We start from the raw sequence: 144,179 nt of genomic DNA, 5'->3' as shown, positions 1-144,179 counted from the left end.
AACTATTAACCTTGTCCTTAGTCAACTCTTCATCTTTTTTAACTATTAACCTTGTCCTTAGTCAACTCTTCATCTTATGTGAGTCAACTCTTCATCTTATGTGAGTATTTACTCATTTTTGGGGGATTTTTCTTTTATTCTTCCATTTATCTCCTTCCTACATTTGGATAAATCTTATTGGTCCATAGGAACCTTAATTTAAAATTTTTTGAAAATCTGGACCCCTAGGGTAAGGCCTCTTTAATGCACCTTTTGGAAATCTTTTTGAACTTCTGTTTCAGGGGAACTTATTTTAATAAGATGAGAATTTTTTCTATCCAAAAATATTTAAAAACTGAATTACCACTCTCTAGAAGATTTTCTCTCTCTAGGCCAAAACTGATAGAAATAAGATCTTTTATATTTCTGAAGAGGGATTTGATTACAGGGGGAAGATGTTGGACATCTTGAGAGGCTGGGGAGGAATCTTACATTCTCTCCCACTTGAAAAATGCAAGATGCCCTCATCTCGCAAACTAGGGGTAATCCCGCAAACAGATGGGCAGGTGGCATCATCTTCAAAAGGATAGAACTTCCATTTTACCAATAGATGGGCAGGTGGCATCTTCAAAAGGATAGAACTTCCATTTTACCAATAATTCTCTGAGAATTTTGTTCCTGAGAATCTTTTCTCAAACATCAAGAATTTCTTCAGGTTGGAGTTCCATCTGCCCTCCTTGGGTTGAAGAGGTTAGGATTTCATCAAGCACATGATTTGGGCTTGGCACATATTTCTTTAGAAGGCTTACATGAAATACATTATGAACTTTGAGATGAGGAGGCAGAAGAAGTTCGTAGGCTAAGTCACCTACTTTCTTTGTAATCAGATATGGTCCACAATATCTGGGGGATAACTTCTTGTACTTCCCAAGAGATAGAGAACTTCTTTTGGGCTGTACTCTAATGAAGACCATATCTGCTTCTTCAAACTTTCTGTCTGCCCTCTTCTTATTTGCATACTGCTTCTGTCGATCCTGGGCAGCTTTAATATCTTTACAGATTGACTGCATCTGTTGCTCCATGTTGTCAAGCATCTATCTGGACATCTCGACCCTAATCAATGGGTCGGACCAAGTTAATGGAGTTAAGCAATCTTGTCCATACAGAGCTTTAAAAGGGCTCATCTCGATACTTCGTTGTAGGCGAACTCAACTAGGTGCAGATAGCTTAGCCACTTCTTGGGTTCCCTGCCACACAGCATGACCGAAGTATATCTTCGATTACTTGGTTTACCCTTTCAGTTTGACCATCGGTCTCAGGGTGATAAGCTGTGCTGAGATCCAAGAAAGTACTGCTTCGAAAGTACTGCTGAGATAGTCCAAAACCTTGAAGTAAACTTGGGATCTCGATCACTTACTATTCTCCTGGGTAGGCCATACAATCTGAAGATTTCTTTGAGGAACACTCTGGCCACAGTGTAGGTTTCTTTTACTGGCATCAGATGGGCAACTTTGGTTAGTCTGTCCACTACCACAAAAATGGAGTTGTAACCTGATTGCACTGAAGGTAATCTAGTATTAAAGTCCAAGTCCATACTGATACATTCCCACTTCATCCTGGGGGATGTCCAATGGATGTAACTTCCCAGAATTTTTACTCCTTCAGCTTTGACTTTTTGGCATGTCAGACATTGACGTACATGATTCAGTATATCCTTTTTCAGACCAGGCCAAAAGAAGCTTTTCTTTACAGACATGTAGGTTTTGATGAAACCTGGATGTCCTGCTATAAGGCTGTCATGGGCTTCATTCAAAATTTGATCCTTGATTCCCTCATCATTGGAAATACATAGCCTGCGATTATAATACATAATGCCATCATCCAGGCTGTACCCTTGAACTCTGTTCAACTCCTGAGGAGTTTTGCTTTCTTGCATAAGTAGGGTAGCAATAGGGCCAAAGAATCTATCCTGCATGATCTTCTCTCTCGCGTCAATAATCAAAGCATTTGATACTACAGTAATTGCAAGCAAGGAGGCTTTTCTGCTGAGGGCATCTGCTACCACATTTTCTTTTCTTGGGCGGTACTTGATTTCAAAATCAAATTCCTGTAAGGTCTGCATCCACCTTCTTTGGCGCATGTTGAGGTCCTAAAGATCCACTTTAAGCTCTGATGATCTGTCACATCAAAGTGAATCTTTTTCCTAATAGGTAATGTCTCCACAACTTTAAGGGATAGACTACTGAAAGTAATTCCAAGTCATGGACAGCATAATTCCTCTCATGCGTTCTGAGCTTTCAGGATTCATAGGCCACTGCATGACCTTCCTGCATGAGTGCACCTCCGACGGCAAAACCACTTGCATTAGTTACTACCTCAAAGGGTAGAGAGAAATCTGGCAGCTTCAGAACAGGACTGGTTATTACCAAGGCGGTCTTCAACTTATCAAAAGCACTTTGGCACTTGGCAGACCACTGAAAATGGGGTATTGAAGGTTAGTCAGGGGGGAAGCTATGAGAGCATACTTTGGTATAAAAATTCTATACCAACCAGTCAATCCCAAGAATCCTCTGACTTCTTTCACTGTCTTTGGTTCAGGCCAATCTATGATTGCTTGGACTTTCGCAAAATTTGGAGAAATTCCATCTTTGGATACCAGAAAGCCCAAGTATTCAACGTGGTCGGTAGAGAAAGTGCATTTGCTCTTTTTGGAGTTGGTTCTTCCTTAGAATCTCAAGAACTTTTCTGACATGGGCTTCAGAATATCATCAAAGAAAACAAGAACAAAATCATCCAAGTACGAGAATGTCCTGCATTAAGCAATTGAATGTAGCTGGGGCATTTGTCAATCCAAACGGCATGATGACAGTGAATTCATAATGCCCATAGTGAGTGTTGATGGCTGTTTTCGGTATATCTTGATCATTGATCCTGATCTGGTATCCTGATCTGGTAATACCCGGATTTGAGATCTATCTTTATGAAGATCTGGGCTCCATTTAGCCTGTCCTCGAGAAGGTCATCAATTCTTGGGATAGGATACTTATTCTTAAAACTGTCAGCTGATTTAGACCTCTGTAGTCTACACAGAGTCTAAGCGTTCCATCTTTCTTTTTCTGAAAGAGAACTGGCGCACCCCAAGGTGAAACACTAGGTCTTACAAACCCTTGTTCTAACAACTGTCTAAGTTGTTCCTTGAGTTCGATGGCTTCAGGTACTGGCATTTTGTACGTGTGCGGGGCTACTGGCCAAGGGGTCAATTCAATCACATGATCTACTTCCCGAATTTTGGAGGCATTTCAGTTAGCTCTGCTGGGAATAGATCATCAAATTCATTTAACCATTTTGGTTCTTTAGCCTTAAGCTTTGAGTCTACTGGGTTCATTTTGACAACATAAATTTGCTGCTTCTTTCTAAGTCCTTTCAGCAACCTAGAAGCTTTTACTAACTGAAGGTCTGGGGATCCAGAAACTCCACTTCCTTGAACTTTGTTCCCATGAAGGTCATGGAAGGAAATGGTTCCATTGTGACAGTGTATGTCAGCTTGATTTTTGTGGAGCCAATCCATTCCAAGGATCCCGTCAAAAACTCCCAGAGGTAAGACTTTGAACTGACAGTCGGTTACATTACCATCTAGATTGAACTGGATAAGATCTGTCTCATGTGGTGAGTGAAAAGAGTCTTCCCACTGGCCAATTCAACTTGCATAGGTTTCCCTGATTTCTGTTCCCAGACTAGCTTACGCAAGCATCCAGGGGAAATGAATGAATGAGAACTGCCTGAATCAATCCAAAAGCTTAAAAGGCTTACCCTGATATTCTGCTGTGCTGGAGTATGGATGACTGAGAACTGGTTAGGTCCTTAGTTTTCAATTGCAGCAAAGATTTGCCCTCTTTCCTCTTCTACTATATCTAAAATTGTGACTGCTCTGGCTCTGCTGAGTTTGAGGTGGAACTCTTTCTCTCTTTGGTTGCCCCAGTTCTGGGAAGGAGTTCTGAGGTTACTCTGGACAGAGGCAGATGGCTGAGCTGGAGTTCTTTTGGGGTTTCCCTGGCTTGGGCGAGACGGACCTTGATTAGACTGGTATGAAGGGGCTGTCTCTGAATTCGGGGTCCTTGACTTCCCTGTCCCCTTGACATGGCAGGAGTCGGGCAGTCTTTCAGTTGGTGACCAAAACCTTGGCATCCAAAACATCGATTTTCACTTTTGAGCTCATCCTTCTGATTTCTTGAAAGAGGTGGGGCTCCTGAGATATTCTGGGGGAAGGGTCTTCCTTCACTTCGGAATCTTCCTGATAGGGTCTGGCTGACGGCCACGGTTTCCTCGTCTCATGATTCTATCAAAAATTTATATATTATTAAATTTTTATTTTGATATCATCCACGAGATCCTAAGACTTAAGAGGTTCGGAAAACAATTTCTTAATCAAGACAATGATCTTATTGGAGATCTATGACATATGTCCAATAACATATTTTTCTTTATCATATCGTCCGTAAACAATCACTTATACAATAGGGAATTTTTCTTCAAAAAACATTTCTATATTTATATAAAAGTTGCAATATGTACATAGAGCAGCTTGGCTCCAGAATCACTGCCTCAGTCGTTAATCATGTAGAGAAGCAAAACTGTGAAAAACCACACCATATTCAGAAGCATGGTGCAAAAGCATAGCATGGAATAACCACGCCATATTCAGAACATTGTGCAAATGCATAACATGGGTATTACCATATTTAAAACATTGTGCAGATGCATAACATGGGTATTACCATAAGATCCACATCCTTTTCTTTAAGAGTAAACAAAGGACCAAGTACATTTAGCTCATTATTCTATGCCCTTCAACCAATCATAAGTCATATCATGGGATTTCCTACCTCAATAACTGAAGTGTAACTTTGCTCCTCGTCCTCTTTTTCTTGATCTCACTCTTTGCGCAATTCGTCTTCAAACAAATCCGTCACTTTGAAGAGAAGACCCTCCTCCTCACACTCTATAAGCACATGGTCATGTACATCAACTATATCAATGTCCTTGAGCACCTTTAAAGAAGAAGGCCCACATGCTCCTAAACTCGGGGTCCCAAAAATGTATAAAAGGAAAAGTTTAGGGCGATGATGAAGATAAACATTTTATAGAAAATTAACTGGGTGAAGTAAGTGCATGGCATTGATGTAAAAAGGTGCACATGGGGAGAGAGAGAGAGAGAGAGAGAGAGAGAGAGAGAGAGAGCTAAAGTAGTGTTCAAATTAATGATTTTTATTATTTAAAAAATACTAGAACATATAAGTCTCAATATTAGACTATCTAAGAAATAATATGTATCACATGTGTTTATGTGTATATGTATCACATGTGTTTATATGTATATGTATCACATGTGTTTATGTGTATATGTGTATATGTGTGTTTATGTGTTTATGTGTATATGTGTGTTAGAGAGATGGGTGGGCTGGGACACACGTGTTAGAGAGATGGGTGGGCTGGGGGACACACACACACACACACAGAAGGAGGAAGACGAAGAAGAAGTTAAGGCGGAATTTTCCATAACTAGTATGTTAAGGACATTTTTTCTCTCATTTTGAAGCAAATAAAACATCTTGTAATGTTCACTTTTCAAAAACCATGTATACCCCTTGCGACATTTCCTTTCCCTACATAGATTTATTTATATGGACCAAGTGGAGAAACATAAGGAAAGAGATACTAAACCTATTCAATACACAAATTCAGTTCAATCTTGATTTGGAAGTAAAGACATGTGAAATTGATTTTGTCACGTAGGCTGTAATGCCGGAGACCGACGGCGGCAGACCGGATGGCCATGTCCGGGGTTCAATGGGAGAGGACGCCCGTGCGGAGACATGGGCGGCCAGGCTAGTGTGGACGGTAGGCCACACACTATATAGCCTGGGGGGGATGAGGGGCAATCCTCATTCTTCCTCTATGGCTGGGTGGTGACCGTCCCCTCTTGTGGTAACGCCCGTAGCGGCGTTACGGATATCTAACACTGGTATCAGAGGGTGGTTCGAGGGGATCGTGAGAGTTCGCGCGTGAACGGGGGACCGGAGCCCACTCGATGGTTTTCATCCACAATCTTCTCACCCTTATCTCGAATGGAGGGGGTGGAGGGAGGCGGCCAAGGAAGAATGGAAGGGAACTTTTGTGCGTTGAAATTGTCTGCGTTGAATGGCTGCGAAGGAATCTCAATCTGTGTGGAAGGGGGGGGCGCAAGCTTTGAAACAAACGAAGAGCCTGTGGGGGGGGCGAAGAACAGCATGCCCCCACTGCGAAGATTAGCCCCACCAGCCCACGGCCACGTTGAAGAGCCTGGGGGAGGCGACTTGCGTTTGAGGGGGGGCGAAGAGCAGCCCCAGCGAACACTAGCCCCACCAGCCCCCTCACGATTTGAAGCTGTTGTGAATGGCCGAAGACTTGACTGTTGACCTGCGCTACCAACAAAACTGTATAAGGCAAATGGCCAGCCCAGCAGGCTACGCAAGCGTGTGGAGCTGCAACTGTAGGTGAAGAGCATAAATGTGCGAAGACCACGTCTGGGGCATAGAGCCCAGGCGATAAGGCGCTGCAGCCAGGCCAGCCCAGCGGCCAGCTATGCGGCCAGGCCAGCCCAGGGCCAGCTATGCGGCCAGCTCAGGCGGCCAGCCGGCCAGGCAAGCGGCCAGGCCAGCCTTAGGCGCCCAGCAAAAGCGGCCGGCCAGGCAGGCGGCAAGCCCTGGCGGCCAGGCGGGCGGCCAGCCCAGCGGGCAGCCAGGCGGCCCAGCAACGACCATCAAGCAGCCGACCAGCACACGAAAGGAGAGAAAATATATATATATTTTTTAATTGTTCATTTTTAATTTATTAAAAATGAAGCAGGCGGCCAACCCAGCGGGCGGCCAGCCAGCAAACTCGGCCCTAAGGACACTCCCCACGGGCGGGCGGCCATGCTCGAAGCGGCGAGGGCCGGCCCGGCCCGTTATTTTTTTTTATTTATTTTATTTTATTTTAAAAAAAAAATAAAACAAAACACACAAAACAACGGTACACCCCACGAAACAAACCCAACACGGCCGTCACGCCGTGTGGCCGTAGTGCCCGTTTTCCATGAAAGAGACCCACCGCACATGGCTGTAGCGCCGCGTGCTAAGAGAGAGACAAAACCCACGGCCGTAGTGCCGAGTTCTTCGAGAGAGAGCCGTTCTATGGCCGTTGTGCCTAGTGAACACGTCTATGACCGTAGCACCTCGAGAATAGCACATGTGGTGATCACACATTTGGTTCAGAGAGACTAAATTTAAGCTGAGCATAGACTTAGTATTAACCATCAAAGTCACGTAGTTTGGCTATAGTGTAAATCTAAAACTGAGTTGTGTTTTACTTGGGCTAAGAGGACCGACAATGGCGTCAATTGTGCCCAAATTAGACGAAGAGCTAATAACGAGAAATCAAGGTGAGCTTAATTGAGCCGTAGTGCTCATAACCCTTCACAATCTTTTAGCAGTTGTTTGCTGAAGATTGTGATAAACTTTGGCAAATGAAAACCATGTACAAGCGTAGTCTTGATGTGGTTATGCCTTGTGTCCAAACAAGTTGCTTACTGATTGTAGCAACAAGAGAGCTTTGGCCCGTAGAGGCAAGCTGGCCCTTGTTGGTAGTAACAAAATAGTGTCACTACTTGGGCCTAGAGGGTAGTGACTAATTTGATTTAGTCACGTGATTTCCTGGTAAAAGTAATCCCTAAGGTGTGTATTACTTGGGATAAAGGAGCTAGCAGTGCTACTAGCAGTACTCAATTGAATGGTTTATCTAGGAGTACTAATCTGAAGGATTAGCATACGCCTACATAATAATAGTAGATTTAGGATTGATTTGTAGAAATCAAAGGTAAATCTGAAGGGGTATAGTCTTGAGATGTAATGCTCAATGCCCTTATAGAAGTTGATCGAAGAGAACTGTTCTTAAACTCTAGCATGGTTTTCTCTTCTTTTTATTGCCATGCGTCGACATCCCACTACTCGAGAGTTTGTGGTGATCTTTCGAGGGGGGGAAAGAGCCTTTTTATATGTCACATCAATTGGTTTGGTGGTAATTTGATGGTATGGGACATCAAATTCTCACAGAATCGATTGTAGTCTTGGTGGAATGGGACGCCAAGGCTTGTGCATGTAACTTGACTCTTTGGCAGGTCTGTATGTACACTTGTCTGTAGTGATAAAGTGTGCAAGATAAAATTTAAACTTTGAAAATTAACAAATATAGCCATAAGTTGGGATAAAACCCAGTTACAGAGTTCGGAGAAGCTCTAGGTAGCAAGACCATGATGGTGTGCTAGTGCTAACAGAGTGATTTAGTTCTGGAGTGATCTAAATCTAGGGGTTAGCAAGTAAGACTAGTTTGGTTGGACGATTTCATGCATGGGGGATGCCCTATAGCATTTTGCAAGCGTAGTCTTGCCTATGTTCAACATAAGTGTGCGATTGTGTGAGCACATTTTAGCTGCTACCATATGAATTTGGGAAATATATTACTTTCCTACATAAGCAATTGTAATATTGCATGACAGGCTATTTTGCTTACAAAGTTCATGTGCGTGTAAACCCTATAAGTCGTATGACCCCTGGGAAATGAGTGGAGCATTTCTAGGATTTAATAAGGTTTTACATGGCAATAGTGAGTAGTATCTCACTCCAGATGAGCCTGGTTGTTGTTAGTATCGGATCCGACATATGTAGTGTACATAAACTCGGGCTGAGTTAGGATAGAAGGCTAAGCTGGAGAGCTTAGTGGTAAATCCTACTGTATCTGGTGAGTTTTGACTTAACCGGAGTGTTAAGAAGTAAACTCAGAGTCTGGGGCTGAACTAGAGTGTTCAGAGGCAGACATATCTTTTGTTAAATCGGAGAATTTAGCAAAAGATGAGCTTGGGGTGAACCATGGTACCCAGGAAAAAAGCTCTTCACACTAAAATAGTGCACAATAATTTTAGGGTGATAAAAATCCATCGCAGGAATGTTTTACAACTTTCCATAGATGATAGATGAAGACCATGTACTTTACGGAGTTAAAGTACATAGGTGGTGACTTCGGCGCCACATTTTTTGTAGGAAGTCACCACTGGTGTGGTTAGGTCAGCCGAGACTCCACAAGACCTATGCACTAGTTTTTAAGTTGACCTCTATGATAAGGACGTCCAAAAATTCGTGTTGTAATACCAGAAATTGTACTGCAATGTGCAATGGAAGGGTCAATTTGTGTAGTCACTTCTTAGCAGCAAGTGACTTAAACATCTTGTTATAGATGGTTGTATATGGTACTCCCACTCGGGGGAGGTACGCCATTGGGTACGGAGTTACTCACAGACTAGTATGGAGCTACTAGTGTGATGATAGTGGGTACGTAGTTACTCACTACTAATACATAGCTGCTAATAAAATTAAGATTCTCGAGTGAAAGATACTCTAGATCAACATTTTAAATTACCGAACCACAATCCATGAGTATCGAGGTACTCATAAATATGTTGACGTTGCTCAAATCGAGGGACCGATTTGTTCGATGGTATGAAATAAGCAAGGAGAGTGGAGTAACTTAAAAGTTACACATCACTAGTCCTAGTGAATGTCGAGGTCATCCGTAGTTTGATGATCCCCTCTACTTGATAACATTCAATTTTGCAAGCCCTGGCATTTAATCCGTAGTGATTATGAGTTTGGTGTGAGATATGGTTATGAAGTTCTTACAAGAGTACTCGTTTATTTGCTTGTCATTGGTTATAGCTCGGTAGAGATTGCCACCTGTGATGGGTAGGTAGCTTTGCCGCTATAATGAGGAGGCAGCAAATAATGTTCTCATAGTTATACTTCATACCAATACCAAACAGGGATAGGATGAAATTCCTAAGTTCATCATCACGAAGTATTGTGATGTTTGTATTTATATTGAATGTATGATGTAATGAGACATTGGGCTTCTGTAATTACCATCAATTATCTAGCAACCTATGGCTTCGCAGCAAGCTCAGTCATTATCTGTGGATTGATATGTGGTTATTAGTAGTTTGGAATTTTTCTTGATAGATGGTACAACCCACCCAAATGATTCATAAGTGTGTAACCGCTTATGAAGGGTAATAATATGCAACAATGAAGCATTTTGTTACAAGTGTGAAACCACTGATCTGTTGCAAAGCAGTTTATCAATAGTACCACCATATGTGCGTAGACACTATACCACATCTTCGTTGCAAGATGTTTTAAATTTTCTTGGAAGGACTCAAGAATATAACATATGATATTAAAAACGGTCTAGATTTGTTCTTGGACCTATGACACTAGCGCGTAGTCCGCTTGAGAGTAGAGTTTTTGAGGACAAAAACCTTTCTTGAGGGAAAGGAGAGATATCCTCAAATATCACATAAACTCAAATAGTTGTGTGAGTCCAGACAATACTTGAAGGGATGTGTCTGGTAATAGCAACAAAGAGTTGTAAGTGATTGGATGTAACTCCAGACACCCATAATTGTGCAAGAATCTTTATCAAACATCTCCACATACTATATGGTCTGCCCGCATATATAGTATGGCATAAGAGATAGGAAGTTTGATTGTTATATTTGAAGGGAAATCTTCAAAAAAGTTACATTTACTCTGAGTTAGAGTGGAGTCTCCAAACACTCAGCGACTGGATTTACACCACTCAGGTTAATGTATGGATTCCAGCCGAGATCTCCGATGGAGAAGGCTGTAGGCCTAGAAAAGGAGAAGATTCAATCTGTCAAGGATTTCCTTGAAGATATGAATGATTTACACCACTCTGGATTTACACCACTCAGGTTAATGTATGGAATCCAGCCGAGATCTCCGATGGCTGTAGGCCTAGAAAAGGAGAAGATTCAATCTGTCAAGGATTTCCTTGAAGATATGAATGATATGCTCAGAGCCGCATGTGAGAGCATTCGTAGCGCTCAGGATCGCGCTAAAACTTATGCGGATAAAGGACGTAGAAAGGTGACCTTTGCAGAAGGTGACTTTGTATTCCTCAAGGTTCCTGCGCAGTCAGAAACCATGAAAACGGGAAAGTGTGATAAACTTTCTCCAAGATATTGTGGTCCTTTTAAAATCCTTAAGAAGATTGGGGACGTAGCATATAAACTTGAGTTACCGGAGAGTCCTCAAGTCCATCCTGTCTTCCATGTCAGTAAACTGAAGAAATCAGTTCACGGGTTAGAGAACGCAGTTTCTCCAGAGATTTTGGTGGACTTGATAGAGCCACCAAATATACCACATAAATCTGAAAAGATTCTATAGTATCGTGACAGACAAACCCGACATAAAGTGTACCAGGAGGTACTTGTTAAATGGACAGATAGGGATGAGGAGTAGCAACCTCGGAACGCCGTAGTGCAATTTCCAAAAGGTTTCTCCAGCTTGTTTTCGAGGACGAAAACTCTTCTTAAGGGGGGGTAATGTCACGTAGGCTGTAATGCCTATGACCGACGGCAAACCGGATGGCCATGTCTGGGGTTCAGTGGGAGAGGACGCCCGTGCGGAGACATGGGCGGCCAGGCTAGTGTGGACGGCAGGCCACACACTATATAGCCTGGGGGATGAGGGGCAATCCTCATTCTTCCTCTATGGCTGGGTGGTGAGCCAGAGGCCGTCCCCTCTTGTGGTAACTGGAGAGACGGAAAACTCTCTCTCTTGTAGTAAGAGGAGTACGATCCACACTAAGCTCACTCCAATGGGATTTGCATCCCTTTAGGAGCTAGGGATTCGACCCGTACCGGTGCACAAGAGCTTATCCACAAAAGGAGAGAATGCTCATGGCTACCATCACTTGACACTAGACTAAGCATACACACAAGCTCAACTTGTCCTCATTCCTACACACCCATTCATTCACAAATACAAGCAAGAGGAATACAATCACTATGCACTCAAGCAAAGAGAAAGACCTCACTCCACTCCTATCTTCCTACAAGCATGCACACATTCAAGCATCAAGCTTCCATGAAAGCTTCAAATCAATCCATGTACTCAAAAAATGAAATACTAAAAGCATGCATAAGAGTAAAATGATTAGAGAAGAGGATGAGAAAGACTCATGACATTGCTAATGATTCAATGAAGAGATTTACCTCATACAATGATGTAGATGGGGTGAGAGAAGAGTCTTCACCTCTATGGAGAAGAGGGAGAGTAGGTCTCTCAAAGGAGCTCTTACATGAACTAAGCCCAATGTGTGTAAAGCTCTCAAATGAGCCACCTTTTATACAAAAATTCTAGGACTCCCATAAGTCCCCATGTGGGATTATTATCAAACCCTCTCCCACATTCATCTACAAAGTGGAACTCTTTTCAAGAGCCCTAAGTATTGTTTTTGTTGCATCTTGGTATTGGTATTGATCCTCATTTGCAAGCAACACTCCCCCCTTCCTATTTTGCGCACGTCCTCGAGCGCGGTAGTAGCAAGAGCTGCAACAAAAAAACAATTGATGCAAGTCAAGTCCTTTATTGATAAAAAGAAAAGAAAAGCAAAATCAGCAATAATAATTACACACGTGAGCATACAAGTGCAAGGCTGATTAAAGTTTTAATGAATACTAAAAGAGGTGAGTAAAAACTAGTCAAAGTGAGACTTAGGTAGTAGATAATGCTATGCAAAGGCAAGTGTCGTTGTACACCTCCGGTTATGACCGCAGTCTCAATGTCCTATCAGTATGTAAGTTACTCCTAAGTGGCAACCCTACTCCTAAGTATGAGCAAAGGTGATTGGAGCTCTCTCTTGTTGTTTTTTTTTTTTTTTTTTTTATGTGTGTAGAAGGTGATAAAGATTAAGGTTCTATCCCCATGAGACCCGAGCAATGGCCAAGAGACCTCCGCCAAGAGAATCTAAAGACCGCTAAGTATCCCAAGGGCGATAGACCCTTTTTCTTTCTTTTATGACCTAAGGAGTACCCCTTGAAGATGAGGGCATCGGTTTCGAGGGCCCATAGTGTACCCCCGAGTCCTACCAACATCTATCAAGGCGATAGATTCCTCAAAGGTCCTCTATTGAAGCTTCTAGACATCAGTGTTTACCCCATGGAAACCAAGGCATCGGCCCCAAGGTGCTGAGACAGCCCCAGGTCCTACCAAGCACTTCGCATGGCGGTAGACACTTCATGTCACAATTCACCTTGTATATATATTTTTGTAGGGTATATTTTCATAAATTTTTATTACTCGTAGCACCCAGCTCATATCTAAGAGATAACTACCACTAGGGATAACTAATATACCTTGAAGACATAAGTACTTGGCATACTCCCTTGGTATATATCCTACACTGTCTTGGAATAGAAATATCTCTTACTAAGTTTTCTAAGACTCTAGAATGTACTCACCACCTTTTAACTACTAATCAAAACTCAAACCAGCCAATATTGTGTACATGCAAACCATATATTCGAAAGATAAGAGCACATAAAGAAATAAAGAATAAGATTTGCATACACCTGTTGTAGTGCCCTGTTGATGTTGTTCGTTTGCCTTGAATAATTGCTGATTTTGTGCAGATTGCTCCTCCTTGATCCCTGTAGGCATAGCATATCTCCCCCCTTCCTAATTTGTGTGCACGATAGGTGGACTGTAGGGGCGTATCTGATGCTCTCCTTAAGCTGAGATCTCTGCACAAAGTTTTATTAACAAACAAAGAAAAAACAAAAGAATAAAATTTGTTAGTGGTGCCAATCACCAAATATAGCCGAGGGGAAAAAACCCAATGGGAGAAAAGTGCCCTGGCTTGTCGTTCTTATTGTGGAGTCAATGAGTTACCCTTGCACTGATGGTGGGTCCGTGTCCTCGTCTGCTGGAAAGATGGTATCAATTTCCTCAGGATGCAGAGACAACCCCTCACAAAAACCGGCCTCTGGAGAAGGTGGTAGAGGAAGGAGTGCTTCCTCACTGAAATATGGCATTGGTTCTATGGGAAGGTTAGTCAGACAGTTTTGATTTTGGAATTGTGCAATGTAGGTACTCATATTGATCCAATATTGACATGTGGAGGGTTGGGGAAGGAGGGCTTGCAAGATTGGTAGTTGCAAGTCATTTAAGCTCGTATCCCTCCATTGTTGTGCTTGTACCTCCTCAGGTAATCTTCGTTGATTTGGTCCCCTTTCTGGTATTCTCACATTAAGAAGATTATGGCGTTGGGGAGTAATTCCCACAATTTGCTTCATTAAGGCCGTGCCATATCGTCTAAAATAAGAGCGGCATATCCAACAAATATGTGAAGCTTCACTTAATACTAGCCGTGCACACTCTTGACAATGTGAAAATGGGTGATGCTGTTGAAAGAATAACGTAACAAAGTGATGCCCACAGCAATTTTCACCTAAGGGAGCATAGAAATACCTAGAATGTGTTTGAAACGGAGGAGCACTATAACCCCCGCGATGATCAAGTCGAGTACTATCGGGGTCAAGGCATGGTGGACATGTATCGCGCCAAATATCCATCAGGAGTTATCTGGACGTAGAATAAAGAAATTTAGAACACTCATATCCATCATGACAATTCCAATCAAAAACAAGATTATCAAAAAGAACACATCTCCTAAAGGCATAAGGAACTACATTATTCAAACATTGTTTTACCAAAGAGCTTTAATTGTAGCGTTAATGCCTTATCTTTAGCTTTTGGTATATCCTTTTTAAGAGGTGTAGACTGTAGCAATTGTCTTGGAATTTGAGCAAGATAAGAGGATTTAGGCAGTGAAGCACCAGAATCTATGCTCAAATAAGACTCATTTGGACTTGTCGTAGGTACACCAGTTGTTGGTGGAATTGTGAAACAAGTAGAAATAGGGGCAACAGTTGTTTCAATACATGTTTTAGGAAGATCAACACAAGTAGATTTGTAGGTGCTATCACAGCCACCTTTCCTTTCTTGGGGAATTTGTGTTGATTTCTTTTGCACCCACTGATATGGGCAATCAGGGGTGACTCTTGGAACCTTTCTGAAACACTCTTGTACCTTTTGCTCAGCATGGCATTTTGGAAGCCAAATTGCGGTTGCACCCTCATAATAACCTTGTGCTTTAAGAACTTGTTTTGGGACCCAGCGAGTAACAATCCGAGATTTAGGTTTGGAAATGATGTGCTTCTTAAGAGGCTTAGCAACTGGAATAGATGGTACAAGTTTGTACGCATCTTTGGGTAGCCACATTGATGAATCCTTCTTGCCTGGCCTTCTTTGAGCAGCAACTAGAGTAGTTGGAACATGCCAGCCATGGCCCTCACTTGAGTACTCATCAATTATCCACATCATTTGTTTTGGAGCTTCAAGAGCAGATTTTGAATGTGTGTTGTGTAAGGTAGAAACATTACCTTTTGGACACGATAAAGCACGTGGTGTAGCAGATCCCAAGATGCAATCAGAATCAATTTGCAACTTGTATTGTCTATTCTTCCAATCCAATGAGCAATTGGTCGCACTTAACCACGATCTACCGAGAACAACCTCTACTACTGCCTTGGACTTACGTGCCACATAAAAGGGCATTAACATCTTGTGATCCTGAATGGACATCATAATGACTCATTTTCCCTCTATAGGGTTATCTTCACCTGAGAAGCTTCGTAGGTCCACAGGAGTGTGTACAAGTGTGGGTTGACCCAAGGTTATCCATGTTTCAAACGATAGAACATTATAGTCTGCACCAGAGTCAATTAAGGCAGAGACAAAGTAGGTAGTCTCATGAAGATGAAGGCATACTTGAATATTGAATGGATCGACATATGGCTCATCAGTAGCCAACTGTATGGCCAACACAGAAGCTTTGCGACGCTCCTTGGCTTTTGCAACTCTAGCTTTAGCCTCCTCTTGAGCCTGACGTTTAAGTAGGTCAAGTGCTTCTTTTCGTGTTTGTGCAGCATGCATCTGTTGAAGCATGGCTTCAGTTAATGGTTCATTGTATTTTTTGAGACGACTTCCATTAATGAAGTTAGGCATTTGCTCACCTTCTAGTGTCTCCAGACGCACCGCACCACTTGGAGTAAGCTCATTAATCACAAATGGTCCTAGGCCACGTTTCTTGAGCTTTCTCTTATGCTTCTTAAGTGTGTATAAGAGCACCAGGTCTCCTTTTTTGAATCGGCCCGTTGTTACATTTCTATCATACCATTGTTTTTGTCTCCTCTTCTCAGCATACATCCCCATTACCGCCAATAAGCGGGTCTCATCAAGCTTTTCCAATTCGTCAACACGTTGTGAAAGCTCATGACCAGTCCAATCCAATTGTTTAGCAACTCATAGAGTAGGTACAAGAAATTCAATGGGAAGAATTGCATCTAACCCAAAAGCAAGTTCAAATGGGGTTGTGCCCACAGATGTTTTATAGGCTGTCCTATATGCCCAGAGAACAGAGTGCAACTTTTGCTCCCAATCAGTCCTATGTCCCTCAACAATCTTTGTGAGTGCTGTGCAGAGAATCTTGTTAGTACTCTCGGCTTGTCCATTGGTCTGGGGATGATAGGGTGCAGAACGCTTGTGAATTACCATAAATTCTTGAAGCAAAAATTCTATGACTTCATTTACAAAGTGTACACCTTGATCACTAACGATCTCAATAGGTAAGCCATAGCGTGTAAACACGTACTCATACAAGAACTTGGCCGTGGTCCTGGCATCATTTTTGACTGTTGCCTTTGCCTCTACCCATTTGGTCAAATAGTCGGTTGCGACTATAATATATTCTGCATGCGTGTTACGAGCTGGAGGTTTAATGGGACCGACAAAATCAATACCCCATTTTGCAAAAGCACGAGTGCTTAGCATAGGCCGCAATGGCATATTGTCCTTTGTGATGGGAGGTTTAGTCCTTTGACAGTCGTCACAACGTTTCACATATTCTTCGGCATCCATTTGTAAGGTTGGCCACCAAAGCCCAGACCACCTAATCAACTTTGCTGTGGTATTGCCAGAAAAGTGTCCACCCCCAACACCTGCATGTGCATGAGTTAAGATTTTCAGATAGTCAGCTTCACATACACACATGCGTAATATGCCATCCTTGCCCCTCTTGTAGAGTTGGCCTTCTATCAGCATATAGTTTGCCGCTTCAATTTTAATAGCATGCTTTCGATGTTTAGGAATTTTTGGATCCAAATGACCATGCTGAAGATAGTCCACAATATACTTACTCCAACTTGGTGTAGTTGAAATTTGGAATAATGTGACATTATGAATTGGCTTCCGAATTTTACATGAAGCACAGTTATGAACAAATGTTTCTGCATCTGCATGCATGGTAGGCCACCATTGCCCATCCTGAGATATACGTCGCACACAAGTGGTAGCTGATGCATGGATTCCATCAATACCTGCATGGGCCCATTCCAAGATCTCCTCATATTGGTCGGGGTTAGGTATAAGCCTCAACACTCCATCGTTACCCTGACGATATAATCTCCCTGAGATTAGCTTGAATGGTCGCCATAGGTCCACATTAGGACCCGCTAGTTGTATCTGCCCACTTGTTAAAATTTCTAAAATGGATTCAGACCATCTGGGGGCTGTCTCTACAAGGAAAAGTGTTGAGTCTAACATATCATCATCCACACCCACAGGAGCTTCTCCAGAGGTGATTCGAGACAAGTGATCTGCCCTTAGATGAGTTGTTCCTTTCCGAACTGCAACTTCAAAATCAAATTCAAGAAGGATGATAAACCACCTCACAATCCTTCCAGTTGCACAAGGTTTATTCACCAAATATAGCAATGCTTGATGGTTCACAAAAAATATGAATTTGTTTGCCAAAAGGTAATGGCGAAACTTTTTCACTGCATATATCATGGATAATCCTTCTCTTTCTGTTGTGGTGTAATTCTTCTCAGCATTGTTCAACTGTCGGCTAGCATATGAGATTGGGAAATCCTTATTGTGTTCTCCCGACTGAGCCAAAATACATCCAATTGCAAAGTTGGAAGCATCAATATGGACATGAAAGATTTGGTTCCAATCTGGTGCCCGTAAGATGGGTGCAGTCACTAATGCTTGCTTCAACTTTTCAAAGGATTCCTCACACTCATCAGTCCAATTAAACTTTACAAGAAGAGCATATAATGGTCTGGCTAGGACAGCGTACATGTAGATGAATCTACGGTAATAGCCACAATGTCCCATGAATGTTTGTACCCCTTTAGGGTTGATAGGCCGAGGTAATGAGACAATGACATCAATTTTATCCATATCTGTTGAAATTCCATTGCGAGAAACAATATGGCCCAAAATTTTCCCTTGTCTTACCATAAATTTGCACTTGTCAGGATTCAAGCATATACGATAAAGTTGACACTTTTGAAACACAAGTCTCAGGTGTTCTATATGATCATCACGCTCTTGTGAGTGAACACATAAATCATCCATGAAAATCTCAAGAAATTGTCGAAGGTACTCCTTGAATACATGACTCATTAACCGCTGAAAGGTTGCTGGTGCATTTGTTAGACCAAATGGCATAACACGATAGGCAAAGATACCATCCTCAGTAACAAAGGCTGTCTTGTGTTGATCCTTTGGATCAATTGACACTTGATTGTACCCGGAGAATCCATCCAAGAAACTATATGCCTTTTTCCCTGCAACTCGTTCCAGAACATGATCCGTGATTGGAAGTGGGTAATGATCACGCACAGTAGCTGCATTTACCTTCTTGAGGTTGACACATACTCGAAGTTTTCCATTTTTCTTGGGCACCACTACAATAGGGGAGACCCATTCAGTGTGTTCAATCTCATAGATAAATTCTGCCTCTAAGAGCTTGTCTATTTCTTCCTTTATCTTCCGTGCAAAATTCTCATTGTAAGTATAAGGACGTTGCTTGGAGGGTTTTGCATCCTCTCGCAATGGAATTGTATGCTGACATATGCTTGGATCAACTCCTTTGAGGTCTTTATAACTCCAAGCAAAAACATCACGATACTCCTTTATTGTTTGTATTAATAACTTCTCCTCATCTAAGGACAAGTCTGTGGCAATCCACACATAGCGAGGTTCTTCTCCTGGCTTAGCAATATCAATCTTTTTTGCATCTTCAGGACCATCGTATGAAATCCCTGGCATGCTTGGTTTTTGTCGCATGGGCTGTTGAAGAACAATCTTCCGATCTTGAAGAGTGTACTGTGTGAAATTGGGAGGAACATTTAGACCTTGTTCTTGTTCACTTGAGTCTCCACTCATGGAAGACCATGCGGTTTTGAGTTCTCCTTTGCCATCATGCATCGGATTTTTAACCGTTATCTTTGCACTTCCCACACTCTTTTTTGAATCGGTGTTAGACTTGAGTTTTGGTTTTTGTTTCTTCGTTCTTTTACGATTTTTGCTAACAGTTGTTAGCTTTTCTCTTGCTTGGAATCCCTCTGATCGTTTGACTTGGTCTTTGATACTATCTCGTGCTTGGACATAGTATAGATATCCGTTCTTTCCTGAGAAGTGAGGTGGTGGTCGAGAGTTTTCACTCTTAGACTCCTCCTTTTCTTTTTGTAGTCCCTCATGTTGTTCCCGCTCATCTTGTCTACGGAATTTTTTATGGTTCTTACAGCATTTACGTTTAGGTCGGCTTCGAGGGATTTCTACCTGAATCTCCCTTCCTCTCAAGAGTAGGCGTGCCTTTCCTAACTCTTCCTCAGGGATTGTATCTTCATTATCAAAATCAGATCCCCAGCCATCTTCCTTATCAGCATCATTGGCAGACTCGAGTGTCAAGTCCTCTACTGAGACTTCCTCGACATGCATAGCTGTTGTGGATGTATCCCTATAGTACCAATCATCCAGAAGGGCACGTGGTTGTACCATTCTTATAGGAATAATATCATAACCATCAGAGTCACAGAATTGAATTGGCTTTGGTAAAGCACATGTCGATAATGTTGCAAGGACATGACTCCATTCTAATGGATCAATTAAATGCTCAGGGAAGGGTTGTGGAATGTATGCCTCGTCTGATATACTTCGATTACCCTTAAGTCTCTCAGTGTTGAAATCCCTACAGGAGGCTCCACACATCCATAGATCTTCTCGCCCATCTGACAATGTAACTCTTGAGCCCTCAGATGAAGCGGAATCAAACTCATCTATTGGAGACCTTGTTACATCCCGATATGAGTGATTCCTTAGGTTGACCTTTGTGATGACAGAATCATGTCTGAGGTACAAGTAGTTGTATCCCCAATCTTGAATCATTTGAAATTGTCGCATGAATGGTCTACCCAATATCACTTCATAGTTTGGATGCTTTCCAAAATCCACCACTGCAAAGGTATGCTCATATTCAATCCCACATGTAGTGACCAATATGTTCTCAAGCAGCCCAAGGGGATGTTCTAAGCTTCCATCTGCTAGCTACAAGCGCATCCTGGTACTCCTAATAGCTGGTTTGCCCCATTTTTCCCAAATGGACCTTGTTACAATGCCCACCCCTGCACCACTATCAAGTATTGCAGTAGAAGATACTTTTCGCACTTCCAATGGGAGGGTAGCATTTCCCTGATCGTCTTCACAAAATTTTCCAACTTTGTTGATAGGAATTGGCATTACTTGCTTTGTCTCATGGTGTATAGTACACTCATGGTGACCCTTTTGTAGCAATACCTGCTCCGACAAACATGTGGCAATATCATTCCACAACTCAGGTTTAAGCTTTATCAACTCAAGCAAAGGTAAGGTACAAGCCACTGGTGCTGACAAAATAGCTTGCACCATACTCATATTTTTCTCCTTAGTCAACCTTTTATGCATGGAGGGTATCCTCAAGGTTTGAGAACAGTTCTCATATTCTCCCAGATAAGACGGTAAGGTTTTCATTGTATGCTTACTTCTAGGAGAAACAATTGTTTGACCTTCCTCCTGGATGCTTGGGCGTCCAAAATTGTTTTCCGAATCTCTGGTAAAATCCACCTCAGAGAATGGAGGCGAACTAACAGAAGACATGTTTTCATTTATTTTCTCATTTACAGCGGCCCACATGTCATTTGCCATGTCCTCATTAGCATCAATAATTTCATCATTGCATGGGAAGACAAGGCTAGGTGATGGTAGACTTTCTTCTTTCAATGGAGTGTCAATTGGTGTCGATCTTTCGCTTTGAGCTTGTGAAATGAACTCACTTTTCATTTCCCTACTTGATGACACTTCCGGTATAGTTTCTAATGTTGGCTTAAGAGAGGTTGGGCCCCGAGGAATAGGTGGTGGTGGTCCCTCAAGTATCGACTGAGCTTCCCTAATGAGTTGCTGATGTACAGCTAGATTGATCTTCTCCTCACGAGGGTTTGGGTATTCTTGAAGCTTCTTGGGTAGCTCTGATAAGGCTGCAATGCGACTTCTATGAGCATCAATGATGGCCTCTAGTGTCTCATTCACTTTATCCACAAAAACAGAACCCCCAGAACTATCCTCAGTCGTACTAGCCTCATTTTGTTTAGCACTTAGCTCAGGTTTAGGTTCCTCACGCACTTCTTGGGATGTAAAAGTTTTATCCCGTATGTTTTGTTTAGAGTTCTCCTGAGAACTAGAAGTGGATGCACTTTTAGTGTGCTTGTTTCGGTTCTTCTTCCTCCTAGTGGTCTTTTTTCTACTGGACTGTAGGGTCTTGTCCACTAGATTTGTCTTTGCATCCCTAGTTCGAGGTGTCTCATCAGTTTGTATTTCAGCGTTTCGTGTCTGTGATCGAGTCATGACTCTAAGTGGCACGACATCCTCATTCTCAGATGAAAATGGTGATGGAATTGCCCCTACAAGGTTAAGTGAGACCTTTGGTTGGGAGTTGCCCTCCTCATGTGGTTTCAACAGACAATCCTTCGGGAAGTGTTCGACACAACACCCCAGACAATATCTTTCTATTGGTGGAAACTGTTGCACTGTTGTATTGGACCTAGATGCTTGCCTTGAGCGATGTGGACAATCACGAGCCCAATGAGGTTCTCCACACTCATAACAGGGGCCCATTGGTTTGGCCTCTACTTTCCTTGGCTGCCATTGACCTGAGGGGCCTGGAGTCTTAGGTTGGTAGCCGCCTAGCAACATTAAAGAGTTTTGTTCCCCTGGTTGAATCTCCACCAGTGCTTGGTTTGGGTATGCGGGACTTTCAAAGATATTTTCTTTGGATGAATATGATACATATTCTTCCTCCACATATCCTGGGTTTACCAAGTCTCTACACACATTTGGATTGTCATAGTCGACAATCCTTACAGGAGCAGTCCCTGGAGCCGGAGGTTGAGCACCAAGAACAGGTCGTGCTTGTTCTTGTGTCATCGGTGGCTTACGTTCAAAATTTGTATATTGTTGATACATTTGTGGAGCCACTCCACCCCTCGGCTGCTCACGTTCCTGTCTCATTCTCGCAATGCGAGTACAATCCTGGGTGGTATGAGTAAAGTTCCAAGCACAGGCTTGGCACCACTTCTTTGTGGGTTGGTTTGTGACTAGAGGAGAAAAGGTATTACAGTCCTCTGTTTTATGGTCACCGCCACATGCTCCACAAAGATGAGGACCTGTAGGAAGTACACTCCTCATCCTCTGCTGCTGTTGTTGTGGCTGCATGGGTGGATGATAGGTTTGTCCTAATCTCCTTAGCACTAGGTTGGCTATTTGGTCTGGATTTACTAGTGCGCTAGACCCTGAACTTTGGTCATCACCCCATTGATTTCTAGGTTTAACCTCAGGACCAGAACCATCCTGGAACTTGAAGTTATCGGTGAAATCCATAGCATCATGGCAACACTCATTGAAACTCGTATGTTTCTTCGCATAGAGATGTGTATGCAGTGTCGAATTTTTGAGGCCTTTTAAGAAGAGAGAAATTAATCGACTTTGAGCGGGCTTCTCATCTTCTGGGCATCGGTTAATGTACTGCTTCATTCTATTTACACAGTCTCTAACACTCTCATTCTCACCCTGCTTGAAAGAGTAGATGTGTGCTACTGTGTCATGTTGAATTCCCATCAAGGAAAAAGCAGCAATGAATCTCTCTTCCAAAACTCGTAAAGAAGTTTTGTCTGAAGCCTCTAATGCCTGAAACCAAGCCAGGGCTTTTCCTTCAAGAGTGAGTCCAAACCCTTCTATTTGAGTATGCTTGTCAGCAACTTGCTCAGCTCGAACTGCTTGCCTAAATGCAGCTACATGGTCGTATGGATCTCCCGACCCTTCATATTTCTTTACCAATTTCTGAAGAGTGGATGGCCGTACTTGTCGTGAATACTCGTCGTAGGGTCTACGGCCTCTTACTCTCAGTGGAAATTGTTCCTCTCTTTGGAAAGATGGTCCACATGTTTCCAAAATTGGTGTGGGTACCCTATTACCAGCCTCACCAAACCCCTCTAAAGATCTTGTCACCCTCATTTCAGGAGGTGCACTTATAGGAGGCCGAGTTGGCTCCCCTCTCATCCGATTGTTATAGTGGGAAAGATGTTGTTGTGGTGGTGTGACCTGTGGTCGCACATTTGGTGTAGGACGATATCGTGGTGCTAGAGTTGGGCTACTAGCAGTGGTCCACTTAGATGTTGAAGGTCCCTCTCTAGTGAACTCTCGTAGGGGAGGAGCAACAGTTTCTCCAAGAAAGGCTGTCTCTCCTGGTTTGGCTGTATGTGTTGAGAACACTTCCATAAATAATGGTTGTCCCTTCCACGTGAGTTCCCTAATCTCTTTCCAATCTAACGTTCGATATTCATTGGCCCATTTATCAACTATTCTGTTCATGTGTCCTGCACACTTCTCAACTACCACTACATAAGCTAGAGGAAGATCCATCTCTGGCGATTTAGTTGTGGCATAATATCCCTCTAACGAATCCTTATAGACCTCTTGAAGTGGGTCATCCTGTAAGACCTTTATCACAGGAATTTGTCGTACAAACTCCCATTGGCTTTCAGCCCCCTGATCCATTTTACACTTGCCTTTCCTATCCTTGTCCAAATTGAGATCTACCAGAAGCAAATCATCTATGGATGGCTTTGAGGATTGGGCATTGGAAGGTCCAGGCATGTCTGGCTCGATAAGCCAATCATCTTTAGACTCCCTTGCTCTGGAAAGTTGTGATATGTCTAAAAACTCTGTTTTAGAGAGCTCCCCTAATTTGTCTACCTTTTCTGGATGGTAGGTGACTTCATAGCGAACACCATCTCCACCCATGTACATGTTACCCTGGTCATTGACTAGAGGTGCTCTATCAAGTTCTGAGAATATGTCTGCGATCTTAACAAGGTACCTTTGTTGTGGGTCCCTAAAGATCTCAGCTCCTTGAGCATTCGTGTAGACATATTGGAGTCTCACATTGAATGTTAACCCCATGGTATCGGCTTCAAATGGATTAAAGGATCGTGTGGGTGTTCTATTCGGCGCTCCGGGATGACTAGTTGATGGTCCTAGATTGTCCATGGACAATGAACTATTTGTTCTAGAGGAAAGGGTATCGGATTGGGATTCTGATAGGGTTTCAGCAATATCTGCCAAATTGCCTACCGATTGGGTCCCGCTTTCTTGAGTAGGCACTCGAGAAGGTGCCCTAGGTCCTATGGCAGAATTTACACGACGTCCCGACCGCAAGTGCATAAGGTCAAATGTTTGTTTTGGTTTTGGTTTTTGTGTTTTTGTTTTGTTTTTGTTTTGTTTTTTTTTTTTTTTTTGATAAAAATATATATATATATGTATATATATATATATATTTTTCCCTACCTAATCACTAAAGACAAAAAAAGAATATGTGTGGCGTAACTATCTATCCTATTTTTTTATTATTTTTATTGTTTTTTTTTTTAAATGATTTTATGATTATATGATTTTTATTTTTTTATTTTAATTTACACAGAAATTATGAATCACACTAAAAAATACTAACTATGCACAAAGTTACAAAAATTAAAAAAATGAAGAACTACAAAATATGCAAAAAATAATAGACTCCTAAAAAAAATCAAAAATTTTCTTTTGTTTGTTTTTTCCTTCTTTTGTTGGTTTTTATTGTTTTTTTCTCTTTTTTTGTTTGTTTGTTTGTTTGTTTTTTTTTTTTTTTGATAAAAATAAATGAATTTCGTGTCAAAAATAAAAAATTATAAAAATACTAATTATGCATGCAGTTACAAAAATTCTAAAAAATGCAAGCTACTTAAATTATGCAAAATTTTGTACACAAATAATGAACAATGGATTCAAAAAAAATTGTTTTTTTCTTCTTTTTTTTTTTTGGTTGGTTTTTGTTATATATATATATATATATATATATATATATTTTTAAAATATATTACAAAAATTTAAAACAATGCAAATTACTCAATTATGCGAAAAAATACAGAAATGAAAAAATAAAAAATATGCACACAATATGGACTCCTAAAAAAAATAATTTAAATTTTTTTTAAATTTTTTTTTATTTTTATTTTTTTATATTTTTTTAATTTCTTTTTTAATTTCTTCTCTCTATTTTTTTAATAGTTAATTGTTTTCTTTTTTCCCTTTTTTTTCTTTTTTTTTCTTTTTTTTTTATAAGAAATATTATATTATTATTATTTTTTTAATTTAAAAATAAAAAAACATAAAAATAAAAAAAAAATAAAAAAATGAGAAATTTCCACCTACCTTATCTTTCGCCTCGCCGCTCGCTCGCCGGATTTCCCGCCGGCGCGCACCGTTTTGTTTCTTGGCCTGCTTGCACCAGCCTAGCGCCAGCTGCTCCCTCTTCTGCCTTCACGTGCTGCTGTGCAGTCCACACACTTCATGCCTTCGTCGACCACTAGCTGCGCTTTCAGCTGTGGCCCGCCACCACCGCCTTCGCACCTTGCTTTTCCTAGCTGTTGCTCCACAGCCGCCTCCACCTCTCCACACTTCTCCTTCCACGCTGCGCCTTCCTCACGGCCTCCTACGGCAAGCTCACCACCACCCTTCTCGCCTCTGCTCTGCTGTAGGTGCCTTCAAAACAACAGTCGCCTAGCCCTACGCCACCTTCGCCTTCACACCTTAGCTCGGCCTTCGCTGCTACTCTTCAGCTGTGGCCCGGCCAGTCAGCTCCATGCCTTCCATGTCAGATGCAGCCTCTCTTCTTCTCCTTTTGAGCCGCTGCCTACCTCTGCTTCCTTCGCACCTCAGCTGAGGCCCCCGGCCACCTCACGTTCGCACTGGCCTCTCTTCCTTCGCCGCCAACAGCTGAAGCTCGGCTCGCCTTCTCACCTTCTACAGTCACCGTCACAATGCATGGGCCTACTCCAACCACCACACCGTCACCTCCACGCAGCCCGTCAGCTGCAGGTGGTTTTTTTTTAACTTTATTTTTATTTTATTTTTTTTGCCTCGCCGCTCGCCAGGCCACGTCGCCTCTGCTTCTTCGCCAGCTACCAAAGCCTTAGCGTATAACTCTATATATATATATATATATATATATATATATATATATATATATATATATATAGAGTCTTCTTTGCTTCTGCCGCTTATGCCACGCTGGTGGCCGCCTTCTGCAGCTGCGGCCACATAAGCCGACGCTTCTCCACCACGATGCAGCTCTCAACGTACGACGCCGACTGCGATGCAACGTTCAACTGTAGAAAATATATATACATATATATTTTCCCTTTTTAAAAAAAAAAAACCGCCTTCTAACTGTCCTTCGAAATGCTACGCTTCTCCAATGTAAAATATATGAATATACATATATATATATATATATATATATATATATATTTTTTCTTTGCTACACTTATGGAGATGCTTCCCTACATGATAATCAACACAACAACAAAACAATATCACTACTTCCTACCTATCTCACGCCAACTTGCAACAAAAATAGAAAGTGCGTAAATTCTAATTAATGGCGGGATTACTCAACCGCAATGGGGTTAAATTTTTTTTTTTTTCTTACTCATCAAAAAAAATGAAAACACACAAGGCGCCCTTGAGATCACACACTCAATGCCCTAAACCTCGAAATAAAAAGAAATAGTGATAGTAATGCAAGCTTCTCAACCGGTTTTGAGTCTTATCCCCGGCAGCGGCGCCAATGGAGAGACGGAAAACTCTCTCTCTTGTAGTAAGAGGAGTACGATCCACACTAAGCTCACTCCAATGGGATTTGCATCCCTTTAGGAGCTAGGGATTCGACCCGTACCGGTGCACAAGAGCTTATCCACAAAAGGAGAGAATGCTCATGGCTACCATCACTTGACACTAGACTAAGCATACACACAAGCTCAACTTGTCCTCATTCCTACACACCCATTCATTCACAAATACAAGCAAGAGGAATACAATCACTATGCACTCAAGCAAAGAGAAAGACCTCACTCCACTCCTATCTTCCTACAAGCATGCACACATTCAAGCATCAAGCTTCCATGAAAGCTTCAAATCAATCCATGTACTCAAAAAATGAAATACTAAAAGCATGCATAAGAGTAAAATGATTAGAGAAGAGGATGAGAAAGACTCATGACATTGCTAATGATTCAATGAAGAGATTTACCTCATACAATGATGTAGATGGGGTGAGAGAAGAGTCTTCACCTCTATGGAGAAGAGGGAGAGTAGGTCTCTCAAAGGAGCTCTTACATGAACTAAGCCCAATGTGTGTAAAGCTCTCAAATGAGCCACCTTTTATACAAAAATTCTAGGACTCCCATAAGTCCCCATGTGGGATTATTATCAAACCCTCTCCCACATTCATCTACAAAGTGGAACTCTTTTCAAGAGCCCTAAGTATTGTTTTTGTTGCATCTTGGTATTGGTATTGATCCTCATTTGCAAGCAACAGTAACGCCCATAGCGGTGTTACAGATATCTAACAGATTTATTACATTAAACTAGGAAAGACATGTGAAATTGATTTATTACATTAAATCTATTCCCTATTCAATAGGAAAGACATGTGAAATTGATTTATTACATTAAATCTATTCCCTATTCAATACACAAATTCAATTCAATCTTGATTTGAAAGTAAAGACATGTGAAATTGATTTATTACATTAAACTAAGAAAGACATGTGAAATTGATTTATTACATTAAACTAAGAAAGACATGGTCTATAAATAAAAACATGAATTTATTTATTATCTAAGCATTACAAGATGTTGTATATCAATTTCATAAATAACATGACCTTATGTAATGTGCAATTTACAGTCTAAATTGATGGTGAGGATGAAAGACTTAAAAATGATGGTGGGAGGACAATTTGACGCCAAAACCAATGGGTTTGCCAAAGGCGTGTCATCTTCTGTATCGGTACATGTTTAGTCTCTGGAATAAAGAGTAGGGTGAAGATGCCCATTACCATCACCCACCCCGCAAAAAAAAGGAATATTCCAAACTTGAAGGCACACAACATGGACAAGAATGTTTGAGCAATCATAAACTTGAAGAGCATATTCACAAATACAGTGACACTTTGTCCCGCTGAGCGAACATCTTGAGAGAATATCTCACTGGGTATGAGCCATGGAATTGGACCTAATGATAGAAAAAATGCAAACACAAAGAGACAAACCATTGCCACCATTGTGATACCCTCACGTCGAGGTAGAGTAGTCACATTCCCTTGCAGCTTGGTCGCGAAAATGCATCCAATCACAACCTGGCATAAACCAATATGGAAATTTTTTAATTGAAATCTATAAATATAGGTTCTAAATAGAGTGTACATGTATAAGAATTCAATCATAAGTGTTAAATATGTATTCAAATGCATAGAGATTTCAAAAACTTGTCATACTTAAGTGTACTAGTGGGCAACCCGTGCTTCGCACGTCTTTTAACACTCCAAATTCAAATTCTACCCAAACCTCCTTCTCCCCTTCTCAAACCTCCAAATTCTTGCCACATGGCAGCTTTGTGAAACTCTTCCTTAAGATAATAATTGACGCTTTAAGAAGCTGTTTTGACACCACATCATTTAAAAGTTCTCGTTTAAACATTGCATTTACTATGAGTGTTGATTCACTGACCCTACCTTTTGTATCTGATTAGAGTCACATGTGCAAGTAACCATAATTACTTTTGTTTTAAAGCTACATGTCATCTCAGATCTTGGAGCGCACATCAAGGATTTTTTATTATGGTGTTTGTGGGAGCCTGAAGGAGGAAAATGCTGCAAGTTGTGTCTCAACAACTCCTTGAAGATTGAAGCATTATGAGTGCCAAAAAAAAAAATTTAGCAAATTATTGTGTAACAATAAGAAGGGCGACGCTTACTCTCTCTCGCGCCCTCTCAAAAACAACTAGAGTTAAGTCTTTACCAGGGGTATAGTCATGAAGACGGATCCAATGAGGAGCAGACGGCGGCGCCCCAGTTTATCGACGACGAAGACGGCGGCACAGGCAGAGAGGAAGGCAGTAGCGCCGATGATGACGGCGGAGTAGAGGGATGCATTGTCGCCGAAGCCGGCAGCCTTGAACAGGAAAGGCCCATAGAACATGATGGCATCGTCCCCGGCCATCTGTTGAAAGAACGGCAGCGCGCAAGCCACCACAAGCTGCGCCCTATTGCGCCTCTCGCAGAAGAGCTCCACGAAAGGGTTGAACCTTAGACTATGATCTTGTGCTACTTGCTGCCTGGCCACGTCCAGAAGCTCCTCGAACTCCCTCTCCACTTCCACCGAGCCTCTCACCTTCCTCAACACAGCCTTTGCCTCCTCGTGATGGCCCCTCTCTATTAACGACGACGGTGTCTCCACCACCATCAGGCTGCACGCTGTTAGCAGAAGCGCTGGTATTCCTGCTAACCCTAGCGACAGTCTCCACCCCCATGGATGTATCTTGTTTGCCATGTAGTTCACAACGTTCCCTGAGAATATCCCCACTGATGCGTACACCACGAAGAGCACACTCAGCCCTCCCCTCATGCTTGGCGGTGCTATCTCCGACAAGTACATGGGCACAGCCTGCACTAGTAATCAAAATTCTCCTTTAATAACAATTTTGTTTTACCTCTTAATGATCTTGAGTCAGTCCCTTAATCTAGTACGAGAAAATTATTCTCTCCAACTATCTACTTTCCATTAATCCTTTTGCTATAATTAAGACTTAAATTAAATTATATACCAAATGGGCTACATGGCAATGGAGAAAGTCTAATTTTCCATATAATTCCATTTTAGGCTATGCAAGCTAATTGAATGTACCTGATTTGCAAAGCCAAGCCCAGAGCCGAGAAGAGCTCGGCCGGTGATAAGCATTCCAAGATTTTGAGCTGATGTGCCTAGGAGAGTCCCGAGAATGAAGAGTATTCCTGCACACAGCATGCTGGCTCTCCTTCCAAATTTCCTGCTTACTCTAGAAGCAAATAAGGTGGCCACAAGACCTGCAAGATAGAGACTAGAGCTGAACAGCTGAAGTACTTGGTTGTTATACTTGCAATAGTTGGTTTCCGTTGCATTCTTCTTGTGTATGTATACACTTGGATAAAACTTCAGTAGGAAATCATCCATAAGAGAGATCCCACCTGCCAAAATTGATGGCCAAACTCCAAGCGATTAGATTAACCCCCTTGCTTTGATTCCTCTAATTACACTACCCAAGTACTAAGCCCCCTTCCTCTTCAGTGCTGAGAAACAACCAAGCTACTAATCCCCCTTCTTTAATTTGTCTTATTATACTAAGAACATTAAGAATCAAGATACTAATCAACCACACAGGCCAAGTGCTGAGAATCAGGCTACTCTTTCCCTAACTTTAATGTCTTCAATTATACGCCACCAACTGCTACTTAATGTAACCTAAATTAAGCCCGTATACTAGCGTAATTTGATCTTAGACCACATGCGATGCTGTTACAGCATACACGATTAGAGATCATAACGCATCAGAATCCAAACCACTAACCTTAGGAGATCTGCATGGATCGGGATACACATTATAATTACTTTAGCTAGATGATTAATTAATCTCTCGTGTAATTAAGAAGAGGTTACCAGCAATAACGAGGTCATAGCCGTACATGATCCCTCCGCTTCCGGCCATTAAACAGGTGAATATAACGTAGGGGGTGATCCGGGACTCATAATTGGCAATATTTAAGCTGAGAGCACCAGGGATTTGTCCAATAATTGCCATGAAGAAATATCTGAGAACTCTCCAAAAGCACAAAAATCAAGCTCTGAGTCACTCTAGAACTGCTTCAAACTGCTTCATTCTCGGCCAATATTGCTGAGAGAAACAGAGAAAACATGGTGGGCTGAGTAATGAGAGCTTAAAAATGGGCTAAGGCACAGGAATGAAGCAATAAACGAGTGATAAGCGAGTGATTATCACTTAAGCAAGCAAGCCAGCCAGCCGCTCCTTTCCCTCTCTCTCTCTCTCTCTCTCTCTCTCTCTCTCTCTCGTGGGTATATGAATGTTTCGTGGCTTTGGTCAAGTCACGGACTTTGGTGACTTCCGTAGCATGGCATGCCTATCATACAACGACCTTCATCTTCCAACCAATCACAATTGGATAATCACAAAAACGAGGACATCTCTTTTTTTTTTTTGGGGGGACTAGTCTTAGGCCCAAGATCCACTTGTAGTTATTATTTTCACTGCCCCGTAGTCGTCCTCATGTAGGTGTATTTTATCTGCCCGTAGCAGCAGCAATGCTCCTGAGGAAGTACCTTGTGGGGTTTTTAACCCTTGGTTCTAGGCAAACGCCTTCACCACTTGGACTATCACCTCATTGGCCGACGACATCTTCTTCAATCAATGTTTGCATTACTAGTTAATGTATCAAAATTCATTCCTTACATAAGGGCTACGGAAATCTTTAGTACATGGTTTGATGAGTCATGACAATTAATCATGATTAATGTCATTCTTTCAAAATCTTGGCTCTCGAAGACTTTTGTCATGCTTGACTTTTTTCCCCCAATCGTCTAGACTACATTCAAGGTTGCCTTTTGACAGTTATCCTTGCTCTTCAAGATTCAAGGGAAAAAGTTCAAGTCCACATATTTTTACCATTTTACACGTAATTTTTGATGCATTTCCAAAAACTTTTCAAGTCTTTGACGGGCCAAATGTCCAAAAATGACATGATGGCTACCAAAAATCAAGCCTACCTACATTCACTACTCTATCCTTCCCATCTCTTCTTTCTATTATCTTAAGGAAGAGTTTCACAAAGCTACCATGTGGCAAGAATTTGGAGTTCTAGAAAGAGAGGAGGAGGTTTGGGTAAAATTTGAATTTGGAGTCTCAAAAGACGTGTGAAGCATGGGTTGCCCACTAGTATACATGTAAACATAAGAAAAAAAGCTAACAAGGACATGCTTTATGTATGTGGTTTTTCAATAGTACAAAAATATAGTCCTGTTAGTGTAGTTTTCACGACCTATATTGCTAAACTTATTTGTGGAAATTAGTGTCCTTATGGAGGGTGGAGCCACTTTAAACATATGTGATATAGTACCTTTGTGCACAATGTGGGGCTTTTTGCATGAAAGAGAGGATTAACCAAATAGTTGTTTAATGTAGACTATTTATGTAAGTTTAAAAGGGGGGATTTTTCAAAATCCTAATGTATACTTATAAAAGGAAGGTAAATCAATGTGTATAAAAATGTAAAAGTTATCTAAAAAATAAAAGAATTTTAAATACATGATTGCTCACGTGCTATATGTGTTTTTATATAGTGACCTACCTCTGTGTCCTCTAGGTTTATTTATCTTGACAATGCATCAAGCTCATTTGTATGAATTGGTAGCCACCCTTCCCATATATACAGATTATCCAACTACTATTGCAAAACTAAAGACAATATAAAAATTTTAAAATATTCACGTGGTAGAATGTTTTGGAAAAAGAAAGGAAAAAAAGAAAGGTTTTTAACATCTATGGAATACCCCAACAATCTATGAGATCAAAAGATAAAAATAGGAACTTTGAAATCTATTTTTTTTAAACCCTCATCCTATGAGAGAAAACATAATTATATGGTGTAATCAACTTTACATTCACATAAACCAATTACACTCAAGGATAAAAGACATGCAAAATAAACCAATTACACTCAAGGATAAAAGACATGCAAAATAAACCAATTACACTCAAGGATAAAAGACATGCAAAATAAACCAATTACACTCAAGGATAAAAGACATGCAAAATAAACCAAATAAAATGTTGAACATCCTTACTTGCAAGTTCCATGCATGTATAAAGTGGGTTGAGATGTTAAATGAGACATTAAAGGGGTCTTTATTGGCCTTAAAAGACCCTTATTTTGTTGACTCCATGTTGGATGTGTAAGCCCCAAGTTGTGTCCTAGCAATATCTTTCATTTAACTTCTTTGGGCCATAAATCTTTGGCATCATCGTGGCATCATAAAAAGTCCATCCTAATTGCCATTATGTGCTATATAGTACCTCCAATGACGCTTCAAAAAATGTAATTTCTCTAACGTTGGATTTGATAAAGACCATTATCCAATACCTTGAAAATTATTTTTGTATGTGTATACTAGTTATAGCCACTTGTCTTGAATGATACTTTCTAAAAGTTATCATACTAGCCAAAACCAAAAAAAAAAATCACATTTTATGTCCAAACCACAATGATAAAGCATTCATGCTAACCAAGCATGGTCCTAAACGATACTATAAGAGAATAGGGGCTTTAACTATGGTCAAATTCTCTCCCTAAGCTCAATTTTAAAAAGCCACCAACATTGTTTATACTATCATGTCATAATTATGCACACCCCTAATGTCACACATTGTGAAGTTTATTGACACATAATAAAACCATTTTAATTAAAAAAAGGCCGTAGTGGTTCTACGATAAATAGCTGATTGTTTTTTATCCTCTGGGTGAGTTTTGATCATGGTAGTGATAGGTACATCTTGATCCTTGAGATCCAAAAGATGAAAATTGAAGGATGTCTTCCATGAGATGAATTCCAAGGATGAATTCCCGAAAGCGGACTTCCGAAAGAAAAATTATGGGATAGTGATGGCTTCTTCCCAGGGTGCTTGGCTGGAGGTGGATGTTGTCCCTTTCTTGCTGGTTGTTGTTCAGCTGTTCGTTGGAGGACATCATGATGGTGAGTAGCCGATCTTGCAGCTGGTCATAGTTTTTTTGGAGAGCCGTGGAATAATCTTTCAGCACTTCCAATAGCTGCAACCTCCTTATGTTGATAGGTGTCTGCGGATTTAGTGCCAGAATGGGTATTTTCTCTTCCGCTGCTTTTGCCACTTTGCTATGTTCACCCATTGCTTCGGAGTGTAAAGGGATGCTTTCTTCAGGCTGAGGTGAGGATGGCTCTGCCTCTTCTAGTGTTATACATGCTACATCTGGTAGAGCTATAGAGATGGGAGGCAGAGGAGTTACCCACCATGATCCTTGAATATGAGCCCTTGTGTGTTGTTGATCTTCCACGATTGTAGTGTTGTTGGTGCCTTCAGAACCATATTGTCTTCTTATAATTATTCTGTTAGTGTCATTGGTATTGTGCCTCCGTCGTGCGGGTTGCTGGTTTCTTTGCCATTTCCTTTCATGGTAACTATCTTTGTCATCCCAATTGTGACTGGCAGGGTATCTAGAAGTGAGTTTTTGCACTTCATGCCTTGATCTCCAGTGTGGTGAGAAAAATGGTTTTCTTTCTGGTTTGCCGGTGGCTTGTCCCTTTGTTGTAAGGATACTCCCTTGCCCCCTTTGATGGTTGTCCTTCATTGTCAAAACTCGTTCGAGATCCTGGATGGCCTCCATATGTGGTGGGCTTCTTTTTAGAGTGATGGTAACTTTGGCTTGGGTGAAAAATAGGAGCTATAGGCTCCTTCTTTTTAGAGTGATGGTAACTTTGGCTTGGGTGAAAAATAGAAGAAGGAGCTATAGGCTCCTTCTTTTTAGAGTGATGGTAACTTTGGCTTGGGTGAAAAATAGAAGAAGGAGCTATAGGCTCTGGGATGTTAGAAGTGTGGGGTACTTCATGGGAGGTGGGCTTCTTTTTAGAGTGATGGTAACTTTGGCTTGGGTGAAAAATAGAAGAAGGAGCTATAGGCTCCTTCTTTTTAGAGTGATGGTAACTTTGGCTTGGGTGAAAAATAGAAGAAGGAGCTATAGGCTCTGGGATGTTAGAAGTGTGGGGTACTTCATGGGAGGTAGGTGTACATACAGGTGGTGGTAATTTAGTCGTAGGTTTTGGGGTGGGGTGTTTTCTAGGGTTGGGAGGTGGCTCTTGGGGACATAGATGGTATTCTGCATGACTATGTGTAGAGCAGGTGGAAGGGAAGAGAGTATGTAGAGGATGGTTGGAGGCAAGGGGTTATGGCTTGCGGTGGAAAGGGTTACAGTATGCAAACAAACAAAGATAGTTGTATCCTGTGAAGGTTTAAAAAGAGTTACCATGTAGCATTGGCGCGGAGCAAATGTCGATTCTTGATGGGATTGCATCATGTTGGTGAGCACGTAAGGTAAATCTTTCATGATTGTTAAGGGAGGAGTGACGTCATCAAAGTGGTGGATGCCTAGGTAGTGAATTAATGAGGTTGTTGCATTTATGAATGGATTTGGCAGCATTGGCACATGGTAGGGCCGCAGGCAGTAGCCGTTGAATGGCTTTTGAAATCGCATTAAGTGTGGCGAGAAGGAAAGTTCCATCATAGATTTTTTCGACAATCCAGAATGGTCCTATCCACCGAAGCTTTAATTTTCCAAGATGGGGCCCATTTGAGACTGAAATAAGAGAAGTGGATCTTTTTCTTTGAATACCCGAAACTTGGAGTGGCGGTCAACCCATTTCTTCCTTCTTTGCTGGATGACCTTAGTGTGACAAAAAAAACTTTTGAGGCGTGCTTCATCTAGTGTGCCAAGAGTTGACCTAGGCGATGCTGCAGGGATTCTTTTGGGCTAAATTTTCCTGCAATGGCAATGCAGAGACTTGGTACTAGGAATTCCATTGGGACAACTACTTTTGTGCTATATACTAATTTGAATGGAGTCATGCCAGTAGAGATTTTATATGCTGTGCGAAAAGCTGAATATAGCTTTTCATCCCAGTCATTGTGATTTTCAGTGACCAATTTTGTGAGAATCTTCTTGAGGATTTTGTTGGTCGATTTAGTGATCGATTTAGCTTGACCATTGGCTTGGGGATAGTAGACTATGGAACGCTTATGGATGATGAGGTTTTGGGTGACCAGCTATTTGATGACATTATTGACAAAGTGTTTGCCCTGGTCACTAATCAACTCGATCGGACATCCGAAACAAGTGATGATCATCTCATAGAGGAATTTGACAGTTGATTGTGCTATGTTATCCTGGAGAGCATGAGCTTCTACCCACTTGGTTCTATAATTTGTGGCTACTAGGATATACTTGTGTGACCGATAAAACATATTAAAAGACTAAGGTCATGTAAAAGGGTAGGAGAAGGGTGTGTGTGAATGGACTTATGGTCCACTAGCTCACCTATTTAAAGGTGAAGCTAGGAGGCATTTTTTGTATGAAGCAAGAAGCCTAGTTGTATTTGAACAACTTAATAAGCAAGATATTTTCTTGTATTTTGTGAGTCTCTCCCCTCCACATGGTTGATCTAGCATGAGCACCACGAATTCTAACATGGTATCAGAGCTTTGGTTGAGTAGGTCACTTTTGTTGTGTAGAATAGGTCAACTTCCTTATCTTTTTCCTTGTGGAGCTGAACCTCTTGGCAGTGGAGGCCCTCTAGCTACTCGTGGAGACAATATCTTGGGGATATTTCAACTGGGAAGATGGAGGAAACTGCTGGGCGCTTAGACTCGTACCGTCAATGGGTGGATTTCTTCTCTCGCCACCACGGCATTGCCGCTTGAGTGCGTCGGTGCCAGTTTTCTGCACCACCGAATGTCGTACAGAAAGACGACGCCTGCAGCCCATCATTAGCAATGTGGGCTTAGGGCTTTTGAAGCCCATAGTCTCAGGAGCATCCAGCTCGAATTTCACGCCTAATGGTGCAACGACGCATCTGCTCTACAGCGAAAAAACCAAGGCTGCCTTCTTGAAATCCATTGACGCTACCATTAAAGCTTCAAAATCATATTTTTTCTTGCTCTAATCCTCTCCTCTTTGCTCTAATCACCTCAGTGATCTTGTGAGGGCTTGTTGCTGATCCTATTTATGAGTTTGAAGTGGTGGCCATACACCATGAGGTATTCATGAGCCTCATTCATTAAGCTCCATCATCAACATCATCTTCAAGTTCACAAAGCTTTTCAAAGTGTGCTTATAAGCACTAATAGTGTTGATTAACACTAATGAGGCTTCTAATCCAGCAAAAGGGAGTTATTCCAAGTGTTTTTAAACACTAAGAGTGTTCTTAAACACTAATGGTGAATCTAATCACTAAGGCAAGTGTCATTAGATGCTAGAAATGTGCTCTTAAGCACTAATCGTATTTTTAAACACTAATGGTGATCTTAATCACCAAATAAAGTGTTGCTTAACACTAATGTGGTCTTAACCATCAAAGGAGGAGGTCTTTAACACTAAGAAGGCTCTTCTTCATCAACATTGGAGGCCGAGCACCATAAGTGCCACATTATAAGTGCCACACCATAAGTGCCACATTATAAGTCTTCATCATCAACCCGCTTCTATGCTTACCTTGGCAAGCTTCCAAGGAGAAATGGTGCAACCATAAGCCATATGCTCTCATTTCCCAAGCCCAAGGCATGTTATTCCACTGCATATTCAACATTTTCATCTTCTAAGATGAGTTGTAAGGTTGAGCATAGCATCACTAAGTGATCTACCTTGTTGTTTATCATGTTTTTTAAGCATCTCTTGGCATTGTCTTTGTAAGAGGCATAGGCAACATTATGAGCCATGCCCTCACCTTCTTGAGCCAAGAATGATGTACCTTATTGGTTTGAGCATTTACCTCAATCACTTACTCACTTTCATTAAGCTTGTACCTTCAAACCCTAATGGGTATGATGTAACCAACATGCACAAAAGCTTTTGTTGTAATCAAGGAGTAGACACTGCCCTTGTTGACCAATCTATAAGGCAAGTGGTAAGACCCTCCCTTTTCCTTTCCCATATAAAGCTACCTCATAACTACTCTAAGGAATTCCCTCATTACCCATGGAGGAGGTATGGTATGCAGAAAACAGAAAAGCATCAAGCATGTTGAAGGAACATCTATGTGCAAACCACTTAAGCAAGAGTGGTAGCCTTGTTTTAATCATTGTGTGAGAATGGTCAAGGTGGAAAGCATGTGGAAACAATGGCATGTATGTCCAAACATGTATGTCCAAAGCATGTCAACTACAAGAAGTCAAGCAAGCACAAAGAGTGGGGTGCACCATCATTAAGGTGTACATCTTCATCGACAACAAATAAAGACTTAGATGGCATCATTGTATTAGCCTCTAAGGCTCTAGGAACATAATTGTAAGTCCTAGATAACCACACCACCATGACATCCTTGTACGCCTAATGTTATAAAGGCAACCTATGTCCAATACCACCTATTCCAATTTTCTTTCATAGTTGGTATTGAGGGGGGGTATTAAAAGATTAAGGTCATGTAAAAGGGTATGGTCCACTAGCTCACCTATTTAAAGGTGAAGCTAGAAGGCATTTTTTGTATGAAGCAAGAAGCCTAGTTGTATTTGAACAACTTAATAAGCAAGATATTTTCTTGTATTTTGTGAGTCTCTCCCCTCCACATAGTTGATCTAGCATGAGCACCACGAATTCTAAAAGAAGCTAGGAGGCATTTTTTGTATGAAGCAAGAAGCCTAGTTGTATTTGAACGGCTTAATAAGCAAGATATTTTCTTATATTTTGTGAGTCTCTCCCCTCCACATAGTTGATCTAGCATGAGCTCCACGAATTCTAATAAAACGGGTTGGAGGCTTAAATGGCCTAACAAAGTCGAGGCCCCATTTTTATAATGGTTATAATGGCAGTATCAGATTGTGTGGCATCCTATCCTTATCTCTGGCTGGCCGAGATGTTGACAGACGTCGCACTCCTTGGCCCATCTGTAGGCATCACCAAGTATTGTGAGCCACCAGAGTCCTGCTTGGAGGATTTTCCTACCGTCGGTGACTTCTCCGGCGAAGTGTCCTCTGATAATCCCTTGATGAGCTTCTCTGAGCACAGCTTTGTACTCATGTGGTGGTATGCACCTTTGGAGTATTTAGTCAATCCCTTTCTTGTATAGATGGCTATAGACACAGATCATTGTCCCCATCAGACTTGTGGCAACAAATGTTAGTATTTCATCATACCATGTCTGGGGAATTGGGATGATTGCATCAGTTGTGAACAGGCCAGCATCTGGTAGGTCATTTGCTACTTCGCTTGGGGCTTGTCTGGACTCTAGGCAGGAAAGATAATCCGCTATTGTATGATTGGCACTTGGGGTGTGGGCTATTGTGAAGTCAAATTCTTGGAGTATTAGTATCCATCTAGCCAATTTTCTTGATGTACTCTGCTTATTCACCAAGTACAGCAAGGCAGACTGATCTACATGGAAGACAAATTTATAACCCAGTAAGTAGTGCCTAAACTTTATATTAACTGAGTAGATCATACCTAGGGCTTCCCTATGTGTGGTGGAATAGTTCCGCTCACTATTAGAGAGCGTTCAACTGGCATAGTAAACAGGTCGGAACCATCTCTTCTCAGCTTCTTGCATGAGCACACTGCCAATTGCTACATCAGAGGTGCCAACAAAGACATGAGACAACAGTTCCCAGTTTGGGGCTTGGACAATGCTGCAATAGAAGTGGGCATACTCATATTGAGCCACCCAGAGAGCAGCACTTTTGTGAAGTGTGGGAACTAAAGCAACCTTTTTGAGATTTTGGTCCATGCGGACGACATTGACACGCCAAGCTTGTCAAACATTAGGATGTAGGTATTTGCATCTTCTAAGGATTTGTCGGAGAATTTGGGATACTTCACAGTGATAGTTGGTTGCTGTATAATGTTATGGTAAGTGAAGGACTAAGGCTGTGAGGGTGGTGGTGATGTTGGGGTGGGGGAAGTGGGTGGTTCTACTTCTGAGTGAGATGGGTCAGATTCTTGGGGATGAGGGGTGAGTGGTTCTTCCTTTGAGTGGGAGGCGGGTTCTCTTGGTTTTGATTCGGCGGGCTGTTTGTCTCAGGATTGGTGGCGAAGAAGATTTGGCGAGCTTAGTTACACTGCAAGTAGCATCGTTGACGTGCTGACATGAGGGACATGTTTGAAAATAAGGGGGAGAGCTTCAAACGCAACGACAATAAGACAGCAACAAGCAAAATTGCAACAACAGGAAACGAGCAACAAGCATCGTGGTCGCCAAAGTGTTAGCGGGTAAATTGACCACTTATTCCCCTGGCAAAACCTACTGAAGTTCACTAGTTATGCGCACGGCATACACTAGACTCACATAGCGTCAAACATGCAACAAAACAGCTTATTACAGATTACTAGAACGACTACTGGACTGCCTGCTCAATAAATAAAAAACACAATACTAACAAGGTGACTTTTACTGAAAATAACAACTGAAAACAGACATCAAGACTCAAAAATATAACAGGATGACTCATGTACAATGAAATTAAACCAAAAAAAAAACAATCGTGCTTATATATATTAAAGAGGAACTATGATACAGCCAGCCTCTATTGCAAGGCTCATGACTCATCCTTTTATACTGCTTGCTTGTTGCATTTGTCGGTACTATGATTTCCTCTAAGACAATAAGATGCGCCTGCTAGGTGTTAAGGAGGAGCCGCTGAGTGATAAAGACCTTTAGCTACCATCCGCTGGTGCTGACTTGCGGTTTTGGCCTGGCGGATACCCGACTGCGAGACTGCGGCGGGGGCGGTCATTAGTCCGTGCAGCCCTTAGCCTACGACTAACAACCATGAAGTACAAAAAGAGGTGAGTCGATAAAACTCTTGTCGGAGCTAAGGTCAAAACATTTGGAGAGGATTAAAAGAATTTTGTCGACTTGCGAGGTCATGAAGCCATTTGTTGTAAAGGGTTAGAGGCTTTTTGGACAAGACCATTAGTTGCTATTGAGGCGAGATTGAACTTTAAGGTATTCTAGGTGATGGGTTATACCATGGGTCAAGCAAACACCCACCATGGTCCCCCATCCAGAGATGTACCTGGGTGAGTAAAAGTGTACTCATTGAGCAATTGCTTTCTTTGATTATAGTAGACAAGATGATAGGCCAGTTAAAGACTATTCTTGTTTCAGAATGAACCACACACGTGATTTTAAGAATAACAATGGTGAACTTTTATGTATTGTAGAAGAATGGTTTCATGGATTAGAAATATGACAAAAACATCGTGGCCACATGGTTGCACATTTGAGTGAGTTTTAGCCTTCATGATTTTGCAGGTGTCAGAAATCACGACCGTGATTGTTAAAGAATCACAATGATGAAAAACTTGTGTTTACCACTTGATGATGATTGATGATATGCATTTAGAACAAGGGGAAACACATGTTAGAGATGGTTTTTATAGAATTTGAGATAGCCAAGTCATCATTTTTTGGAACAATCACGGTGATAAAGTGCCATATATACTGAGATGTCTTTAGTAGTTCAAAAATGATGAGAGAATGCCAAAATACCATGCACTTGAACATTTGGATGAAGATTTGTTAGTGTGATTATGAGGACTCATGGGCGTGATTATGAGGACTCATGGGCGTGATTCTTAAAAAAATCACGGCCATTAGAATTAATACAACACAATAAATTATTGTAGAATATGCATTTAGAGTGCAATTTGAAAGCAATGGCATGATTTGAATGCATTTTGACACATGTTGGCAAACCATGATTTTTGATGACATGGCACATGACATAATTTATAACATGGCATTCAGCATGATTTATGACATGGCATTCAGCATGATTTATGATGTGGCATAAATCACAGTGTTGAAAATCACAACGGCATAGCCTTATGGTTTTTCTTATGCTGATGATGTACACAGTATGTGTAACATCCTTGTATGTGCAAATGATTGAGAGGGTGATTCTTAGTTGGTGTGATTATTAATCACAATCGTGATTGTAAATCACCACCCCGCCGTGTGATTCTAGTGTGGCATGACTATAAAATCACACGGTGACCAAATATTATGGGAGTGCTGATGTAGAGGTTCAGATATTTTCTTTAATGCTTATAGATCACTTTTCATACAATTCCTTGGCTTTCTATTGACCTTTAAAAAGCGTGATTGTGGAATCATGAGCATGATTTTGGAGATAATCATGGTGAACAAACCTTTGTAGGATTAATCTTATGCAACTTCTTTATATCTATTCTAAGGTGGACACATTAGTAATTAACACTTTACTTGTTTATATAGTGAGATTTGTTTGATGTGATTTTTAGAATCACGGGTGTGGATTTTGAAGAATCATGGCAGTGAAAACTCTTTGAATCCTTGTCTATCCTTTATCACTTGGCTCTTAAAGTATTTCATTACAAGGAGTTAGACACCCATGAGTCCAATCTAACCCTTTTATGCTGATCTTTCTTCCTAGCAGGTATCCATTTAGCTATTGATGATGTCTTTAACCTTTGCACTCCTTTTGATAATGGTTCACCAAATTATGTTTGTGGGAGGTTCTTGTGGCGGCATTCTACCTTTATAGGTAGTGGTTCTTGTGGCTCCCTAGCATTTGTCTTACCACCATGTGTGCAACAAAAGTTCGTGTATATCTCCAATTTTAGGAGAGCAAGTTTTTATGTCTGCCCACTCAGCTTTTGCAACTTCAGCACTGGTTCTAAGAGTGGGCTCATGTGGATGATCCATGGGGACATCTCCAATTGCATGTGGATGATCCATGTGGATGATCCATGGGGACATGTCCAATTGCATGTGTTCATCGACGGATTAAGTCATGGCCAAGTTATCTTGGAGTATGGAAGTGGAGTCTCCAAGTATGCCATGTGGTTTGGTTGTTTTTGCTTTGGTCTCCATGCCATAGAATAATTTAGGGCTCCTTGAGTTGAAGTTGATGATAAAACTGGTTAATCTTGATAGCTTTAGGCACCCATATGATGGTATTGCCTTCATTGTTTCCCTGGGCTTGAAGTAGCTTTGTAGGTACCCATCGTTGATGAATTCTTTGGTATCAAGCATGCTACCTTGGTTGTTGGGTTCTTTGTTTTAGTGCAGACTTCTTCTTGGGTACATTCCTTATTCTTCTTTTGGAGAATGGTTAGCCTTTTTGGGATCCAAACTTGGGTTGCATCGTCATGGTAGTCTCGGGCTTGCAATCCACACTTCTTTCAATAGCATTTTCTTGTGCAATTACTTTGAATGCCATGGTTTACGTTGCCTTATTTTTTTCTTCTTGTAAGGTCTTTGAATTTTTCTATGTGAATGCTATTCGATCTGACTAGGTGGCCAGACATGGTTGTTACCCTCTTAGAATCCTTGTGCTTAAAGTAATCACCTTTTGATTCTTTGGAAATGTCTTGATGGTCTTGTTATAATGGCAAAGAACGAGCTTTCCTTGTTGGAGTTAAAGCTTTTGTACCTATTTTGATATGAGTTGGTGAGGCTTTAGTATGCGCAACTTTTCAATGATAGGGGTCACTTGCACTTGTTTGCCCACAAAAGTGGCCTCCGCCTCAATATGGGGTCCCATGTCCCCTACATCAATGTTCAATGTAGATGCCATCTCCATAGAAATGTTGTCTATGGCACAATCATCAAACATAAAGAGTGTGGGCTAATCCTTGAGTTGTCTCCACGCTTTACAAACCATACTCTCTTTGTCATCCTTACCTGTATTCCTTTTCACATAAAGAGTGTGGGCTAATCCTTGAGTTGTCTCCACGCTTTACAAACCATACTCTCTTTGTCATCCTTACCTGTATTCCTTTTCACATTGGGAATGGCATGCACATTAGCCTTTGTTGCTTCTCATTGTCCTTATTCTTGCTGAGGCAACATTGATGATGAGCCTGGGATCTTTAATAAAGGAGGGGCTTCCGATGTTAAGGCTACCAAATCCAATTGTGGATCCGATCGCTTTTGTGATTATAGACTTAGGGACTTTAGCAAGAGTGGTTGTTGTCGTTAACGAGGTCGCCATGACAGCTTTTCCTTTGTCGGCTTAAGCTTGGTTGTTGTGGTCAAGGGTCATGGAGGTGGCAATAGAGGGGCTGTTGATGATGACATTCCCTTGGTGTGAGGCCTTTTTTCTTTTATTGGTGGTGGTGTCGATCAAGGATTTTTTTGTGTAGTAGAACTTTCATCCTTGGGTTCTTTGTTAGTAGGTTTGACCATTGATTCTACTATTGTTTGGTGATTAGGAATTGTTTCTAGGAGTGGATGTTGTAGATTAGGCTTGGTGCTTTAGATCTTACTATTTTGTTGGTGACACTTGTAGAAGAGGTTCTTTAGGCATAGTGGCTATGTTGTGGGAAGCATTTCCTGTAAATTATATGGCCTTTACTCCGAGTTTTGAAGCAACTGAATGGTCACCTTCATGGAGATTCACTTTGAGGGCTCTTAATATGTAGATTTGGGGCTGGGTCCTTTTTTTGGGGATATGGCTGATTTAGAGAGTCCATCACAAAAAAGGATCTTTGATGGAGAGGCTGGGTCTTCATAAGGAGTGGCTCCTGATGTAGAACAAGGTCATAAAGAGCATCGAGTGTTATTTCATCCTTGTCACACTGAATGGCACCACCACTTGTTTGCCACCATTTTGTTAGAAATCTTCATGGCACACATTTGGCTGATGAACTTTGGTATAGTTTGCACCAAGGTAGCCCAATTCCTCCCTAGGATAGAATCTGCTTGGACAGCACAATCTAACACACAAATCTTCCATTTCAAGGGGTTAGACTCCACATGAACTGTGCATTCAAAAGATCCTACACATGGCATGCCTTGAGTGTCAGTCCACAAAATATTCATGAGCCTGAAATCTTGGTTTGCCTATATAACGCCATAGTTCATATGCCATGAGATTGTGTTAGCAATAAGGATAAATTTGAGATTGAATGGTTTGGACTCCCAAGCGCCTTTCAAAGCTAGTTTCTATTTTAAGAATCTATTGGAATGGTTCAGGTTTAGAGCCTTAGGTTCTGAAGCTTTAAGTTGTTGGGCTTTCAATTGTTTTGACTTTGGCAAGAGGTGTTCATACTCTAGAGTCTCACTTTCAGGAAAGGGTTCATCTAGTCATAAGAGCAATGTGAAAGGGATATCCAAGAGGATAGTTTTCTTTCTTTCATCAATGGAGTACCATATGTTAACCAACCAATCACCACCTAGGGACAATCTCCTCTAAGTCCTCAACTCCTCAGGGGTAACTTGAAATTCACATTTAATCCTATCATCTTGAGTAAGAATTGTGTGTGAGAAATAACCATGGACTTTGAGGTCTTGGCCTTCAGCATCTAGCACATTCATTTGTCTAGGAGTGAGTGTGGGTTGGCCTAAAGATTCCCAATTTCTTCCCAAGACAGTAGTAGCTTTGAGGCTAATCACTGTTTGTTTTCGTTGAATATTTTTGCCCACTAGGAAATCTAACCAAATGTTGATTGGATATGGTAGCATAGATATTTCGGTGAATGATGCCCATTCACTTCTAGATTCATTCATTTCATCTTCACCCCTCAGCTCATATTCTCCTAAAGCACTTTTAGCTCTACATTTATTCATAGATGTTTCGATGAATGATGCCCATTCACTTCTAGATTCATTCATTTCATCTTCACCCCTCAGCTCATATTCTCCTAAAGCACTTTTAGCTCTACATTTATTTGTCAAAGGCTTATCAAGAGTTTGAAGGTCATTGCTAGGATCCACAACACCAATTGTGTACAAAGATGCATATTATTTATGCATTCCCAATGGTTATGTTGACGTTTGTGTCGTCTCATTTGCATGGACACTTTTGGTTTCTTTTATTTCTAGCTTCTCTTTGCAATAAGCTAATGACATCATTCTTCATCTTTGTACATCACACATTCATAATCTATCTATCATCTCATTGTGTGTTCCCTTGAGCTTCTCCACTATGTGTGTGTGTGTGCGCGTGTGTGTATGTGCATTCCTACAACTTTATTTCCAACATTTGTCTAGTGGGAGGAAGATTCTCTTTCTCAACACACCGCGTAGGGGGGTTTTTAAGCAGCAATTCCTAATGTGCTTGTTATAGTGGAAACAAGTATTCGGGATTTTTAAGCAAGCAATTCCTAATGTGCTTGTTATAGTGGAAACAAGCATTCGGGAGGTTTTTGTATAAGATTGGTTGATAAATGCAGTGTTCTTCATTGCCTAGATTGATGACCAGGGTTTCTGGCAGATCCTTACTTAGGTCAGTCTCAATCAAGGCTTGGGGGTGCCATTTGGGATTAAGGTCTACCAGGGGTCTTTGGCCAAGAAGCTTACCCAATGGTTCAACTATTAGCTTGAGAAGAGGATGAAAGTGAAGAGGAAAATCAAGGAGCTCCACCCACATTGGACATTCCGATAGCTTAGGACCATGCGACGGTGTAAATTCAGCACTGAAGTGACAAGGGGGCCATTTGCCAGTGACAAGGGGGCATTTCGAATCATCCATTGACTAACACCCAATATACCCAAGGCCATTTCTTCATCTTTGAATAGGAAGCAAAAGTAGTTGTTTGGGAGGTATTGGATATGCTCTATTATGGCTCACCTAAATGACCAATTAGCCCTAATCCAACCTCTAAGACTGTCTACAGGGGTTTTGATCTCCATGACATAAACTAGTGAGAGACCTAGTCTAGTGAACTTGAAGCTAATCTCTTACTAGATTAAGGGGAAGAGAGACAACAAGTTTACCTTGTGCACTTCTAGAATCTGCCCCCCGTCTTCTTTAGAGGCAGGTTGGTGAGAATGCGTCTCCCCCTAATGACGTCTTTGTGCAAGACTAATATCAGTTGTCCAATCTACTGCTCCTCCAGATTCCCGTCCATCTTGAACCGAGCTTTCCTTCTGTTGTTGAGAGTCATGGATATGGCGAAAGCACCTGCATCTCTTTGGAATTCTTTATTAGTCGTCGGCGGCTAAGCACGAAGTCCTCTTGTGTTGCAAAGAGCGGGTTGAAGGGTAAAACTCTGACAGTTTCGAGGGGTTAGTGAATGATGTTCTACATGGCTCCCTACATGGGGTGATGAGGAGTTGGTAAAGGGGGTTAAAGAAGCAATTAACTAGAGGTTAGACTGGGCTTGAGCAAGAAAAGCTTCTCTATTAAGCATGGTTGCATGGTTAACTAGCTGTTGTGGGGCCAGCCAGGCATCATGCAGCATCTTGCATGGAGTAGTGGGCATCATGAGGAGAGGTCGAAGGTACTTTTGGTGAGAACCCTAAGCTATGCTGCATCCTTGACGAGGTACGGCCACCATCAGGCAGAGCAAAGACTAAGCTATGCTGCATCCTTAACGAGGTACGACCACTATCAAGCAGAGCAAAGACTAAGAAGCAACCTGGCCAAAATGGGGCGGACGACGCTGATGCACCTCTTGTTGGTGCCACGATGAGAGGGGGAGGACATTTTGGCCTCTCCAAGGTACTGCATATTACGAAAATGATAAGGCTAAGATAGAGTGAGAGGAACATTGCAAAAGGGATAGACATAGCATATAAAACATGATCTTTTTCTATTTTTGCTTTCTCCTCCTTTTTCTTCTTCTTTTTTATACCCTGCCCTTTTAGAAAAATCAAAACCCACAAGATTTTTCTATGGATGTTTTTGAATAAAGTGGTGTTAATTCCAGCAACTTTAAAAGGAGAGAGAAAAAAATTGAGTCCTCATGCGTGTATTTTGTTTTCATATTTATTTTGTCATCGTCCACGTGGCCGACACCCTTGCTTAAGGGTGTTACCCAAGGTAAAGGAGAAAAAACACGATGTTCTCGAAAACTCAGAGCTTGGCAGGAAAACTTAGAGCGCGAAGGATGACGATGGCAAGCTAGAGATTTATCTGCGACACAGTGCAATGACGTAAATAAAGGCGCGCGCATCGTGTTTCCACGGCTTTCTGAGACCAAATCAGAAAAGAGAGAGAGAGAGAGAGTGTGTGTGTGTGTGATATGGGGAGAAAGAAGAAGAAGGCCCCTCCCAAGGTGTGGTGTTTCTACTGCGAGCGGGAGTTCGATGATGAGAAGATACTCATCCAGCACCAAAAGGCCAAGCACTTCAAGTGCCATGTCTGCCACAAGAAGCTCTCCACCGCAGGTGGCCTGGTCATCCATGTCCTGCAAGTGCACAAGCAGCCCATCACCAAGTAAGCCTGTTTCTGACCTCTTCTGTTTATCCTTGATGTTGCATCTTATGCTTTCGCTTGCTGCTTTCCTTGATTTCTCTTGAAATGCACAGAGTATATGATGTATTTTGTTACTGTAGGGCATGTTTTGGAAGCACATTGCAGATCCTGGAATGCTTGAAACTTAAATTTCGAGTGGAAAACTAGGAGATGTAGGGTGAGCGGTTTATGTTTGATTTCGTGGGGTAAGGTTGACTTAAGGGTATACCGATGACCAAAAGGTTAGGTTTGCCTGGAGGTGACCAAGGGCTGGGTTCATTGATGTATTTTGTTACTGTAGGGCATGTTTTGGAAGCACATTGCAGATCTTGGAATGATTGAAACTTAAATTTCGAGTGGAAAACTTTCCTGTGATCATTAATCACTAGGAGACCTAGGGTGAGCGGTTTATGTTTGATGTCCTAGGGTAAGGTTGCCGATGACCAAAAGGTTATGTTTGCTTGGGGGTGACCAAGGGTTGGGTTCATCTGGTGATGACCTAGAAGTTAGGGTGCTATTTGATAAGCTAGTGCAAATCTAATGTATTGTTCTACGGCACAACATTCTCTTGGAGACATACAATGTTTGAAAACTTCAAATTTTTATCCAGTAGTCATCAAAGACAGGGTGAAGGCCTCTTTTTTTTTGGGAGTAAAACAGGGCTGATTATATTACCTCAAAATCTCATACAAACAGGGCAAAGGCGTCTTATTGAGAGGGGCTAGTGAAAGCCAGTTTTTTTTGAAGCTATGGGTTATGTAATGGCCCAGGGTAACCTTGAATTAAGAAGGCAAAGGTAACTTCCCCATTCCATTGGGTGCAGTGACTAGGTTGTAGGCCAAACAAAAGAAGGAACTACCAAAGAGCTGCAAAGGCTTCAATCTCTAAGGAGGCTAAGGCCAAAAATGTGTCAACAAAAGATCAACCAAATGCAAAAAAGCTTCCATGTCAATAGAGGTAAAAGGCAAACAAGTGCAAATATACAACAAATCTGCTAAAAGTGGCAAAAAGAAAAGTTGTTCAAAACACACACATACAAAGGTGATGATGTAGAGTGGATGACATAGCTACAACTGCTTCATCTAATGCATCCCATGAAGAAGCTCAAGTTTAGGTCTCCAACATGCTTATCATTACAAGTGGAGCACCAACTGCACCAAAGGAGGAAGAGGTTGGGTCAGAATTTAGTCAAGTGGTGTCACCGGCTCCTTGATCTTGTCTTTCAAAGCCAAGAAGGAAAGTGTTACTACCTAGCCATGTGTGGACACTGGATAAAGATCTCTAGGTGTTACTCTTGGGGAGAAGGGAAACGAAAACAAACACTCATGTGAGTTGTCTGTCTATGAGCATGAAATTATTACATTAGGTGGATTGCATATTAAGGCTGTTAGTCATAGTAGATTCTGATACTTGATAGTCTTAATTTTTTGTTGTCAGTTAACAAATCAGTTACATGTCTTGAAAAATTTCCAGGGTCCCTAATGCAAAACCTGAAAGAGAGTCCACGGAATTGGAAATCTTTGGTATGGAAGGCATTCCTCCAGAAATTCTAGTTGCACACGAGGGAGATCAAGGTAGAGGTTGAAGATCAGTCTTTTTTTTTGTAGAATGGTGTAATACTATAGTCATGTTAATACTTGCATGTTTTGCAGATGATGAGAAGCCTGCCAAAGCTGCAAAGGTGGAGATTCCTTCCTTTAGTGTCGGGGCCCTGTTAGGTTCTTCACTAGGACCTTCCCAGCCAATGTATCCAACAGTGGTCCCCATGTAAGCTTTCTACGTACCATATTACCCCTTACATGTATTGATTAATGTGAGGGCTTCCGCCAAAGCCAGCAGTTGACCTGACTTCCTTTCAATGCAGATTTCTGTATTAGGCAGATTTCATTAACCTGCTCCTTGCTCTTAGGCATAATTGTGAACAGGGTTATTATGCACTCTGTTCATGCTATGTGGAGTTACTGGTTTGAAGAAGCTTTTCAGTGCTGTGAAGTTTCTCTTATGATTCTTAAGCTGATGGTAATGTTATGTGATGTGCTCGAACGCAGGTATGTGGCCCCTCAGTCAGGTGCACCTCAACCTCCAGTATGGCCCCCGCAGCCACCAGCATCGCAAGCATGGCCCCCCGGCTATGTGTTTCCAAGACCAGCTATTGTACCACCTCAAAGGCCAACCATGCCAATGCCACAGCCTCTCTTTCCAATTCAAGGTGCCAATATGCCTTCAGCCATACATGCTTTTTTTCAACCCCCACCACAGCCGCTTTTTCCAATACGTTCTGTTGTACCCCAAGTCTCTGCACCCATTCCTCCCCCTCAACATGTATTCCCTTCGGCTGGGCCTCCTGGTGCACCCTCAGGTGTTCATTTGCCTCTTGTCGGGAATGCATTGCAGCCAAGCACCTCCTTGAATACGAGGGTTCATAGTGATACTGGATCAGTGGAAGGATCTGCACCAACACAGGGTCTCGCCTCATCGTTATCAAATCCTCAAGCAAATGCAGGTGGGCGAAGTTATGGTTAATGAAGTTTTGACTTGTTTGCTCTTTGATTCTCAAGGAAAGGGAAGTTGTATCTGTTGTCACTTGTTTCATAATTCCTTGTGAACAGCCTGACAATCAGAGATCATATAATGTATGAAGGTGGCAAGTAGGATTTTGCAAACCCAAGCATTCAAACTGTGAGATTTTTTATATTACAACATTTCAAAAATAAAAAGAGAGCCTACCTTTTAAGGAAACAGTTAACAGCAGTGCCATTAACTGTACACATTAGACTTTTTGTTTTGGATTTTGGCATGATGCATTCCATGGAGAGTGCTTTATACATATGTTCATTTTTTTACTATTGATGGAGTAAAATTTCATGATATGGTAAATCTGCCAATTTCAATGTAATCCAGAAGTGGACTCGAACACTACAGGCTAAGAACACTACAGGCTAAGCCATACCTGTCTTTTCATGTAGCATGCAAGTAGTATGATGCTGTAATGCACAGCAAGACCTTCTTTATACCTTTATGTTAGTGAGCATGAAGCAATCCACTTATATCTTTATTCACAAGAGAGAGAAGAAGAAGAAGCTCTTTTAACGTCGTAGGAACAATCCCAAGAGACCAAATATGATATATCTGACGGGAGTGAGATTCGAACACAAGACGTGTTGAATAACAACTCCATGAGCTAACCAATCTACCACACATTGGGTGATAGAAAGGTTAGCCCATTTTGTTTATTTACCCACACACCCATTTGAAGAAGCTCTTTTAACGTCGTAGGAACAATCCCAAGAGACCCACACACCCGTTTGAAGAAGCTCTTTTAACGTCGTAGAGAGAGAATGTAGAGTCGACACTTGGGTCCCAATCTACCCACTTAACCCCTCTCGCATGCAAGAGTATTACTTTGGAGAACTTCTGTTACAATGCAAAAAACTTACTGAGAATGAATCGACGGCAGATGCCAAACACAAGGGCAAGGGAACAACATTGGAACAAGAAGCACATTTTCAATGCCAGTCATGGAACAGATTCAGAGGTATGACAAGGATTTCAGTTAAGTTGTTTGGGAAGAAGTATGACAAGTTGGAGTCCCAATGCAGTCAAGGGGGGATGATGACAATCATCCAAAATCGAAAGACAATGAAAGTTGGATTCCCGTCATCAAGCTCAGTAGGAGGGGATGTCACGTGCACAGAGCATGCCAATGGCCAGCATCCAGAGCATAAGAATCCAGTTGGTAGCATACAGGGATGCCACGTCAGCAACCCAACCGCACACGTGTGAAAACGCAGCATAAACATCATTTTATGAGAGTCGTGGGTATTTTCACAGGCCACAGCATGAAAAAGTGGCCGACTTGCATATAAGGGGCCTGTACAAGGCGTAGCCATCATTGTACAAAAATCATCTCTCTTTTGGAGATTGGTCATAGATAGAAGTAGATGTCATATTTTGGAAGGCTGATGGCCAACAGGCATGCACCTTTTCATATACATAACTCATATATTGAAATTCCTACAGGGTGCTTAAGGGGGCTGCGATTAAGGCATGAAGGCTTGTGCCATGTCACAACAAAAAACTTACTGAGAATGAATTGACTGAGGAATGCCAAACGCAAGGACAATGTAGACCAAACATCTGCTGAACCATCAAATGGGTCGAAGATGACTTTGAAGCCACTTCGGAAAGCCTTATGCATACCTGGATCTGTCGAGGGAGATGCACTACCGAAGGCTGAATGTTGAAGAAAGCTTCGGTCTGCCTTGAGACTGAAGCACTAAAGTGCTTGGCTGAGAATGATGTATGCAAAGAGAGAAGTCTTAGGCACACATGCTTCGACAAGAAGAACTGTTGAAAACTATGAGATAGGTTCAGGCTGGTAATCCGTGCATAGAACTGTTGTCGGCCTGCTGTAAATGCTCATGATTGCTTAAAATTCATTTAATGCATGCGGTCTTCACATGCGTGATGTGTCTGTCAAAGCTGCTGGCCGATTGTTGCTTATTATCCGTGATTGGCTGTCCAGCACCTCTATAAGGCTGTTGATGTTAGAAGTCATCTCCTGTCTATATTTATACACCAGGGCCTCTGTTGTGGGTGTGCCCGCCCTGTATAGGTGTTTTATCATTTTTCCTCACTCCCTGTATTTTTTTCCCCTATTTTTCTCATTTTTTTTGGTGGTGTGGATGGATGCCAGATGTTGGCAGGAGCTTCTGGTGGCTGGCCGACTGTCCATTCAGCAGTCGTGTGGCTGGCCGACTGCCCAATCAGCAAGCGTGGAGTAGTTACTGCTGGCCGACTTGCTTCATGCAGTCGTGGAGCTTTTTACTGCTGGCCGACTGCTTCATGCAGTCGTGGAGAGCCACTAGCACTGGCAGACTGCATGCATGGGGCATATAAATAGGCCCCATGCCCCCCACCACTTATTCATTCAGTTATTTGCGGGATCTTGTGTATAGAGAAGAGTTTACACACCTATTTCTCTGTGTTTCTTGTGTTGTCTATTTTCTGCATTCTACTTGCTCTTGTCAACCGAAGTTTGGTTATCATTTTCGCTGCATATTCTGACATGGTATCAGAGCCCTAGGCTCGTGATAGATCTTGGGAGTTTTCTGAGCAAGAGGGGGATCGTTAGGTTGCTGATTGGTGGACTGTTTTGGACTGTTTGGGAAGAGAAGGTGCAAGAGAAAGGCGGGCTAAGGTGCTGGACAGCCACTTGCAGGTTTTAGAGATTTTTTTTTCCACCCACCCACCCTTTTTAGTTTAATCCCCGCGATGGCAGATTTACTAGAGATGGCTGAGAAGCACGTGAAGATTCCAACTCTCCCCACGTTCCTAGTGGACCGTCAGTTGGACGGATCCAATTACGGCATCTGGAAGGTCATGATGGAGTCTGTGTTGACCTTGCTGATTTCATCATCATCGGGGTTCCACGGCTGGAAGCAGAGGAAGGGGAGTTATTGTCGATGAGGAAGGACCGAGAGGCACAGGCACACATGTGGGATCGTGTCAACGCCAGGGTCCGGTCATTTATTTTCCTCAACTGCACATCACAAGTGATCAATCATGTAAAGCACATGACGCTGGCGAGAGGCATATGGAAGCACTTGGCTTCTCTTTATAACAGGGTATCACCCATGAAACGGATCTCCTTGGAAGTGCAGATGCGGGTTATGAACCCTGCAAAGTCCTCGACGATGCGGGAACACATCGACAAGCTGCCTGCCCTTCAGCAGGAAGTCATACAAGTTGGGAAGGAGATATCATCTGAAGACATGGCCATCACTTTGCTATCCCACTTGTCTGCTCAGTATTTTGCTTTTTACTCCTCGTTGATTACGAGTGGCAGGCTCAGCACCATTACTTGGGAGGAGCTTGTGCCAATGGTCTTGGACCAGGAGGAATGTTTCACGAACCCTCCTCACAGCGGCGGTTCGGAGGCCTTAACGGGCCAACGGTCGAAAGGTCGGAATAACAACAAGGGCAAAGGGAAGGCTTCACCGGAGAAGTCTTCTGAGAAGAAGCCTGACTCAGAACGAGAGAAGCTGAAGGTCGAAAGATTCTGCAATGATTGTGGCGAGAAAGGCCACTATTAGAGGAAGTGTCCTAAGCGGACAGGGAAGAGTGCTGATTCCTCAGCCTCAGTTGCAAAGACTCCGGCATTTGTGCACTTAGAGATGATGGACTCCGACGCTTCATCATCTTCGAGTGAGGAGGCAGTTGGCTTCATTGCGAAGGATACCCGGGAATGGATTCTTGACAGTGGTGCTTCCATGTCAAATCCCCACCGGATCTCCTCGTGATCGTTCCTGGTACGAGACTCAAATCCTGCAAACAAACGAATAAACAACAAGGGGGTGCAGGCCTGACTCACCTCCCAACCATGATAGCCGTGGGCAAGCCCACAATCTTGACTGTCTCCACCGAGCCACGAGCTGAGCTAACTAGGTTGACATACCGACCAATCTCCTCCTTGCGACGTCCCATACCGCCACGAAGCTGCCCTCGCGGGCCTCGAGATTGCTGCCGGCCTCAGCTGCGTAAAGAAGGTGCACGTCTGCACTAGATCCAGGCTCCAAGACCATAGAGCTCTCACAAACTCGCGAGACTCTCTATATCCCAATAACTAACCTTGGCCACCCTTTTATAGGCTCTTGGCCGGTCATCGGGCGTCCACACTTGGGTGCCCGCCCGTCCATACTTGGGTGCCCGCCCGTTAGTATATCCCTAACTCAGCTCATCAATCAGCTTGCCTAGCTCCAAGCTTCCCCAAGCCTCGAAACTAGTCTTGCGTGCGTGTAGCACACGGTAGATACACACTGTGCACATGACATACTCCCCTTCCTCTAAGAGCTCACTGCTGAGCTCACTAAAAAGCCAGGGTAATCTCTCTGAAGAGTAGTCAATGTCTCCCATGTAGCGTCCTCCTCAACACGATCCTTCCACTTGATCTTGTACTCCGTGGTGATAAGCGTATCACGCAATCTTCTTTCACGAAATCCACGAATCTTTTCAGGTTCGTGCGGAACAAATGTCATGTTCTCGACATCTATAATTTCTTGAGTAACTAACTGATCTGTTCCACCCAGTACTTCCTTAAGTCTACTGAGATGAAATACAGGATGAACTTTCACATGAGAAGGTAAATCCAATTCATATGCAACTGAACCAATCCGTCGTGTAATACGAAATGGTCCACAATATCTAGGGGATAATTTCGGAGATTGACCTGTCCGTAAAGTCTCGGAATCTTTCGGAATTCACAAATACACCATCGTTCCTTCAGAGAACTCTCTGGGTGAACGATGTCTATTAGAATAAAACCTGTCTCGGTCTTGAGCACTTCTAATAGATTCCTTCGCAACTTGTAACATTTCCTCCATATCTTGCAAAAAATTACGTGCTGCATCCTGCTGAAGTCCTGAGAATCCTACTGTAACAGGTGATCTAGGTTGAAAACTATACATAAGCATGAAAGGACTAAAACCTGTACTCGTATGCTTAGTACTGTTATATGCAAATTCTAACATAGGAAGATAATCCTCCCATGAACTTTGTCTTTTGGATACATATGCTCGAAGCATATCCTCCAAAATCTGATCCACTCTTTCAGTCTGGCCATTAGATTGAGGATGATCAGAGGAACTCAAATTCAAAGTTGTTTCCAACTTCTCAAAAACAAGTTTCCAAAAATCACTCGTAAACTTAGAGTCCCTATCACTGACTATGCCCTGCGGTAATCCGTACAGTCTAAACAATTGCCCGATAAACTGCCGTGCTAATTGCGTAGCTGTAATAGTCTTCCAGGTCAGTAAAAATCTAGCCATTTTTGTCAAGCGATCTACCACAACCCAGATAGAATCATGGCCTTGATGTGTTCTTGGCAATCCGGTAATAAAATCCATGGAAATACTTTCCCATTTATTACCTGGGATTTGCAAAGGATGCAACAACCCAGCCTGTCTAAAGCGTTCAGCTTTATTTGCCTGACAAATTTGACACTTGAGAACATAATCTTCTACATACCCTTTCATCTTTGGCCAATAAAAAGTGTGTTTTACTAACGATAGTGTCCTGTGTATCCCAGGGTGTCCAACAGAAGGGGCGTCGTGACACTCCTTAAGAATCTTGGACCTAATGTCCAGGATCTGTGGTGCACAAATTTTGTCATTACGGAATAGTAAACCATTCCGAATCATCCACTGGCCTCTTGCAGCCTGAATGGTAGATTGCTCAGTTATCGAGTCAATGAGCTCCCGTCTTGGATCTTCTACCAAAATGGACCAAAACAACTATCAGTCCTGCAAAGCCTTCTCAATGATTGAAATAAGTCAGTAGAAATCTCGGTGAACGACAAAGTATTCACCTCTCGAATTCGACTAAGCGCATCTGCAACACTATTCATGGACCCTTTCCGATAACGGATCTCAAAATCAAAATCTTGCATTAACTCTGCCCAACGAGCTTTCCTTCCTCTCGAATCATCCGCATCACACACATACTTGATTGACTGATGATCAGTCAATACCACAAACTTGGAGCTATATAAATAATGTCTCCAAACCTTGAGAGCATGAATCACAGCATAAAGCTCTTTCTCAAGGGTTGGCCAACGAATTGAGTGTCGTCTAGCTTTTTACTTTCAAAAGCAACCGTTCTACCATCTTGAATGTCACATGCACTCTGCACTCAGTGCATGGTGACAAGATGGCTCATCATCAGAAGTGCAGCAGTTGTACAGTTTTAGAACCCAATAGGATGATAATTGTCGTATGCCGTGACCCCATTGTACATCCTCAGTCCAGGATAAGTCAGGCACGAGCTACGTAGGTCATTCCTCAGCCTTAGCGAGTCAGTCAGTCAGTCAAGTCCCTTAACCCACTTGGAGAGAATCATTCATGCATGTAGAGTCAGTAGAAGCCTTAGGGTTTGCATCAGAAAGCACTCTGCATCCTGCATAATATGCATTCATATGCCTGTGCATCATTTAAAACATCCCCGAAGCCTTAGGGAATTTACTGGGATTTATCTGGTATTTTTTCCATATTTAATAGTATTTATTTAGCATTATTTGCATTATTGGGCATTTATAAATATAAAACTTTATTAAATGACCAACCTCTAGTTAGTATAAATAGGCTTGCATAGAGCCTATTTTCTCATTCAGTCTTCATTGTGCTAAGAGCTCTCCTCCTCAGCCCTAGGAGCATCCTTGCCTCCAGCCCTAGACTAATCCAGCCCTTGGAGCTCATAAGCTTGCTTCTCCAGCCCCTTGAGAACCCCTTGCTTTAGTCAGCCCTAGGCGCCTGCTATCAGCATCCAATCAGCCTGCATTCAGCATCACTTCAGGCCTTGATTCAGCATATAGATCAGCCCCAGTTCAACGCCAGGTTTCAGCCAGTGTTTTCTGCATCTGTTCAGCATCAGATCACCTGCATTTCTGTCCAGCAGCATCAGATCCTCTGCGTTTCTGTCCAGCAGCCTCAGAATACCTGCGTTTTCAGTTCAGCAGCCTCCCTACAGGTCTGCGTTTCTGTCCACAGCAGTTTCCAGCCCTGAATCAACAGTTTGCAGCAGTTTCCAGCCCTGAATCAACAGTTTGCATCAGCATCCAGCCTTCTGTGCATCATCCATACATGCAGCAGTCATCTGGTGAAGGTAACACAGCATTCATAAGTGTTTTCAGCATTCTAACATAGTGTAGAACAGTCCACCTTCTTCTTCTCTCAGCCTCAAGTGTGCAGCCCTTCCTCATGCCCTTGGGAAGAGTGCATAGGCTCGAGATCAGGTCATCGAGGTGTTTCTACAGCAGTGTACAGATCAGCCACTCTCCGATCCTCCGAGATCTTGCGTTTGGCTTATCTACAGTCCACAGTCATTCTCTCTAAAGAAATAAAGCAAATACTATCTCGTTATCGGGATAGGGGGCCCTTCAGTGGGTAATTCGGGACCCAATCTGGTGTACAGTTCTCATCTATCTCTCTCTCATCTCTTTAAAGTTTGAAGTATTGAAATGGATTGCTAAACTCACGAAACTCAGGATACAGAAGACGGTGTGAGCATTTGTGTGACAGGATCTTCCAATACAAAGACTTCCGCTGCATATCACATTGGTATCAGATTTAGATTGTCCACACACACCGTATCCTAGCGTGGGGGCATCCTTGGATGGTTAGATTGCGTTCCGGCACGACCACCGACTTCAGCATCATGTCTACAGGAGAGAGTACTCATCAGCCGGAAGACGTCTCCCCCGAAAGGAGACCTCGTTCTTCCGCCTACAGCAGACACCATAGCTCTTCTTAGAGCTCAGAACCAGCTGCTCATGGAGCGTCTCCAACTCTTGGAGGCAGCAGCAGCACGTCCTTCTACACCTCCAGCAGTACCCGACTACATCTCCCTCTTCTTTCAGATGGAACAACAAAGGAGAGAGGACGAGGCCCGAAGGAAAAGAGAAAAAGAAGAAAGATGGGACTATGAGGAAGCCCAACGCAGGATCGACGAAGACCGGCGTCAGGCTGACCTCGCCGCTCGGGAACACTAACGTGAGCTTGATCGAGAACGTATGTTACTCGAACACCAACGGGAAAAGGAGGCCATACACTTGAGGTATCAGCAGCTCTCCTCAGTCTCCCCAGTCATAGGTGTCACTAGCCAGCAACCTGCAGCAGCATCAACCACCATCATTCGCAATCAACCAAATTTCAGTAAGTATGATGGTAAGTGTGATCATTCATCAGTTAATCAATTTGTTCATCAGTTTAATGCTCATTTTCCATTAGCTAGGATCACAGACCCACAAGACAAAGTCCACTTAGCGGCTCCCCATCTCACTGGTGAGGCAGTGACTTGGTGGCAGCATTGGTCTAGTATTCATACAGACCAGGCCACAGGTGCCACAGCCTTTGAGTGGGACATCTTTGTCCATGACTTGAAGACCAGATTTCTCCCGCCCCAGTACATGACCGGTCTGAAAGACGAGTTCTATGGACTCAGACAGAACGGATCCCCAGTGCTTCAGTTTTCCGGTAAGGTTATTACTTTAGCACATCAGTTAGGGTTATCTGAGCAGGCCAAGATGGAGCAATTCATTCGTGGATTGGACTCTAACATTCGGTTCACAGTTCGTAACTTTGAACCAAGTACATATGACCGGGCTCTGACTCTCGCTTAGAATGAAGAAATGAAGATGAACGGAGGCAAGCCCAAGCAGTCATCTCAGTCCAGTACCAAATCCCAATAGGGGAAGGGTAAAGACACTAAGAGAGACAACAGTCCTAGCTCTAGTTCAGGGGGTAAGGAATCCAAGCCTAAGAAGACCCCTGAGGAAAAGGCTCAAGCAGACATCACTGGAGGCTATCTTCCTCCAGAGGAGCAAAGACAGTATCAGTCAGAAAACAGATGTTTTTTCTGTCATACTATTGGGCATGGTAAGAAGGATTGTCCAAAAAGACAAGCGGAGCAAGCCTCCAAAGAGCCTTCTGCCACAGTTGCCGCAGTATCCCCCGCTCCTCCAGACCTGCCTGCTACCATCAATGCGGTTCAGATCTTACCTTCTATGCATTCCATGCTATCCGTGGTACTTGATGCTAAGTAGGAGGGTGAGGCAACAACCACACAGAAAAGCATGATCCGAGCTTATGGCTCTGCCAAGGGCCAACAGTTCATAATCCTTTTTGACATGGGCAGTTCTGAGGACGCCATCTCTCCCCAGTTGGCTACCAACATGAGGTGTACCTTAGTGCCCTATCATTTGGAGGTAGATGGGTTTACACCTGGTCTCCGCACCCACATCTCTCAGAAGGCACAACAGTTTTCTTTTCAAGTTCAAAAGGCCTCATTCCAGCGAGATTTCATTGTCTCTCCTCTTTTGGGATGTGACATGATCTTAGGAATCCAGTGGTTTCGTCAGTATGAACCTATTCCCGATTGGGGGCAGGACACCTTTATCATCTCTAAAGGTTTGCCTGAGCCTGTCATGATTCGGGGGGATAGGAGCATTCTTGGCGTTCCTATGATTTCTCATCTCCAGGCCCGACGAGCTATGTGCAAGGGAGCAGAGGGAGCATTAATTTATGCTCAGACAGCTTCTATCTCATCAATAACCGCTGTCTCATCATCTTCAGTCCCTCAGTTAGCAGAACCTCCTAGCACTCTCCTCCTCAGCCCTAGGAGCATCCTTGCCTTCAGCCCTAGACTAATCCAGCCCTTGGAGCTCATAAGCTTGCTTCTCCAGCCTCTTGAGAACCCCTTGCTTTAGTCAGCCCTAGGCGCCTGCTATCAGCATCCAATCAGCCGGCATTCAGCATCACTTCAGGCCTTGATTCAGCATATAGATCAGCCCTAGTTCAACGCCAGGTTTCAGCCAGTGTTTTCTGCATCTGTCCAGCAGCCTCAGAACACCTGCGTTTCTGTCCAGCAGCATCAGATCCTCTGCGTTTCTGTCCAGCAGCCTCAGAACACCTGCGTTTTCAGTTTAGCAGCTTCCCTACAGGTCTGCGTTTCTGTCCACAGCAGTTTCCAGCCCTGAATCAACAGTTTGCAGCAGTTTCCAGCCCTGAATCAACAGTCTGCATCAGCATCCAGCCTTCTGTGCATCATCCATACATGCAGCAGTCATCTGGTGAAGGTAACACAGCATTCATAAGTGTTTTCAGCATTCTAACATAGTGTAGAACAGTCCACCTTCTTCTTCTCTCAGCCTCAGCCCTTCCTCATGCCCTTGGGAAGAGTGCATAGGCTCGAGATCAGGTCATCGAGGTGTTTTTACAGCAGTGTACAGATCAGCCACTCTCCGATCCTCCGAGATCTTGCGTTTGGCTTATCTACAGTCCACAGTCATTCTCTCTAAAGAAATACAGCAAATACTATCTCGTTATTGGGATAGGGGGCCCTTCAGTGGGTATTTCGGGACCCAATCTGGTGTACAGTTCTCATCTATCTCTCTCTCATCTCTTTAAAGTTTGAAGTATTGAAATGGATTGCTAAACTCACGAAACTCAGGATACAGAAGACGGTGTGAGCATTTGTGTGACAGGATCTTCCAATACAAAGACTTCCGCTGCATATCACATTGAAATAGAGCACCCCAGATAGCATAGTCACTGGCATCAGTTTCAAGAACATAAGGCCGACTAGGATCAGGCAATGCTAAGACAGGTGCTTCCCTGACTTTATCTTTCAAAAGTCTGAAGGCCATATCCAAATCGTTATTCCAAGTGATAGGTTGATTTGACTTACGTCCACGACCTTTCAATAAGTCGGTCATCGGTAGTGTGAGCTGAGAGTACTCCCGTACAGATTTCCGAAGAAAAACAACAAAACCGAGAAAAGAACGAAGTTGTTTCACTGTTTGCGGTATGGGCCAGTCCAAAACCTTCTGAACTCGGTCATAGTCAATGCTCAATCCATCTCGAGTGATCTTGTGTCCCAAGTAAATGATGTCAGTCATAAAGAACTCACATTTACTTAACTTAGCATATAGTCGATTCTGTCTTAAAATAGATAAGACAATTGTGAGGTGTCTGACATGATCCTCAAGAGTACGACTATATATCAAAATATCATCCAGGAATACTACCACAAATTTTTCCAAATGTTCACGAAAAAGATCGTTTATCATTTGCTGGAAAGTGGCGGGAGCATTGGTTAACCCAAAAGGTAATATGAGAAACTCGTAATGGCCATACCTGGTCCGAAAGGCGGTTCTTTCGACATGCCTTTCATGAATACGTATCTGGTGATAGCCAGTACGTAAATCTATCTTCGTGAAATATTTCGCTCCTGCTAACCGGTCAATCAGGTCATCTGATCCAGGGAGAGGATAACGGTTCTTAATGGCCAGCTTGTTCAATCTCTTGTAATCTATACACATTCTCCAGGTATTGTCCTTCTTTCTCCTAAGCAACATAGGTGCACCCCAAGGTGATTTACTTGGACGGATCTGGCTCATCCTCAAATAATCTTGGAGTTGTTTAGCCAACTCATCTTCCTCAGCTTGGCTCATCTTGTAAGGTGGAATACTGACAGGATGAGCACCAGGGATCAAGTCAATACGATGATCTATTGCCCGTTCAGGTGGTAAACCCGATGGCAGTTCCTTAGGAAATACGTCTTGAAAGGAATCAAGTATCTTCTGTAATTCTTTGCTTTCAAACACACTTAATTCATTGACATCCATGGAAGTTATGAGAAATGAAGAAAGTGGAATCAATACACAATGGAAAGCGGTATACAAAGAAGAATCCATTATATTTCCAAAATCAATTGTATTTACAAGAGGTCCCTGAGAGGGATGTATACAATCACCTAAAATACTATACTTGGTGTTCTTATGTTGAAAAGAAAAAATATAACTAGATCAATCTATCTGGACTTGAAGAGTCTTAAACCACTCAATCCCTAATAACAAGTCTACATTTTCTAGGTGCATTACATAGCATTCCAGAGTATCTTTGTAGTCCTGAATCTGGATTGGAAGCATCTCCACCTTGCGATCCCATACTTGCCTTCCCGCAGGTAAGCGTACCTCATAGGTATGATCGCTGAGTGTCGTATCAAGACTCAATTTCTGCACAAGTTTGTAGTTAACAAAATTGTGTGAGCTGCCAGGGTCTAGAAGAATGTGAATCTTATGGCCATTCACTTCTCCATAAACTCGGAGAAGATCATGCAAGCTAAATACTTTAGAATTGAACAGACAATCAGAACAAGTACTAGGGTGAGAAAGTACAATAATTGACGTACCTGTCAAAGACAATTGATTAGCTGCCTTTGGCTTGGGTCCTACGTTTGTCTTGGCACCCTTTTGCTTTGGGCACTTGTTACGCATGTGTCCTTTTTCTTCGCAGATAAAACAACGTCCTTCCTTCTTGAGCTTTAAAGCCCTAAGGAGTCGTTTCTTCTTCGCTGGTGTCGAACTTGAATTCTTCGAAGGTTGGTTCGAAGACTTTCCTTCAGTCGTGTTGGCTATAGGTGCGGAGAACTTGCGTTTGTGCTTGTTTTCCTGCTCGATAACGGGTTTCGACTTGGAAGAGACCATTGTATCATCATAGCTACGAGCTGAATGAATGGTCTCGTCCAATGTTTTGCATTTGTTATTTTTAACTTGTAAACAATATGAGTCTGGTAAACCAGCTACGAAGAACCCCAAAAGAGTAATGGGATCCATCTTTGTAGCTTTCATCTGCAAGTCCCTAAACTTCTGGAGGTAGACCTCATAAGTGAGGTGCTGCGAGGTCATGGTCAAAGCTGAAAACCGGGCAACATCATAATCATCCTCTTTCTTGAGGAATTCTTTCTTGAAGACGCCTTCGAATTGTGCCCAAGTCGTTGGCTTAGGGTTGAGTTCTTTCCACCAAAGCAAAGCTTTGCCGGACAGGAAACCTGCTGCTAACTGGATCTTTTTTGCATCATCATATGGATGAAACTGAAAGTGAACTTGCCACTTATGTAGCCAAGTGTCCACGATCTCCTTGGTGCGTTGCTTTTGCTCGCCCCCGAATGGTTCCGCAGTAATGTTGGGGCCTAAAGCAGAGGCCAAGGTATCCATACCCGATAGAGTAGAGAGGGTAGTGGTCAATAGAGCGATGGAGTTCTGCAAAGCTTACATCTGGGCTGCGATTTATGCCTGACGTTCCGACGAAGAAGCTTCAAGAGCTACTTTGAACTCTTGGAAATCTGATTTTGACACATAATCATCAAAAAGATCGGCATCAGTATCTTTCGTAGCCGGCAAGCCTTCGCGTTCCACAAGGGTCTCCAATTCCGATTCTTGGGTCGACATCGTAAAGAGGGCAAGTGGAGAGAAAATTCGATCTTTGCACAATGAAAGTGCAAGGGAACTTGAGAGCTTGAGAGCTTGAAAACTTGAGAGATGTGTGGCAAGAAGCCCACTTAAGGGGTTTATATAGCTAGCCCCAAAAGCGTCTTGAGCTTTTGCGTTTGTGTTTATATATATATATATATATATATATATATATATATATAAGTTCTCTTTTCTTAAAAAAGATAAGAAAACACATTGAACCTTAGGGACCCTTAATTTTGTAAAAAAAAAAGTTTAATAAAAAACCAAAAAACAAAACACCGAATCGGGCTGGGCGCATGCTTTTGCTATTTTGCTATTTTTTTTTCCTGTGCCGGCTGCCTGCGGCGAACGCCACCAGCCGGTGCTGCCTGAACTGCCGGTGTTGCCTGCGCCAGCCTCGTGTAGGCCTGGCCACAAGGCGACGTGGGCCTGGGCGCTTGCCTTGCTTGGCCTGGGCGCCTGCCTGGCCTGGCCTGGCCTGGCTTGGGCGCTTGCGCTAGGCTGCGTAGGCCTGGCTACGTAGGCCTAGGCGCCTGGCCGCCTGTCTACGCAGGCCTATGCGCCTGCCAGCAGGTCCGCCTACATAGGCCTGGCCGGCTGTAAGCCTGGCCGCCTGCATAGGCACGGTTGTCCAACGCCTGCCCAACGTGCAACACGTCACGACCAGCAGCCCTTCACGACCAGCACTGCATCGTTCGCCTCGCACGCCTTCTCTCTCTCTCTCGTTCGCGTTCAACCAAAGACAATCGAACATGCTTTTTTCTTTCTGTTTTCCCTCAACGTTTCATCATGCCTCTTCTTTGCAAAGCAAACGACCCTACCATCTACCTTCCCCATCAACATGGGTTTCTTTGATGAAAAAAAACACATACTATTCTGAAAACAACAGTATGCACAGAAAAAACAGCAAGCTTTTTAACACATACCTTTCTTCGACCTCATCTTCTCTACCTACCGACTTGCTCGTTCACGAGGCATGCTCTGATACCACCGTCAAATCCCCACCGGATCTCCTCGTGATCGTTCCTGGTACAAGACTCGAATCCTACAAACAAACTAATAAACAACAAGGGGGTGCAGGCCTGACTCACCTCCCAACCATGACAGCTGTGGGCAAGCCCACAATCTTGGCTGTCCCCACCGAGCCACGAGCTGAGGTAACTAGGTTGACGTACCGACCAATCTCCTCCTCGCGACGTCCCATACCGCCACGAAGCTGCCCTCGCGGGCCTCGAGATTGCTGCTGGCCTCGGTTGCGTAAAGCAGGTGCACGTTTGCACTAGATCCAGGCTCCAAGACCATAGAGCTCTCACAAACTCGCGAGACTCTCTAGTATACCATTTTATACCCCCAGTATGGTACAAGATGGAGCTAGCTAGGTTGCATATCATGATTGTATACTCCATGCATATAGCTTTGCATTCTCCTAGTAGTAGAGCTCCATCCCCTGCACACCCAGATTCAGCTTTTTTTTATTCAGTACTTTTTCATTTTGTTGGGATGACAGAGGATACCCCATACAGGTACTCCGATTTGTCTCATAGGCCGAGTTCGGTCTTTTGGAAGACGTTAATAAAATCTTTCTTTCTTTCTTTCTTTCTATATCCCAATAACTAACCTTGGCCACCCTTTTACAGGCTCTTGGCCGGTCATTGGGCGTCCACACTTGGGCGCCCGCCCGTCCATACTTGGGTGCCCGCCCGTTAGTATATCCCTAACTCAGCTCGTCAATCAGCCTGCCTAGCTCCAAGCTTCCCCAAGCCTTGAAACTAGTCTTGCGTGCGTGTAGCACACGGTAGATACACATTGTGCACATGACATTCCAGGCACATCTTGCTGATCTTCAAGTGGAAGTCTTCAGTGTGAATTGCAAAGTGGATTGTCATGTTATGCCTGCTGGACTTGGGGCTTATCCACTCATCCTTGGAAGGCCCTGGTTGCGGAAGGTCAAGGCAATTCAGAATTGGGGGAAGGCAGTGATTTCTGTATTCACTTCCTCTGGAAGGAAAATGAGCTTTGATATGCTGAGTAGGGCAGAAATTACTGGTTCAAACCATGATGTTGATGAGGATGATTATGATAGTGATGCCCAGAGTGAAGAAACCGAGAGCAGCACTACATCTGAAAGTGAGGAGGTTGATGTGGCTTTCATGAGAATGGATGATTTGCAGCTGGTTAACAATGTAGCAGAAGTAGAGCTGAAAGAAGAAGAGGATAGGTATGACCGAATGGAGAGGTTTCTACAGGCCAAAGATCCTGGAGAGTCAGTGTGGGAATTAACAGAGCGGTCACTAGGTTCAAATTTGGGTGTGGAGGAAAGGGAAACATACTGTAGGATGTTAAAAAAGTATCCTAATCTCTTTATTACTTCATATGAGGAGATTAGAGGATTCAAGGGGAAGCCATTAACTATTGACCTTAAGGAGAATGCCAAACCAATCTTTCAGAAGATGAGGAAGTTAGGTCTTGAGCAGAGAGAGGTGTTGAAAGAGGAAGTGGAGAAGTTACTAAGGGCTGGAATCATATGCTCTGTGGATTATTCTGATTGGGCAAGTCCTGTGGTTATAGTACCTAAGACTAGGAATAAATGGAGGGTTTGTGTGGACTACAAACCTTTGAATGCAGTCACTAAGAATAATCATTACCCTCTACCCCATATTTGATGATATTTTGGATAGAGTAGCAGGACATGAGTTGTATAGTGTTTGTGATGGTTACTCAGGGTATTTTCAGATTTCCATTGCTCCAAAAGATCAGCTTAAAACCACGTTTTTGACTTCGTGGGGATGCTTTTGTTACAGACAAATGCCATTTGGGCTGAAGAATGGATCATCTCACTATCAGGAGAATATTGATTTGGTGTTGGCCTCTTTTTTGGATAAGTTTTGTAAAGTTTTCATTGATGATATTTGTGTATACAGCCAAAGAAAAGACCATTGTGAAAAGCTTGACCAAGTATTCCAAAGGATTGATGAATGTGGAGGACAGCTGAACCCAAGGAAATGCTTTCTGGCAAGATCTAGCATTAGGATTCTGGGGCATATCATTTCTGAAAATGGGATAGAGCCGGATCCAGACAAAGTGAAGGCATTGGTGTTGCTGCCCCCTCCTGGAGATCTTAAACAGCTGCATACTTTTTTTACAAAAAACTAAATATCTTTCCAAATTGGTTCGCTGTGTTGGGGTAAAGGCATAATGCCCACCCTTATAGTGTGTACAAGCCCATAAGTTATAGTACATAGTACACTTAGTACTTTTAATGTACTAAGTGCACTATGTGTACTAGTGCAATATACATGTGTGATAGGGGAGTCACACACTCACTTGGTGAGTTGACTTATCCCCACAACTCTCTCTCTCCCTTGTGTTTCTCTGTGTATGTCTCCCACATAACTCTTAACCCTAATCCTCTCCCATCAACTGGTATCAGAGCCGGTGCCCTTCGAATCTCTGTGCAGTAGCAATCAGCTTGACTCTCCCATTCAATTGGTCGTGGCAAACAGCCAGTCTTTGCATTTGGGAATCCAGCAGGAGTAGCTGTGGTGCCTGAGCAAAGCACTCAAGCGACCAGCTTACAGGCATCGCAGCAAAGTAGAAAACACAAGCCTCACCGCAGCGCAGCAGGTAGCCTACGCTACCCAACAGGCCAGCCCAAGTCGAGCGTAGCTGGAGGAGTCGGGCAGCCATTTCTGCGCTTTTTCACACGCAAGCGTGTCAGCGCTGGACAGTCTAGGCGGAAGTTGAGCGAAGGCAGCATAGCGAGGAGGCCAGCAGTGAACCCGATGTGAAGCGAACACAAGCAATACGTAATCATTGGCGCCAGGCGTGAGCGAAGAAGCGTTGAGCGAAGGCATGAAGCGTTGGGCGAAGGTGACGTGTCGGCTGGCTCCCGGTCGGAGGCTGCGTCAACAATAACGCTAGGCGCATAGGCTAGATAGGCTGCGTACCAGCGCACAACTTTGGCAGCTTTGATCCAGCGCTCCTCCTCGGCTACCAAACCCCTCCACAGGGGCTTCCTCTTCTCGCGGATCATCCACATTTGGTCCCCTTGGCACACTGTGTGGCGCAGCCGCCCTCGTCGCTACTTGGCAATCCCAGAGCCCTGGTTTAGGGTTTGTTCTCGAGTGCTGAATCACTGGCTCGTAGGAGTTTCTTCTTCACTAATACAGCAGCAACATCAGCAAACCCCCCTTTCCTGCAAATCAGAGAAAAATCAAAAAATTACAAGGTATTTTCCTCAATTTTTTTTTGGGATTTGCAATTGAGCAAGTACAATCAACAATTGAGCAGATACAGGTGTCGAATTGCTCAATTTTTGAGCAAAATTGGCAAAATTGGGTGACATTGGTCACAATCAGGATCAATTTGCAGGAAATTGGTCACAATCAGGATCAATTTGCAGGAAATTGGATGTCGAAATTTGGGGCTTTTGATGTAATTGTGCAATTAAGCACTCATACATGCTGTATGATGTGAAAAATCGCACATTTGGGCAAAATTGCAGCAAATTGCACTGCAAATCAAGGGGCTTTTGTGCCGATTTGGTTGATTTGCATGCAGGCAATCGCATTTGATGCTGTGGATAATGTGTTGATGCCTTACAAGCACTCAATGTGCCTGTAAATCAAGGGGCTTTCATGTATTTGATGTATATGTGGCCAGGGGGAAGCATCGTGAACACTCTGGATGCCTTCATGTGCACCAATGTACCATGTATGATCAGAAATTGATCTTCAATCAAGGGGCTTTTCAAGTTTTTATGCTTGTTGAGCTTGGCAAAGCAGCAGGCAAGACATTTATGCCTTGAATCCTCAGAAATCAGCTTGCAGTCAAGGGGCTTTTGCCCAATTTCTGTTCGGGACTGTTGTATGCAGTGTTCGGGACTGTAAAAGTCTGATTTTCACTCATTTGGACAGCCAAGAGAGCATTTATTGCTATTGTACCTGCTGGTACAGATTTGGCACAGCTTTGTGCATGTTTTGGCATGGCTGTACACTGTTTTGAGTGACCAAAAGGTTCAATTTCAGCTGCTGAACTTGCCTATACAGGTTTGGTACATCATTGGTGAGCACTTGGTACTGCTGTACAGTACTTTGGAAGGGCAAAAGAGCACATTTAAGGTGCTGTCCAAAATCTGCAGCAACCAGATTTTGGTGTTTTCATCACATAAAGTGGGAGAAAAGTTGCATTCTTGCTTCCGCAGTGGGAGATAAAGCTTGGGAGAATAACTGTGAGCACTTTGTGTGCTTTTGGTGCAGTGTTTGCACATTTGCAGGGAGTCAGGCATTGACAGGTTGCATATTGCTATGGCAACCACCACAGGTGAGAGCTCTTCATTGCTTCACATCAAGAAGCTTGAAGGCTCGCATAACTATGATATTTGGCAAACCCAGTGCTACAATGTGTTGCTCCAGAAGAAGCAGCACAAGCCTATTAAAGAAAGGGGTGTAATGCCCGCTTCTCTTACTGCTGAAGAGTGGGAAGATATGGATGAGCTGGCAAGATCTACTATCATGTTGTCTGTGTCAGACTCATTACTTTTCAGCATTCGTGAAGAGAAGACAGCTTGGGGAATGTGGCAGAGATTGCAGGACTTGTATGCCCAACAAAGTGCCTCAAGCAAAGTGTATTGGTTGAAGAAACTCATAGGTCTTCAGATGAAGGAAGGGGCGTCTATGACAGCCCATCTAAATGAGTTTAATGGTATTGTCAGCCAGGTAATTAATCAAAAATTGGCAATGGACGATGAGTTCAAAGCCACTTTTTTGTTATGCACTTTGCCAGAGAGTTGGGATACATTCAGGACAGCCACTAGCAATTCGCATGCTATGCTGTCATATGCAGATGTTGAGGGTGCTCTTCTTCAAGAAGAGATGAACAGGAAAAACAACTCTGTTGGAAAGTCCAATGCAATGAATGCACGTGGGAGATCCCAACAAAGGGGAAAAAGCCAAGAAAGGGGAAGGAGCAAGTCTCGCTCCAAAAAGGATTTGGAATGCCATTATTGTGGCAAGAAGGGACACATTAAAAAGCAATGCTACAAATGGAAAAATGATCAAAAGGAAAAGGGAAAAGGCAAAGACAAAGAGAAAGATGAAGCCAAAGATGTAAAGCCAAAGGGCAAAAGTGGAGTCAAGATTGAAGAAATCAATGTGTCACATGCAGGTGGCAGTGAGGATGAGGTCCTCTTTACGTCTTCACTTGATGCCCATTCACTTCTTACAGGTGGTCATGGTATGCACTCATGGATCATTGATTCAGGTGCCTCCTTTCATGTCACAGGTTGCAGAGACTTGTTTGTCAGGTATACTGCTGGCAGTGAAGGAGTGGTTTATTTGGGTGATAACCATGCATGCAAAATTCTTGGCAGAGGTGATGTAAGGCTTGTATTTTCAGATGGCTCACAGCTTATGCTCCATGATGTCAGGCATGTGCCTGAGATCAAGAAGAATCTGCTTTCTACTGGATAGTTTGATGATGCTGATTATGTTACCACATTTGGTAGTGGAAAGTGGAAAATTAGTAAGGGCTCACTGGTTGTTGCCAGAGGCTCTAAGGTGGACACTCTTTACTTCATGCATGCATGTGTTTGTCACCATGCTAATGTAAATGCAACCGAGCTGCCGGAAATTTCTATGTGGCATAGCCGGTTGGCACACATGAGTGTCAAGGGAATGGAGCAATTGTCTCGTTTTGGTTACTTGCCTTCTCTAAAGTTTTCAAGTTTTCAGTTTTGTGAGCATTGTATATATGGTAGGCAACTACAGTGCCCCCACAAGAAAGCTCTTGGACAGAAAGATGCTCAGTTAGAGCTTGTGCATACAGATGTATGTGAGATGCCTCAGCTTTCTTTGGGAGGGGCAAAATATTTTGTCTTTTATAGATGATGCCACACGCAAGGTGTGGGTCTATCCTCTTCGTTTGAAGAGTGATACATTCTCAGTGTTTCAGAAGTTTGTTGCTCTTGTTGAGAATCAAACTGGCAAAACACTGAAGGCTTTGCGTTCCGACAATGGTGGAGAGTATATGTCCAAACAGTTTCAGGACTTTTGTGATGCTAAAGGCATCAAGAGGGAGCTCTCTACTCCTTATGATCCTCCACAAAACGGGACAGCAGAGAGGATGAACAGGACCATTCAGGAGAAGGTCCGTTCTATGTTGTCACATGCTACATTACCTCATGGTTTTTGGGCTGAAGCTCTTATGACAGCCGTTCACCTTATAAACAGGTCACCTAACACGAGGCTTGGTGGGAAAGTGCCAGAAGCAATATGGACAGGGAAGCCTCCGTCATACAAGCACTTGAGAGTGTTTGGTTGCGTTGCGTACGTGCACATACGCAGGGAAATGCGCACCAAACTTGATCCTAAGTCTCACAAATGCATATTCCTAGGATATGGTGACAGAGGTGAAATGGGGTATAGACTTTGGGATCCCGTGAATAGAAAGATCATACGCAGCAATGATGTCATTTTTGATGAAACATGCATGTATATGGAGCCTGCAAGGCAACAGGAGCCTGGCAGAGTCATCTTTGATGATGATGGACATCATGGACAACAACAAAGGGCTGTAAATCAGCCATTACAGCAGGAAAACCAGCCCTTAAATGGTGCTGAAAATGGTCCAAATGGACAGCCAGATATGGCAGAAGATATCCCTATGGATATACCACAGTTAGAGGAGATACCGGGCATGATTTTTCAGCCTTATGGCATGGAACAGGAGCCACCAATGGGTGATATGCAGGCTGGACAGCAACCTGCAAATGATGGTCATTGGGTACGGAGGTCCACTAGACCCTCCAGAGCCCCTGACAGGTTTGTTCCAGGGGTTGACTACTAGATGCTTACTGACTGTGGAGAGCCCTCATGTTATAAGGAGGCTTTACAGAGGGCAGACAAAGCTCTATGGGAGCGTGCCATGAAGTCAGAGATGGATTCTCTGCATAAAAATGGAACTTGGAAGTTGGTGCATTTGCCTGCAGGCAAGAAGGTTTTGCCATGCAAGTGGGTATACAGGCTCAAAGTTGCACCAGATGCAAAGCCAAGATACAAAGCCAGGTTAGTGGCTAAGGGCTTCAAGCAAGAATATGGTGTGGACTTTGAGGAGATCTTCTCTCCAGTGGTCAAAATGACCACACTTAGAGCTGTGTTAGCTTTGGTTGCACATGATGATCTGGACTTGATTCAGATGGATGTGAAGACTGCTTTTCTTCACGGTGATCTCCATGAGGAGATATATATGCAACAGCCAGAGGGTTATGCTGTGAGTGGAAAGGAGAAGCTTGTATGCAAGCTGAAAAAGAGTCTTTATGGGCTCAAACAGGCACCAAGAGAATGGTATCATAAATTTGATACATTCATGAAATCTCAGAAATTCAGGAGAAGTGACATAGATCACTGCTTGTACACCAAGAAAGCTTTGGATGGCAGTCTATTGATCCTCATCTTGTATGTTGATGATATGTTGATTGCCGGGAAATCTCGTAAAGAGATGGATGCCTTGAAGCAGAGGCTGCATCAAACCTTTGATATGAAGGATTTGGGTGATGCAAATCACATCTTGGGTATGCGGATACTTCGGGACAGAAATCAGCATGTGTTGTATTTGTCTCAGAAGGAATACATTGGCAAAGTCTTGCAGAGGTTCAATATGGACGGGGGGAAGAAAGCTAGTACTCCTTTGCCTCCATATGTGAAACTCAGTGCTATGGACAGCCCACAGTCAGATAGAGACAGGGCTGATATGGCCAAGATTCCGTATGCTTCAGCTTGTGGCAGTCTCATGTATGCCATGGTTGCTACTAGGCCGGACATTGCATTTGCAGTGGGAGTGGTTTCTAGATACATGGCCAACCCTGGCAAGAAGCATTGGGAAGTAGTGAAAGGTGTCATGAGATACCTGAAGGGCACACAGGATTTGTGCATTTGTTTTGGCAAACAGGATGCATTAGTGCATGGTTACACGGATTCGGATTATGCCGGTCATCCAGATAACCGGAAGTCTACTACCGGTTATGTGTTTACATTCACAGGAGGTGCTGTGTCATGGATATCCAGGATGCAGAAGTGCACTGCCTTATCTACTATAGAGGCCGAGTATATTGCAGCCACAGAGGCTTGCAAGGAGGCATTATGGCTATCTCGGTTAGTGGTTGATTTGGGTTATACAGGGGATATTCCATTGTTGCATTGTGACAGTCAGAGTGCCATTCAGTTGGCAAAGAACCCTGTTTTTCATGCAAAGACGAAGCATGTGGATGTAAAGTATCACTTCATCAGAGAGGTGATAGAGAACAAGCAAATTCAGCTTGTTAAGATTCATACGGATGACAACCCGGCTGATCTGTTGACGAAGAGTTTGCCTCCGGAGCGGTTTGCTCATTGCAGACACTTGATGGGCATTGGATGAGGCCAGTTTCAGCCTTGATATGGCCTTGTATATTATCATGTACATGCTGATTTTTTCTTTTCCTTCATTTAAGGGCACTTTGCCTTTAAGTGGGAGGTTGTTGGGGTAAAGGCATAATGCCCACCCTTATAGTGTGTACAAGCCCATAAGTTATAGTACATAGTACACTTAGTACTTTTAATGTACTAAGTGCACTATGTGTACTAGTGCAATATACATGTGTGATAGGGGAGTCACACACTCACTTGGTGAGTTGACTTATCCCCACAACTCTCTCTCTCCCTTGTGTTTCTCTGTGTATGTCTCCCACATAACTCTTAACCCTAATCCTCTCCCATCACGCTGAAGCTCCCGCCCCACCTCCCTGCTCGCGTTGCCTGCACTACTGCGCCCTTCGCCTCCCTGCCAGCTCGCCCCCCTCACCTCCCCTCGCTCCTCGTGCCTTCCCTTGCCCCCCCGCCTGCCTTCGCTGCTGCGCCCCCTCCCTCGCTGCTTTGCTCGCCGCCCCTCCATTAGCCCCCCCCCCCCCCCCGCCTGCCTTCGCTGCTGCGCCCCCTCCCTAGCTGCTCTGCCCGCCGCCTTCCTCACCTTCGCGCCCCCCCCCCCCTTCCTTCGCGCCCTCCCCCCCCTTTGCAGCACCCCTTCCCCTCCCTTCGCCAGATCGCTCTCCACCCCTCCCTCTTGCGCGTAGCTCCCGCCACCCCCCTAGGGTTTCTCCTTCGCCTCCCCCCCCCTCCCTCCTTTTTCTTGCTTCCGCCCCCTGGGGGTTTTGTTTTCCTTTTTTCTCCGTCTTCCGCCTCTCTGTGTGCAGCTCGCTTCTAGCAGGATTTCCGCCTTCGCCTCGCCTTCGCCGTAGCTTCAGACTCTGATGGAGGCTCCTCCCGCCCCGCCTCAGAGGGACGCAACCGTAGCCCCCTCGCCCGCCCCTGAGGACACCCCCATCAGGCTTTCTCTTTCGCCAAAAGAGGAAGCGAGCCTCACCGCAGAGGTGGAACGCCTCCAGGCTCATTCCACCATCTGCCGTATAGTCGGCACTCGCCCCAGCAGAGGGGAGATCCGGGATCTTCTTCAGGCCCGCCTTCTTGCAGATGTGGGCAAGATCCTGGACGTACAGCTACTGGGCCGTGGACATTACCAGATCGAGTTCGAGGCCGCCCAGAGCGTTGCCAAGGTCCTTGCCATGAGTCCCCTTGACATCAGGGGTGCTCGAGCTTTCTTCAGACCTTGGCAGCATGGATTTGACCCAGCAGCGGCGGAGCAAGGAGAGCGCCTTTTCCATGTTACAGTTTGTTTCCCTAGACTCCGCCGGGAGTATCTTCCGCTCCTCTCTAGGCTAGGAGTGTCTGACATCTCCTCCCTTCCTAAGGTCATTCAACTACCTAGGATAGGGGGGGGGATGGATAGATCAGAGAGTGGAGTTCTCGGGGCTCCCGAATCAGTGCTTCATTTGTAGGCAGGTCGGCCATCTGGCCAAGGCCTGCCCTCGCAGGAGACCCCGACCCTCACCACAGCAGCAGGCCACTGATGGCCCGCCCACAGATGCGGCTCGGCAGGCTGCCTCCGGGACACCTGCTCAGGCCACAAAGACCTCGGAGTGGCAGCCTGGATAGGGGCGCCGCCGAGGGAGACAGCCACAGCAGCACGCCCAGAGACCGCTGCAGCAGCAGCCACAGTCTCAGCCTCACTGGGTTCCCGTGAGGAACAGCTTTTCTCCCCTCCAGGAGGAGACCCCCGCGACGACGACTGAGGACCAGGAGATGCCAGCACCCCCACCCCCGCCCCCTCCCCACCCCCGCCCCCTCCCACCGCCTCGCTTCCACCATCGCCTCCTCCCGTCCCCGCTCCGGTTTCGGCAGCGGCTCCCTCTCCACCCCCTCGCCCCCCCCCTCCTCCCCCTCCGCCCGCCTCACCTTCCCGGGAGGCCCTGGCAGTCCCCTGGCGTTCACCTGCAGTCCGGAGGGCGCTGAGCACCGACCTCGCTCGAGCATCACAGAGGAGACCTACCATGCCGATTCGGGCTTCACGGATTTCATCTATCCGCAGTTGGCTGAGTCGCCTCGGCATTAGACAGCGCTCGGAGGCTTTTGATTACGCCTTCACATGGCTTTTTGGAGCAGAGGGCCCCCATGAGCCAGCACCCATCCGAGTTCACGTAGTGATACCTCCGGCCCGCGGGGAGGAGGCACTAGATTCAGCGGTGGCCTTCTCGTTCCCTCTATGTGGCCCTTGCGACCGGGAGTGGACTCTAGAGCTCGCTCTCAGCACTTTGAAGACTCAGGCAGTTGAGTTTTCTCATCATATGAGCGATCTGGAGGTGACAGATGTGATAGGCCGACTATGGGAGTTGGCTCATTTTTTCTTGGATCCCGGGAGTGTGGATACCTCAGGGATTCGTCATTTGGTCGTTCGCATAGTGGCAGACTTAGCACGCGACCCTGGATATGTGTGTATACATGAGGTTGCTCTGTCAGAGCGAGAGGCAGTCGCCATGGGCCACAGCCACTGGCGCCTGATCCGTGATTCTTGCAGTACACCGGGTGGGCAGATTCGCAGCCGCTCGGATGGGGACTACTCTCCATCCAAGCCGCTTGCGAAGGCCCGCCATACGGCTGAGACAGCATCCACCTCAGCAGGGCATCCATGAGGATCATCTCATGGAATGTACAGGGCCTTGGCGGAGCACATTTTATACGCTATCGTGGTTGCTTGAGGCAGGAGCTTCAGAGATGCCTGGTTGGTGGCAGCATTGATATTTTGATGATGCAGGAGCACCACTTGGGTGAGAGCAGGATCCGGAGATATGGTTCGGTGATGCTTGGTAGATGGGACACTTTTTGGTCTGCAGGGTTTGGTCCTTTGGGTGGACAGGGAGGAGTATGCATGGTCATTGCAGATGTATGGCGGCAGGCCATTGTGGATCGAGGGATCATTGTGCCTGGTAGAGCACAGTATGTCATTCTGAGGATGCATGATGAGCTATTGGGCGTGCTCAACGTTATGCGCCCAATCATGCTAGTGCCAGAGCAGAGTTCTGGACCCAGGTTACGGATGCATTGCTAGAGGCCGCACATTGGTGTGTTGGGGGAGACTTCAACATGCTTGAGGACCCGGCCGATAGGGTGGGAGGCAGTCATGTTACAGTGCACGGCACGCAGAGAGTGGAGGTGGAGTCGCCTTTGGTTGCAGAGTGCACCTTTCAGAGGATACGGGTAGTGGCCGCCGCTTCTCGGAAGTGGCATATTGACCGCGACCCTGCTGATGTGCTCCCGGATTGGCGCATATGGGCATATGCAGCGCGCCCCTTGGCCCGGCTACAGTGGGACCCCGGGGAGTACGAGTGGCATGATCCTTATGCATCCCTTGAGGCCACAGAGATCACCTTTTTCCAGTATACTGTTAGGCTGGGGCAGCATATTTTGACGGCGAGGAGGACGGTCTCTCCAGCTGCAGCGGGGCATTGGCGGCTACAAGGACTCTCACAGGAGTTCCTGGAGGATTTTTGGGCTCGGCTCTGGGCTAGTCGACAGGCCCGCAGGATCTCGACTTTTCAGTGGTGGCTGGTTGCCCACAGGGGCTCAGCAGTTGGCACTTGGCTTGTTTACAGTGGTCTTGCGGCCTGCGTCCGATGCGGCCACCCTATGGAGACACAGAGACATTGCCTTTGGGATTGCCCTCAGGCGCAGCAGATTTGGCTGCGGATGCTGCGTATTCTGGCTCCCCTCTCTCCAGAGGGTATGTTTACGTGGGGTGCCGTTGCTTGGTCGACTTCGTCAGGGCCTGCTATGGGCTATGAGATGGAGCAGGGCAGTCAGGCCATCAGATTCATTAGGGGCCAGCCTCGCCTGGTTCCGGCACCGGATTTCTCGTCCGCCAGCTGGACACAGGAGAGGGATTTACGATGGGAGCTCCTCAGCAGCCTCACCATTTGGTTCACCTGGAGGGCCCGGTGCTTTACGGCCTTTGAGGGGAGATTGGAGCCACCAGCAGAGACTGTACGGGGGATTTCGTAGGAGTTGATCCACACCCTGCGAGGACAGTATGACCGCATCCGGGGAGACTCGGATGAGGCGATCTTGCGGCGCCAGGCCTTTCACACCACTTGGCGCTATGGCCCCTTCTACACCTTACACACGGGATCCCCCCGTTGGCACTACAGGCCACCTGTTTGGCTTCCCCCCCCCCCCCCCTATTGTATGATTTAGCCTCTCAGTCCTTTGTACTGATGCTTGTATTTTGCAGCACCTAGGGAGAGTCTCCCGGGCTGCCTTGCTGTATTCACTGCTCTGTTTCTCTTACGAGCAGGAGAGATCTTTTGTAGCCCTACGGGCGTTTTTATATAACTAATGAAAGGATCTTTTCTCGGAAAAAAAAAAATATCTTTCCAAATTATCCCTATGCTTTCTCAGGTCCTATATCCTCTACAAAACTTGGAGCCATTTTGTTGCAGCAAGGGAATAATTCAGGTTACATGAGGCCTGTGTATTATGTGAGCAGGTTAAAGAATGATGCAGAGAGAAGCTATACAGATGCTCAGATAGTGCTAGCTAGGTTGGTGTATGCTTGCAGGAGATTGAGATCTTATTTACTGCCTCATCCTTTTGTTGTTATGACAAGTTGTACTTTACTTCCGGAGTTGGTAAACAATTCTAATCTTTCAAAGGGAATGATAAAATGGGTAGCTGAGTTACAGGAGTACTCATTTACCTTTTTGGTTGAAGGTTCTACTCGCGCTTCTTTGGTTGATTTACTTACATATAAGGACAGCCCTGTTTTAGTGAAGTCTGTTGAAGAGAAACTCAGTAAGATTGAGGAGAAGGCATTGGAGAATGCACACACTATGTTGTTTGACGGGTCTTATAGAAGGAGCTCAAATCAGGCTACCAGAGGCATTGTGATTTTTGATCCTGATGGAAGAAAGATCAAAAAGAAGGGTTTCCCTCTCAAAGTAACTAGTAATAATGAGGCTGAGTATGGTGCTTTGAGTGAAGGATTAAAAAGCTGCCTGAGTATGGATGTGAGGAGGTTGAATATCAAGGGTGATGCATTGCTTGTCATTAAACAGATTTTAGGCATCTGGAAGACAAAGCACTCACACCTGAAGACTTGGTTATATTCGGTGAGGAGATTGCTAAGTCAGCTTGAAGCATGGTCTGTGAGTCATATAGAGAGGAGTCAAAATCAGGAAGCACATGATGCAGCACAAGGAGGGATTGACATGGAATTGAATGCTGTGGAAGTTAAGGAGCCACTGTACAGAGGAAGGGGCTGGTTATGTAAGGAAGAGAGTTTTTTAATTACAGGTGAGGTTCCCCCTGAAGTTCCCAAGCATCAAAAATACAGGTTTGTCAAAGCATGTCAGCCATATCGGCTAATTGGTGATGTGTTATATATGCAAGGGAGTGACTTGATTTTAAGGAGAGTGCCCTCGCAGGATGAGATATTGCACATCTTGGAGTTTAATCATGAAGGTGTATGTGGTGGGCATTTTGCATTTAAGACTATGCTCAGAAAAAATTTATTTGAAGGATATATTTGGCCATCCTTACAGGAGGCATTGGTGCAGGACCTGTCATCAGTGTCGAGAGATGGGTAAGAGGATACTTTTGCCGGAACTGAGGAATATTATTCTTGCTTTCAATATTTTTGAAAAATGGGGGATAGATGCTGTAGGTCCTTTGCCTATGACAGGGAGAGGGAATGCTTACATCTTAACTGCTGTGGATTATCTTTCAAGGTGGGCAGAAGCAAAGCCAGTGAAAGCTGTAAACAAAAAGACAATTTGCAAGTTTATTTATGAGGAGATCTGCTGTAGATATGGTATGCCTTTGGAGATAGGATCAGACAACGGACCAGGATTCAGAAGTGAATTGTTGGATCTACTATGTGAGAAGCTTAAGATTAAACACAGGTACACTACTCCACATTATCCACAATGCAATGCAAGGAATGAGTACTTTAATGGTGAGCTCACCGGAATTATTGGGAATTTGATAAGAATACATGAAAAAAGTTGGGATTCGGCATTACCAGGGGCTCTTTGGGCCTACAGAACTGCAGTAAAAGAGGGTACTCAATTCTCTCCTTACCACTTGATTTATGGGAAGGAGGCGGTGCTGCCATTGGAGGTGGAAATTCCTACCTTACAGATGCTTATGAAGCTAGAGAGACAACCAAATCAGATGTATGAACACCGTCTGCTGGATATGCAAGAGGCTCAGTTGGATAAGCTGAAAGCAGCAGAGCACTATGCTAGAGTTCAGGAGAGAAACCAGGAAAGAATTAATAGAAGGTTCAAAGATAAAGACATTAAAGCTGGTGATTTGGTTCTGAGATACAATAGTCAATTGGATCACACTTTCAAGACTAGATTTGTTACCAAATGGGAAGGCCCTTTCAAGGTAAGAGAGAAGTTTACAAATGGTTCGTACTAGTTGGAAGATTTAGATGGGAAGCGACATGAAAGGAGAGTAAATGGTCTCAGATTGAAGAAATATTTTGTGAGGATCATGCAAGTGAGTGCATGCGGCCCAGTGGTATGGAAGGATGAAATGCTTGAAGACCTAGATGAAGACGTGTCACAAGAATTCCACCTTTTATACAATCTAAGCTGAGGCATGAATGCCTTCAGCCTGGGTTGGTTTGGCAAATATGATACGTGTAAATATGTAGTTCATTAAATGCACTAATGTAGTCACTAATGATAGGCACATGTAAATATGTAGTTCATTAAATGCACTAATGTAGTCACTAATGATAGGCACATGTAAATATGTAGTCACTAATGCCTTCAGCCTGGGTTGGTTTGGCAAATATGATACGTGTAAATATGTAGTTCATTAAATGCACTAATGTAGTCACTAATGATAGGCACATGTAAATATGCACGAGGTAGTGATGAAGGGATGATCATCATGAAGGCTAGGTTTAGAAGAAAAAGAAAAAAAAAAAGAAAAAAAAAGAGGGGGAAAAAGAAGAGAGAATGATGTATTTCTTTTTTCCAAAAGATGTAAATGGTTACGTATGGAGGAGTCGACATACTTTTGGGGAAATGCTATTCATGCACGTGGCGGCTGAAGAGAGAGCTTCAAGAAGGTGGAGGTGGCAGCTTGGCCATGCACGTAGATGATCGAGAGTCTTCTGGTGGAGGAAGAGGCCGGAATCAGAAAAAAGGGGAAAAAGGCTAAAAAAAGAAAAAGAGGAAATGGACGTGGTTCCTGGGCGGTGCAATACAGGTGTAAAGGGGGTTTTTTTGACACGGGTCGGAAAGAGAGAAGCAAATGATGGGAAGGATGAGTCGATCGCTCCTTGATTTGTTGAGGAGGAGGATCATTGCTGGTAATCTCGCCCTTGAGAATTGCTACGTGCGGTGTTGGTGTGGACTGACGTGCGAGTTTGGAAGAAAGTGTTGGGGAGAGTCCTGGTTGCACATTTACGTGAGCTTTGATGGAAGGCTAGTGTTGCTGAATATGCACGTGGAATAGAGAACGGGAAAGAATCATCTTTAAAAGCTTTGATCAACGAATTAAGTATGGAGGAAACTGCCTGGCTGACTGTTTCTTGTGTGGTTGCCTATTTTTGATATACAGCAAGTGATTGATTGAAGGATTCCTAAAGGCAAAGTCGACTACAGCTTTCATGGCAGATTTGGTACCCAGTGGTGTTTCTTTACTTTGTTGAGAGTGCCATACACTTTTGTGGTCCCTGTGTGTTGTCTATAGTGAGTTCTTGGGGTTTTTTTTGTTTCGTGATGTGTTGAGATACACTTTGTTAGGTTCATAATCATTGGGGATTTTTTTGTTTTGGCTGGTGCACTTGCTCATGCGTAGAGCCACATTGCAATTGATCCCACAGTGAATCGGTATCAAGTTTTTTTGGAATGGTTTAAGATTCTTGGAGTTCCTGGTGTTCTTTTTGATTAACAGAGGATGAATTCCTGAATGCATCCTTGCTATGGACTTTGTTTCAGAGGAGTTTGGATTATGAGGGTTCTGATTGCATCTGTTTATCTTGAATATAGTTCTGGGTTTGCTTGACTGAAGTGCAGCATGCCATGTTTCTTGAGGGTTGGTAAATCCAGTGAGCCTGCCTGTTGAGTCTCCATTCTACCATCTTTTCTGGTATCAACGTGGTAAGCAGCACAGGGAATCCTTTCCGAAGCAGGCTTCCTGGCGGGCTTCGAAACCTTTGGAGTTGATTCACACTGACTTGTGTGGACCTCAGCAGACACTATCTCTGGGAGGATCTCTCTACTTTATGCTGCTTGTTGATGATTGTACCAGATTCACGTGGGTCTACTTTCTTTCCGAGAAGGACCAAGCTTTTGCACGGTTCAAGGATTGGCACGTGATGGTGGAGAAAGAGTCTGGATTTCAAGTCAAGACTCTCAGGGCTGATAAAGGAGGTGAATTCTCCTCGACTATATTTCTCAGATTTTGTGCAGATCATGGCATCAAAAGGGAACTGGCTAATACAGGATCGCCTTCGGAGAATGGAGTTGTCGAATGCAAGAACAGGACTGTGGTGGAGATGGCGAGGACCATGTTGGAGCATCGTGATCTTCCTCGTCCACTTTGGGGAGAGGCTGTGGCAACGGCTATCCATACCCTTAACTGATCTCCGATGACGTCAGTACCCCACATGACTCCATTTGAGGCATACTTTGGTAGGAAACCTGATGTCTCGCACTTCCGTGTCTTTGGGAGTGACGCATATGTACATATTCCGAAGAAGCAGAGGGGGAAGCTTGACTCCAAGTCCCGCAAGCTTGTATTTGTGGGGTATAATTCTCTTTCCAAGGGATACAAATTGTATGATCCAGACAGGAACGAGATTGTTGTCAGCCGGGATGTGGTTTTTGACGAGCATGTTCCAGTATCCACTGTCGAGGAGCCGCCACTTCTTGGAGATCCAGAGGAGTCTGATAATGATTCCCAGACCATCATTCCAGTTGATCAACCTAGTCACTACAGGAGGTTGAGCCCGTAGCTGGAGTAGAGCCTTCGCGACCACAGGAGGCTTCACGATATGTTCGAGTACCTAGGTGGTTGTTAGACACCCTTTGGGAGTCAGGTGTCATGGAGTTACCTTCTGAGTGGATCACAGAGGACGGCCCTCGAAGATCACATAGAGTCCGAGATAAAAGCAATACAGCGGAGCTTGTTCAGGTGAACTATGCCTTGATATCTCGTATTATCGGGGCAAAGAGCCCACTTCCGTAAAGGAAGCCCTTTCACTGGATAGTTGGAGGAAAGCCATGCAGGTGGAACTTGATGCCATTGAGAAGAACAACACTTGGGAGTTGGTACCGAGGCCGTCGAAGCGGTCGGTCATTGGTGTCAAATGGGTCTTTAAGACCAAATATGCATCTGATGGGTCGGTGGACAAACACAAAGCCATACTTGTGGCTAAAGGTTATGCTCAGCGGCCAGGCATCGATTATGAGGATACCTTTGCACCGACAGCACGGATGTCCATGATTCGGACCGTTCTTGTCCTTGCTTCTTCTCAGAGGTGGCCCGTGTATCAAATGGATGTAAAATCTGCTTTCCTTAATGGTGACCTGCAGGAGGAGGTGTATGTTGAGTAGCCTCCAGGCTTTATTGTTCCAGGATCTGAAGGGATGGTTTACAGGTTACGTAAGGCCTTGTATTGTCTTAAGCAGGCTCCCAGGGCTTGGAATCAGAAGATTGATTCCTTCTTTGTTCGGACTGGATTTGAGAGATTGGTTGCAGATCCAAACCTGTATCTCTTTCGGGAACGCGGCATGGTCACGATTATCATCCTTTATGTGGATGATCTCATTCTCACTGGCGGTCATGTGGAGCACATTGGAGTGACGAAGGCTGCTCTGTCAAAGGAGTTTGAGATGACCGACTTAGGCTTACTCCACTTCTTTTTGGGATTGGAGATCTGGCAGACCCAGAGGGGGTTTTTCGTCTCTCAGCAGTGGTATGTTCATGAGTTGCTTGAGGCCTTTGGGATGGAGAACTGCAAGCCTATTACTTCGCCGATGGACCCGAACACAAAGTTACTGATCCTTGTGAGCTAGTTGATGCCTTGCAGTACCGGAAGGTGGTTGGTTCATTGATCTGGTTGCTGAACACCAGATTGGACTTGAGCTTCTCCCTGGGGCTGTTGAGCTCTTTTATGCAAACGCCATTGAAGTCTCAGTGGGACGCAGGATTGCGGATCTTGCGGTATCTGCAGAGTAAGAAGGATCTAGGACTCTTTTACACAGGAGGGGATGGAGTCAGGCTCCAAGGTTGGAGTGACTCAGATTGGGGAGGAGATCCAGACACGAGGAGATCTACTTCAAGATACAGTTTTACCCTTGGCTCAGGAGCAGTTTCTTGGAGCAGCAAGAGGCAGTCAACTATTGCCCTCTCTTCAACAGAGGCAGAGTACCGGGCTGCTTGTGGTGCTGCTTGGAGGTTGTGTGGCTGCGGAGGCTGCTAGGTGAGATTGGGTTTCCACAGAAGGAGCCCACAGTCATCCAGTGCGATAACGAGAGTTGTATAGCTATTGCTCGGAACTCGGTCTTCCATGCCCGGACCAAGCACATAGAGATACAATATCACTTTGTACGTGAGAAGATCTTGGTTGGTGACATCTTGCTACTTTATTGTTCGACGGAGGACAATGCGGCGGACCTCTTCACGAAGTCTTTACCTCAGGCTACGCTCAGGCGGCACTCTAGCTCCCTTGGGTTGGTTTCACAGCCAGGAGCTGAGAGGGGGTGGTAGAAGTCATCTCCTGTCTATATTTATACACTAGGGCCTCTGTTGTGGGTGTGGCCGCCCTGTATAGGTGTTTTATCATTTTTTCTCACTCCCCATATTTTTTCCATTTTTTTCGTGGTGTGGATGGATGCCAGATGTTGGCAGGAGATTCTGGTGGCTGGCCGACTGTCCATTCAGCAGTCGTGTGGCCGGTTGACTGCCCAATCAGCAAGCGTGGAGTAGTTACTGCTGGCCGACTTGCTTTATGCAGTCGTGGAGTTTTTTACTGCTGGCCGACTACTTCATGCAGTCGTGGAGAGCCACCAGCGCTGGCCGACTGCATGCATGGGGCATATAAATAGGCCCCATGCCCCCCCACCACTTTTTCATTCAGTTATTTGTGGGATCTTGTGTATAGAGAAGAGTTTACACACCTATTTCTCTGTGTTTCTTGTGCTGTCTATTTTCTGCATTCTACTTGCTCTTGTCAACCGAAGTTTGGTTATCATTTCCGCTGCATATTCTGACAGCTGACTAGGCCTTAGCACCGTATATACCTCTTTTAGGTGTGGCCTATGGTAGCCCACAAGCCAAATGCTCATAGGTTGGCCCCCAAGGGCTGGCCTAGAGCCATAATCCCTCTATTCTTTTGTATGCAAGCTACGCTAAACCTAAATGCTGCTAAGTTGGGCTGAGTTATATGCTTGACCGTTCTCCAAGTGGGTTAAGTGACAGACACTAACCCCTACAGCTTGGATTTGTTGGAATATATCATCTCCAGAGGGTCTACATCATCTTTTTTCATGCTTGTACTGGTCATTTATGAGACCCTGCATTGGCATATTTAACAGATATTATTTAGGCATTTTTCTACCATTTTTAATGCATTTTATAGCATTTTATGCTACTAGACAGCTGTCGGCTTGCAAAACAGTTGGCCGACCAGCTCTTTGGAGGGATATATAAGAGTTCTCACCCTTCCCCTCACTTTTCATCTCATTCTTGCATATTTGTTGGAGGTCTAGCAATAGTCTCTTATGCTTGTAAGCACCTACACGCTTCCCTCGTGCTCATTTTCAACAATAATCAACTGTTTCCAGCCTTCTACAGATGGTGCGTTGGGCCTACAACCTGTGATGCTCTTTCTTTCATGGTATCAGAACCAAATGCTGACCTACAGGTAAGAAACTGCTGCGTTTTTCTGATTGGAGCAAAGGCTTCATCATTGTGCTGCGTTTTTTGTAGTGTTGAACTGTTGCGTTTTTGCTGTTGGAGGCTGAAGCTCTCTTCTAGGTTGTGAGGACATGAGGATAGGGTTCTTGAGAGATTTGCTTTCTCTATTTCTCTTTCCTCACCCTCTCTTCTTTTCTTCTCTCTCCTCTTGCTTTGCATAGCTTGAGAGGAGGCTATTATGCGGAAGCTTCGGGGGAGATTGGTAACTTCAATGCTCAAAAATCAGCAAATGTTTCACGATGAGAATAACGCGCAAAATTGAGAATAGATGTGTAGAAAATAAAGAGAGAGAGAGAGAGAGAGAGAGAGAGAGGGAGAAGAGGATAGAGTATTAGGGCCCCCACCACGAATGGTGTATTTGCTTTTATTAGAATGATGCAAAATCTGAAATAAAAGACTGAACTTGAACCTTCTTAGCCGAGGATAAATCCTCTGCCCTTGACCTTTAGAATTCCACCCTTGTGTTAACTCCTCCTTGGCTGTCCTGGCCCCTTAAGTAGCTTTAGCACTTGGTGAAATATGAGATAAAATGACTGAATTTATGGCTTGGGTATTTATACCCCTTCATGATGCTGGTCGGCCAGTTCTATAGGAGCCTTTTTGCTGAAAAAAGCTCACGACCAGATAAAATAGCAATTAATGCTAAATAAAACCAGCTTTTTCACACTGTTGCCCTACCTTGCGCATGAACCTGGCTACTGCAGCCTTGTGCAATCTGTATGGGCAGTTTCCATACTTGGCTGACTGGCTACTGGGCAACCATTTGGCCTAGCCGCTTGGCTGGGCTGGCCCATAGGCCCTGTTGGCTGCTTGGCCAGGCCCCTTGGGCTGGCCGACAGCCTGCCCAGCCCAAAGCTAGGTCAACGGGCATAGCATTGGGCCCTCTTGGCCCCTTGGGGTGGTTCTAAACCTCCCCATGCTGACTACATGAGCCTTAGGCTTGGCTTTGGGGTAGCCCTATGGGTTGGCCCCTATTCTACATGCAAACCTACATGTCTACTCAGAGGTTTGGCATCTAGTATCATGCCAGATACACAAAACCACTGACATCATTCTAGAGGGAGACTCACAGTGCGGACTGGCACTGCTTCATGTGCAGGACAATGCACACCAGACCTTGGATGCATGTGCAGGACAATGCACACCTGACCTTGGACGCATGGAGTAGAATCCTGGTTGACTCGTCCAGGACTTGGCTCACATGGGACTAGTTTTCCACTCCAAGTTCTGCACCTTCTTGTTCAGATATATCCACATGGCATCCGAGTGCGGGATGCACGTGACAACATGGCTTCAAGATCTCCTGTTGATACTCTAGCTCCTTCATTGCCTGGATCTCCCGCTCCCGCTCCTCGGGTGGTCTCTCTTCCCAATCTTTCTTCTTTGAGTTTCTCTCATCCAGGTCTTACTCCCATCCCTACCCATATACCATTCTACAATCCTCCCCAAGTCAATGACTCCATGAAGCTTACAACAACCAACTATCATACCTTGCTTTGAGAAGCATGTTGGATGCTCGGGCTCGTCTTATCATCATCCATTGCATGACTCCATCTATACAGGCACAATTTATCTCTACCCGGAGTAATGCTCATCAGATGTGGACAGAGATCTAGAGGAGGTATGGGAGAGTTTTGACAGTGAAGATTGTCAAATTGGAGTCAGATCTGGAGAAACTTACAATCAATGAATTAGATACTTGATTGAGAAGATTAAAGAGTTCACTCGTATCAAGCTGCAGCTTGACGAGTACGGGAGTACCATCAACAACCCCATCCATAGACTTCTTGGTAAATTGCCTGCCTGCTTTGATTCTTTTAAGGATAATATTTATTTCTGTGATCCTCTTCCACCTTTTGAGGAACTGGTGAGTTATCTCCACGACAAGTGCATGCTTCATGGAAAAGGCAAGTCGAAGTTTGCTTTTGTTGCCTTTGACAAGGGCAAAGGCAAAGGCGGAAAAGAGACCTCAAACAACAACAACAGCAGCTCTAAGTCCATGAATATATTGTTGTGTTCGTTGTAGAATATGCTGCCACCTTCTAGAGCAGCTCGTGGAGAGTCCACAAGATCCACTGTTGGTTTTCTCCACCTCCTGGGTCCGGAAGAAATTGGTGATGGTTGGCTGCCGAGGGAGGGGGCGGGGTGGCTGGGGCCTGTGTCTCAAGAAGGTGTCCCTGTGTCTGCGGAGCTCAAGCAGGAAGAGGCCCAGGCAACGCTGGTCCTGGAAGTCAATGATCCTGGAGAGTGGACTAAATCCCTCACAAAATAGATAGTGAAACCTCCCGCGGATCTCATAGTATACTGGGCAGCGGCATATGTAATGCTCCTCCGTCTCAACCTCTGTGTGGCATAGTCGGCAGATCCTCTCCTCTCTGGGTGTCCGTACGAGCTTCCTGGCTTTGAAGATGCGCTCAGCTCTACTTGTCTCCACTGTGAGGCGGTGGGAAGAAACCCGTATTTGGCCAATCGCAATCCGCATGGCATGGGACATGTGAACACTCAAGTAGCTCGGCTGCTGCCGGATGAATCCATCCTCAGTGAGTGTGAGGAAGTGGTCTCTTTAAAAGTGCATCTTCGTGGGGAGCTCCGGGGGTGTGATCCATGTGCAATGTGTGTAGAGGCTAAGAAGATCTGACCGGATAACCCGGTCGGTATCCTCGTGAGACAGCCGGAAAAAAGGGGAGTCCAAACTGTACCGAAGGAGGGGTAGGTGGTCCATGTAGAGCCGGTATATTGAGAACCAAGTGGAAACCAGTGCATACCATACTCTAGAGTGCCCCTCAAGTGCTAGCTGTCTGGAGGACTCCAAGGCAAGCGTCGGGTACCTGTGGGGATACATGTGACTGATGCGATGAAGGTACGTGACTGTCTGGAAGAGTGCCTCCACTACCATCGGGGTTGCAGCAAACTCTGTTTGGATAATCTGGTGTGGGACTGATGGCTTGTTGCGGATCATACGGGAGAACATCATGACCTGGGGCCTCTCAACTCGTTGCCAATCCTCATCGGATAAATCTGGCCCCTAGAAAGCTGCTCCATACATCAAAGGCTGGTGTGACGAGGGTGTCAAAAAGCGAGCCCTTCGTCCTGGGCTCCTGGAAATGTGTCTGGAAGCACTGCTGCTCAAGTAAGCTCAAGGCTGCATATCCCCTTGTCACTCTGGCATGTGCTGCGGGAAGCATGGTAAAGCGTGGGCCATTGAAAGTGACACCAAGGTAGACATAGGATGAGACAATCTCCACAAGATCCCCTCTATATGTGAAGCTCAATCTGGATGTGACGGGGTGGGAGGTATTGATGACCATTACCTTGGTTTTACCAAGGTTAACAGAGAGGTCCCGCTGAGTGCAAAAGTCATGTAAGGCATCCAACTGTCTCTGAAGCCCTTTGGCTGAGTCTGAGAGGAGGACGATGTCATCTGCATAAAGTAGTATGGGGATCAATATGCTTGCCAGTGTGGGACCAGCCCCGCCTAATCCATCAATGAAGCTCGAGATCTCGTCGATGTAGAGGCCGAAAAGAGTGGGTGATAGAGGGCAGCCCTGTTTCACCCCAATGGTGCTGGAAATCTCATGTGATGTACCTCCTGGGGCTCTCACTCGTTCGGTGACGGACTCATAGAGGGCGATGATGCTCCAAACCATGTCGATGGGACTCTGATCTTCTGTAGACGGTGTAAGAGGCGGGCTCGGGGTATGGTATCAAAAGCTTTGCGGAAATCCACAAAGCAACAGTAAATCCTCTGGTGTCGTGCTCTACCCTCCTCGATGATGGCACGGAGGGTGAAGATGTGGTCAAGGGTAGAGTAGCTCCGCTGAAAGCCAGCCTGTCCTGAGGCTCTGCATCCCTGGCTCTCTGCAAATGAACTGAGCTCCGCCTCTAGCACTGATCCATAGAGCTTGGCCAATGTGTGGCCAATCATGATCGTCCTGTAGTTATTAGGATCAAGTGGATCTCCGGCTTTGAGGATGGGGGTGATGGTGTTGGTGGACCAAGAGGGTGGAAATCCTTCACAAAGGGCTCTATTGAACATGTAGGCTAGTAGGGGCGCTAGGGTATCATGGGCATGCGAGATGTACTCGGTAGTGAGTCCCTCATGATCTTGGGCTCGCCCATTGCGTAGTCTACGAATGGCCTTGAGGACCATGCCCTTTGTGAAGAAGGTGGAGGTGGTGGGGCGGGGGTCTGGTGGTGGGGGTAGGGGTGGCTGATGGGGGATATGATAGAGGGAGCGTGCATAGGAATGCCATGTGTCTGGGCAGGTGATAGGTGTAGGAGGGCGATATTCTCAGAGTTTCCTCCATGCCTCTTTGCAGTTCGGCGCTAAGAAAAGTCAGTATAACTCATCCTCTTTCCGAGCATAGCACTCCTGTTTCTTGCATTGGGTGAGCCATTGAGAAATCTGTTGCGCTTGGCGCTTCGTGATTTACCCAATCCGTACCTCATGCTTAAGACGAGAGCGTGTGGCCCGACATTCATCATCATACCAACAGTTTTGGGGCATGGAACCGCAAGGTGGCTTGGCGGTAGACCACCGCGGGCATATGAAAGAAGCTGTGGCGGATGTGTGGAGTATGGTGGTGAGTTGTGTTGTGTGGGTGGATAGGGGGACAGTAGGTTCCACATCGTGGAGCTGGCGGTAGATGTGGTTGGAGTAAACAAGGTCAAGCTCGTGATCAAAGAGGACCTGAGTGTAATGTGAGATGGGGGGAGGTGGTGGAGGGACGGGTGGTGTGCAGGTAAGAGTGAAAGAGAGGTAGGCATGGTCAGCTTCAAAAGGGGGTGGTGGAATGGAGAAGTCGGGGATAAGGTGTGCCAAAGCCGGAGATCCCATAAGGTAGTCCACAGTGCTAGTACCCCCTGAGCTGTGCTAGTACCTCCTGAGCGAGGGAAGGAGGTGAGGGCGCCGGAGGAGGGCCATCGGGACATCCCGTTATAGATAACGAGACCATGTGCAGCTCCGAGCTCTAAGAAATCTCTCTCGGACACTGTGACCTCCTCACGGTTCTGTGATGATCCCTGCAGCCCTGTGTCAGTGATGTCTAGCTCTTGTAGTTTGATAGGGTCGTCTAGATCGAGTAGTGGGACCAGCTGACTTCCCGTCCTGGCGTTGAAATCCCGGAGTAGGAGGACTTCCCCCAGCTGTGAGATCTCCATGATATGCTCATATAATGGTAAGTACGGTGACTGGCCATGCTGTGCGGCGTAAGGGGAGTGGTGTGGTGCAAAATAACACACAGCAATGTGGATGACTCTATCACTGTTAAGCTGTAGCCGCACCCAAAGATATCGTGCATCCTTGTCCTTTCGGACGATGTTGAGAATCTGTCGGAGATGGGATCTAAAAAGGACAGCTACCCCCCCAGAGCCACGTACTCCTCTTGATGTGCGGGTCTCGCCTCGAAAAGCTGACTCCCACTCATACTTGGCTATGTATGGTAAGCCCCTCTCAGGGCTCTGATGAGTCTCTTTAAAAAAAATGACATCCTTGCCTGTGAGAATCTCGCTCAAGCCTCCTGGATTCGACCACACCATGCCATTGCAGTTCCATACTGCCAACCCGAGGTGTTTGGTCTCATAGACCTTGCGTCCCTATTTGGGACGGCGCTCAGTGATAATGACTCTACCATCCCTGTAGATAGCCCACTTGCCTGCTCTGCGGGCCTCATGAACAGTCACCATCGCCTCACATCGGTGTGCCACCTGTGCTGGAGTGAGATCATCTCCCATGTACACCTGTGTGCCCTTGAGGGCAGCCTGCCTGTCTAAGAAGGCCTGTTTGCTGGTGGCATCAGGGAATCTAATGATGAGGGGTCGCTCTCGTGTCATATCCTTTCCTGCCCTCCATGTGTCTCCAAAGGGGGGGGTGATCCCGTCCACTCCTGGCATATGGCAAAGTGTCATGGCATCCTCCTTTGGGGAAGCCCCCGTACTCGCACATGGAGGGCCCTATCCTTCTTGCGTTTCTCCTCCTCGAGAGTCTCATATATGATGCTCTGCGGGGGTTTGTGCTTCTTCACCACCTCCACCCAATCTTTCTTCGTGGTCTGCAGTTCTTCCTGCAGCTTATCACTCGTGGCTTTCAACTGTTCCAAGTTAGTCCTTAAACCCTCTTGAATATTCAGTTCCCCTTCCTCCACTGTGTGGTCCTTGACCGTAGCCTTTAGGGCTTTCTTTTTTGCCCGGAGTTCCCCTATCATTGGGCCAGCTTCTGGCATTCCTGTATTTGTTGTAGCTGGGTCTCTTTCAACATCTGAATCACGTCTTCCTGGTGGTTCACTTCGGTTGTCAGTTCTTCAATCCTATTGTTCTTTCCTTGTATCTCCTTGCGGAGGCCTTCCAACTGTTTTTCATGTTGGTTCAGGACCCTGTCTAGCACCTTCTTTTGTTCACCCAGTAATTTCTTGGTGTTGTCCTCCACTGTCTTGATGTATGCCTCCAGCTCCTGTAGATTCATTGTGTTATTTCCCCTAGTTGCTGCCTTGGGGGCTTGAGCAAGGGCAGGTGGGAAAACGGCACGTGGAACACGCAGTGGAAGTGCACCTGTGTACAACACGGACGCCGGGGCGTAGGGTGGAACACGCAGTGAGTGGAAGTGCGCGTGTACACATCACGGACGCGGCGAACAGCGCGAGAGAGCGAGGGAGACCACTAGCGCGCAAGAGAGAGAAGGGAATACAGATCTTGCACAGTACACCACAATGAGCGGGGAATAGGCCCCGCCCCCTTTCAAGAATTTATTCAGGAACAATCCACGGGCACGTTGGCCAGGATCAATACAATCAATGAATACAAAAGCAAACAAATATGCCGATGTAGAATCCCTAAGTCGAAGGCGGTGTCGAGGCACGATATCTCTGATGCCGAGCACACCATGGGGATGACCCACAAGTATCTCTCACCAGGCTAGTACCAAATCCAATATCCAAATCCAATGAAATCAAATCCAAGTCCAAGTCCAAGTTCTAGTTCCAATCCAAGTTCCTGTTCTAATCCAAATCCAAGTCCAAGTTCCAATCCAAGTTCTAGTTCCAATCCAAATCCAAGTCTAGATCCAAATCCAAGTCCAAGTCCAAATCCAAGTCCAAATCCAAGAATCACTCGCTCATCCCATGAGTAATCTCCACAACTCCTATAGCCTTGTCGATGAAGGAAACTGTGGAAAAGCTCTTTTTGGCAAGAAAACTGATATAAAGCTTGTTTTATTGAGTTCTAGAGTAGTACTAGACTAGTTTCTGCTCCTGCGAGCTACGCCCCATCCCCCCCCTCCCGTCTACCCCCCCCCCCCGCTGCCCCTCGCCGTCGCGCGCCCCCCTCTCCCCCTCCCCCCCGGTCCCCCGCCTCTCCTCCGCCTCTCTCCCCCGCCGCCTTCCTCGCTTCCTCCCTTGCTATCTCCCCCCCCGCCTCCTCCCCCGCCTCCTCCCCCGCCTTCTCTCCTCCCCCCCGCCTCCTTTCTCGCTTCCTCCCCCGCCTTCTCTCCTCCGCCATTTCTCCCCCGCTTCTCTCCCCCGTCTTCTCCTCCCCCGCCATCTCTCCCCCGCCATTTCTCCCCCCCCCCCGCCTTCTCCTCCGCTTCGCGGCTCTTCCCCCCACCTTCTCCCTCACCTCCCCCTCCGTCTCGCCCTTCCTCCCACCGTTAGCTCCCCCCCCGCCTCAGCTCCCCCCTCCCCCCTCCCCCCACTCCGCCCCCGCTATCCTCTCACCTTCCGCCTCTCCGTTTCCTCGTAGGGCTGTGTCCCTCCCGTTGGTGACCCCGGTCTCTGGCCTTTTCCCTCTGGAGGACTCCATGGAAGCCGCTCCGACTGGAGTTCACAGCTGCAGATCAGCAGTTGTTTGTTCCACAGTATCCGCTCTTGAGGCCTCCTCCTTGGTCTGCAAGATAGTGGGTAGCCGTCTGATGCGGAGAGAGCTTCGCGACCTTCTGCAAGGCAGCCTCGTTGGCGTGCCTGCCAAGATCGTCAGCGTCGATTTTTTGGGACGTGGCTACTACCAGGTGGATTTCGAGTCCCCCCAGGCAGCTCAGACGGTGCTGGCTCGGAGCCCCATTGTCCTCCGCTCATCCCGAGCGTTCCTGGCACGATGGACTCACGGTTTCGACCCCGCTTCTGACCCGCTAGCAGGCGCGACAGGTTTCCCCATCACTATCTGCTTTCCTGGACTCCGCTGGGAGTACTTGCCCCTCTTGTCATCCATTGGCAAGGCGTTCGGGCAGGTGGTGGAGACGCCTCAGACAGCGGCCTCAGTGATAGCTCGGGCAGCAGGACTCCCGGCCATTCGTGTTGTGGTTCCGTCACCGGAGTCCCTCCCGAAGACGATCCTCCTCCCTTGTCTTTCTGGAGGACATCTGATACAGCGCGTGGAGTATTCGGGCCTCCCCGGCCAGTGCTACATCTGTCGGGAGATGGGCCACCTCGCACGCGCTTGTCCCAAGGGGACTCGTCCCTCACGCTCTGCCGCCTCTGGACCCCCTTCAGGAGGCCCGAGGGGTGGCCATCCACCTCAGAGACCGGACATCCCTGGCTCGTCTCAGCAGGCGCCATCATCTAACGAGCAGGCCCCGGCGGAGGATGCCGCGCAGTCCCAGGAGGCTGGCGGATGGCAGGAGGTTCGCCGGCGGAAACGCCCGGCCCGCAGGGACCGTCGTAGACGCCAGCAGGCAGCACAGGCTGGCAGACAGGCGACCCCGGTTGGCGTCCAGGCACCTACCCGCACTTATGCTCCAGTGGCCAGCAGGTCCCACCCCGATGGACGATGTTTCAGTCTCAGTGCCCGTTGAGGCCGCCGGTGGAGCCCCCCACGTGGAGACCTCGCTCCCGCCTCCCCCCGCGGGGGGCCCCGCCCCCTCCATGGAGCAGATTCCTGAGGATCCCGGGCCGCACTCTGCGACCCCCGGCCACTCTTCCCTTCACTCGGAGAGCACTCCTTCCTCCCTCCCCTCTCCCCCCCCAGCCCCCCCCCCCCTCCCGCCTCCCCCGGCGGCCCCCCCTGACACCTCTCCTCTGGCAGATGCCTCTCCATCCTCTCCTCGCTCCCCCCTCCTCTCCGCGAGCCACCATCCCTCCCTCGGCCTCTCCAGGATACTCCTCCAGACCACCCACTGCCCCGGGGCAGCGCAGCTGGGTAGGCCAGAGTTCAGTTCAGCGGCTGTTCCACCGCCACTCCGGGCCGGTGGAGATGGCGATCATAGCTTCGCCCGCCACAGAGTTCTCTCCAGCCTCCCCTGGGGGGCCCCCGCCAGTGATGGGGCTCCCAGTGGATTATGGTTTTTTCAGGTGTCTCCAGCTGGATGCTGGCCCTTTTGAGACACTGGTCGTGCCCTTGCGAGTTTGCGTGGTGTGCCATCCCTCTCGTTCTCCTTCAGTGGTGAGCAGCATGGTGGCCTTCTCCTTTCCTCTCAGTGTTGTCCCAGACACAGCATGGGATTGCAACTCTGTAGAGGAAGTTCTGCGTGATCAGATACTGGAGTTTTCTCACCACTTCAGTGACTTGGGGCTCACGGACCTATTGCAGACCCGATTACACTCAGCCCGCATGAGCTTGTTTGGCATAGGAGATTGGCGGGCGGATCCGGTCCACACCTCAGTTGAGGCGGTGCTTCTGATTCTCCTCCACGCCGCCCCGAGGGTGCAGCCTACCTTTAGATACATATATGTAGAGGATTGGTCTCACGCCTATGCCCTGGACAGGGCGAAGGCGGAGTGGGGCTGGACACAGAGACAGGTCACCCTTTTTTTGGAGAGACTCTGCACCCGGACAGACAGTGACTATTCTCCCTCCAAGCCAGCGCCCAAGACTCACAGAGTGGAGGGCAGCTCATCCGGGCCGGCTGAGAGGGGTGAGCCAGTGGCGGATGCTTCACTTGCCATAGCTCATCCATGAGGATCCTCTCATGGAACATCCAGGGTCTTGGTGGACCTCGCTGCTACATTGGTCGGGGCAGACTTCGCCAGGAGATCCAGAGGGCTCTCGTTGGAGGACCCATAGATATCCTTTTCATCCAGGAGCACCACCTTTCTGCCGGGCGTACCCGCACCTGCGGGAAGATCTTGCCAGGCAGGAGTCACACTTTTTGGTCACCGGCATATGGCTCCCAGGGGAACCAAGGTGGAGTATGCATCTCAGTCAGTGAGCAGCTTCTATCCGAGGTTGTGGATTCTGGCACTCTGGTCCAGGGTGGAGCGCAGTGGATCATCCTTCGGATTGGGGAAGACCGCATTGGCTTCCTCAACTTCTACGCCCCTAATGGGGCGACCGGGAGAGCTGAGTTCTGGAGCACCATTAGGCAGTCCCTCCCCATGGCAGACCATTGGTGCCTAGGGGGGGATTGCAACATGCTGGAGGATGCAGAGGACAGGATGGGGGGCAGCCAGGAGACCATTCATGGGCCGGAGCTCGCTGCCTGGGAGGAACTAGTGCTGCAGGTGAGAGGCCAGGATCCGTGGACTCTCTCGGAGTTTGGCAGGTTGCAGGGGAGTTTATCTTTCTCGCGCTCGGATAGACGGGCCACAGGAGTTAACCTTTCGCGCATCGACAGGTTTTACATTGATGAGTGGGCTTGCGATAGAGGTGGCACTGTGGGTATACTTGCAGGCTCCTCGTTTTCAGACCACTTTCCAGTGCTTCTCTAGATCGATGACCCTACGAGAGGAGAGCGAGGCCAGAGCGTCCGGATTCCAGATTGTCTCATAGAGGAGCCCGAGATTGCGACCAGAGTTGAGCAGGTCTGGCAGGAGCTTCAGTTCAGGAGAGGATCGGCAGCCAGTGATCTTGACAGGGGTTTGCAGGAGATCAGTAGGATGCTCAGACAGGCTGCCCTGGACCGTCTGGAGGCTTTCAGAGAGCAGGAGAGGAGCCTGCGGAGGAGTCTAGCTTCCCTTCAGAGACTTCAGGAGAGGGAGCCTACGAGCCCTTCGATTTCAGAGCAGATGGAGTCAGCTCGCACAGAGATCAGATCCATCGAGGAGAGGAGGGTGGAGTTCCGATTCCATGCTCGGGCTTCTTTTTGGACACAGGCTGGAGACAGAGTGACTCGAGACTTCTTTTAGGCGACAGGGCCTCGCTTCAGACGAGAGGGTCTCAGGCGTCTTCGGCAGGCTGATGGCCAGGTGGTGGTGGATCCCCCCAGGGTTCGGGCGATCGCCACAGATTTTTACAGGGATCTGCTCTCTGCTGAGCCAGCAGATGACAGGGTGAGAGAGGCTCGGGAGGTAGTCTGGAGCTTCGACCGGTTGTGCCGGCCCATTTGCACCACTCCCTTCTCTCCCCCTTCTCGGATACGGAACTGGAGGAGGCTCTTCAGGCACTTCCTCGGGGCAAATGCCCTGGTGAGGACGGTCTCTCAGTGGCTTTCTTCCAGAGGTACTGGGGTCTCTTGCATAGGGGTTTCAGATTGGCATTCCAGGATATCATGGAGTCGGGAGACATGCCGGACAGCATGGCAGAGGGGTTGATTCACTTGATCCCCAAAGAGGGAGGAGACAGACTGGAGATTAGACAGTGGAGACCGATCACCTTGCTAGGCACGGCCTACAAGGTCCTAGCTAAGGCGATCAGCAGGCGGCTTCAGCCTCACCTTCCGGACATCATCCACTCCACGCAGACAGGCTTCATCCAGGATAGGAGCATCCTGGATAACATCTTCTCTTTCTGGGAGGCTACGGCTTTGGCTAGATTTCGGCAGGAGGATCTGGCAGTGCTCCTTCTCCACTTCGAGAAGGCATATGATCGGGTGGACTGGGCCTTCTTGGAAGGCACTATGGAGAGGATGGGCTTCCTCCCGCAGTGGATCCGTGGGGTCTCTGCACTTTACACATCGGCCCACAGCCAGGTGCTGATACAGGGCGTGCGCGGAGAGAGGTTCCAGCTCTCGCGCTCGGTGCGGCAGGGGTGCCCCTTGGCGCCCTTTCTTTTTCTCTTTGTGGCGGAGGCCATGAGCACTTTCTTGACGGCACAGGATACAGGTTTGCGGGGCCTCCAGCTCCCCATCCGCGTCTCGGAGGAGCTCCTAGACTCGGAGTTTGCGGATGACACTGCTGTCTATCTTCAGGGAGGGGAGGAGAACCTCCGCCGCTTCGCGTCAGCCATGGAAAGGTTTTGCATAGCTTCGGGCGCTTTGATCAACTGGCACAAGTCGTGTGGGTTGTGGGTCAGTTCTGTGCCCCCACCGACTTGGAGGCCAGTTGATGGGTTTCAGTGGCTGCCCCCCGGCACTACAGTGCGCTATTTGGGATGCTATGTGGGCATTGAGATATCTCCGGAGCAGCAGATAGCCCCCCTTCTTCTGAGCATTCGGAAGTAGCTTCTGTATTGGAGTACCGCTCGTTTATCTCTGGCTGGCCGAGTGGTTGTGGCCAACCAGGTTCTGCTTGCTACCATGTGGTACATCACTTCTTGCTGGGCTTTCTCGCGGGCGTGTATTGGCTAGGTGCAGAGGCTCATCAGGAACTTTCTTTGGTCCGGTGGCGACGGGCGGCCCGCCAGGGCCAAGGTGGCATGGGCTGTGATCACCCAGCCGAGGGAGAGAGGCGACCTAGGCATAGTTGATCCTATTTGTCAGAGCCGAGCTTTGCTTGGCAAGTTGGTGGTTCGTGGCCTCCTACCAGCCGTGGAAGGAGTTTCTTGTTTCCAGGATCCTCAGCCGCACTCCTTCTCTTAGCGGCCCCTGGACCCCCAGCATCAGGTGGATCTTTACAGAGCAGCGATCCAGAGGAGTGGGCCTTGGCTTCGAGGACCGTTTTGCAGCTAGCCTTCTGAGGGCCCGGGAGCATCTGAGGCCGTCACTCTTCCAAACTCCCCCGGGCACCGATGAGGAGCGCCTGAGGCAGCCATTGATCTGGAACCCCTTGATCTGACTTCCCAGTGGTCATATGGTTGGATCGCGATCTCACGTGTCGTGGGGCCCGTTGAGCTCCGGCCCAGCCCAGTCCCTAGACGATTGGATATGTTTTCAGCAACTGCCTCTAGAGGCTCAGGAGAGGAGACTCAGCGGGATGAGGGGCAGAGAGTTGATGAGGCAGGACATTGAGGCGGCCATCCCCCGGGAGTGGCGGACTACCCTCCACCTCCACAGTGGATGGGCGTCTTTATTCGGCATGAGATCCTTCTAGCGGTCTGCGGCTCAGCAGAGAGAGTCGCCCCACTCACCTTCGAGGTGGGAGAGGGAGGCCAGCTTCAGAGGACCCGACTAGATTTGGATGAGTTCCAAGGTTGTATCTTTCATAGGGTGCGGGTGGTCGGCTTTCATCAGAGACAGTGGCATGTAGACCCCTCACCGGCCTCGATAGGGGAGGACTATTCTTGGAGATTATGGGCTTGGGACAGCAAGCCTCTTATTCGCCTTCAGTGGGATCCAGGCGAGTGGCTTTGGAGAGATCCCTACTCTGCCCCTACCAGCCCAGGCACCCCCTTTTTTCAGTACACAGCGAGGCTGGGGCGGCGGATCCAGAGGCACAGGACAGCGGGCACCCTGGCGGCGGCCGAGCATTGGCGGCGACGGGGGCTCTCCCATGCCTTCCTTAGGGACTTCTGGCAGCGCCTTTGGGCCAGCTTCCGGCCCCGGAAGGTGACGCTTTTTCTCTGGCTTACAGCGCATAGAGGACTGGTTGTGGGGGCTTGGCTAGCTTTTGGCAAACACCCAGTGTCCTGCCCTCGGTGCGGCCATGCACAGGAGTCGCAGCGGCACTGCTTATGGGATTGCCCACAGGCACAGCAGGTCTGGCAGCGCGCTCTCAGGATGGTTTTTGCAGGCTCGCCAGGTGAGATGATGGCGACGTGGGGTGCGGTGGCTTGGGCCACGGACAGCGGCCCGGCCCTTGGATACGAGGACGTCCCTCGCAGTGTGACCATCCAGGTCTCTGACAGGGCGATGGCGGTGGTTCCGACGCCAGACTTCTCTTCGGCAGTCTCCCAGGAGGGGGACGGGCACAGATGGGAGATGATCAGCAGCATGACGGCTTGGCACATATGGAGAGCCCGATGCAGGGAGGCCATAGACCGCTAGGCGACTGCACCGGCGGAGGTCATACAGGCCCTCTGGGTGGACAACAAAAACAAAGGCAAAGGCAAGGGTAAACATGATTCAAAGGAGTCCAAGGACAAAAGCAATGAATGTGATTATTGTGGCACAACAGGTCATACTGAGGCTTGCTGCTTTGCTTGTCGTAATGACTCTCCAGTAGCCAAAGCTAAGTATAAAGCCCAGGATGCTTCCTGTAAGCCTAGTGGGGCGTGTCGTGATAGATTAAACCACATGTCCGAGAGATAATATGAGAGAGAGAGAGAGAGAGAGAGAGAGAGAGAGAGAGAGAGATTAAGTGTCTACCAAAGACCCAATGGGCCTATGAGACCAAAGTGGTACAATAATGTCCATGGCATATCTCATCATGGAATGGAAAATAAAACAGAATGAAAACATAAATATAGCTATCTCATCGGGGTGATACAAAACTGTCCATGGAAACTCGTCATGGAAAACTAAGAACATCAAAACATGGGAGCAACATCAGCTCCGAGTAGATGGTATACTACTCTCCAAAATGTCAAGCATGGGGTTGACGAGTATGGCTGAGAGGTCCCCCTCAGCTATGTCACGTGGAAAGGTAGCTCGATGGTGGTGGAGCATGTCCTGGATCTGGAGCTGATGAGGTAATCGTGGCCGACGGGGGGGTCGAGTGTGTTGGGCAAGCTAGAGGCTCGGTCCGAGGTAACTCCTGTCGGGCGAGGTAGGTCTAGAGCAGCTCGTGGAGAGTCCACAAGATCCACTGTCGGTTTTCTCCACCTCCTGGGTCCGGAAGAAATTGGTGATGGTTGGCTGCCGAGGGAGGGGGCGGGGTGGCTGGGGCCTGTGTCTCAAGAAGGTGTCCCTGTGTCTGCGGAGCTCAAGCAGGAAGAGGCCCAGGCAACGCTGGTCCTGGAAGTCAATGATCCCGGAGAGTGGACTAAATCCCTCACAAAATAGATAGTGAAACCTCTCGCGGATCTCATAGTATACTGGGCAGCGGCATATGTAATGCTCCTCCCGTCTCAACCTCTGTGTGGCATAGTCGGCATATCCTCTCCTCTCTGGGTGTCCGTACGAGCTTCCTGGCTTTGAAGATGCGCTCAGCTCTACTTGTCTCCACTGTGAGGCGGTGGGAAGAAACCCGTATTTGGCCAATCGCAATCCGCATGGCATGGGACATGTGAACACTCAAGTAGCCCGGCTGCCGGATGAATCCATCCTCAGTGAGTGTAAGGAAGTGGTCTCTGTAAAAGTGCATCTTCGTGGGGAGCTCCGGGGGTGTGATCCATGTGCAATGTGTGTAGAGGCTAAGAAGATCTGACCGGATAACCCGGTCGGTATCCTCGTGAGACAGTCGGAAAAAAGGGGAGTCCAAACTGTACCGAAGGAGGGGTAGGTGGTCCATGCAGAGCCGGTATACTGAGAACCAAGTGGAAACCAGTGCATACCATACTCTAGAGTGCCCCTCAAGTGCTAGCTGTCTGGAGGACTCCAAGGCAAGCGTCGGGTACCTGTGGGGATACATGTGACTGATGCGATGAAGGTACGTGACTGTCTGGAAGAGTGCCTCCACTACCATCGGGGTTGCAGCAAACTCTGTTTGGATAATCTGGTGTGGGACTGATGGCTTGTTGCGGATCATACGGGAGAACATCATGACCTGGGGCCTCTCAACTCGTTGCCAATCCTCATCGGATAAATCTGGCCCCTAGAAAGCTGCTCCATACATCAAAGGCTGGTGTGACGAGGGTGTCAAAAAGCCAGCCCTTCGTCCTGGGCTCTTGGAAATGTGTCTGGAAGCACTGCTGCTCAAGTAAGCTCAAGGCTGCATATCCCCTTGTCACTCTGGCATGTGCTGCGGGAAGCATGGTAAAGCGTGGGCCATTGAAAGTGACACCAAGGTAGACATAGGATGAGACAAACTCCACAAGATCCCCTCTATATGTGAAGCTCAATCTGGATGTGACGGGGCGGGAGGTATTGATGACCATTACCTTGGTTTTACCAAGGTTAACAGAGAGGTCCCGCTGAGTGCAAAAGTCATGTAAGGCATCCAACTGTCTCTGAAGCCCTTTGGCTGAGTCTGAGAGGAGGACGATGTCATCTGCATAAAGTAGTATGGGGATCAATATGCTTGCCAGTGTGGGACCAGCCCCGCCTAATCCATCAATGAAGCTCGAGATCTCGTCGGTGTGGAGGCCGAAAAGAGTGGGTGATAGAGGGCAGCACTGTTTCACCCCAATGGTGCTGGAAATCTCATGTGATGTACCTCCTGGGGCTCTCACTCGTTCGGTGACGGACTCATAGAGGGCGATGATGCTCCAAACCATGTCGATGGGACTCTGATCTTCTGTAGACGGTGTAAGAGGCGGGCTCGGGGTATGGTATCAAAAGCTTTGCGGAAATCCACAAAGCAGCAATAAATCCTCTGGTGTCGTGCTCTACCCTCCTCGATGATGGCACGGAGGGTGAAGATCCTCTGGTGTCGTGCTCTACCTCCTGAGCTGTGCTAGTACCTCCTGAGCGAGGGAAGGAGGTGAGGGCGCCGGAGGAGGGCCATCGGGACATCCCGTTATAGATAACGAGACCATGTGCAGCTCCGAGCTCTAAGAAATCTCTCTCGGACACTGTGACCTCCTCACGGTTCTGTGATGATCGCTGCAGCCCTGTGTCAGTGATGTCTAGCTCTTGTAGTTTGATAGGGTCGTCTAGATCGAGTAGTGGGACCAGCTGACTTCCCGTCCTGGCGTTGAAATCCCGAAGTAGGAGGACTTCCCCCAGCTATGAGATCTCCATGATATGCTCATATAATGGTAAGTACGGTGACTGGCCATGATGTGCGGCGTAAGGGGAGTGGCGTGGTGCAAAATAACACACAGCAATGTGGATGACTCTATCACTGCTAAGCTGTAGCCGCACCCAAAGATATCGTGCATCCTTGTCCTTTCGGACGATGTTGAGAATCTGTCGGAGATGGGATCTAAAAAGGACAGCTACCCCCCCAGAGCCACGTACTCCTCTTGATGTGCGGGTCTCGCTCGAAAAGCTGACTCCCACTCATACTTGGCTATGTATGGTAAGCCCCTCATCAGGGCTCTGATGAGTCTCTTTAAAAAAAATGACATCCTTGCCTGTGAGAATCTCGCTCAAGCCTCCTGGATTCGACCACACCATGCCATTGCAGTTCCATACTGCCAACCCGAGGTGTTTGGTCTCATAGACCTTGCGTCCCTATTTGGGACGGCGCTCAGTGATAATGACTCTACCATCCCTGTAGATAGCCCACTTGCCTGCTCTGCGGGCCTCATGAACAGTCACCATCGCCTCACATCGGTGTGCCACCTGTGCTGGAGTGAGATCATCTCCCATGTACACCTGTGTGCCCTTGAGGGCAGCCCGCTTGTCTAAGAAGGCCTGTTTGCTGGTGGCATCAGGGAATCTAAGGATGAGGGGTCGCTCTCGTGTCATATCCTTTCCTGCCCTCCATGTGTCTGCAAAGGGGGGGGTGATCCCGTCCACTCCTGGCATATGGCAAAGTGTCATGGCATCCTCCTTTGGGGAAGCCCCCGTACTCGCACATGGAGGGCCCTATCCTTCTTGCGTTTCTCCTCTTCGAGAGTCTCATATATGATGCTCTGCGGGGGTTTGTGCTTCTTCACCACCTCCACCAATCTTTCTTCGTGGTCTGCAGTTCTTCCTGCAGCTTATCACTCGTGGCTTTCAACTGCTCCAAGTTAGTCCTTAAACCCTCTTGAATATTCAGTTCCCCTTCCTCCACTGTGTGGTCCTTGATCGTAGCCTTTAGGGCTTCCTTTTTTGCCCGGAGTTCCCCTATCATTGGGCCAGCTTCTAGCATTCCTGTGTTTGTTGCAGCTGGGTCTCTTTCAACATCTGAATCACGTCTTCCTGGTGGTTCACTTCGGTTGTCAGTTCTTCAATCCTATTGTTCTTTCCTTGTATCTCCTTGCGGAGGCCTTCCAACTGTTTTTCATGTTGGTTCAGGACCCTGTCCAGCACCTTCTTTTGTTCGCCCAGTAATTTCTTGGTGTTGTCCTCCACTGTCTTGATGTATGCCTCCAGCTCCTGTAGATTCATTGTGTTATTTCCCCTAGTTGCTGCCTTGGGGGCTTGAGCAAGGGCAGGTGGGAAAACGGCACGTGGAACACGCAGTGGAAGTGCGCCTGTGTACAACACGGACGTTGGGGCGTAGGGTGGAACACGCAGTGAGTGGAAGTGCGCGTGTGTACATCACGGACGCGGCGAACAGCGCGAGAGAGCGAGGGAGACCACTAGCGCGCAAGAGAGAGAAGGGAATACAGATCTTGCACAGTACACCACAATAAGCGGGGAATAGGCCCCGCCCCCTTTCAGGAATTTATTCTGGAACAATCCACGGGCACGTTGGCCAGGATCAATACAATCAATGAATACAAAAGCAAACAAATATGCTGATGTAGAATCCCTAATCGAAGGCGGTGTCGAGGCACGATATCTCTGATGCCGAGCACACCATGGGGATGACCCACAAGTATCTCTCACCAGGCTATTACCAAATCCAATATCCAAATCCAATGAAATCAAATCCAAGTCCAAGTCCAAGTTCTAGTTCCAATCCAAGTTCCTGTTCTAATCCAAATCCAAGTCCAAGTTCCAATCCAAGTTCTAGTTCCAATCCAAATCCAAGTCTAGATCCAAATCCAAGTCCAAGTCCAAGTCCAAATCCAAGTCCAAATCCAAGAATCACTCGCTCATCCCATGAGTAATCTCCACAACTCCTATAGCCTTGTCGATGAAGGAAACTGTGGAAAAGCTCTTTTTGGCAAGAAAACTGATATAAAACCTGTTTTAATGGTTTTCGGGCATTATAAACCTCTAAAAAGTAGTTTTTAGGGTTTTTGTAGTAGTTTTAGTGTTTCTGAATTTTAGTTTTTCCCTTCATTAGGACCTTGGTGTCCCTCTGCTCTCGACATGGCTCTGTTGCCCCAAGAAAGTTTCTTCAAGAGAAATCCTACTTTGATACCAATGTAAGCCCAGCGGGGCGTGTTGTGACAGATTAAACCACGTGTCCAAGAGATAATGAGAGAGAGAGAGAGAGAGAGAGAGAGAGAGAGAGAGAGAGAGAGAGAGAGAGGGGATACAGATCTTGCATAGTACACCACATTGAGCGGGGAACAAGCCCTACCCCCTTTCAGGAATTTATTTAGGATCAATCCATGGGCATGTTGGCCAGGATCAATACGTTGGGCTTACATTGGTATCAGAGCAGGATTTCTTCAAGAGAAATCCTGCTCTGATACCAATGTAAGCCCACCGGGGCGTGTTGTGACAGATTAAACCACGTGTCCAAGAGATAATGAGAGAGAGAGAGAGAGAGAGAGAGAGAGAGAGAGAGAGGGGAGAGAGAGAGAAGGGGATACGGATCTTGCATAGTACACCACACTGAGCGGGGAACAGGCCCTGTCCCCTTTGAAGAATTGATTCAGGAACAATCCACGGGCACGTTGGCTAGGATCAATACAATCAATGAATACAAAAGCAAACAAATATGCCGATGTAGAATCCCTAAGTCGAAGTTGGTGTCGAGGCAGGAGATCTCTAATGCCGAGTGTACAACATGCGGAAGCTTCGGTGTAGATCGGTAACTTCAATGCCCAGAAATCAGCAATCGTTCACCGATGAGAATAACGAACAAAGCTCAAAATATATGTACAGAAAAGAGAGAGAGAGAGAGAGAGAGAGGGAGGGAGGTAGAAGAGGACACAGTATTGGGTCCCAAATACCCTCTGTAGGGCCCCCCACGACGAATGGTGTATTTGCTTTTATTAGAATGATGCAAATCAAAAAATAAAAGACTGAACCTGGACCATCTTGACTTAGGTAAACCTTTGACCTTCAGCTTTAACCCTTGCGTTAGCTTCTCCTTGGCTTGTCTGGGCTCCTTGAGTAGCTTCAGCACCTTGTGAAGATTCAGATCACTGAAACGCAGCCCATGGCTGGGTATTTATACCCTTTCTAACCTTCAGTCGGCCAGCTTAACATAGGCGGGAAGCAGTTTTTTTCCCACGACTAGGTTCAATAACTTTTAATGCTAATAAACTCAAGTGTTTTCACACCAACCTGTTCTGTCCACCTTGCACATTTATGCTGGGCTGCTGGGCAGCCCTGCGCATGGACAAAGGCTGGTGGGCTGTCCCACACCTGGCCGGCAGCCAAACTAGGCTTGGGGCCCAGTCGGCTGCCTGTCCGGGGCTGGCCGACAGCCCCTTTGTCACGTGCACACCCATCAGGTGTACAAGTGGCATGGCATCATCAAGCATAAATGAGGATATTTACTCAGGCATATATCAGTACCAGCATGTATATGGGGGTTTTTCAGCACCAACATCAGTACTTTAGTCATCAAGAGCATATAAGGCATTCATTTGCATCTGGTCATAAGTGTTAGCATCCAGCCGACAGCACATGGTATTCATGGAGGGCAGCCGACAGCATTTATTACCACACCGACTGGCATTTTATGGCTTTTATAGCCAGTCGTGAGCATTCAGGGCTGGCCGACTGCAGCCAGGCTAGCCGACCTGCATTAGTACCCACATATAAATAGAAGCGCATCCCCCCATCCAGTCCATCATCGCATCTCAGATCATTAGCGTTTTCAGCGCATCATCATCTCATCCAGATCAGTTCAGCGCATCAGTCCATCAGATCAGCAAACTCATAGAGCATCATCTCCTCAGCGTTTCTTTCCCAGGCAACAAGGAGAGCATCTACGTTTCAGTCCATCAGTTCAGCATCGCATCAGTTCCAAAGCTATCCCTTCGGCGTTTCCTTCCAGGAGACAAGGGAAAGACAGTGGGACAGCAATCCATTCAGCATATTCAGCATATAGGCAGCATATTCAGCATATAGTTCATCATTACTATCTCCTACATAGAGGGAAGCCGGCATCGAAGGGTGGACCTCAGCATTGGAGCAAGGAACAGTCCTCAGCATCAACATTCAGAAGTCTCTACTGGTTCCCAATTGGATAATCTACCTGAACAAGCTTCTTATTTGGTTGGTAATATCGATGAAGCTACCGCAAAGGCTGCAACTTTACAAGTGGAGGGTCAATGAAAGGGATGGTATCAACTCTTCGCGTAATGGTTCCTAATCGAATCGTTTGGAATTCCGAGGTTTGGGAAATTGTTCCATCCACTAATAGTGGTCAGATTGGTATATTACCTAACATATAGGATATCCATCTAGGACAGCATCATAGATCTATTCAGATCTCATTGTAACCCATTCATCTAATATAGTTGCATTGCATTGAATTGACACTATCTGTCTATTTCTTAAGCATCATTAAGTGCCGTTTAGTTAGACTAAGGTTGTGTTTACAACGGTCATATCCCTCACATGTCACATTGGTATCAGAGCGTTAGAGGGTAACCGGCCTTAGATCATTTTCATTCCATCCGTCATTCAGTCAGACATCATGTTAATCGCTTCCGCACAGTTAAACCCAGTTCTCAAAATCTTGCAGGCCACCCTTAGGGATTTTCCCTTAGGTATGCATTAGTAACCCACCCATTTGCATTCTTGCACAACATATAGGGTTGCACATGGCTTGCACAACAGACATCTTAGTAGTCAGTCTTGCATCTCCAAGGCATACATGTTTACCCATGAACTCTTTGGGGAAGAATGACATCCATCATCAAAGGAGTACATAAGTTTTGGACTTCAACTGGCAGTAGTAGGGGGTTCCCTTCCACAGAAGAAGACGGAAATTTGCTCCAACATCGCCTTAGGAGGTTCAGAGCTTCAGGAACGACGGAGATGGTAGGTGAAATGTTTCCACAGACACGTCAAGGGTGACTTGGGTATTTTCAAGCAGTTTTAGCAGCATTTGCCATTCAGTTCCCGCAGTAGATAAGTCTTTGGCTCAAAGGATTCCACTCCTACAGACGATCTCAATTCCGGCAGAAGAAGTCAGAAGGGGGCAGTGGTTCGGTGGAGAAGGATCACCAGAGGAGTCGAAAGGTTGCGAGGTATACCACCCAGCAACAGTTTAGCAGAGGGGAATGTCACGTGCACACCCATCAGGTTTATGAGTGGCATGGCATCATCAACCATTGTTGGAATTAGGGTTGCAGGAATGCACACACAACTTCAAGAAGATAAGGAAGTTTGAGCACAACACAGTAGTGTATTATGAGTGCCAAAAATGAAAGATAACCAGCCCTAGAAGATAATGGGCGTATATACAATGCACGGGGGAAAAAACCTCCTAGTGAGGGAAAAAGTGCCCCGGCGGTCCTAAGTGTGTTCACACACATCACTACTATAATATGGTAACAAATCCCCCCTGGAGTGATGCGGTGAACAAGAGCTAGCACTCATGTATAGGGAAGTGTCTAGCTATGTGGACGAATCCACAAAAGGGAGTAAGCCCAAAGCTTTGCGAAAAGCTTCGAACTTCTCACGAGGCAGAGCCTTTGTGAAAAGGTCTGCAAGGTTATCCTGTGTTGGCACATAAGCCAAACTGATCTCTCCTGCAGAGAGTCTCTCCCTGACATAATGGTAGTGCACCTCAATGTGCTTCGTACGAGCATGGAACACTGGGTTCCGCGCAACTGCCAATGCGCTCTGACTGTCAGTGAAGATGGTGGTGGCAGATGGCTGCCCAACACCCAAATCAGCCATAAGGCGTCTGAGCCACACACACTCAACCGTAGCTGTGAAAGCTGCCCTGTACTCAGCTTCACAACTAGAAGTGGCCACAGTAGGCTGCTTCTTGCTCAACCATGATATGCATGAGCTTCCAAGCATGAAGCAAAAACCACTCGTGGACAGGCGTGTGTCATAACAACCAGCCCAGTCAGAATCTGCAAAAGCATGTAAATCTGGCGGCAATGATCCCCCCTTGGGATAAAACAACCCAAGATGCCGAGTACCACTCAAATAGCGAAAGATACGCTTCACTGCCTGCCAATGCTTAATGCCTGGGCTATGCATAAATCTGCTCACCTGTGAGACTGCAAACTGAATGTCTGGCCTCGTAATGCATACATAAATGAGGCAACCAACAGCTGTCTGATAGAGTGTGACATCAAAGTGATCTCCAGCATCATGAAGACTCAACTTCAAACCTGTCTCCATTGGAGTAGCAATAGGCTTGCAGTCTTCAAGGCCAAATCTCCGCAACAATGTTTCAATATACTTTGTCTGACACAAAGCAATACCTCCATCACTCTGCTTAAATTGTATCCCCAAATAATGATGCAAATGCCCCAAATCTGACATCTCAAAAGAGGCATTCAAATCAGCCTTAAAATCAGCAATATGACTCTCATTTGGTCCTGTGAGCAGCATGTCATCGACATAGAGAGCAATGATTAGATGTACACCATCCACACGTTTAACATACAAAGTGCTTTCTGTTGGACTAATCTGAAACCCATGTGCAGTCAAATATGCATGTATTTTTTCATACCAAGCTCGTGGAGCTTGCTTTAAACCATATAAAGCCTTTTTTAACCTGCACACTTTGTTTTCCTGCCCTCTTTGAACAAAACCACGAGGCTGCGATACATACACCTCCTCATGCAAATCTCCATTTAAGAACGCAGTCTTTATGTCCAGCTGATGTACATTCCAACCATTATGAGCTGCTAATGCACAGATGCTACGAACAGTGGTCATACGACATGTGGGAGCAAAAGTCTCATCAAAATCAATGCCCTTCTCTTGAGCATAACCTTTTGCAACAAGCCTAGCCTTATGGCGATCCACTGTGCCATCAGGCTTACGCTTCAATTTGTATACCCACTTAGTGCCAATGGCCTTCTTGCCAGGGGGCAAGTCACATAAAGACCATGTACCATTCTTCATAATAGCATCGTATTCTGCTTGCATAGCAGCCATCCAATTTTCTGAACTTTGTGCCTCATCAAATGAAACAGGCTCACTTTCATCGCACATACTAGAAACAGCCAATGCATAACAATCTGACGCATAAGAGGCACCATGAGAGCCAGAACGAGTGCGACTAGACAAAGGGGCATCCAACTTGCTGTCACGCAAAGTCTGCACCAGCCATCTAGGCATATTCCTAGAGCCCTCAATCTCTTGTCTCTCATCCTCAAGTGCATCATGCACATCTGCATCAGATATAGGCTGATCTGTGCCATCATTTAAAACCTGCATAGGCTGAAAAACTGCCTCATGAGGTATTGCACTTGACTGTGCACCACTGAAAAGAGGCAACAATGTATCATAGACATCACGTGAGCTGATATCTGTCTCCTTAGTACATGAAACCAAGGGCTGAACTGCATCTTCCACAAATACAACATCACGGCTAACCAAAATGCGCTTTGTCTGTGGATGATACAAACGATAGCCTTTGCTCTCAGCACTATATCCAACAAAAATACATTTGACAGCTTTGTCATCCAATTTTCTGCGATGTTGCACAGGCACTAATGCATATGCCAGGCAACCAAAAACACGTAAATGGCCAACAGATGGCTTGCGGCTATGCCAAGCCTCATATGGAGTGACAACCTGTAATGCTTTGGTGGGACACCTGTTTAGTACATAAGTGGCACACATGACAGCCTCAAGCCAAAAACCATGTGGTAGACTTTGACTCTTAACCATACATCTTGCCATTTCCATGAGAGACCTGTTTTTTCTCTCAGCCACACCATTTTGCTGTGGTGTATACGGCACTGTACATTGGTGTTTTATCCCACGCTCAGCCAGAAATGCATTAAATTCTGAAGACATATACTCCCCCCCTCGATCTGAACGGAGGGTGCCCATCTTACTTTCTGACACATTTTCAGCCATAACCAAAAACTGTTTGAAGCACAAAAACACTTCGGACTTTGCCTTCAAAGGATATACCCATGCATGCCTGGTAAAATCATCAATGAAAGTCACGAAGTAAAGGTAGTTTCCAAATGATGGAGTTTGCATGGGACCACAAACATCACTGTGAACAAGCTGCAATCTGCGTTCAGCTCTCACTGATCCATCTTTGGGAAAGGAAGCACGCTGCATTTTACCCAATATGCAGCCCTCACAAACATGCTTGACAGGTGCCTCAAGCTTAGGCAAAGAAGACACCATTTCAGATTTCTGCAGGCGCAGCAAACTTGCAAAATTCAGATGACCAAAACGTGCATGCCACAGTTTTGCATCTGAAATAGCCTGCGTATCCATAATAGCACATGCTGAATCCTCTACACATTTGCCATCCATATTGAGCTTATACAGCCCTCGACATAGTGAACCAGATGCTACAATGATGTCACCACAAGAGAGATCATGAACAGTACATCTGTCATCCACAAATTTTACAACCAAACCTGTTTTGGCAAATGCGGAGACTGACAACAGATTCTTTTTGATCCCTAGCACATACAATGCATCAAAAAGTGTAAAGGTGTTGCAATTTGCAACATTCAGCACAATCTGTCCAACTCCTTCAACGGGATAAGAGGAGTTATTGGCACAAGTGACAGTATTCCCTGTGGGAGCAGACTCAAGGAAAGTGAATAAACTGCGCTGCGAGGTGATATGCTTAGTGGCACCACTGTCGAAGTACCATACATCTGAATCTACTGCAGACATACATGTGTCATGCAAAGATGGGTCATAACTGCACTGCGCATTGAATGCCCATTCTGTATCTTGCACAACATTAGCAGATTCATTGTTAGAAGGAGAGGCATCTGCAACAGCCATACCAGCCTCTTTCTTCTTAGCCTCTTTCGCAGCCAGCTTAGGACACGCTTTGATGACATGATCATTTCCCTTACAGTACTTGCAAAATGTCTTCTGTTTGTCACCCTTCTTCTCATCTTTGTCTTCCTTCTTTGGTTGCGCAGCATTTGCAGATTTCTGCTTACTAGAAGAAAAGCCAGCTTTACCTTTCCCGCTTCTCTGACTAGCAACGAAAGCTTGATCTGCGACACGCATAATATTCCTGTTTTGCCTTGACTGGTCTTCTTGCAGCAAAACAGAAACTAACTCCTCAAATGATAAGGCATTGGGATTGCCTTTCATCATCAAGCGAAGAGTGGAAGCAAAACCCTGATAAGAATCTGGTAGACCATTCAAAACAGTCTGCACAAGTGAACTGTCTGACAGGATTTCATCTGCAGAAATGAGCTGCTCTTTGAAATCCTTGATCTTTGTCAAAAAGCTATCCATAGAATCACCTTCGTTCATATGCTCACTCTCCAACTGTTTTCGGAGATAAGCAACACGAGCCTCATTTCTTGCCTGATACAATGTGGCAAGTACATCCCAAGCATCCTTAGAAGTCCTGCAGGAGCGAATATGTGGGATAATGGTACGTTTGACAGACAGCGCAATCAAGGCATGAGCCTGCGCATCTCTACCATCCCAACGAATCTGCTCTGCTGAAAGTGGTGGTTCTCGAACAGCTGCTACAGCACTTGTGCCTGCACCATCATCAACAGTACCTGTTTCTGATGTGTTTGCAGCATTCCCAGCCACAATAGGACGTGCATCAATACCCTGCACAATGTTCCATAACCCCTTTGCTACCAATACATGTCGCATCATATATGCCCACAATGGATAGTTGGTGCCATCCAACTTATCCTCAGCAGCCAACATGCGGAATACATCATTGTTGTCAGCCATGGCCAATGACTGTACTACTAGATGTAAATGCTGTCTGTAAGAGGTAAACCTGTATAAAATCGACCTGTGCTATGTAGCACAGCCCAAAACAGACGAATGGGCACCTGTCCTGCAGATTTTAATCTTGACAGAAAATCTGCACAGTAGGACGATTTTGCCTGCGCAGTACTTGGAATGCAAAAACGGAGGGCGAAATGACTTCAGATCAAAATTCTGAAACGACCAAGCCCTACGGGCTGTCCCATGGCATATACTAACCTGCAGACGCTCGTGAAACCTCGTCGCAATCGGAGGAGATGAAGCGGCACGTGCCGGTGATGCTGCCCGGGAGGAGGAAGCCTGCTCTGATACCAATTGTTGGAATTAGGGTTGCAGGAATGCACACACAACTTCAAGAAGATAAGGAAGTTTGAGCACAACACAGTAGTGTATTATGAGTGCCAAAAATGAAAGATAACCAGCCCTAGAAGATAATGGGCGTATATACAATGCACGGGGGAAAAAACCTCCTAGTGAGGGAAAAAGTGCCCCGGCGGTCCTAAGTGTGTTCACACACATCACTACTATAATATGGTAACAACCATTAATCAGGATATTTACTCAGGCATATATCAGTATCAGCACGTATATGGGGGTGTTTCAGCACCAACATCGGTACTTTAGTCATCAAGAGCATATAAGGCATTCATTTGCATCTGGTCAGAAGTATTAGCATCCAATTGACAGCACATGGTATTCATGGAGGGCAGCCGACAGCATATTTGCTCAGCCGACAGCATTTATTACCAAACCGACTGGCATTTTATGGCTTTTATAGCCAGTTGTGAGCATTTAGGGCTGGCCGACTGCAACCAGGCTGGCCGACCTGCATCAGTACCCACATATAAATAGAAGCGCATCCCCCCATTCAGTCCATCATCGCATCTCAGATCATTAGCGTTTTCAATGCATCATCATCTCATCCAGATCAGTTCAGCGCATCACTCCATCAGATTAGCAAACGCATAGAGCATCATCTCCTCAGCATTTCCTTCCCAGGCAACAGGGAGAGCATCTGCGTTTCAGTCCATCAGTTCAGCATCGCATCAGTTCCAAAGCTATCCCTTCAGCGTTTCCTTCTAGGAGACAAGGGAAAGACAGTGGGACAGCAGTCCATTCAGCATATTCAGCATATAGTTCATCATTCCTATCTCCTACATAGAGGGAAGCCAGCATCGAAGGGTGGACCTCAGCATTGGAGCAAGGAACAGTCCTCAGCATCAGCATTCAGCCTATTCTTCTCATCCCGAGAAGGATATCCATCTAGGAAAGCATCATAGATCTATTCAGATCTCATAGTAACCCATTCCTCTACACAGATGTCTGGCATCTAGTCGTAGACCAAACCATAGTCACAAGAAATGTTTCGAGGTTTTTTTTGTTTTGAGGTTTTTGGGGTTTTGTTTCTAAAGGTTTCGTCCCTCAGCTAAGTAACTGCAAGGTTTTGAAAAATTAATAATTTCATAAAGTATTAAATACTTAAAGAGCATATAGTAGCCATCTAAAAACATAGTGTAATGATGAAAAAATGGTCTCTTCTCACACATCTCGAGGAACCATCCTTCTAAAGAGTTCCCACACGTGGCCTTGACAAAAACAGTGATGCATTATGGCAATTTTGCTTGATTAGATGCCACAAGTGGTTCAATTAAGGACTCCTAAGAAATTGAAGAAGAGAAGGTAGAAATTGGGTGTTACATGCGGAAGCTCTGAGAGTCTTCTTTCAGCCCCCTAAACACCACTTACAACATAATGATGCAAAAACGCAGACAGAAGAGAGAGAGATGGCTGGAAAATTCAGTATTTTCATATGGTACAAAAAGGGTACATAGATTCTTGCAGCCATGGGCTGCCTTCCATGAAAAGGTGGAAAGCTTCTTTATCTGTTGCCCTTCAGGACTAGCCTCAAAGAATGTCCATGGCAAATCTTGCACATGATATCGGGAAAGATTTTAGACATTGAAGGAAGAAAAAGGGGAAAGAAGAGAGGAGAAGAAGAGAAATGGAAAAGAAGAGCAAGGGAGAAGAAGAGGAGAGAAGAAGAGAAAGGAAGAGGAGAATGAAGGAAGGAGGAGTAGAGGTAAAAGAAATAGCAGAAGATGGAAAAGGGAAGGAGGGAGGCAGGAGAAGAAGAGGGAAGGAAGGTGACGAGGAGGATATGGAAGAAAAACAAAAAGTTAAAAAATCCTAGAAAAATTAGGGGAAAAAAAACAAAACCTGAAATTTGGGTGAAACTAACGTACTGGAGAGGTTTTGAGGTTTTTAAAAACCATTTCGAAGTTTCGAGGTTTCGAAAGCTAGAAATAGGTTTTTGTGTTACTATGGACCAAACACACAGAGCAACTGACATCATTCTAGAGGGAGACTCACAGCGCGGATAAGCACTGCTTCATGTGCTGGACAATGCACACCTGACCTCGGACACAGAGAGTGGAACCTTGGCTGACTCGTCCCGGACTGGGCTCACATGGGACTAGTTTTCCACTACAGGTCCTGCACCTTCTTGCTCAGATATGTCTATGTGGCATCCAAGTGCGGGATACACGTGTAACATGCGGAAGCTTCGGAGAAGAATCGGTAACTTCAATGCTCAGAAATCAGCACTCTTTTCGCGACGGAATTAACGCACAAACAAAATGAAGATGTACAGAAAATAGAGAGAGAGAGAGAGAGAGAGAGAGAGAGAGAGAGAGAGAGAGAGAGAGAGAGAGAGAGAGAGAGAGAGAGAGGACACAATATTGGGTCCCAAATACTCTCTGTAGGGCCCCCACCACAGATGGTGTATTTGCTTTATTAGAATGATGTAAATCCGAAAGAAAATACAGAAATCCTTGACCTTTCTTGGCTGGAAATTCCCTGCCCTTGACCTGCAGTCCTTCACCCCTTTGCTTAGCACCTTCTTGGCTTGTCTAGCCTCTTTATGCTTGAGCTCTTGGTGAGAAATGAGATGAGATTATGGGATTGTGGGCTCACCCTTTTATACTACTCCTACAAGAGCAGTCCGCCAGTTCTAAACCAGGCGGCCAGCAATAAATGTTCCCATGACTGAATTTCCAGCATTTAATGCTGAAAATAATCACATAAAATGCTGCGTTTTTTTTCCTAATTGGCTGGGCATCATGCGCGTGCTTCTGTATGGCTGGACAATGGTTTTGCAAACCTCTTGAGGGCTGGGCAGCCTGTATGGGCTGCCCCATACCTGCCCTACAGCCACACAAAGGCTGCATCTCCTGAAATTTGCCTTTAGCTTGCCCCTAGGGCTGTCCTACAGCCCCTCCATGGCTGGTGGGTTCAGCGAGGGCCTTCCTGGCCCTCGTGGGTGGGGTTCCACATTATCCCCATGCCCACACAAAGACCCGGGGTAGCCCTATGGGCTGGCCCCTTGTTCTAAATGCAAACCCTAACTAACTACTCAGTGATCTGGCATCTGCTACCATACCAGATACACAGAATCACTGACATCATTCCAGAGGGAGACTCACAGCGTGGACTGGCACTGTTTCATGTGCAGGACAGTGCACACCTGACCTTAGACTCTTGTGCAGGACAATGCACACGTGACCTCGGACAACTGAGATGGATCCCCAGTTGACTTGTCCCGGACTGGGCTCACATGGGACCAGTTCACCATCCCAGGTCCTGCACCTTCTGTATAGATATGTCTACGTGGCATCCAAGTGCGGGATGCACGTGACATCCCCTTCTGCTTAACTTGACGGAAGTTGCATAGTCTCCAAATAATCCGTCAATAACGTCGGATAGTCTTCGAAAGACTCTTTGTCGAGCCATACCGCTTCGTGGGTCCCTCAGTCGTGAAACTTCGTGAGGAACTGTCGTAGTCTTCGGCCTGAGCCATGCTTGAAACGGTGCAAAAGGATCTGTTCTGGAACCATAACTTCTGCTTGAAACGGTGCAAAAGGATCTGTTCTGGAACCATAACTTGTGCTTCATCAACAATATCTGGTTCCGCTTCATCTTTGACTTCTGAAGGGATAGGACCTGCATATGGCTTTAACCAACTGATGTGAAACACATTGTGCATAGTCCAATTCGGAGGTAGCTTTAATTGCATAGACACCTCATTAATCTTTTTCTTGATGGGAAAATGTCCGAAGCTCTTGAAAGACAACTTTGGGCATCGCTTGCCCACCTGTTTCAATCTTTGCTTCATAATCCGAAGATAAATCCAATCCCCTTCTGAAAACTTCATATTCCTTCGGTCTTTATTGGCCTGTTGAGTGTAGGCCTCTTGCGCTTTAGTCAATCTGTCTTTTACTGACTCTAAAATCTCCTGGTAGGACTCCGTCACTCTGTTCGCTTCAGGTACTGAAGACGAGGTCCTGGTCAACAATGACTGGAAAGGTCTTCCAAATGCTGCCTTATATGGAGTCCTGCCAATAGCTGAAGAGAAAGAATCATTCAAAACAGCTTGAACTAAAGGCAAATATGATTCCCACTTACCTTGCTGATCGTGGACATAACACTTCAACACATCAAAGGCCAACTGGTTGTATCCCAGGTAATGCACCTGGAACAGATAAAATTCCGACTTCTTTTCATTGACGTAGAGCTCGTCGCTTTCCAGCAACCTAAGGGCTTTCTCCACACATCAACGTCATGCTGCTCAACTGTAGCTGAAAATACCAGTATGTCGTCCAAAAATATGAACACACTTTCCAATCAAATCCCGGAAAACACGCATCATCATGCGGTTAAATGTAGCTGGGCGTTCGTTAAGCCAAATGGCATGACCACGAATTCATAGTGGGCCTGTTCCGTACGGAAGGCTGTCTTGGGGATGTTCCCCTCCACAATCCGCACCTGGTGGTACCAACTCTTTAAATCCAGTTTCGAGAACACCTTTGCTCCATTCAGCCTCTCGAGAATATAGCAATTCGAGGCATCGGGAATCTGCTCTTGATAGTTAGCTTGTTGAGTGTACGATAATCGACACACAAACGGGAAGACCCATCTTTCTTTCTTGACAAATAAGATCGGTGCTGCAAATGGCGACACGCTGGGGCAGATGAAGCCAGATTGCAACAATTCTTGGAGTTGGCGGCTCAACTCCGATTCCATTGCCTTGGAAAGGCGATACGAAAACTTGCTTGGGGGTTCCGAGCCTTGGAGTAGGTCAATCTTGTGGTCCTCCGGTCTGGACGGGGGGGAGCTCGGGAGGGAGGTTGTCCCGAAGTAAAATCTTTGGAACTTTTCATGGAGAACCGAGTACTTCTCGGAAGCACTGGCCACCGTCTGGGCTGTCTGGATGTAAATCATCCCACACTGTGCGCCTTTCCTGACTGCTCGCTTAGCGTGCAAGTGGCTTATGAGCAGAAAGTTCGGAATTCCTGGCTCACACTTAATGGTCACTCGAGTGTTTGACACATTCCGATTGATCTGGAACGTGTGCTTGTTCACTTGACATCAGGAAGAAACTTGTGAAACCACTGAATACCGAAAATTATGTCTGCTCCTACAAGAGGGGCAACCATAAAATCATGCACAAACTCTATGCCTTGAAAAACTAACTTAGCACCTAGAGCTTCATACTTGACGCTCGTTGTCATGCCTGTGCGAAAACCCTCAACCTATTTGTCCACCGAAGTCGGATTGAAACGAACACGCCTGGCGGCCTGTTCGGTGACCACATCCTCCGTGCTGCCGCTGTCAAACAAGACAACGACTCTCTGGCCACCTATGTAGCCAAAGGACTTGAGCAATTCGTTGCGCTCATACTCCTGGTCATGGACGACCTTCTGCTTATCTTCGAGCTCCCGGCTAATAATTGCTCCAACTGAAGCACCGGGGTTTGAAGAACTAGGGGTAGCCGTTGGGGTCTGTGTGGGAGATGAGCTCACCTCGGAAGCTGTGGAGGCGGTGGCGGCGGTGGGCTTTGGAGGCTTCTTCGGACAATCCCGAGAAGTATGTCCTTTTGTATGACAAAAGAAACATCTACCCTCCTTCTTGTACTGAGAAAGCTCTCAGCACTAAACTTGCTACCTGTCTTGCGTGCATCCGCACTAAACTTACCACCTGTCTTGCGTGCCTCCGCTTTTTGGTCTGGAGTAAGCTTAGATGCATTGTTCGAGTTCTTGGAGCCAGAGGCTCCCAGGCTCTGTCTTGGGGAAGACCCATTTGGTTCTGCTTTTTGCTCCCTGAGGCGTTAGCCCTGGGAGAAGCCGACTGGGAAGTCTTTGGCTTGCCACCATTGTGTTTCATTTCTGCACTCTACGCAAGCGAGAGCGCGTCTTCAAAGGTGGCTGGCCTAAACATACGCACCTCCCATTGGATTTGCGTGTCAAGGCCATACAAAAATTGCCCTTTCTTGTTCGTATCATATAAGCCTAATTGCAGACATAAAGTCGGAATTCTATTGGCAAACTGAAGGACTAGTTGCGCATTCTGACGCGCTCCCGTGAACTCGTCTTCGAGTCTCTCAAGATAGTGGAGCAGTAGAAACCGCTGCTTAAGGTCGCGGACAAACTCGTCCCACACATAAGCTGCCATACCTAATCTAGTGTGGGCATGAGTCCACTGAGTCCACCAAGGAATGGCCTCACCTTCCAAGTACCAACTGGCTAAGATCACTGTGTCAATATCTGTTTTTCTAACTGATGCAACCATGAATAAAGAGTTGTGGGGTCGAGTTTACCATTATACTTATTGAAGTTCATTTTCGCGGGAAAATGATTCGAGGGCGCCGCAGGTGTCAATCTGGCGTCCAAAGCTTTGAGGTAACGCTCGTGTTCCACGCGTCGCATGGCTTCGTCTTCTCGTTGTCGGATCTCCAATGCACGCATCTGCAACTCAAGCAAAGAGCTCAGCTGCGGCTGTGACCCCGCGAGAGGGTCCTTGTGTCGAGGATCCGGAATCTGGGATACGGAAGGAGAGGGAGGAGGAGATGGAAAACGCGACGTTGGAGAACGGGTACGCTCTTCCAGAGCCAAGATCTGCGCCTTCTGCTCATCCAACTTGGTTGTCTGTTCTACGATTGCTCGCATCATCTGCTGGAACATGTCTGTAACACTCAAGCCTGGTGCCCTATCTGGGCTGCCTGGTGCACTCTGGTCCCATGGTTCTTGGACACTTCCAAAGCATCTGACAAGGACAACACCAAAGACAAGAGCAAGGACAGTTTTAGAGGAGGGATCTACCAAAGTTGCATACATGGCAGTCACAGGTTCATCTACTTCTTCACAGGATTCACTCCTTGTGATCATAGCGATGACTTCTCCAGAAGAGGTCAATGACACACCTGAAGCGGTGGAATGGGTTGGTGATGGTGGTACTTCTGTCCACATGAGCAGTCAAGCCCATATCTTGGAGGACTACTAGACTCTCTCTTCTTGAGTTCGTATTGGTGACAACTCTTCGCATCTTGTCACCGGTGTTGGTAATGTTTCTTTGGGTTCCTCTTCCACCTTACATGATGTTTTATATGTTCCACGGATTTCCAAAAATTTGTTTTCTATATACAAAGCTTCTCATAAAGGACTTGGTGTGTACTTTGATGGTGAGGTCACTGAAGTGATCGATAGGAAGACTCTCGGTTCTTGCCAATTGAGTCCATCACGGGGGTCTCTACAAGATCACCAACTTTTCTTCCCAGATCCCTCGCATTGACTCATATTTAGAATATTCAATCGAACAACTAGGTGGCCGACACATTGCTGCAGCATGAAGTTTTTGCTTATTCATCAGCTTTTCTTCCCCTTGATGGCTTTGGTTTGTGAGGGAGATACTTCTCTGTGGCATTCTTGCTTCGGTCATATACCCATTGCTCAAGCAAAGAATGAGGCCAGGGTTGCATTTCTCAAGAAAGAGCTCGAGAACTTGGACATGAATGAAGGTGATAGTATGGTTGATCATCTTATGAAGATTACGGATCTTTGGTGGCAGTTGCTCAATATTGATGAGGTCATTTCCGAAAAGGAGTTGGTTTCCAAGACACTATCATCTTTGCCAGAAACCTACTTGAACTTCCACACATCGCTCGCTCTATCTATGCGGGGAAACCCTGAACCAATCTTGTTTGAAGAGTTGGTTGGTTTGTTGCTACAGGAGGAGCAGAATTGGAAGAACAAATCTTCCAGCAGGCATGGTAATGGGGCTTTTGCTACCCAAGACAAGGGCAAGGGAAAAGCCAAACATAGTTTTCAGCCAAAGGCTGATGCGGGATAGCCTTCACAAAAGGCAAAAAATGATCTAGGCAAGCCCAAGAAAAAGGGCAAATGTCACTATTGCAAGAAGCCAGGTCATTACTTGAATGAGTGCAGAAAGAGGCTTGTAAAGGAGAAGAAAAAGGAAAGCGGCATGGCTATAGATTCTTCTTGATCACTGCAGGGGAAAGATGATGCATCAGTAAATCTTGTGCAGGATAAGTGGACTTTTCTTACTTGCAGTTATGATACATCATTGGAGCATATGTTTCTCAGTGTCAATGAAAGACATGACACATGGTACTTTGACAGTGGTGCTTCTAAACACATTACCTCACGGAGGGACTTGTTTAAGAAGCTTATGGCTGCCCTTGAAGGCAAGCGGGTAACATGTGCAAACAATACTTCTTATCTCATTTAGGGTGTTGGTGAGGTGCTCCTCACAATAGCAGATGGTGCAGAATTATGTCTTTCAGATGTATTGTATGTGTGAGGGATTAAGAAGAACTTCTATCCGGATCCTCTTTTGCTAAAAGAGGATATGCAGTGAACTTTGAGGACAACAGATGCACAGTGAAAGACCGTGAAGGTGGCTATGCATTTGGTCACTTAATGGCACATTGTACCATGGGTTATATCAGCTTGACAGGTTTGACAAGAGAGAGCATGATACACTTGCCATGCATGAGGCAGAACTGTGGCATGCCAGGTTTGTGCATGTGAATTATGGCAGTTTGATGCTATTGCAAAGGCATAAAATGGTACAGGATATGCCTCATGTAGAGCTGCCACCAAAACATGTATGTGAAGGGTGTATATTGGGTAAGATGCACATAAATGTACTCCCAAAAGATGGATCAACAAGGGTTGTCCGGAAATTACAGCTTGTGCACAATGATGTGTGTGTGGTCCTATGTGGACACCATCTTTTGGAAAGCATCTATACTTTGTAACCTTTATCGATGACTACTCCAGATTTGCTTGGGTGTATCCTTCGAAGGCAAAATCTGATGTATTTCCATGTTTTCAGCATTTTGCGGCACAAGCTGAAAATCAAACAGGTTGCAAAGCACAGACCCTCCGTACAGTTTGAGGGGGGGGAATACATTTCCATTGCCTTCAAAGCATTTATGGCAGAAAAAGGCATAAAGCATGAATGCATAATATCATATTCTCCTCAGCAAAATGGTGTTGTTGAGAGAAAGAACAGGTCTTTGATGGAAATGACTAGATGCATGGTTAAAGGCAAAGGATTGCCTCACAAATTTTGGATGGAGGCAATAATGTGTGCTACACGTGTTGAACAGATGCCCTACCAAAGCATTGAAAACCATAATGCCATATGAGGCCTGGCACGAAAGAAAACCTAAAGTTGATCACTTTAGAGTTTTTGGGTGTATAGCATATGCACATGTACCTCAACAGTTGAGAGGTAAAGCTTGATGGCAAAGCAGCTAAGTGCATATTTGTGGGTTATAGCAGTGGTAGTAAAGGCTACCGTCTCTTCTTCCACGTGTGGGGAAGGAAACATTTCCCATGCAATACATGCTTTAAATATTAAACCTTACTCAAAGGTTAACTCTTGGGCACCCACACTAGAAAGTGTCCGGTCAATATTTTAAATGTGTGAACATCCAACCTTATAAGGTTTACATTACTTTATGGATTTTACGTTTGAAAAGGCCAAAAAGTGCAATACTTACCACCTGTTCACACGCCACAACAATTCGTCAGTAGACAGCACACCCACGGTACATTAGGGGCGTCCCCGTCCAGCGTACTGGCACGTCATAGCAGGCAAACACACGAAAACAAGTCATGCAAAAACAAGTTTATGCATGCAAACATAAATGCATGTGCACATGTACGGGACGAAATCTCCCTTTCATGAAACTTGTACAAGGCTTTCTTGTCGGGCACAAAACTAGCGCGACAGAAATGTGAAGTCCTGGTTTTCCTATGGAGTGACAGTCCCATAGGCAAAACACATATCCTGGCTCGGGCCTTCCTATGGAGTGACAATCCCATAGACAAGGTCGACACAAATATCAGTCACTACCATGGAGTGACTATCCCATGGATAAGACACAATCTTGGTCATACACGGGTGGCAGCAAACAGGCTCCCGTCCATATGGCACAATACTGGTCACACACGAGTGGCACAGAACTGGTTCTCGTCCATGTGACACAAGATGAGTGACCCTTTCACGTGGGGCAGTGGCCTGGCCACATGTGAACATGGTACAAATCTGGCCGCTCTATGGAGTGACAATCCCATGGAAGTGGCTCCAGAAATGGAGATGGACCAAATGGTGAGAAAAGGCTTGGTTTGACTGAGCTCCTCACCAGTTGGAGTTCCAGTCCTCTTGGTCAAGGAGGAGGATGGGAGAGTGAGAGTGTGCGTGCGTGTGGACTACTGGGCGCTCAACAAGGTCGCTGTCAAAATCAAGTTCCCGCTGCCCTGCATTGACGATCAGGTTCGCATACATCTGGATGATATTCAAAAGACAGCTTTCCGGACTTTGTAGGTCACAGGGCTGTGATTTGACATCTTCATTCTTAGCCACATCTTGTACTTGAATTTCAGTCGGCCAGCTCCATGACCTGCTTATACCCATTAATTTTATACATGGGTGCATGAGTGGGAGAGAGATGGAATTAGGGTTAGGTTAATTCATGTGTGGGAGACATACACAGAGAAGCAGAACAAGGGAGAGAGAGATGTGGGGATAAGTCAACTCATGATGATATGAGTGTGTGACTCCCCTATCACACATGTATATGTACACATAGTGCACTTAGTACATTAAAAGTACTAAGTGTACTATGTACTATAACTTATGGGCTTGCACACACTATAAGGGTGGGCATAATGCCTTTACCCCAACAACCTCCCACTTAAAGGCAAAGTGCCCTTAAGTAAAGGAAAAAAAAATCAGCATGTACATGATAATATACAAGGCCATATCAAGGCTGAAACTGGCCTCATCCAATGCCCATCAAGTGTCTGCAATGAGCAAACCGCTCCGGAGGCAAACTCTTTGTCAACAGATCAGCTGGGTTGTCATCCGTATGAATCTTAACAAGCTGAATTTGCTTGTTCTCTATCACCTCTCTGATGAAGTGATACTTCACATCCACATGCTTCGTCTTTGCATGAAAAACAGGGTTCTTTGCCAACTGGATGGCACTCTGACTGTCACAATGCAACAATGGAATATCCCCTGTATAGCCCAAATCAACCACTAACCGAGATAGCCATAATGCCTCCTTGTAAGCCTCTGTGGCTGCAATATACTCGGCCTCTGTAGTAGATAAGGCAGTGCACTTCTGCATCCTGGATATCCATGACACAGCACCTCCTGTGAATGTAAACACATAACCGGTAGTAGACTTCCGGTTATCTGGATGACCGGCATAATCCGAATCCGTGTAACCATGCACTAATGCATCTTGTTTGCCAAAACATATGCACATATCCTGTGTGTCCTTCAGGTATCTCATGACACCTTTCACTGCTTCCCAATGCTTCTTGCCAGGGTTGGCCATGTATCTAGAAACCACTCCCACTGCAAATGCAATGTCTGGCCTAGTAGCAACCATGGCATACATGAGACTGCCACAAGCTGAAGCATACGGAATCTTGGCCATATCAGCCTTGTCTCTATCTGACTGTGGGCTGTCCATAGCACTGAGTTTCACATATGGAGGCAAAGGAGTACTAGTCTTCTTCCCCCCGTCCATATTGAACCTCTGCAAAACTTTGCCAATGTATTCCTTTTGAGACAAATACAACACATGCTGATTTCTGTCCCGAAGTATCCGCATACCCAAAATGTGATTTGCATCACCCAAATCCTTCATATCAAAGGTTTGATGCAGCCTCTGCTTCAAGGTATCCATCTCCTTACGAGATTTCCCGGCAATCAACATATCATCAACATACAAGATGAGGATCAATAGACTGCCATCCAAAGCTTTCTTGGTGTACAAGCAGTGATCTATGTCACTTCTCCTGAATTTCTGAGATTTCATGAATGTATCAAATTTATGATACCATTCCCTTGGTGCCTGTTTGAGCCCATAAAGACTCTTTTTCAGCTTGCATACAAGCTTCTCCTTTCCACTTACTGCATAACCCTCTGGCTGTTGCATATATATCTCCTCATGGAGATCACCGTGAAGAAAAGCAGTCTTCACATCCATCTGAATCAAGTCCAGATCATCATGCGCAACCAAAGCTAACACAGCTCTAAGTGTGGTCATTTTGATTACTGGAGAGAAGATCTCCTCAAAGTCCACACCATATTCCTGCTTGAAGCCCTTAGCCACTAACCTGGCTTTGTATCTTTTTGAGCCTGTAAACCCATTTGCATGGCAAAACCTTCTTGCCTGCAGGCAAATGCACCGACTTCCAAGTTCCATTTTTATGCAGAGAATCCATCTCTGACTTCATGGCACGCTCCCAAAGAGCCTTATCTGCCCTCTGTAAAGCCTCTTTATAACATGAGGGCTCCCCACAGTCAGTGAGCATCAAGTAGTCAACCCCTGGAACAAACCTGTCAGGGGCTCTAGAGGGTCTTGTGGACCTCCGTACCCAATGACCATCATTTGCAGGTTGCTGTCCAGTCTGCATATCACCCATTGGTGGCTCCTGTTCCATGCCATAAGGCTGAAAAATCATGCCCGGTATCTCCTCTAACTGTGGTATATCCATAGGGATATCTTTTGCCATCTCTGGCTGTCCATTTGGACCATTTTCAGCACCATTTAAGGGCTGGTTTTGCTGCTGTAATGGCTGATTTACAGCCCTTGGTTGTTGTCCATGATGTCCATCATCATCAAAGATGACTCTGCTAGGCTCCTGTTGCCTTGCAGGCTCCTTATACATGCATGTTTCATAAAAAATGACATCATTGCTGCATATGATCTTTCTATTCATGGGATCCCAAAGTCTATACTCCATTTCACCTCTGTCACCATATCCTAGGAATATGCATTTGTGAGACTTAGGATCAAGTTTGGTGCACATTTCCCTGCGTATGTGCACGTACGCAACGCAACCAAACACTCTCAAGTGCTTGTATGACGGAGGCTTCCCTGTCCATACTTCCTCTGGCACTTTCCCACCAAGCCTCGTGTTAGGTGACCTGTTTATAAGATGAACGGCTATCATAACAGCTTCAGCCCAAAAACCATGAGGTAACGCAGCATGTGACAACATAGAACGGACGTTCTCCTGTATGGTCCTGTTCATCCTCTCTGCTGTCCCGTTTTGTGGAGGATCATAAGGAGTAGAGAGCTCCCTCTTGATGCCTTTAGCATCACAAAAGTCCTGAAACTGTTTGGACATATACTCTCCACCATTGTCGGAACGCAAAGCCTTCAGTGTTTTGCCAGTTTGATTCTCAACAAGAGCAACAAACTTCTGAAACACTGAGAATGTATCACTCTTCAAATGAAGAGGATAGACCCACACCTTGCGTGTGGCATCATCAATAAAAGACACAAAGTATTTTGCCCCTCCCAAAGAAAGCTGAGGCATCTCACATACATCTGTATGCACAAGCTCTAACTGAACATCTTTCTGTCCAAGAGCTTTCTTGTGGGGGCACTGTAGTTGCCTACCATATATACAATGCTCACAAAACTGAAAGCTTGAAAACTTTAGAGAAGGCAAGTAACCCAAACGAGACAATTGCTCCATTCCTTTGACACTCGTGTCCCAACCGGCTATGCCACATAGAGATTTCCGGCAGCTCGGTTGCATTTACATTAGCATGGTGACAAACACCTGCATGCATGAAGTAAAGAGTGTCCACCTTAGAGCCTCTGGCAACAACCAGTGAGCCCTTACTAATTTTCCACTTTCCACGACCAAATGTGGTAACATAATCAGTATCATCAAGCTGTCCAGTAGAAAGCAGATTCTTCTTGATCTCAGGCACATGCCTGACATCATGGAGCATAAGCTGTGAGCCATCTGAAAACTTAAGCCTCACATCACCTCTGCCAAGAATCTTGCATGCATGGTTATCACCCAAATAAACCACTCCTTCATTGCCAGCAGTATACCTGACAAACAAGTCTTTGCAACCTGTGACATGAAAGGAGGCACCTGAATCAATGATCCATGAGTGCATACCATGACCACCTGTAAGAAGTGAATGGGCATCAAGTGAAGACGTAAATAGGACTTCATCCTCACTGCCACCTGCATGTGACACATTGATTTCTTCAATCTTGACTCCACTTTTGCCCTTTGGCTTTACATCTTTGGCTTCATCTTTCTCTTTCTCTTTGCCTTTTCCCTTTTCCTTTTGATCATTTTTCCATTTGTAGCATTGCTTTTTAATGTGTCCCTTCTTGCCACAATAATGGCATTCCAAATCCTTTTTGGAGCGAGACTTGCTCCTTCCCCTTTCTTGGCTTTTACCCCTTTGCTGGGATCTCCCACGTGCATTCATTGCATTGGACTTTCCAACAGAGTTGTTTTTCCTGTTCATCTCTTCTTGAAGAAGAGCACCCTCAACATCTGCATATGACAGCATAGCATGCGAATTGCTAGTGGCTGTCCTGAATGTGTTCCAACTCTCTAGCAAAGTGCATAACAGAAAAGTGGCTTTGAACTCATCGTCCATTGCCAACTTTTGATTAATGACCTGGCTGACAATACCATTAAACTCATTTAGATGGGCTGTCATAGACGCCCCTTCCTTCATCTGAAGACCTATGAGTTTCTTCAACCAATACACTTTGCTGGGCATACAAGTCCTGCAATCTCTGCCACATTCCCCAAGCTGTCTTCTCTTCACGAATGCTGAAAAGTAATGAGTCTGACACAGACAACATGATAGTAGATCTTGCCAGCTCATCCATATCTTCCCACTCTTCAGCAGTAAGAGAAGCGGGCATCACACCCCTTTCTTTGATAGGCTTGTGCTGCTTTTTCTGGAGCAACACATTGTAGCACTGGGTTTGCCAAATATCATAGTTATGTGAGCCTTCAAGCTTCTTGATGTGAAGCAATGAAGAGCTCTCACCTGTGGTTGCCATAGCAATATGCAACCTGTCAATGCCTGACTCCCTGCAAAATGTGCAAACACTGCACCAAAAGCACACAAAGTGCTCACAGTTGTTCTCCCAAGCTTTATCTCCCACTGCGGAAGCACAAATGCAACTTTTCTCCCACTTTATGTGATGAAATCACCAAAATCTGGTTGCTGCAGATTTTGGACAGCACCTTAAATGTGCTCTGTTGCCCTTCCAAAGTACTGTACAGCAGTACCAAGTGCTCACCAATGATGTACCAAACCTGTACCGGCAAGTACAGCAGCTGAAATTGAACCTTTTGGTCACTCAAAACAGTGTACAGCCATGCCAAAACTTGCACAAAGCTGTGCCAAATCTGTACCAGCAGGTACAATAGCAATAAATGCTCTCCTGGCTGTCCAAATGAGTGAAAATCAGACTTTTACAGTCCCGAACACTGCATACAACAGTCCCGAACAGAAATTGGGCAAAAGCCCCTTGACTGCAAGCTGATTTCTGAGGATTCAAGGCATGAATGTCGTGCGTGCTGCTTTGCCGAGCTCAACAAGCATACAAACTTGAAAAGCCCCTTGATTTAAGATCAATTTCTGATCATACATGGTACATTGACGCACATGAAGGCATCCAGAGTGTTCACGATGCTTCCCCCTGGCCACATATACATCAAATACATGAAAGCCCCTTGATTTCCAGGCACATTGAGTGCTTGACAGGCATCAACACATTGCCCAAAGCATCAATTGCGAGTGCCTGCATGCAAATCAACCAAATCGGCACAAAAGCCCCTTGATTTGCACTGCAATTTGCTGCAATTTTGCCCAAATGTGCGATTTTTCACATCATACAGCATGTATGAATGCTTAATTGCACAATTACATCAAAAGCCCCAAATTTCGACATCCAATTTCCTGCAAATTGATCCTGATTGTTGTGACCAATGTCCTGCAAATTGATCTTGATTGTGACCAATGTCACCCAATTTTGCCAATTTTGCTCAAAATTGAGCAATTCGACACCTGTATCTGCTCAATTGTTGATTGTACTTGCTCAATTGCAAATCCCAAAAAAAAATTGAGGAAAATACCTTGTAATTTTTCTGATTTTTCTTCAATTTGCAGGCTGAATTTTGTTGTTGCAGGAAAAGAGGGTGATGATGCTGCTGCTGTTCTGTGCAGGTGGGAGCTCCTTGCTGGGAACGATGCCTAAGAAGGCACGGGCTTCAGGACTGCTCCTCTTGTGATTTGCTACGGGTAGCTCTGCCACGCTTGCCCACGTTCGCCTATCTGCTGTGATTCAGCGCAGAAGTGGCTGCCCGCCACATTCTCCTTTCGCCCACCTGCCTGCGGAGCTGCTGCCTTGTGGTTCGCTTGGCTGCTGCGACCCTGATGCAAGCTGCTCACGTTCGCCTACTCACACGGACCACTACCCGGCTTACGAGCTCGCCTTCGCCGCCTCCGACTATTAGCGCTACGGGTTTAATTGGCTGTTGGCTACCTTCGCTCACGCCTTGTGGTTTGCTCCACGCTCGACGTCTGGTTTCGCCCAACGTGTGCTTCGCCGACTCCGCCCTCCCTCTAGCGCCAAGGGGTTGCTGCTGCTGTTGTAGGCGCCTGGCTGCTCAGCGCTGACACACTGCCCTTCGCCTAAGTGGCCAGGGCTTCTACACGCTTCCACACGTTCACACAGCCTTATGCTCACACAGACAGCCCAGCGTTCAACACTCACACAGAGAGAGAAAGAATCAGCGCTTGCACCTTCTTCTCCTCTACAGCAAATTCGACACCACCATTGTTGGAAGTTCAGGCTCTGATACCAGTTGAGTGGGAGAGAGATGGAATTAGGGTTAGGTTAATTCATGTGTGGGAGACATACACAGAGAAGAAGAACAAGGGAGAGAGAGATGTGGGGATAAGTCAACTCATGATGATATGAGTGTGTGACTCCCCTATCACACATGTATATTGCACTAGTACACACAGTGCACTTAGTACATTAAAAGTACTAAGTGTACTATGTACTATAACTTATGGGCTTGTACACACTATAAGGGTGGGCATACTGCCTTTACCCCAACAGTGCACACCTGGCTGTCTTGTGCCTGGCCCATCCAGTCCACACCTGGGTGCCCTTGTCCTGCTGTCATGGTGGTTCAAGGACGCTACCCAAATCACCCCTGCTGATCGATCATGGCTGTAGGGGTAGGTTTATTACAATAACTGTGCCTACTTCTGTGATGTGAGTGATAGCAACAATCTATTAAGCATCTTTGGTGCTTTCACAGGCTTAGAACTTAAAAAAAGTGTGTGAAGCTAGTGTGTGGTCACTGGTGTGCCATCTCACCAGCGGCTGTTATAGGTGCATAGCTGTAAGATCGCACGTTAGTCAATTTGTACGATGTCAATTCCTTTAATTTGACCCCTGATTGATATCAAAAGTGAAGAAGTCTTGAGTGTTTGCTTGGAAAACATGGATATAGACGTTTTGGTTTTACTCTTACTTGACGTATTTATTCTAAAATATAGCATTTGAGATGTTGAAGTGATGGTCTGTCAAAGCTGTTTTCTGGCTTCTTAGCTTTAGGTCTTTTTTTTTTTTGGGATTTTTTTTGAGGAAATAGGTATTGCTGCTGCACCTCCTCTCTCTGGACAACATATGTATGCCGCAGCACCAAACACTGGAGCACCTTGCATTGGCCCACCTCCTGTTATCTCAAACAGGGCATCTGGACAAATGATGGCAAATGAAGTTTACCTTGTTTGGGATGATGAAGCCATGTCTATGGTGAGCTATTTTGTAGCCTGATCACTGTTGTTTAAATGTTTTTTTGTTTTTCGATCGGGGTCAGAAATGTTGTTTAAATGTGTGATTCCTCTTTTGTACCAGTGGAGTTTGACTTGAGTGTCTTCTTCATTGCAATTTCAGGAAGAACGCAGGCTCTCACTTCCACAGTATCAGGTTCATGATGAAGCATTCCAGGTAAGGCTCTAGTCCAGTAGCTAGGGTTGTTCTTCTGGTAGAGCAATAGGCAGATTCAAGGTCTGCAAGCTCCCAAAAAAGTCCTCATGATGCTCCTTTAGAATCAAGCTAGGTTCAAAAGGGCGTCAAAACCTTGGGTTCGAGGAACCTTCTCTGTGGATTGAACACAGTAGGTTGTGTCAAACAGAAAGTTAGCACTGCAGGAGATTGATTGGAGCTCAGAGAAGGGACATGAATGGGATTCTTGTAGATAAGATGAACAACCATTATGAGGTTTGTCAGTAAGTGAATTGATGTAGCTAGGTTAGTGAATGGATCCAGTAGAGCTACACTCATTGATGGAGTTGGGAGTCTTCAGACTCGAGGTTCGTGCAGCTTAAGTGTTTGGGATTATTACTCATAATCTTCCAGCTATTGGAGGACTATTTAACTCCTTTGGCTTACCAAGTGAAGCTAGTTGGGAGGCCTGCGTACTCCAGTGTTTCGTGCTAACATTGCTAATGTAATTGCACTGGGAGTGGCTCTTGATACAGGTCAGGAATCTCATTGGGTTTCTAAAGTTGGCTTCTTTAACGACCACGTCGTGTGGTCTTTGCTTTTGATTCATTTTCGCTTTCTATTACTGATGAGATTTGTTTGGTCCAGATGAACTTTGTTGATGCAGCAATTGACAAAAGGATTCTGGAAAGCAGGCTGGCTAGTCGCATGTCATTTGGTGTCTAAGTAGTGTAGGCTTTTTTTTTTCCCCTCAAATTTTTCACAAGTGAATGCTGGATAGTAGTAATTTCTTTAGACTGGAGGTGTGATTCCTTGACAAGTGAAGACTGGAGGGAGGAAAATGACTTGTTTACAAGAGGACTGGAAGTAGTGATATTCAGCTCAAGAATTCAGCAATGAAATCTTATTGAATACTGTAACTTGTGCCAATGTGCATTGTATTTAAACGTTTCTGAAGGATGTTTTATGGTTTGAGGATGATGTCTTAATGGTTAGTGTTACCATAATGCTGGTTGTGCATTGGTGACAACTAGCATCTGCTGCTAATGCATGATCTCTACTGCTGTGATTTTGTATGTTCACGAGTTACAATATTGCTTCGAATAGTTTTCTACATTTCTGAGTCTGATCTTATCTAGCTTTAGTAATGGATAGATATACCCCCCAAGTCCTTGAAAAAGCATTTTGCCCTAAATATAAAAATGGAGAAAGATGGGGAAAAAAAGGAAGGGAAAAGGCTTAGACAAGGAGAATGGAGGGCAATCCAGGAGTGAATAGGGTCAGGGAAGGAAGCATGCAGCATGCAATTATGAGTCGTGAAGGGAGGGAGGAAGGCAGGTTGCCTTTGTAACTCTCTCTCTCTCTATGTTTCAATATGTTTTCCTTCCAAAGTTTTTTTCTCCTTTGCAAGAAAACAAGGCATGTTGCGTTTCATCTCTCTCAAATTGATTTTGCCTGAGAATTCAATTTTGGCCCAAATTTGTTTTTGCCCTAAATTTGCTTTTCGCCCCGGGCATGCAAGGACTGGCTGGCACGTGTCTACTGCTCCCCCACCTGTCGTAATGAATGTTGGCGAAATAATCAATACTGTTGCTTTTTTTTTTTTTGGGCTAAAGCTTGGTCTAACCCGTAGTCTTCTCCAGTTGTGCAACCAAGCCCCTTCTCTGGCTTGCATGTAAGGAGCATCCATCGGTTGTTGTTGGTGACCCCCTGCTCCAAGAGCTCCCACATGGAGCCTCCAACCTGCTTTTCCCACATGGAGCCTCCATCCTGCTTTTCCCTTCGATTGAAGGCTTAGGCAGTCGACTGCTCCCTCCAGGCTCCTTCAATGGTGGAGGCATCCAAAGCCAACAACAAGAAGCGCTGCTCCCCCATGGAGAGCATCTACATGGAGGAGATGGAGGTTGGGCGTCTCCTAATGATTCTGGGCCTGAAGGTGAAGGCTACATTCGTAGTGTTGAGCAAGAAAGTAATTGAAGTCCAACAAGTAAACTCTCAGTCACTCTTCCCATTGATTTGGTGAGAAGGATTGGCGGCAGGTTTACCAGTCCCGTGCCCTTATGCACGACCTCCCTCTTTATCTTTACCCACTGCTGAAACGGATAGTAAAACCCCTTGGCAAACTCCTAGGTCAAAGATCCAATCTTGATCTCAATCCGAGGTGGCATACCCAGGCTTAATAGAAGTGGACCTTAACAAGCACCTCCTTGAGAAAATTTTGATCAATCTAGGAAGAGAGATTAGTATTAATCACCCCATGACCTATAAGAACCTGTCTAATGCCTACTTTCATTGTAATAAACAAGGTTATTTCATCAGAGATTGTCCACTCAAAACCCACCCCCCCCCCCAGGGAAACCGCTTGGGAAGCACGATGAGGCATCCATCAAGGGGATAACATGACACTGAGCACAAGGAAGCCGTGATGGTTTAGGTTATGGACGTAGGTTGGTCTATAGTGATGGTCATGTAACCATTATCGAGCATCGCCCAAATAGGGACGTGGCGTCTATGAGATCATTTCATCTCTATAAGTAGCCACTTGGAATTGCAAAATGGCACCTTATGGTCAGATTTAGAAGGAATTTTCGAGACCTTTTCAGGGCCAAACATCATCTTCTACATAGAGACACATCCAAACCCCGAAAGAGGTTTGCCACAAGTTGCAGGATATGTATGGGAGTCATCATATAAAGGGGAGTCGAAGACATATGGAGGAGGTTGGGAGTCTGGGGAGTCATCATTCTCTTTGGACGTCTCTGCATCATACTTACAACAGTAAAGTACAAAGAGGCTTGGTATGTGGGTGCATCTATGCTTGCATGGGGATCGAATGGTATACATACCTCCATTGGATCCATCCAACTATGGTAGTCACCATACTTGGGAACTATATATGGATATTACGGAGTTTTCCAAACAACGAGACTTCTTCTCTCTCTCTCTCTCTCTCTCTCTCTCTCTCTCTCTATATATATATATATATATATATGTTTTCCTCCCTAATTTTTTTCCTTGTGCAAAAATAAACATGCAAATTAGCAACTTTCATCTCCCTCCCCCTCCCCCTCCCCCTTCTCTCTTGTCTTCTTTGTTATTCATTGGGTTTTTTTTTCGCCCCTCAAATTGTTTTGTCCCAAGAATTCATTTTGATTCATTTGTTGTTGCCCTAAATACCTAGAAAATCAGAGAATTAGAATTTACTCTTTACATCTTCCAATCATTTTAGATTCTGCTCTAGATATCTCCCCTAATCTTGGCCACCATAAAAATTTTAAAAACCCAAGAGTGCGTGCGTGCGTGTATGTGTGTGCAACAATGACATGCTTCGCTTGATGGAATGGGCTAAGCGACATAGTGGCTAGAATGTGCAGCACGAGGCTAAACGACACAGTGCGATAAAAATTCTATGGCTTTGTTTGCTCTTGAGGAAGCATGACCCTTAGAAAGATTTTTCTTTTTGAGGTTTACCAGGAGGACTACTAAAATTGAGGGGAGGACTGCAGAAATTGAGGGGGACTGTAGAAATTGAGGGGAGGATTGCAAAAATTGAGGAGGGAAATCGCCTTGGGAAGCATTGATGAGGCATCCCTCAAGGAGGCCTTGAAAATGGAACTTGGCAATTCACTAAGAGGTTTTTGATGAGGCTAAATTGGAGCACGCAAGACCTCCGATAGGGTGACTCGAAAAGGAAATAGAGAGAAACCTCCAAATGGGTAGAGGTTTTAAAGAAATAGAAAGTGGTCCACCCCCCCAATACCAACACCATCATGAAAACCATGCTTGAGGAAGAGAAGCATTACCAATCCATGGCTTTGCATGTGAGAGTGCTAGGCTTGTAAAGCATACAACATACAACTCACCAAAAGAGGATGGCGAGGCTTTATGTAGGCAAATGGGTATGATTTACACACCATTGTAGATGCTTGGTGAGCCGAAAACGAATTGATGAGAGAGAGACCTCTCCTCCTCAAGTTTATTAGGTTAACATTGTTTCACCCACCTGACCTATATTGTCAAGCGTTTTACCATCTTACTTGCTTGAAAGGGCACTCATCTTTTGTAAGACAGTGTTGGAACATATAAAGTGGCCTTACCATGTGCTTAATGTTAATAGGGAAAGTCTACATACTCTCCTCCTCAAGTTTATTAGGTTAACATTGTTTCACCCGCCTGACCTATATTGTCAGGCGTTTTACCATCTTACTTGCTTGAAAGGGCACTCATCTTTTGTAAGACAGTGTTGGAACATATAAAGTGGCCTTACCATGTGCTTAATGTTAATAGGGAAAGTCTACATACTCCTTCTATATAGTTTCTTAAGACTAGCAATAGTGGCCGGTCCATTTTGAAGTTTAGTCGACATAGTGTGAAAACTAGTCATTTGTATGTAAGTCATTTTTAACAATAAGTAATACACAATCATTCCCTTGCAATAGTTTACTTCTATTCTCTCTTCTTCCCTCTTCTTGCTTGCTTGTATGCTCTTAAATGTATGCTCTTAAATCTTGCTTGCTTGATGGATGCATGCTACATATGTTTGTTTATAAGTTATCTTCTTGCATCACTAGCTTTCCCTTCATTCCCCACCTTTTGTAAGAGAGAACAATCACGAAGGACCACCTCTTGTTTCCTCCATCTAGGCAAAGAGATCTCTCTCTCACCCCATTGGCAAAGGAGCATTCTAGTGTGACAACGGAGTGGGGACGCGGTGGATGAGCTAACGCACCCACATAGGTAAGTTGCAATTTGTAGCTCTAAGGTAAGATCCAACGACACATATTTTAACAAGGTAAACTCTTGAATAGAATATATTTGGCACCACTTCTGAGGACTAGCCTAGGGCTTAGCTTCGTTTATTTATCCATTCCAAGCTATTGAGATTACTCCATACGACCCAGTGTTGATTATGAGGTCAAACTTTGAAAAACATACGGTTTTGGTGTCTTGGACATGTTTACTTGTTGTGTTTGAGAAGTTAACTTGCATCAACACACTCTATTAAGAGTCAAATACATACCAAAAACATGAACATTGAGCTCCATTAGGGTGGATTAGAGTAGGATTGCGAATTGTGTTCATGCATTTCATAGATTTTCATATTTTTCCATGCATTGTTTGAATGGGTAGATTGAAAGCATGCAAATATGTAAAAACAATCATAAACGCTTAATTACTTGCGTAACAACCATTTTCTAGGATTAGGACCATTAATCACATCTCATCAAGCCCAAAAATCTCTAAAACAACAAAAAACCAGGCCAAATTAGCTCTTGAGCTCACAATCCCACAAACAAAGATCTAGACACTTGAGCCTGGACATGTGAGCCGTGTATGTTAGCAGACGTGAGCCTGGACACATGTGGACATGTCCTTGGAAGATATTCTTGATCTCTAAATTCCAAGGAGAATTCTTGTCCTTCAAAATTATCAGGGACTTAAGTACACTTATTACCCAATAAGTACTTTTATTAAGGAAAATTCTTGTTCTTCAAAATTATTAGGAAATTAAGTACACTTATTACCTAATATAGACAAGTAGACATGAGCCTAGAGATCTGAATCTAGAGTTAGGTATACCTAACATTATACCTACTCATGTTTTTAGAGTATATCATACAATTCTATACTAGCTAAAAATTTAGAGGAAAATTCTTGTCCTTTGCAATTATTGGGTAGGGAATCAAAATACAATTAGTGCACACCAACCTTGCCATATGCCTGGTTCTAAGATTTTTCGTGCCCGAGGTAGGCCTATTTTATAAAAGGGAAGTACATGAGCCGACTTCATATACAAAAAAGGCACGAGCTTGTAGAGATGAGCTTGAACATGTGAGCCTACAGATGTGAGTTTGAGGCATGAGAACCTAGACTTGGTGAATATGCATACGTGAACCTAGATACATGAACATGGAAACATGAGAGCCTAGAGACTGAGCTTGCATAATTGCATAAGTTAACCTATAAACATGAACCTATAACATAAGCCTATAGACGTGTGTGAACTTGGACATGTAAGCAAGACATGAGCCTAGGAAATAAAAAGAGTGTGAAACCATTTTTAAACCTACACTCGAAGTACTAAGGGCCTTTGATTTGGACTAATTGTTGGAAATGATAATACAATATAGCTAATCAAACCACACTTCCTCAAACCCAACAAGCTTTTGATCCCAACAAATGACCAACACTCAAAGTAGAGTGCTCCCGTCTAGACTCCTTTGGATCCACCTCACAAGCAAGGATTTTTGGGAAGAAATGAGCCAACGAAATACATATGTGAGTGGAGGAACAATGGAACCCGTGGAAACAAGAGCCACCACATGGTCCTCTGAGCTTTGGATTCATCAATTGGCTTTGTAAATAACATTATGAATTTCATAAAGAAGGCATTAAACTGCCCTATTTTTGGGTGGAGCCTAATGAAGGGACATGAGTAAGACCACGAACCCATAGGATTAATCCTATGGGATGTGATCAAATCATGTATGCTTGTTGATGTTACCAATGTTTTAAACATTTGGTGTAGCTGACTTTATCCCAAGTTGATCATGACCAAAGCACCCCACAACCGGAGTTATGGTAATCTTTTGCTATGCCACAAGAGGGGACATGTATTTCACAGTACCACAAGTGCACACAATGCAATAAGCTCCACAAGAGCTCATGCCTTTACCAGGGAATCAATTTCTAGTTCTTCTCCATTTGGACGAGGAACATGGAACATGAGGAAGTGTAAAGAGCCATGTCACATAGCTCATACAAGCATGCATCTTATTTGGCAAAGTGCCAATTCATCTCCTAAACATTTGGCCACATTTGCATGAATCCTACTTGCATGCATTGTACTTGGCAAAGTGCCAAGTCTATATAAGCTCTCTCCTTTTTATATAGTCACATTTGCTAGTGTGTAAATGGGAAACTACTAGGTAGTATCGGTGTGTGACCATAGTTGAGATATTGAGCTCAACTACTGCTATGGAGATGGATGACCTACCTAGATAATAGCTTTTGCACTTATGCCACTAGCATGGTTGGTGAGATTTTGGCCAATATGCTGCTATGATGTCCACTTTGGTGTAGTAGAGTTATAGCATAGCTATAGTGGGCGCTTATGTAATCGAGTTCACACTATAAATTGACCACTGCGTGTTAAAGTAGGAGAGTGCTTTCCCTTATAGTATATACTCTTATCTTTTTAGTTGCATGTGTATGTTTACTTGCAAGGAGCTTAAGCTCTCCCTCTCCCCCAAATTCTTATCATGGTATTAGAGCACCAACTTGTGTGAAGACTTTAAGAGGCAAGCAAGAGAAGAGCGACTTCAGCCATCCATCTCTCTTGTGTGATTGTTTACTCGTGTGCGTGTATTTTTACTTGTAAGGAGCTCAAGCTCTCCCTCTCCCTTGAATTCTTCTCATGGTACTTTAGCATTTTTCATAGCCTTTAGCACATGATAGGACCTTAGATTAAGGTTCAACACTTACCATACATGGGCAATTCCTGTTCAAGTTAGGACCTTAGATTAAGATTCAAATCTTACCATACATGATAGGACCTTAGATTAAGGTTCAACTCTTACCATACATGGCTAATTCCTATTCAAGTTAGGTACTTACACTAGGCACTTTCATAGCATTTTTCATAGCCTTTAGCACATGATAGGCCTTAGATTAAGGTTCAACACTTATTATATCTTTTTTACTTTACTTTTACTCACTTGGTATAGTAACATGGTAGAATCACCTACACCTAGATTTTTTGCTAATTGATTGCTCATCAAATTATAGGAAGGAAACTCCTACATCCTAGAAAGTTGTAAACTACACTAACACCCACTTTTGAATGGTTAGCATCTCTCAAATGGTGTCGAATTCAAAGATGGTCAAAACTAGAAAGTTATAGCCATTCATATGGACTATCATTCTACAAAGACTCATTAGCAGCATCATCATACCCACTTTTGAATGGTTAGTATCTCTCAAATGGTGTTGAATTTAAAGATGGTAAAAACTAGAAAGTTATAGCCATTCATATGGACTATCATTCTACAAAGACTCATTAGCAACATCATCATAGGTGTGGAGATATTATAGCTGCAAACAGCCATAATTATGCAGTAATTTCAGGATATCATCTACCACCAATTAAGCTCAGTAATTAGCGTGAGTAACAAAAGGATATAAAGGCATATTGAGGACTGATCAACAAGCCATTTAGGTATTGAGGGATTGCGTTGATTCTACCATGTGTTGAGTTCATGTAGTTTATTCTAAGTTGTAGTATAGAAGCATTAATCTTTCATTATACAAGCATTTTTTAGTCGAATCTTATTGCAAATTCTCTCTATTTGTGTATATTTCATCTTGGTATTCAATCAAGTCAAGCTCCACTTTCATTAGTGCTTTCAAGTAGTCCACAATGCTTTGAAGCAGTTAAAAGTGCTTTATAGCTATATTTTCCAGTTAATGTTTTACCACTCTCTTGAACATGGTATCAGAGCATAACTTGTGGTAAATCCTCTGTCCTTGTGTGAATCCAAAAAGAATAGGAAGTATTTCACCTCATTACATTACTTCTCTCATCTCATAATGGCTCCAAGTGATATCTCTCTCCTTGGTGATGCAAGAAAGCTCAACAAAAACAACTATAGTGCATGGAAGTTTGAAATGCAGACTCTACTAATGATTAGAACATGTGGAAGATTGTGATAGGTGTAGAAGAAAGACCAGCCTATGGTGGAGAACAAAGGAATGATTGGGATATAAGAGTAACTCAAGCTCAAGGCTTCATAAACATTAATGTCAATGACAACATGGTTGGATATATCAAAAATGCTGGAAGTGCAAAGAAAGCATCATGGGACATCTTGGCAAATATGTTTGAAGGTAAAAGTTCCATTACAACTATGCATTTAAGGCTAAGCTTACTCCAGATAATTCAAATGAAAGTGTACATGGTTATCTACTAAAGCTGAGGAACATCTAAGATGAGCTTTTAGCAATGGGTGAAATAATCAAAGATGAAGAGATGACATAAGCAATCTTCAGGGGATTCAAGGAGTACAAGCACTTTGTTACCTCTATTGCCTATATGAGGGAAAAGTTTCCTTCACTTGAAGACCTTACATCCCGAGTCTACTTCCAGAAAAAGAAAGGTCATTGAAAGATACACCCAACTCAAGAAAACAAGAATTAGCACTTATAGTCTACAGAGGAAGATGAAGATCCAAATCTAAAGGAAAAAGTGAAAGAGGAAGAGGAAAATATCACAACTAAAACTGAAGAGGTCCACATGAAGATTTAAACTCACCAACTAAAGTTACAAACTCTCGTCAATAGCAATATCAAAGAGAAAAAGGAAACTATAGAGGATAAAGTGAGTAGGATATTGTGGCATTCCAGGCCAGAATAGCATTCTCTTTCCCAGGCCACTAGGAAAGAGTATGGTAGGAAGAAGCTAGTAGCAAATGGAAGACCCAAAATCACAAATGGACCAATAATCAAAGTTCAAAGTATGCAGCCTCAAGTTAAGATCAACCCCAACAACATGTGTTTCTCTCTACATGCATATACATGCATAGCACATCTACAACAAGTGGTAGAATATGATTGGTATATGTTGACTCAGGAGCTTCTAACCATGTGACTCATCATGTTGAATGGTGGCCTGGGAAAGAGTATGGCAGGAAGAAGCTAGTAGAAAATGGAAGACCCAAAATCACGAATGGACCAATAATCAAAGTTCAAAGTATGCATCATGAAGTTTAGATCAACCCCAACAGCATGTATTTCTCTCTACATGCATCTACATGCATGTACATGCATCTACATGCATGTATTTCTCTCTACATGCATCTACATGCATGGCACATCTACATGCATCTACATGCATGGCACATCTATAAAACAAGTGGTAGAAGATGATTGGTATGTTGACTCAGGAGCTTCTAACCATGTGACTTATCATGTTGAATGATTTAAATTAGTTCAGTCCATCTCAAAGGATGCATCAGTGTGATTACATGACATGACTACCATCATACAATACAAGGACAAGGCACCATTTCAGTTGAAACATCACTAGGTTAGGTAAAAGATTTAACATATGTCCTTCTTGTTCCAAGTATAACCAAAAAATTGATTTTAGTTGGTCAAATAGTTGGGAAAGGTTATGATATAAGATTCAATTTGAAAGAATGCTTTGTTGAAGATGAAAATAGGAAAGTTGTTGCATATGGAGAAAGAGTTGGAAGGCTTTACAAACTAAAATTAGATAATTCTCACTATGCTCACTTCTCATCTCAAACCCTATCAAGCTCACTTACTGTATGGCATAGGAGATTAGGTCATTTAAACCATAAAAGCATCATCTATTTGAAAAGAGGTGGTCTTGTGGAAGGGTTGCCCATGCAATAGTTCAATGAGCATGAAAGCACATCTTAAATGTTTGGAAAGCAATAGAGAATCAGGTTCAACAAAAGAACTTATAGAGCAAGGCAAACATTCGAGATTGTACATACAGATCTTTGGGTCCAAGCCAAACAAGGAGAAGAACACTACTTCACGACATTTGTGTGTACATACAGATCTATGGGGTCCAAGCCAAACAACATCTATTGGAGAAGCACACTACCGCATGACATTTGTGGATAATATGTCCAGGAAGGTATGGGTCTATTTCCTAAAGTAAAAGTCTGATACTTTTCTCTATTTTTAGAAGTCCAAAGCTATGGTAGAGAAAGAATGTGGAAGCTACATCAAAACATTGAGGCTAGATAAAGGAGGGGAATACATGTCCAAATAATTTGAAGACTTTTGCAAGTGTACTACAAGGCATAAGGAGGCAATACACATGATCTGAGATTGTTTGGACCCTTAACCGGTGAATAGTGCGTCCTTAGTTTGCTATCCACAACACTCACTAATGCAGTCACATAGTGGGCATAAGCATGCATCCTACTTGGCAAAGTGCCAAGTCCATTTTCTAACCATCTGGCCACACTTTCTACTCTTAGAATCCCACTTGGTTTTGGATGAGTCTAGAACATGCACAAAATAGTCACAATCAAATATCAAGAGGTTTTCTTATCTAAATAAGCTTCTTGAGGTGTTATGCCCTTCACTGCATTTGTGTAACTCCTATTAAGAATATGCACTTCACTGCCTTTGTATAACTTCTATTAAGGATATGCCTCCACCTAATGAGGTTGTTTCTCAAACACCATACCATGGTTAACAATTATCTTCTTTGTCTCCAGGTCTCAAAGTGTTGAACCAAGAAGTATGCAAAATCTTCCTAATCCATCTTGCGTTGCTCCACAAAGAACGATTCATTCCATAGCTTCTTTTCATACCAATTCTTTACACGACCAACAAGGAAAGAACCCACTTCTTTGGTTTTTTTCGGCATCGAGGTGCTTGTGAACATTTGACAGATAAAAATATCTGTCATTGCCTTATCCACTCTTCCATTTCAAAGGCCAATTTCACATTGTCATCAAACCACAACTCGTTCTCTTGGGCATCTAACTTGCATAATGTCGTGTCTTGAAACCAAATTACAGACACATTTGTGCATGTCAATAGCTCCACAAACCATGAACACTGCATGCATTTCCCATAGCGTGATTCCATTTTCTCATAAACTTTGCTTCACCTATGAGGAGAATGCATCACTTCATCGCCCAAAACCATGGCTGCAAATGCTAAAATATAGTGGTAACTCGACCTTCCTGAATCCGATCGATTGAAAAAAGAGCTCGTTGTGAAGATTTTATAGTGAGGATTCAACCCATATGATCAATTTTAGGTCAGCCCAAAATGCCTAAGATTGAATTAGGGTTTTATACCCTTCTGTAAGTGGCCAAAATTACGAATTTGGGTATAAATTGATCAAATGAAATCCAAATTCAATGGCATTTAGCTTGCCTCAAGAGAGCTTGGACAAGCTTCAAATGAATCTCCAAGCATCACCTTAAACTTTGGCTAATCACCTGTGAAATGAATGCTTAATTACAATGGAGAAGAGGTTAATCACCAAAGATTATGCTCATCTCTGTCTATGCTTCACAGCTTGCAAACGGGGTCTGAGCAACAGTCTCTGCAACATCCTCATCTCTGTCTGTGCTTCACAGCTCACAAGCAGGGTCTGAGCTCTTCTGTTGACTCAAGCTACTGCCAGAAACGACTTACCTCGAACTGCTGCCGCCATCGCTATAAAGAGCAAAGGAACTGCGACCAGAAACTTTCCCAAGCTTGCATCATCTCTCTTCTGCTTGGCAGAGAGTCTCCCAAAGAGCATCAAAACCCTAAATCTCAAAGGTGCAGGCGACAGCTCACTTCCACACTTCTTGAAATTGCTTTCACAACCATTTGGCCAAAGGAGAAGACTCCTCCATGCCATTTTGCCATGTCCAGTGAGTGCCCATTTGGTATAGACTTGGCCCCCCCTTGTCCAATTTGCTCAATTTTTAAGCCTTTGGTGCACTCAAGTTCACCATAGCTTTGGTTCTTAGCATCAAACTCGAAACCTTATCCATATGCTTGCACCAAGATTTTGCTGGCAAAGATCAAGAAATTCAAGAAGATTAAGAAAATCAAGAACCTCACCCCTTTTTTTCCTGAAAATTTTGCAAAGAAGTGAATGAAAGAAAGATGAAGAAGATGGATCAAAGGCCAGGCTCTGATACCAATGCAAGAAAGGGGAGAGGAGAAAGAAGAGATAGATGCACTCATCACATGGAGTACCACATGTGCACTCTAGGGGAGTACCACGTTACACTCATGAGAGAGTACCACCATGGAAGCTTGGGCATGAGAGCTCCAAGAACATGTAAAAGTGATATGTCGAAAGATAAAAAAGGTACAATATACATGTGCCCTATGTTTTTTATCCCCCAAGGCCCCATAAACCCGCATATGTAAATGACCCTAAGCCTAAAGTGGCCAGGTCCATTCCCCATGTAAATGTGCACCTAAACCACTACATTACACTAGGTTAAGTAATCCCATAGTTCTTGTAGAAATGAATTCATGTGTGCTACCATCATCATGTTAAATAGTGACATCTTAACCATTAATAGTTTCTTTCATTTTCAAACGACTCAAACGACAATGAGATTTGCTTATACCTTCATAGTCATAATAGACCATCCCCCTCATCATCCTTGATCATGTGCAACTTTATCACATTGCTCTTCTTCTTCTCTAGATACTTCATTGAAATATGGCCCTCTTTGTTACACTTGTAACACTGAATGACATGAGGTTTGGTGTCCCCTTTGTTAGGCTTACTAGAGGGGTGAACCCTATTGGAATTACTGTCATTATTATTGCCCTTGGATTTGTTAAATTACATTGAAATTAATCCTGATTTATGGGATCTTATCACTTTTTCTTCTTTTGGAAATCCATTTTTCCTCTCACAAGAAAAAGTATTATAAATTTCCATTTTTGATCCTTCTCATGGACTTTGTTTATGGCCCACTATTGGCTAGCCCTATCATAGTATTGAGGTGGAAGAAATTTCCTTTTGATCAACTTCTTAAATGTTTTCCAAGTTTGGAGTTTAATGGATATTCTTGGTGACATTCCACCATAAAGCAACACTCTCTAATGGATGGTGATTTTATTTCGTTTAGAGAATTTCTCCCTTGAATAGTAATCGTTAAAAAGCTGACTAAGCCAAGAAAGTACAATATGTCACTCTTTCTTGTCGTCATAAATTTGAAAAGTAAAAGTTTTACAACTAACCTAACTACCCTTTCTAGATTCTTGAGCATGTAATGTGGCTTCAATTGTCCTATGGATTCTAGATTCTTCAACTTCTCCTCTTCCTTTGGCATAATCTATCTTCTAGCTCCTTCTTCAACTTCC

At 45.1% G+C, this 144,179-nt stretch overlaps 2 protein-coding genes across 5 annotated transcripts; one reads left to right on the top strand and one right to left on the bottom strand.

Moving 5' to 3' along the window:
* Positions 1-28,076: 28,076 nt before the first annotated feature.
* Positions 28,077-31,309, bottom strand: LOC147618455 (sugar transport protein MST4-like). The gene is made up of 4 exons (XM_086774893.1): positions 30,924-31,309; positions 30,135-30,454; positions 29,250-29,894; positions 28,077-28,588 (listed from the first exon to the last, which is right to left on the bottom strand). The coding sequence occupies exons 1-4, from the start codon at positions 31,063-31,065 to the stop codon at positions 28,139-28,141; spliced, it is 1,557 nt and encodes a 518-aa protein (XP_086631019.1). The 5' UTR covers positions 31,066-31,309; the 3' UTR covers positions 28,077-28,138.
* Positions 31,310-47,817: 16,508 nt separating this feature from the next.
* Positions 47,818-131,234, top strand: LOC147618454 (protein SUPPRESSOR OF FRI 4-like). 4 transcript variants are annotated; one of them, XR_015262124.1, is made up of 8 exons: positions 47,822-48,216; positions 49,708-49,808; positions 49,887-50,001; positions 50,283-50,737; positions 85,275-85,354; positions 129,949-130,112; positions 130,254-130,307; positions 130,953-131,050. XR_015262124.1 is itself a non-coding variant. In XM_086774891.1 (7 exons), the coding sequence occupies exons 1-7, from the start codon at positions 48,023-48,025 to the stop codon at positions 131,028-131,030; spliced, it is 1,161 nt and encodes a 386-aa protein (XP_086631017.1). In that variant the 5' UTR covers positions 47,818-48,022; the 3' UTR covers positions 131,031-131,234. The 4 variants fall into 4 exon arrangements, 2 of the variants coding, with proteins under 2 accessions (XP_086631017.1, XP_086631018.1); XM_086774891.1 differs by lacking the exon at positions 85,275-85,354 and having other exon boundaries at positions 47,818-48,216; positions 130,953-131,234; XM_086774892.1 differs by having other exon boundaries at positions 130,254-131,234.
* The last annotated feature ends 12,945 nt before the right edge of the window (positions 131,235-144,179 follow it).

The sequence above is a fragment of the Cibotium barometz genome, chromosome 35, assembly GCF_041138505.1.
Source record: "Cibotium barometz isolate CiBa-2024 chromosome 35, ASM4113850v1, whole genome shotgun sequence".
Taxonomy (NCBI): domain Eukaryota; kingdom Viridiplantae; phylum Streptophyta; class Polypodiopsida; order Cyatheales; family Cibotiaceae; genus Cibotium; species Cibotium barometz.
Note: the sequence above shows the minus strand (reverse complement) of the source record. Positions and strands in the feature narration are given on the sequence as shown.

What these genes read in the sequence shown, in the direction of transcription:
- LOC147618455 (XM_086774893.1), bottom strand. Translation starts at nt 31,065, where the DNA reads ATGGCAATTATTGGACAAATCCCTGGTGCTCTCAGCTTAAATATTGCC. An exon ending in CTATGACCTCGTTATTGCTG is followed by an intron (nt 30,455 to 30,923) that starts GTAACCTCTTCT and finishes CAATTTTGGCAG; the next exon opens with GTGGGATCTCTCTTATGGAT. An exon ending in TCTTCATGACTATACCCCTG is followed by an intron (nt 28,589 to 29,249) that starts GTAAAGACTTAA and finishes GGTTTATGCCAG; the next exon opens with GTTGTGATTGGATGCATTTT.
- LOC147618454 (XM_086774891.1), top strand. Translation starts at nt 48,023, where the DNA reads ATGGGGAGAAAGAAGAAGAAGGCCCCTCCCAAGGTGTGGTGTTTCTAC. An exon ending in AAATCCTCAAGCAAATGCAG is followed by an intron (nt 50,738 to 129,948) that starts GTGGGCGAAGTT and finishes TTGAGGAAATAG; the next exon opens with GTATTGCTGCTGCACCTCCT. An exon ending in ATGATGAAGCCATGTCTATG is followed by an intron (nt 130,113 to 130,253) that starts GTGAGCTATTTT and finishes TTGCAATTTCAG; the next exon opens with GAAGAACGCAGGCTCTCACT.